The sequence below is a fragment of the Ixodes scapularis genome, unplaced genomic scaffold (genome assembly GCF_016920785.2).
Source record: "Ixodes scapularis isolate PalLabHiFi unplaced genomic scaffold, ASM1692078v2 PGA_scaffold2__306_contigs__length_199485367, whole genome shotgun sequence".
NCBI classification, from domain to species: domain Eukaryota; kingdom Metazoa; phylum Arthropoda; class Arachnida; order Ixodida; family Ixodidae; genus Ixodes; species Ixodes scapularis.
Window position 1 is genome coordinate 53,996,757 of NW_024609857.1, and position 144,179 is coordinate 54,140,935.

General features: G+C 44.2%; 1 protein-coding gene and 1 pseudogene across 1 annotated transcript; both read right to left on the reverse strand.

Moving 5' to 3' along the window:
• Positions 1-1,774: 1,774 nt before the first annotated feature.
• On the reverse strand, positions 1,775-88,380 carry LOC120844880 (voltage-dependent calcium channel subunit alpha-2/delta-1). Its single transcript, XM_042291394.1, has 38 exons — positions 88,328-88,380; positions 88,198-88,279; positions 86,125-86,238; positions 81,109-81,168; positions 77,429-77,564; positions 76,539-76,670; positions 62,540-62,600; positions 61,680-61,730; positions 60,732-60,831; positions 42,421-42,489; positions 41,173-41,262; positions 39,763-39,882; positions 38,722-38,800; positions 38,612-38,661; positions 36,077-36,160; positions 35,940-35,996; positions 35,414-35,491; positions 34,224-34,298; positions 34,075-34,146; positions 31,885-31,956; positions 31,729-31,790; positions 31,119-31,186; positions 30,455-30,503; positions 30,001-30,089; positions 28,954-29,047; positions 28,110-28,172; positions 27,720-27,823; positions 19,188-19,280; positions 18,194-18,291; positions 18,025-18,099; positions 17,454-17,524; positions 15,823-15,898; positions 13,678-13,736; positions 13,556-13,582; positions 10,997-11,164; positions 3,514-3,629; positions 3,362-3,438; positions 1,775-2,344 (listed from the first exon to the last, which is right to left on the reverse strand). Exons 1-38 carry the CDS (start codon positions 88,378-88,380, stop codon positions 2,237-2,239), a joined length of 3,132 nt encoding a protein of 1,043 aa, XP_042147328.1. The 3' UTR covers positions 1,775-2,236.
• Positions 88,381-140,728: 52,348 nt separating this feature from the next.
• On the reverse strand, positions 140,729-141,513 carry LOC120844879 (annotated as a pseudogene).
• Between the last annotated feature and the right edge of the window lie 2,666 nt (positions 141,514-144,179).

The following is a 144,179-nucleotide window of genomic DNA, read 5'->3' on the forward strand; positions in this document are numbered from 1 at the left end:
GAGCCCAATCCACGCGAAGATTTGTACTCGCGGAGGCTGTCCTAAAAAACAACGGAAAAGCGCGTTTGCGCCGTCTACGAAGCGTGAGCGCAGATCGCGGTTACAAAAAATAAAAACCAGGACGCAGTGTTTCGCATTTTTCTTGGGAACAACATCTAAACAACACGGAGGAAAGTGAATGGTCGTAGTATTTGCCACAGCTAAATCTTTGAAACAAACATAATTTCAACAAAGAAAGAAAGAAAGAAAGAAAGAAAAAAGGTAAATAAATAGCGAGAGAACTTTTTGTTGCGGTGACTTGCTGGCTCTTTGGTTCACTTAGCCTCCTGGGCGAGGAACCACTACACGCGGGGTTTTGATGGGAACTCATGCACGTTCCCTAAAGCTGGTTGGCGGGTGAGTGATTGTTTCTCAGCAAAAGCGGCGCGGAGATCTCTGAGGCAACGGAGCTTATTTACGGAGACAGGGCGGAGTCTATTGCGTAACACAGCTCGATTACACCTCCCGTCGACACCAACAAGCCTTATAACGAAGGGCGGAAAGTTGATATCGAGTTGTGTATAAAAAAGTTAAACATGTTTAGTTTCTCAGGTTAAAGTGGTAGGCCTACGTGAGAAGTGCCATAAATGAGAATTCCAATTTCCTGCCAATCCGCCTTCGAACTCGGTAAACGGGTAAACTCTCTCTTTAAGCAGTTATTTATATGTCTATGCCTAACAGTCCGTGACTTCAATTTTTAAATTTACAGTACTATTTTAGCAGGTATGTTGGTCATCAGTTAGCCTTAAATACCGTATATGTCAACGTCATCGGCATGTGTAAGAGTGTCTGATCAGTAGGCGAGCATTTGGGGCTCTTACAACGGAAACGTAAGACCAACTATTGTAAGGAAATCTCACTATTAGGTGATTTTAGTGACGGGACATCCACCTCTCATGCATACTGGGGCGGGCGCATCATGTTATACATTTTAGATATTTAAACAAGACGAGTACAATAAATTTCTAGGAATGAATGCGTCGTGTAATCATTTGTTTTTGTTATTCCATTCATCGGCTGCATATTCGAAGGAACTTGGTGGACCTAGTGGTAGTGAATTTAAAACATGGCACTAAAATTCCGGTTTAAGCCAGTCTGCAATATTCAAAATTAAACCGATCTTTCCACATGTCGTCAAGGCGACACTTATGACACGACGTTCCCATGACAATATTCTGCTCACCGACATCCGACGTCACAATTTATGCTGTCTAAGGAAGCATCGATCGCTTATCGTAATAATTTTCCGACCTCATACAAGGACCACTTCGTCATTCAACACAACGACAAAACATCGAAAAGGGCATGCTCCCCGATAATTAGGGTAATACTACACTTTACCCTTTCCTTGTAGGAGTTGACACTATCGTAATTTTTGCTTGTAACTTTATCACGGTGATGAAATATAAGACCATGCTTGAGCGGGCGTTGTCTACCAGCTAAATGCCGCAGCCAGCATGAGAAAGTCTTCTCTCTGATACCCGCTCACCCGTCACCGATGCCTCGGTGCCTCGAAGAGTGGTCGCGAAACTAGTAGAAACATGCTCCTATTACGTAGAGAAAGATAGAGAGATAGAGATGGAAATAAAGCGGGGTCAAGCTAGGCGCGGAACATCAAACAAACTCGCTCCGGCTTTCTGGGAGGGTGTACGAAACGCAAAGCTCGAAGCATCAACAACAACAAGAACGGCAACAACGCTAGAGCGACGGCGACACCGCTAACCACCGGGAGCGGTCTCGAGTTGGGTTCGTTCCGGACGTGCGCACTGGAGCACCACTGGCTGTTCTCCTTCGGGACTTGTCCGGAAGGCGTCGTCACCGGAGAGCGCACGAACCCAGTTGTCTTGTTCCCGACACCATCAAGTATACGTGTCACGGCGTGGTCGCCTCCGGACCACGTCATCACCTCACCACGACCGCTTCTCAGGGGACGCGGCCTGGCTTGTCTTGGGTAACGGCGACTCCTCCTAGTGAACGAACGACGGCACCACCACGTGAAGAACCACCCGCCGCTAGAGTGTTTTTCGAGTAGCTGAGTCTGTCGGTGCCTGTCTTTTAGGGTTTTTTTTCTTCTTTTTCGGGGCGATGCGAGATAGACGTGTCACTCCGGTGCCTGGGGGAAGCTGTGACTTCGAAGCGGAAAGGCGAACGATCGGCTCTACAGTGTCCTACCGTCCACATGGTAGCACTCCGGATCTCACAGTGCGGCCAAGACGGCGGAAGCAGCGAGGGCCAGCGCTGACGAGATCAGTGCCACTGTTGACGTCACAGAGGTGGAGGCTCGTCCGCAAACACGGTAGTCCTCCTGAAACAATAATAAAAAAGAAACTTGTATCCATCATATTGATAAGCCGTCGGGGAGCACAGAATACGCCGCTTAGGCATTATGCGTGCGTTGTGATTTGTTAAGCTTCGGTACGGAACACTTTAGGTAGTTTCGGATGTGTTGCGCGCGTGACAGACTCGTGGTCTCTGCAGGTATATCAGAATGGTCAAGACAAGTCCAAACTTATGCCGGTCACGCAACGACGTGAGATCACGTGGAGAGCTACGCTTCGTCATTGGGAAGCCAGCTGCGCTCGCCGACAGTCGTCTGTTGCCGCAGGCTCCCTGGAGTCATACTTGTTGTCCCTTCCCTTGCAAATAGCGAGTGCTTGCAGATCTGGAACGTGGGGCACCCGGTATTGATGGTAGAGCTGCAGAGCATCGGCTCCCAGGGTCACATGGTAACATGATGCAGCAGACGGAGTATCTCTTCCAGAGCTATATATAGGGGCCCTGACCTCATCTCGCTAACAGCACCGCCACGTGGCCACTGCCGCCGCTGCTACGGCCGCAGTTCTGGCTCTTCTTCCCGATAGCGCTCTAACGAGCAGCCGAAGTTATTTTGTAGCGTAAGCTACACTGGACGAGGTTGAGCAGTTTCGCGTGGCTCCCAAAGAGCCGTTCTGCGCATGCGCGAGGAGCAGTGACGTCGCACGGCGCACAGCTGGCGCGCCGGAGCCGCCGCCGCCGCCGCCGCCGCGCCGGTCTGCGCATTCCAGAGTGACGTCATAGCCGCGGCAGACGCACTGGCGCCGCCGCGTGCCCAGCTGTGCGCCTCCGTTGCGCAGTAGCCAAGTCTGACGCTGCACCGAAGCCGCTAGATAGCGCCTCTCATTTTGTGCGCATAGGCTCACGCTACGTATATGCTGGCATAGCCGAGTTAGCCACCGTAATTTTTTTGTTTCATCTCAACATGGCAGTGTCCTTTTTTAATCTCACGTTCCGTGGCTAATCTCGCGATTGAGAGTATAGGAGGTACCAGGTTACAAAACGTCACCTTTGCATGGTCGGCGTAACACTTGTCGGGGCGCCGTCGATACCGAAGTGGATGCTGACAGGGCGCCGGGTCATCAACTGGAATGAAAAAAAAGAAAAGGAAACCTTTTTTTGAACCGAAGCTATAGGCCAGCTCCGCCTCGACCGTCTCACCTTCAATGGGTGCTTGTAAAGGTGTCGGTGGTGGATCGCAGAATACTGGAGCACACGGCATCTTCGATATGACCAGGATCACGTTTGTGTAGCCCACTCGTCCCACGCCGTACTGCCTGCGCACACCGGTTTGCGAGATCAAAACTGGTTTCAACAAAAAGATGTGCGAGGAAGAGCTGCTGCTTTGACTGTGCACGTTCACTCTGAATCTGGACATATATTTTATTTTTTTTAAGCAAGCCATATTTTTAGAAGTACACAGAGCTAAACAAGCACATGCTTCCTTATTGAATTCAAAACTTCAAGCTCATTGCAGACAGAAAGAAAACAAAAATTGCTAAGCAAAAATCACTTTTGTAGTCTGAATTGAGCCGAGGTACAGTGTATGAATACCTCTGAAAAAAAACGCGAGCGTTTTCCTTACCAAGATAAGTAAATTCTACTTTCACGAGTTATTAAACCGATTCCACAAAATCTTAGCTGAAGAATGGCTAAACTTAAGACTAAACCGATTTGTATTGCCCAACTTCTGAACCCATTGCAATACAAGCGACGCGCAGAGCTACTATATATAGTCAAATACACATTAAGAATGCGCCAGAAACTTCTCCCTCACCCACACTATCATCATCTAGTGTACCTCCGCGACGCTCGAATAGTACCCCACCGAGGCGCACATCGCACTCACGTCACGTTGCTCATCATGGCTGTTTCTTTTCCCCAGTTTGTCCGTGGAGCAATTCGATACCATGGCTGGTGCGTTATGCTGCTTATTTTTTCATTATTTTACTTGTATCGAGCTGTAGCTTCCCATCTGGGCGTTACACACTGCTTTAAACCACTCGTTGTTTTGGACCACGCTGACTATAGATCCCTTTCGAAAGTCGCGTGCCGATTATTAGAAGGTTGGAACCCCTCCATAATGGCGGAACAACTGCATCGAGGTACGTGCAAGTCATTCCATGAGATAGCGAACGTCGGAGCGCGGCAAACACTCCGAGCCGATGAGCCACTCAAACAGAGTAAAAAATGCAACGTCACTAAGCTCATCGCCTTTTTCTGTGAGTTTTTTTTCCAGTGTGCCGTGACGTTGAGGTTTTAGTCCGCCATTGTGTAGGGTTTGACAGCTGCCAACAGAGGACAGTATTTCGAAAGGGTATATAGACCTTTCCAATCTCATTTTTGTGGGCTACAATCTTTGCCATTCTGGGCTATGGAACAAGGAGGGCATCACGGCAGCAACACATGGAGCACGATGCCTAAAAACCTCTTCTTCATACCGCAGATTCTGCTGCTACTGCATCTTCCCGCTTATGAAACCGGGACGACGAACCTGCACGTCATCCCCGTTTTCGGGGATGATAGAGCATCAACAACTGCGCATGGGTGAGACAACGGCAGCACGGGACTGTGACGTCACCATGGGAGGTTATAAAACCACAACACCCGACAACTTGGCTCAGAGGGCGGCACGGCAGCAACACATCGAGCACGATGCCTAAAAACCTCTTCTTCATACCGCAGGTTAGTTATGACTCATACACTAAATGCTTTAAACCAAGTTCATACTGTTTAGTTGTGCTGCCGTGCCCCAGCCAATGTGTGAAGTGTTTGAACGAGTGTTGGTTGAAGTTGTGTCTGTTACTCGGCGGCGATATTGAGAGCAACCCTGGTCCTGACGATCATAAGGAATTGGTACAGAGCGTGTTACATGAAAAGGGTAAACTGTTTAAAGAAGTTCTTGAAATAAAAAAAAATAGCATACGTCTACAGGACGAGCGATTTAATGAAACAAACACCAGACTCGATCAGTTAGATGAGGTTGTTAAAACTACCAGGGAAACTGGGGGAAAACTAGCTGTTCTGGAGGGCACAGTGCAAGAACTTCAAAGGGCATTGCACGAGCAAAACAAAAAGCTTGTAGACTGCAAAGACCGATCTCGTTGAAACAACCTCATTGTTTTTGGACTTCCTGAACAACGAGGTGAAACACGGAACGACCTGGAGCAGAAGGTTATTCACGAAACAGTTGCCACAAAGCTAGGTGTAACCGTGTCATCTGTGGAGCGCATTCACAAGCTCGGTAGATTAAAAGAAGGAAAATCAAGGCCCGCTATACTGCGGTTGTTTAACAACAACGAGAAGCAGGAAGTTTTAAATAACTGCAAAAAGCTAAAAAACACCGGCCTGTCAGTATCCAATGATTATTCCCAGAGCACTCTGTTGAAAAGAAAAAATCTTTGGTCCTCTGTACAGGGCGATAGACAAGATGGCACCAGGGTCAGACTAGTGCATGATAAGTTCTTTGTGAACGGAGAAGTGTACACGTGGGATGATGAAAAAGACTCTAGGGTGAGGCTGAATGCTTGGAGAACACCGCCAAATAGCGGGGAATGACGCAATGATGATTGTCAACAAGCCAGAGCCATAACCCAGCTTCGTTTGATTTGTATTAACGCACGAAATGTTATGGATAAAAAAGAGCGTCTCGAACATGTTCTAATGCTCTATGACCCGCATGTCGCGGTGATCAGTGAAACTTGGTATACCTGATTGTGACATTTTCCCTCCCTCCTACAACAGTTTCAGACGGGACCGCGTTTCTAGAGGAGGTGGCGTAACCATTTTAGTTAAAAAAGCTATCCCATGTGTCATTCTTGAGCAAATAGAAAACCACAAAAGTTTTTGCTGCAAACTAAATTTATGGGGTACTAACGTTGTGATAATTGGTGTCTACAGAGCTCCATCTGCACAAGCTGAATTTCTCTATAAGCTATATGATCACCTTAACCACTTTAGAAACCAGAAGTTAATAATTGCTGGAGATTTTAATCTTCCAGATGTCGATTGAACAACTCTAAGTTGTGATCTGACTAATACGCAAAGTTCAGGAATTCTTCTTGACATGATCCTCGGATATAATCTCACACAAATGGTAAAACACGCCACGAGAGTGACTAACGTGTGCAGTTCCATCTTAGATTTGGTTTTCGATAACACTTGCTTTGAAACTACAACCATTTCTGTCAGTGAGGATTTTTCCGACCACAAGGTTGTCTATTTTTGCTCTACTCTTCATACGGTGTCGTCTGCATCAACCCCTAATATTGTGTACGTTAAAAACTACAACCAAGCAGACGACGTTGCAGTTTTAGACTACCTTGATTCACGTTTCGAAAACTTTTCTGGTGATGATGTGAATATTTTATGGAACAAGTTGACAACTATTGATAAAAAAAATTTATACCCGTAAAATGGAAGCGTATTCGGGTTAACAACCCGTAAATAACTCGAGAAATTATTCAGTTAAAGCGTACGATTAAGCGACAAAGGAAAAGACAAAACCCAGATTTGGGTGTCATCTTAGAACTATGTAACACACTAAAGGAAAAACTGCAAGACTCAAGATCATTCGATTTCACAAATACGCTTCGAAACTTTTTCCGGGAAAACCCACAAAAGTTCTGGCAATATCTGTCTAACGGAAATAAGAAAGTTGAGCGGCTTAAAGAAGGCGACACGATAATTGAAGACGCCGTGGTTATTGCCGACACATTCAATAATTACTTTCAGGGAGTTTTTACGCCCTGTAGTGAAATTTTGTTGTCTAATGCGGATGATGAAAGCGACATGACTTTTGAAATTTCATATCATGGGGTGGTATCTATGCTATTAAACATTGATAAAAAAAAGGCGCCGGAGCCTGATAACATACCAAGTGACTTTCTTAAACGGTATGCTGAATCACTTGCTCACTTCCTAACAGTCATTTTTCAAGTTTCATTTTTAACAAGTTCTCTATCCAATGACTGGCTCAGAGCACACGTTGTACGCGTTCATAAGAAAGGAGATTACACACTCTAAAAAAAGCCCGTGAGTCTGCTTTCCCACACAACACTCTGAGGGCCAATCACCGCAACTTACGGAGGCAGCTCAGCGAATGACAATACCGAAACATATGTTTAGACAAAAAAACGAAGTCTGAGTTGTGACATTAAGCAATGCAAGCGTGACGTTTTGCATTGCTTAATGTCACAACTCAGACTGCGTTGTTTGGTCTAAACATATGTTTCGGCATTGTCATTAGCTGAGCTGCCTCCGTAAGTTGCGGTGATTGGCTCTCCGAGTGTTGTGCGGCAAAGGAGACGCACAGACGTTTTTTAGAGTGCATGTCGGTCACTAACTTCCGTCCGATATCTCTAACCTGTCTATCATGGAAGCTTATGAAGTTTATAGTGGTAAAATATCTTAAGACATTCATAGAACGAAATAATCTACTTTCTGATCAGCAACGTGGGTTTAGACAGGGGTTTTCTACTGCCACGCAACTGGTAACCACGGTACATGAGTTTGCAACAGTTCTTGATGGTGCCGGCCAGGTAGACATCATATTTCTTGATTACTCAAAAGCGTTCGATAAAGTACCCCACGATAAATTACTATTTAAACTACATCACCTTGCCATCCATCAAAATATACTTAAGTGGGTAGCTGCTTATCTGCGTAATAGATCCCAATTCGTAGACGTTAACGGAAGTTACTCTCGCATTTTGAAGGTTACATCGGGGGTGCCACAAGGTTCCGTGCTGGGAACATTGTTATTTTTAATATACATTAATGATCTAGTATCCTTCCTGGGCACGGACTGTTCAGTTCGCTTATTCGCCGACGATTGTGTTATTTTTTTTCCACTATCACCTCTGCCATAAATCGAGAAGTTCTGAACAATAAACTTAATCGTTTGGCCAGTTGGTGTAAACAATGAAAAATGACAATCAATTATGACAAAACTGTTCACCTCTGCATGACAAATAAGAAACACCCTTTAAGACTTCAATATACAATCGGAGAAACATCCATCAATGAAGTGTCAGAATACAAATACCTATAGGTGTAACACGAACTAGTAACTTAAAGTGGTCAAAACATATTGATAACACATGATAAGTTCAAACGCTTGCCGAAAGCTTGGACTACTAAGAAGAAAACTCTGCGAGGCACCAAATGAACTCAGAAAACTTGCTTATTCGACAATCGTCCGACCCGCTATAGAGTATGCTAGCATAGTATGGGATCCTTTTACAAAGAAAGATATAGGACAACTCGACATGATACAAAACGTAGCACTGAGATTTATCTACCGACGGTTTAATAGATTCGATTCCCCAACAGACATGTTACGTCTGTCCAACCTTCGAACATCACTCTTACTCAACGACGAAAAATAGCTAGGTTAAAATTTCTCTATTCTCTTTATTTTCATAGATTGGGCATTCAGCCACAAAGTTATATCTCACAACTTGACACGCGCTCGACAAGGCATCGTCATTTACTCGCCTTAACCCCCATATTTGCAAGAACTAATCTGTACAAGAATTCGTTTTTTCCCAGAACCATTGAAGATTGGAATAAGTTGCCAAACGAAGCCTTCGAAACTGAGATATCTTTTTTTTTTGTCGTATCTTTAATACTAGCACCGTCATCACATTACAACCTATTTTCGTTTGCTGCAGTTGTTGTTTTTTGCTTTTTGAAATTTGATTTTTTTCTCTAGGGGGCAGTCTAGTCCCAAACTGCAATTTGTTTTTGTTTTGTTCATGCGCACCTTTGAAAACCTCTGTTACAAAGTGTGGTTTATGCTGTATGATAAATTGTATAACGCAGCCTTATTGTATATGTACGCGTTTGTGTTCATGTGTTTTGCCGTACGTATTACTATTATATTTATTATGTATGCTATCCCTCCTGCTTGGGCCCATGCGGGGCCTGCAGTATATGTAAATAAATAAATAAATAAATAATTAGGTTCTGAGCTTGCGGAGTCGCTCTCTTTAACGGAATATAAGACGCAACGCATGGCGTCCGCAGCTTATGCAACATTTTTCGCCTGGGTGACGCGCGATGCAAAGGTCTATATTCACTGACAGCTCAAAGAACGCAGGGCGTGACTTCTCATAGTCACGCTTGTTGCCTCGTCTTTCCTTCTTCGGAGTTCTTATCGAATAAGACCTCGATTTTATTGGCTACAGAGTGAGAATATAGGTTTTTCCATCGCTTATCGCCAGGGCAAAAAATGCCGAGACACTGAGCTGTGAAAACATGCGCAGCGTCTGATCTACCGTATAGCAGAGCAACAGCGCATGCTCAGAAGACGTTCCACTGCCCAGCAGACAAAGATGGCAGCGCGAAGAAGACGATTTTTGCAGAGGTATGTATGGGGCTCGCCACACCGCGTTCCTTAAAGGAGCTGCGCAACAATTTCAGTGCTTTGCTTAAATAATTTGAGAGCTGATGTCTCGACCTTTCTGAAGTCAAGAACAAAAAACCGTTTTTGCCTGCATGTCCTAGTTTTTATTTTAAAAATGGACAAAGATTGAGGTTTTCGGCACCTCTCAACTCCTTCACCATCTTCCGAGTCACGTGCGCTGTGACGTCAATGGGGGACGCGCGGGGTTCCGGTGAAGCTGTCTCTCTAGAGCCATCAGTGAGCAGCGAGAACCCACTCGCTCGCGACCACGTGACCCTGGGCTTACGCAGCGCGATCAACATGGCAAAAGGAAAGTCTCATCCGTTTCTGGCCATCCCCGTCCGGTTTTGCCCCCGTTCCCCTCCGGCTTTAGGCGGCTGTTCGCGGTAGCAGATGGACGGTTTTGTTGACCTCGGATAGATGGCGCCACTAAAACTCCGTATAATAAAAGTTTTGTCGATGATACCAGGTTTTTGACGCATTCATATTTATGTTGGTACGACAAGCTTTATAGAAAAATACCTTTTATCCAGCAGGTATTTGAACAACTTTCTATCTCTCGACAAGTCCCCCATTGACGTCACGCCACGTGCTTCTCATGGCCGCCGTTCGCGGCTGCAGGTCGGGAAATATTATCATTTTTGCCTCGCGATTACGCAGTGGAGTTGCAACATTTTGAAGGAAGGAGATTTGTTTTGTGTCCTTTGTGACAAGGTAAACAATGTCAAAAGTAGAAGATGCAAGCCCTTTCAACATTAAAATCGTTGCACAGCTCCTTTAAAGGGCCCCTGAAAACAAAACGCAAACGAACAGAAATGTGTTTTTAGGCGGTCTGGTTGGGACACGCGTGTCAAAAAATTAATTTTACGCAAAAACAATTTTTTTAGAGCAATATTGACGGCGCAAGACACGATTTAGTCGGTGGTCACCTCATTTCCACCTGTTTTCTCTCTCCGCATTTCGTTTAGGTGGAAAGAGCGAATGGTCGTCTCGTTGGGCGAATGACCGTTCCGTGACGTTATGGACTTTGCGCGCAGAATTTCAAATAAATCTCTCGCCGTCAATATTGCTCTAAAAGATTTTTTTTTTGCGTAAACTTAGTTCCTCGACACGCGTGTCCCAAGCAGACTGTAACATCTTTTTTTCTTTTCAGGGTTTTCTTTTTAGGTGCCGCCGGCGACTACAGTCCATTCGGGCCAGGCCTTATAAATAAAGCAGCTCTCCTGGAGCACGCACCTGGAGCAGTTCCCGCAGTCCAGGCTGCTCATGAAGTAACTGCTCCGGTTTCCGAAGTGGTACAGGGCCTCCCTGGTGGTGCACACGCGGTAGTCGTCCGGCGCGTACGAGCTCTTGGGGGCCACCTTGGCCGACTGAGCACCCAGGGTCGTCAGCGACCACAACCACCTGAGCCCATGTGCCGAAAAAAAAATATGCTGTGCTTTAAGCGGCAAGTGACAAGCCTCACGCCTCACGCCCCAATTTTAATTTTACAGCGCAATTATATTCTTTTAAAAGGCCAAGTTAAAGAAAAAAAATGAAGGACGCTTAAGTTTTCGGCTTTAAGAGTGGAACGCGATTGCGTTATTGGGCCCCGTTCCCATCACCTTCTTATTCGCTTCTCATGTTCTTCCTGTCGGTCAGCAGGAAGTGCGGTGGACATGGCCTTGAACAATAAAAAAAAAAAAAAAGACAAAAGACACCCGTTCTAGGTAGTAGCGTGTCTGGCTCGGAACCGAAGGGTCGTGGGTTCGAATCCCTCCTAAAGGTCTTCCAATTTTCCTTCAAGGTAAACGAGTTATCCTATAAAGTGAAATGATTTTAGACATGCGGCGACCTTTAATTCGCACTACGTGTTATGTTTTTTTAACCACTTTCATTCCACGCTTGACGTCATGCTTCCCGTGAGGGTTGCGTGTTTGAAATTTCCGGGCGAGGTCATGTGGCTGTAACGTTATGACCCTGTCAACCAATGAGGATTGTCACGCCACCGACACCGTCTTTTTTGCGACACGATGTCCTTAACGCTACTCGTTAAAAAAGACTGTGATAACACCAAAGGCCACAAGATCCTGAAACTTCAAAGCATCCGATTGGGCAACGCCTAGTCAGATGTCGCGCTGCTAAGCCGGAACACGACATCGGCGCTTTTTTATTTTGCATTTGGCCTGGAAAAATCTTGACGAGCATTAAAATTTACCGAATTGACTAGTATCCAAATAAGCACTTTCGACTACACTAGATAGTTTTCGTGGTACCCTTTTAGCAATAATAAAAACAATAATAGAAAACAATAATAACCATCGCTTGTTTGTGCTAACTAGATCGTGCTCTATACATATCCATGTGGCGTTCATGGCCGACCTTTTAAATTATTCCAACAAAAACTGGGAGTACATTTGAAGAGTGTTCTCAATGCACGATGGTAATTTTTGGTTGGTGCTGCAGTTGCTTGGAATTAACGAGGAATGTGTCAAGAATAAAAAAAATAAAAAATAAAAAAAAATCTGCGGAGAGCAACTGTTAGCTCATCATCGAGTTATTACCACTCTTCGTGACATATATTCTAATATTTATGAGTATATATTCAATTAACTTCTTTAGTTTTCATTTCCCCCACGAAACTCACTACGAGCATTGTGTTCATGCAAAACATTTGTTATAACACGGTGTAATTTTCGTTGTATAGCTTTGGAACAAGTAGTGAGTGGTGAGAAACAGGGAGGTGCTCAACAAGCCCTGTTTTTGTCGATATAGGTCGCATTGATTATATTATGATGAACAAGCTTTTTATGTAAGTCTAATTTGCAAGTTAAATAAATGATGACTCAAACGAGCATAGAAGTGAAATTACACATATATTTTAAAAAGAATATGGCTTCTCTGAACTGCATAAAATATTACAATGAGTTGAAACCCGAAGGAAAGCTAGCGAGTTTTTATTTCTAGTCGGGTCTTCAATTTTATACGTAATTTAGGTTACCGGTAGAAGCTAGACGTTACCGGCGATTGTCGAAACTTTCTAAAGGAATGCTGATAGGTCCCATTGTCAGGAGGACCGTAGTCAATGGATCTGGTGTGTGGGAACGTGCTCTGGAATGTTCTTAAAGGGATATTCACACGCTGGAGAAATTCCTCCGTTCGCTCCCCGGGATGGACATCACGTGGTAACAACCTTAAGCTTTTGCGCAGAGCCGTGCTGGACGTAGACATCCCAGGGGGAGGGGCGAGCTTTGGTTCGGGCTGCACAAGCGCTGTCCGCCTTGGCTTGGGACCTCTTTTGCGATTGGCGGCATTTTATTTGCGTCTCCGGCATTTTTCCAGATTTTGCTCAGCGAGATGCCGGTGGTGGCATGGGCATCATCCAACTTGCTGTGGCTTGCCAATGATATCCTCCAAAGCATTTGAAGGTGTCTTCGGTATTCATCAATGCCATCTTCAAGCCGCTCCTCGCACAACTAGTTTTTGATTCCACGTTCTTTGTGTTGTATCTAGCAACTCAAGAAGCATCTTTCTTTTAGCAGGATGCAGTTCGCCGTCTTCTGTATCTAACCGCGCTGCTGCCAGATTCGCGTAGTGCCGTTTTATGTAGCGATCGCTACATGAATCTAATAATACTAACATCCCTCTTGGCTCCTCGCCGTTTGTGTGAATGCTTGAGTAGGGGAGGGAGTCCCGCTGGTTCCGCCGATCACTGACGTCTCGCACTTCCCTTTCCCGTAAACCATCCCTGTGTGGCCCTTAAACACGGTGACAGAATGGTATAAAAAAAAAAAAGACAAAACTACGTCGTCTTACGTGTATATCCAGACTTTGAGTAGTTGCCTGAAAGGAAAAAGAAAACAAGTCTTCAACATGACGAAAAGTTTGGTAATATACTACAACAAAGTGCAAAAAAAAGTATGCTCCACAAATCTTACCAAGATGCCGCGTCTAACACCCAGCTGATGTCGAAGATGTGAAAAATGTCTTTTAGAGGCTGCAAGAAGAAACAACGATAGCATTTTAATTGGTTACTTATACATACTCATTGTTCTGCCGGAGTGAATTAAAAGGATGGGATTAAATTTGCTGTACGCCTGTAGATTTGCACAAAAATAAGTACAAGCGCGCTGGCTCAGTCCACGCGAGAAGAGGAGTGTTTCAGGTATCTTGTGCCAAGGGCTAAAAAAAGTTGGTCGCTTCGCGTGTTGAAGAACGCAGTATTGTTCACGGTCCTATTGAGGAAGTAAAAAATTTTTTTCCGGTTTCCAAATTGGTTAATTTACGCAAATTAATGAGCTAACTTTTGAATAATAATTTATGTGCTAACCTTCTTATACAAAAATTGTCGGACGTTTTGAGTTACATCCCATTTTGTCGTTTTCATCAGGTAGCCTCTAAGTGGCTAATTTTACTGACCCTTAAAAAACAACAAAAAACAACAACAACAACAAGTGAGATCAAAAAAAAGGTCAGACAAGACACATGAGCGATGAAAACGGGCGCCACGCGGCAGTTTCCATAGCAACTTGAGTGGACGGTGTGACGTGAATGCTATACCATGCCACCACGTTGCAGCTCCCGCGCAGTTTGCTATAGGAACTGCCTCGCGGCGCCTGTCTTGATCACTCACGTGTCCCACCGCTTTAGGGCTTTTAGTCACGTGTGATTTTTTTTAAATATCTCAGTCGCTTTCTTTGAAGCTCGAAGTAATTAGATGCAGGAAGGCTACCTTGATGGATACGGCACAATTGGATATGTTTCCCAACACGCGCTACAATGTTTGATTGGATTTGCGCCCACATTATTTTAAAAAGTTAGATAATTAATTTATTTGTGTTGATTAGTCGATTCGACACACCGCAAATATTATCTTGACTTGCTCAATAGGACTGTGACCAACACTGCGTTGGTTTGAGACGCGTACCGTGCGCCAGCTTGGCACAAGTTAGCGGAGTCACCGAAGATTTTTTGTATATTTCTTTTTTAATCATAAAGCGATACATAGTAAAATATGATCAGTATGTCGTGGTTTAAATTGTTCAAAGCGGTAGCTTTATAGGACCATTTAACCCAGGCGCCGCGTATGCACGAAGTCTGTGGGTTGTTCGGCTCGTAACCGCTAAACGATCTTTAAAAAAATCGGCGACCAGTGCCAGGGGTCGAAGCCCGGTCAGCGGCGCGGAAGCCGAAAGCGCTGCTGACTGAGCTACGGACGCGGCAGGCAGGAACGGGAGGAGCAGAAGCACGAGGTGTGAGAAAGCGCGCGGAGTGGAGGGGTGTGGAAAGGGCAGAAAAGAGGAGCAGAACCAGGTGGCGTAGAAAGAGGGCGCGGAACGAGGAGTGAAAGGGGCAGGAAAGCGCACTTCCCCTTCTTGGTGGCTTAAAACCGCCAAGCAATTTCGACAAAAAAAAAAAAAAGAGAAAGGCAATTGGCGCTAGGGATTTAACCACGGTCACCAGCGTGGAAGCCGAATGCGCTGCGGATTGAGCTTCAGATCCAGCACGCAGAAACGGGAGGAGCAGAAGGATGTGGTATGAGAAAGCGAGCTGAGCGGAAAGGGCTGGAAAGGGCAAGGAAGAAAAGAGCGGAAACAGGTGGTGTACAAAGAGCGCGCGGAAGGAGGAGAAGGAAGGGCTGAAAACCGCATTTCCCATGTTTTGTTGACTCGGAAAATTCAGCGCAAAAGCCTTATATCCGGTTGGTGTGTAAGGAAAGCGCGCGGAGTTACAAACATACAATGGTATGACGTAATCTGTTTTCATACTGATGTCTGCCCTAGGCCCCACCTGAACTAAGAGCACCACCCACCCCAGGCACTTGAAGACAAATGGTCATCCCAGGCACCACTCACCCTATAAAGCTATCATATTTAAACGCGCTTGGTACAATGATCAAACATGCAGATAATTAGTGTTAATATACAGTAATATACAGCTCACAACTCAAGAGTCAGTTGGGTTGGGCGCTACTGCACATTGTAATATACAAAAATGTATTGTTTACTTGATGGTATACATCAACGAATCATTACTGCAAGCGGTGAGGTAGTGAGGCGTTAGGTGGAGATGCGCTCGTTTACCAACATGGACGACCTCGCTCCTGCTGTGTACTTCCGCACTCGTGGGCATCGAGACTCTGTATGCAGTTCCTCAATCCTGCGAAAGCATGTAATTTCACTCTTAGAAAACGTACCTTAACGTACTGTCATCTCAAGAGTTACAAGCACCACTGGAGCGCCAGCTTATACCAGACTACGAATGTCGGCCAGTCCAACCGACTACCGGGGCGACTGATACTGGCTTGTGGCGCAAGTCTGGTAGGCTCGCAATGGCAGATGCACACGACGGACCGAAGCGCGATTTTAATTCGCAGACCGCGATCTTGTCTGCACGTCCTCCAGCTTTTCAACCAGTAAGATTTTTCTTGCAGCAGCGGCGAACTAAAGAGTTCGCCGCTGCGTGAGGGCATCTCCAATCCCCCCTTCGCGAGCCCAAGATTCCATCGTTTCTCCGTCCAAGCCTCCCCTCGAGCAGGACCATGCTTGTCTAATTCCTTGGGTTAGTAAAGCTGGTGGTGTGCAAGCCTACCACGGTGTTCTGTCTTGCTCGGTATGTAACATGGGCACACAAGGATTCTCATTAGTATAATACAATTAAATGCAAAGGTGCGAGCGAGCTGGACAAGGATGACGGATATAATCCCTGGAGCTGTGTTTGGAGATTTGTGTTTTTCCTTTGTCCCTCTTGTTCCCCTTCTCCAAAAATAATTTTTGTCAAGGATTCTTTTTCGCGGCATTGCCGTGACCGTAGCGTCAAACGTCGCTTTCGCTGTTGGATAACGGTGCCAGAGTGCGCTGAGGGCGTTTTGCCGCCATGTGGGTCCACAAACAGGTTTGGTTCGTCCTCGTTGTCGTCTGCTCGTCGTTTCCTCCATGTGGATGCCCTTAGGAGACGGACGGTCCGTCACGTGATCAATCCGTCCGCGGATTAGTCTGTCGTGTGAATCGGTCATAAAGGATCGGATGCACTTGAATGCGTTTAAAGAGCAAAGACGTTGCTGGTTCACGATATACATGCTCTATGTATGGTTTTCACCTATTTCCATCTGTAAATCAATGTCATTTTGGTTGTATGACCATTTAGACAACTGGGAGTTAATCTGTTCTAAAATGTGGCAGGTTGTGTCATCACAGTAGAGGTTCATACTTCACCAGGGGAATAATACTGATAATCTGAGGTCTTTAACATGCGTCACGCTACAACGCCTTTCTGCACCAAACTCTACAGGAGTGAAATAGTTTGTGTTTAGCCTGTGAGTATTCGCTCCCCATTTAGACGAGCTTCACGCATTCATTCCCTCAAACCGTAGAATGTTCGCATTTAGCTGTTGCATGCTCGCTGACGCAATGCTTTGTGCACATACCGCGGGATGAGAACGTTTGCGTCAACAGACTGCCAGCACTCACTCCTTTCGTTTCTGTGAATAGACCAGCTTCCGGGTGATGTTCTTCTGGGATTGTCTGGCGATTGCAGGCAGCTGATAATTGGTAGGGTGAGCGAACGCGTAGGTCCTAATGGCTGAAGGTTTCAATTTCGGAATTTATAATATCTGTTGTTTCCTTCGAGCATTAGGCCACCTGATATTGACAGGTGTTCATCTGCCAATTAAAAAGAAATAAAAAAAACACCTTATCCTGGCTTTGGAACTTACTTGAAATATACTGATTTCTTCAGCATGTCGTCCATAAGTTCTGGGTCTACTGCTCCGACGAATTTTCCTACCTGCAGAAATACATTGATATAATGATATTAAAAAAAGGCACCATAGTGTCTACATGCCTTGAAAGGTGAATCTGACAGAATAATTTTCGAGCAAATTCGTAAAAGAGAAGTAGTTGTACAAAGAAAAGTTATAATAATTTCGAAATATTTACTTTATCACAGTAATTAAGTTAGCACAATGGTGAAAAAGAAAACACACTGCTCTATGAGCACATTCAGTTTAGAGAAGGTGTCACCAATATGAAATGCTTTAAAATACCCACTATTAGTTTTTGTAAGAAATCGCTAAAATATTTTTAGAAGACTGTGTAAACATAATAAATGTAAACAATTGTATTCCATGTTTCATAGTTTTAACAGAAAGACAGCAAAACTTTTCAGACGAGTTTAATTTTCTTAATCTTGAGCAGTTGGCCAATTTCCCTTTGTTAAAACTAAGTCTTTATGACCACGTGTATGTAGTCACCCGCACAGCAATAAATGCGCATCTATTCTCTTACATTTTCAGCATGATCATCACCGCTTGATGTGATAATGAAGCCGCCGTCGTCGAGAAGGTAGCAGATTACGAAGTCCTGAGTCGATGAACCGAATAAAAGTAAAATTAGGATTCTTGTTTCCGACATCTCACGATGCAACTATGCACAAATAAGCAGGACTCGTCCTCACCTCGTCAGCACAACGGAGGTGGCCGCCCGAACTTCCGTTGGCAGACATCGTCATAAGAGACTCGTGAATAATTCTCTCTTCTACCAAAAGGCCTACGACTGAAAAAACACAAGAACATACATTCCTCCATAAACGGCACCAAAGGTGCTCTAAATTTGCGCACAGGTCAACAGAACCAACAGGATTGTCGGGAATAAAGCCTCGCCTTGTCTCGAAAATAAGAGCATCTCGTTTTTCTAAGTCACTGGGCGAGTGTTGCATCGACGAATATGCTCTTGTACATTAAATGTCGCGGTATTTCTGCCTTAACTCTAAAGGAAAGTGCTAATGATGGTGATAGTCGCCGGGTCCTCACTGATGTTACATCAAAGCTTAAAACCTCGAAACCAAGTACAATAAGATTAGGTTTGCGTTTTTAACGTAGAGGTACCGCAAAAACTCGGCAAGTAGCTCAGTTTAATCACGTGCCAGAACTGCTGGTCATTATTGCCTCGTTTCAGTAGATTTTGCGTTTCGTTCGCGAGGAGCTCCAAGTAGTCACTTTTCAAAAAGTACGTGCCATCTATAGTAACTCTGCGCAATTCTCCGAGCTCGCCATTGGTTGGGCAGCAACTTCGAGCGTTTGGACACAAGGATTATGTCATCGCTCGGCGTGGACTGAGACCAGCTCATATCGAGAACGAGGGCTATAGGTCAACGTTCGGCAAAGACTCGCATCCAATCACATGCTTCTTTCCCATGAAATGGCGGTCTCCAATGTTGCTTAATAGGAATTTTAAAAAGGGTATACTATTCAACTCGGCTATATTTCACCTCAAAGCCCCTATACTACGTTACAGGGCGAGACCGTCATTAATGCGTTTCTCTAGGAAGTTATTTATTAGCGTAAGGGAATTGTATGAGACGAGCACCTTGCAGAGCTGCTTTCAAGCGCGTGTGTTTTTGATGGCTTTGGGCGCAGCTTGTTAGATAGAGCACATATAGACGTGCTTACCTGCCGGCATCAGCTCTGCCTTTTTTATGTAGACGTCGACCGCCTTGGCCGCTATGATGACATGTTCTTGGGTGGCATTCAAACCCCAGCTTCCTGGCGAAAAAAAAAAGAAGAAAAAAGGTGGCTTCGATAACAAAAGAAGAGCCTTCTTTGTCGATCTGATTATACGTGTATCGGGATATACCGGCAGAAGGTGCATGTAGATAGACTAGTAGGAGAAGAAGATAAAGGTTACTCGTTCCACTGCCCGTCATGATGGTCTTGTGTTCTTGTTCATGATGCATGATGTCAGAAGTGGCTTTTCTTTAGCCTGGCCATGGAGGGACTTCGCCCGCTTGATGGTTCGCTTCTCTCCGGAAATGTAGCGGACAACTGGCGCAAGTTTAAGCAGCAGCTACTGGAGCTCTACCTGGCCACCACCGAGCCGGATAAGGCACGCACCGACACACAGAAGGCAGAAAGTTTCCTCCACGTCGCGGGTGCGGTGATGCCATGGAAATCTTCAACACCTTTGGACTGACAGACAAAGAAAGAACCAGCTACCGCGTCCTGGTGACAAAATTTGAAGAATATTACACTTTAAGATGCAATGAAACTTACGAATGCTACAAATTCAGGACTCGGACGCAAGCAGAAGGCCAGTCGTCCGAATAATTTTTTCGAGACGTAAAGCTAAAAGCTCGAACATGCAATATTGAGCAGTTGTTCAATTCTATGATTCGCGACCGGATTGTCTATAGCGACACCGACACGCGGGTACGCGAAAAGCTTCTATGCGAAGATAACATGACCTTGGAAAAGACAATCACACTCTACCAAACGACTGAAGTAGCCAAGGAAAGGCAAAGGACTTGGGACAATACAGAGAAGAGCGTGGCACCTGTAGCCAAGCAGAAGGACAAGCCCGCTGCAAGACCAAGCAACATGGAAGGTGCAGCACGCACTGCAAGCCTCGAGAACGCCCCGCATACGGCAAAGCATGCCATGTATGCCGCAAAAAGAATGACTGCTTGACTTGTTGAAAATTCAAGACCACAGTCGACAAAGTGAGTAACCAAGACGAATTTTTTTTGTTTTTTTGTTTTGGGCATCGGAAATGGTTGTGCTGACTGGATCATACCAGCGATCGTTTCTGACAGAGGAGTTAAACGGAAGGTCGACAATGGTTCCCAAGCACACCTGCTACCGTTATCGACTTTCAAGAAACTAAGGGGAGAACGTGTGCCAAAACCGTCGAGGGCGGAACTTCGCAGCTTCAGCGGAGGTATCATGGGGAACATTGAAATTGCCGAACTGCGGCTCAAAATCAATAGAATAGACGCAAGCCTAGACTTCTTTATCGTTAAGAAAGCTAGCTAGGCACTTCTCGGACTCGGAGCATGTAAGTCATTTGGGTTCATAAACCATGTCCACACCGTGACAGGTGCCAGTGACCATGCAAAAAAGATCGCAGAAACCTTTCCAAGACTATTCGGTGGCCTCGGATGCACCATGAAAGAGTATGAAATGGTTCTAAAAGACGGAGTCAAACCAGCCATTTAAGCAGCCCGTCGGGTACTACAGCATTTGAAAGCACCTCTCAAACAGGAGCTGTTCAGAATGGAGAAGGCAGGAATAATAGTCAAAATGGAGGAACCGTCAGACTGGGTCAGCGCGCTCGTCGTGGTTTGCAAGAAAGAAAACAAAATACGAGTGTGCATGGGTCCCAGATTTGTTAAAGAAAGCCTGAAACTCGAGCGGTACGAAATGCCGAGAAGAGAGGACATCGAAGTGTAGCTGGCTGGCGCGTGATTTTTCTCCAGGTTAGATGCCAACGCGGGTATCCCCCAGATCTCCCTGGATGAAGAAACGCCACGCATCTGCATCTTCCGCACTCCGTTTGGACGATACCGTTTCAAGCGTCCTCCGTTCGAAATTTCGTCCGCATCGGAGGTTTTTCAAAAGACAATGTCACAGATCTTCGACGGCCTACCCTATTGAAAGATATTTTTTACCGGAATGTCATTTCCAGTAAAAGTCTATTTTACTGAATTATGGGACTGTTTCCACTTCCAGTAAAACCGTAGTTTACCCGAATGTTGCCGGATGATTTACTGGAATGTCACCAATCGTTGTACAGGAATGTTACCGGATTTTTACCGGAAGTCGATTTCCCGTAAAAAATTTATTTTACTCGATTATGGGACTCTTTTCACTTCCAGTAAAGCCAGAATTTACCAGAAGATCACCAGATTGGCCGGAATTCACCGTGTTTTTTCTTTCTTTGTTCGGACGTCAACGGAAGGCACTTAGAAGGGAGCATGTGAACAGTTGTTGGTTATGTTTACCAGATGCTGGACGATTCGGTAAAAATTAAAGTGGCTAGTCCATATAGGCCAGAAGGTTCCATATATTCATTTAACAGGGGCGATACCAGTGAAACAATTTGCACAGCTGTAGAAAAAAGCAATCAGACCAAATAGGAACAACCAAGTTCTTTGCCGCAAAAGACATCTTTCAAGATACTCACAATGCCGCTGGGTAAATTCCTAGACGCACAGTAGTTTAATTAATAAAACCGCGCAGGTGCACCACACGGACACACACACGTATACTGTCAGCAGCACGCATAGCGAAAACCACGAACGCGCGGAGGGAACATCCGCCGCTGTTGAGAAATCCCGGGCACATTCACGATGTCGTCCCTGATGCCGTCGCCACGGGTGCAGCAGGCGTCAGTAGCACGCTTAGCGAAAACCAGGACCGCGCGGAAGGAACATCCGCCGCCATTGAGAAATCCTGGGCACACTCACGATGTCGTCCCTGATGCCGTCGCCACGGGTGCACCAGGCCTCAGTAGCACGCTTAGCGAAAACCACGACCGCGCGGAGCGAACATCCGCCGCCGTTGAGAAATCCCGGGCACACTCACGATGTCGTCCCTGATGCCGTCGCCGCGCTTGCACCAGGCGTCAGTAGAACGCTTAGCGAAAACCACGAACGCGCGGAGCGAACATCCGGCGCTGTTGAGAAATCCCGGGAACACTCACGATGTCGTCCCTGATGCCGTCGCCGCGGGTGCACCAGGCGTCAGTAGCACGCTTAGCGAAAACCACGAACGCGCGGAGCGAACATCCGCCGCTGTTGAGAAATCCCGGGCACACTCACGATGTCGTCCCTGATGCATTCGCCGCGGGTGCACCAGGCGTCAGTAGCACGCTTAGCGAAAACCACGAACGCGCGGAGCGAACATCCGCCGCTGTTGAGAAATCCCGGGCACACTCACGATGTCGTCCCTGATGCCGTCGCCGCGGGTGCACCAGGCGTCAGTAGCACGCTTAGCGAAAACCACGAACTCGCGGAGCGAACATCCGCCGCTGTTGAGAAATCCCGGGCACACTCCCGATGTCGTCCCTGATGCCGTCGCCGCGGGTGCACCAGGCGTCAGTAGCACGCTTAGCGAAAACCACGAACGCGCGAAACAAACATCCGCCGACGTTGAGAAATCTTGGGCACAGTCTTTTTCGCTCGCTGGATGCTTCTGAAGACGGACGGACAAAGAGGCATAAGAAACAGGTCACTGAAAAATATATTCTTTTCATCTGCACACCCAGCCGCTTTGGAAGATACAGGTCGCACACATGGAACGAGAAGCCGAGACTGAGCGTTCCTTCCTGGCCGGCCGTTGCTCGTTGACGGACAAAAAAACCGGTTTCCTTAAAAAAAAAAAAAAAAAGTCAGCAAAACGACTTTTTTGCATTTTCCCCACGAACCCAATGCGAGGGTAAGAGGGTGCGTGGGGACTCCTCCTTGGTGCGAGGCACCATAATTACACACGTCCCCGGCTCGTCTCGGCTTCCCCTCCCCTCGCGTCGGCTTCGAGTGAAGGTCGGTAAACGGGGAAGCGAGTCACCCGTTTCGGGTAAGATTTCTAGGAAAACCGGGTCGTCTGGGCTGCCGGTGACATCCCAGTGAAATCTGTTTGCCGGCAAATAATCTACCAAAGACTAGTAAACTGGTTTCGGATGAAAACGGGCGAAAGAGCCCACCTTTTTGGATCGTCAAAACAGTTCACTGTACGGACTCGTGAGGATTGCAACGTCGTCCCGAGCTAATACCCGCACTCACGAGAATGCCGCCCGAGTGGTCTCGTACCTGCTCTGGCCCAGACTTTTGCCTGTCACAAATATTAATTAAGTTGCCGGTGATCGCTGTCCACCTTTTTGGATCGCCAAAACAGTTCGCTGCACGCAATTCTTGCAGAATTACAACGTCGTTTTGAGCTAAACACGCATTCACGAGAATGCCGCTGCATTGGCGGCCGCCATTACAAACACACTCCCCCTGCTCGCCTTGGCTTCCTTGACTTTAGCCGCTCCCCTTGCGTCGGCTTCCAGTAATGTTCGGTGTCCGGCAAACGAGAGTGTCTTCCAGTAGGATTCCAGCGGCGGGTAATCGAAAGTGGTTCTGGTATAACTTCCAGCGAAAGTGGCTACGCTGGTTTGTTGTGAAAATGAGTGGATATTAACCCGTTTCCGCCGAATGTCACGGGAAGTTTTTGCCGGATTTTAACCGTAAGTGGCTCCGGTGAAAGGTCCGGCGAAATCTGGTTACTGGAAGTGGCGGCCAGTAATATTTCCACCGAAGACTGGTAAACTGCGCTGGTTTCTGGTGAAATTGAGTGGAAATTAACCCGTTTCCACCGAATGTCACTGGAAGTTTTTGTCGGATTTTTCAATAGGGTACCGGGCGTTCAAGATTGATTGAAGCATTTATTATGTGAACCATACCTTGGCCGATTGGGCCTCATGTGACATGGGGGAGGGGAAAAGGGCGTTTAAGGATGACGATGGGTTGATGTACCGTCCAGTCCCGGAGGACCGGAGGTAGGAGATGATTGATGAAAATACTAGTGTTCGGTTAGCAGGTGCTGACGTCGTCGGATGGGTCCATTCCCGTAGGGTCGTTGGTCGGAGGGGCGGCGGTAGACTGTTGATTACCGCCACCCGTTCACGAGATGTCCCCGCACAGGACCATACCAGTTTGCATCGACGAATTCCTCATCTGGGGTGCCACGCGTGAGGAGCACGATGCACGATTCCAAAGAGCTATCTTAGCGGCACAAAACGGGGGCCTGATATTTGATAAAAAAAGCCTCTTCTGTGTCACAAAAGTCACCTTTCTGGGCGACAGGGCTTCCAAAAATGTCATACAACCTGACACCTCAACTGGTACAAAGTGTCCTAGAGATGCATGTTCCGAGGACCTAGAAAGGAGTCCAACAGATGATGGGTGTCGTCACCTACTTCGGCAAGTACTTGCCACGACTTTCGGACAAGACCGAAATGTTACGAGAGCTTCTAAAAGACGTATCACTCTTCGAGTGAACTCAAGCTCATGAAAAGGAAAGACAAGACATAAAAGCGTCTTTCACAGCAGCGCCAATGCTAGCTTTCTTTGATCAGTCCCTTGTTACAAAAGTGTCCACAAATGCCTCAAGGTACGGCTTGGGTGCAGTGTTATTCTAACAGCATGGAAACGACTGGCGTCCAGTTTCCTTATGCCTCAAGAGTGCTGACCGACACTAAGACAAGGTGCTCACAGATCGAGAAAGTAGCGCTTGGAAATGTCTACGGCTGCGAAAGATTCCATGATTTCATATATGGTAGAAAAGTGATGTTGAAACGAGTCACAAGCCGGTGATATCAATCTCCAAGAAAAACCAAGGAGACATGCCTTCAAGGCTTTAGCGCTTCTTCATCCGTATCATTAAGCACGACTGCGAGTTCCAGTTCGTCCCTGGCAAAGAACTGCTCCTGGCGGACACACTTTCTAGAGCGCCATCAGGAAGAACCGCGTTTGATTAGAAGGAAGATGACGACGTTGAAGTGCACGCAGTCTCAGTTCTGTCGATTCTGGTGAGTCAGCATACACTGAATTGTTCGGTTTCTGCAACTCGTGATGGCCAGAAGTTACACCGAATTGCGCAAGTGCTAGAGGCACTTGAGACAATTGAGGGACCTTTCGAACCTTTCGCTTCAGAACCGGCCATCATAAATGGAGTTCTGTTTAATGGCGCAAAAGTGATTATCCCCAAGTTTCTGCGCAAAGAAATGCTAGCAAGAGTGCATGACGGACGCCCTGGCCTAGCCAAATGTAAAGAAAAGGCAAGAATATTGATGTTCGGACCCGGCATTGCGACGGAGATTAACGCAATGATCGGTCGCTGCGAGATATGTAAATGTTTTGCGTATCGTCAACCCAGCGAGCCTCTACTAATGCGACCAACACCCAGCGAGCCTAGGAACGTGGGGGAGCAGATCCTTGCCAGTATGCTGGAAAATCATACTTTGTGGTTTACGACGCATACTCCAACTTCCCAGAGGTTGAACCTCTACCGGACACGACGACAAGCACCGTGGTCAGCAAGCTTTCAGGTATAATAGCGAGACACGGAATACCTCTATAAGTCAATTCAAACAACGAGCCACAATTTGTGTCACAAGAATTTAGAGTGTTTGCTTCCAAGTATGAGTTTAAGCACGCGACCTCGAATCCAGGATTCCCACAGTCCAATCGTCTGGTCGAAAAGGGAGTGCAAGTCGTGAAGCGACTTATGAAAAAAAAAAAAAACTATGCAAGCGAGGACTTTTTTTTTGGGGTTAGCTAAATTACAGGTCCTCGCAATTGGAAAGAGAAAAGTCACCTAGTGAGCTATTGATGGGTTGTCGGATTTGTTCCAGAATACCCGATTTTTCAACTAGTATCCACGGAAGCGTCGTGAAAAACAAACAAAAGGAAGACAGGGGCCAACGGCTACCAGACCTGCAACCTGGAGATATTTTCCGCGTGCGACACGACGACGGTTGGACTGCGAAGGCTCAGGTCGAAAACTCTGTCGCGCCAAGATCGTACAAGATCATCAATCAAGACGGGCGCGAGTCCAGAAGAAATGGACAGCATCTGCTCACAACCTCCGAGACCTTCGATGCCCCTGACCATCCAGAGGGTTACGCAGCTAGTAGCCAGCTAGAGCACTGAAGTACCCACTTCACCTGCGGCAACGCAGAAGAGTGCAGAGAATACTGTAGCAGTAGCACCCGCAAACTGTGTGCCACTGAACGTCTCGCGACGCCGCGGCAGCAACGCTGCACCGGCATTCCTGTTCGCACCTCAGCGCGGTTAAGACAACCACCCCGTCATCTGGGATATGCCAAAAACTTTAAGCGGATTCCCTGAGTCCGCAAGTTTGATATTCCCGCTCTCTCGGTAAAGAAAGTGGGGTGTATCGGTATATACCGGCACGAGGTGCATGTACTTAGAGTAGTTGGAGAAGGAGATAAAGATTACTCGTTCCACTGCTCGCAATGATGGTCTTGTGTCCTCGTTCATGATACAATACGCACCTCGCACGCACTGGGAGTGCAAGCACAGCATAATCGAGAATAGAATATTCTTGAGAGCTTCGAGACGGATGGGAATAGGAAATCACACTGGTTACATGTGGCTAAGATATTATCTTGTTCTACTGAAAATAATTGATAAAATACACATTTTTTTTGACTAGTTGCTGAATTTTGATTAAGTAAGAAAACACGACATAAAAATAAATAACAAGACGTTTCTCGTTTTAATCTTGGCAGGCGTCTACACTATTTCGTTTAAGTTTCCACGAATAAAAGCTCACTCTTAGAGCCATTTTATATAAAAAATGTCAAAAACCGTGAAAAAAAGGACGAAAGGGAGCATAAAATGATGTTATTTGCTCATCAAAGGGTCATAAGCATTTGTATGCATCCGCAGCGAACCCTACTCTTAGTACAGTGGTATCCTTTCGTGGCGTCGTAGCAGCATTGGATGTACAGACGGGAGCAAAAGTTTGCGGGGCACGGGAGCGCGTGCCGAAATGCATCGCCGCGCCGTCCGACGGCGCGCCGCCGCATTAAGGAGACGCGCTTTGCGCATGCGCGCCTTTCGTGTTCGCATTCATGTCTCTTTCGCTCGTTTCTTTCCGACGCACTCCTGATAACAGGAGTTAGCGCCAGGGTCGCGAGTTAGCGCTTCGCTGGCTGTCATTTTGCGTGTCTGCTTCAGCCGCCGCGCTTTGTCACGGAGCTCGCATAGGGAAGGGGAGGGGGTTAACCAGGCGCTCCGTCACCCAGCGCAGCTGCTGTGGCGGCTGAAGAGGACGCCAGGCATGACAGCCAGCGAAACGGCAACTTGCGCCCCTGGCGTCGACTCCGGTTATCAGGAGTGAGTCGGACAGAAACGAGCGAAAGAGACATGACTGCCAGCATGAAGGGCGCGCATGCGCAAAGCGCGGCTTTTTAATGCGGCGGCGCGCCGTTGCACGGCGCGGCGATGCATTTCGGCACGCGCTCCGGTGCCCCGTAAACTTTTGCTCCCGACTGTACACAAGAATCATGGCTCCTATTTTGATACAAAAGAAAGAAAAGGATGAAAACCGAAATATGCAGGAAAGCAATAAGTGAAACGAGCATGTCCGGCGAGAAGATGCGAAATCAAATTGTTGTTCACTCACCGTCGTCCTTGCGCTTGACGTTACTGATAAGGAAAACGAAGTCCTCTGCGTAGAGGGCTCGCCTAAAGTAGGCTGCCTTTTGTGGATTCGCTTCGTGGATCAGGTACACCGCAATGCTGTAGTATAAAATACACGTTCGTAAGGAAAGTGGGCACGAGAAGGAAGCAACAAAACCTGTTGGCTCTGTTGCTTGCTCTAACCACGAAAGAAAACATTAGGGAATTTTCGTAGACCGCGTTTCCCCCCCTGCCAAGCCCTCCGCAAGGAACAAGCCCCTACTGCGCCTGCGCGCCGATGGCCTTGACTGTAGAGCTGCGGGTATCGTAGCGGTTTACGGTGAGCGTTGCGGGACGGCGATAACGATCTACGAAAACTCCCTATTGCTAGACAGCGTTCGCTTACTTTTCCGGGTGGTACCGTATCAGGCCTCCTTCGGTTCCCACGAAGGTACCGAGGATGCCGTCTCTGAAAATTAAACCGATATCATAAGAACCCCTATTTCTGCCGATTCCCAAAAGAAAAAAAAAATGTTGTATAATGTTGTCTTGCTGTGCACTTGCAATAAATAGCTACGTTACAATCCTCGACCTGTAGGGATAAAAATCTAAATTTTTTAATTTGTTCGTTACTTTTTTACGGAGAAGTAAATAATTTTGTGGGTGAATATAGCGGTATCGTTTTGATCGCAATATAATGCTTTCGCTGACGTAGATTTTTGTTTTTTAATTATATCTCTTCTTGGCGGCGTTGAGCGTGTCGAACGTCGGATGACTGACTACCTCATTCATTTATAGGTGATAAATGTTTTTTTTTTTTTTTCGGATCGTAGTTGTTTTTTAAGCACTACTCATAACTTCTCACAGCGAAATCAAGAACTGAGAGCTTTGCTCTTTTTATTCTATCTTCGTCTCAATGAGACAACGAGCCATTATTGTAAAAGGTACTGAACTTTTTATAATATATTTACATGAATTACAAGACAATACAGTACAGGGCGCGACAAAAATAAAGTATTTTATACGTTAGCTTTTCATTGTCCGATACTGATAGACAATTAGCCACTAGTTCGTGACACGTTGATTGTACCGTCTTAATCGATTTTGCTTAGTTGTGTTTACATGCAAAGCTATGACCGTATAGATTACTTCGGAATTTCTTTCGGCGAGTGTAGCAAAGCTACATGATGGCTCCTTCTTCGTCGACCACCTATAACCGGTCGTGAGAGGAAGTCGTGATGCTTAATTACCTTTCTTCAGCGAACGCGTCGCTTGTCCAGTTGTTGACTACAGCCCGCGTGTTTTCAATGTCCCAGAGGAGTCGCTGCATGAGTAGAGGATCGCCTGCGATAGCAAATAACCGGCAACTTTTTAAAAAGAAAAGTTATTGCCTAATTTTGTCAGAACGCTTGCACGGAAATATGAAAAAATACGTACAAAAACAATAACACAGCAAGTTACTCATTAGAAAATTGTTTTACTATCTATAAATTGCTGAACACAACTTGTTCTAGCATAAGGTAAAACGAGCTGGTGGTTTAAACTCTTCATGTCAAAAGTAATTTATGAACACATGGTTTTCCTTTTTTTAGTACTCGCTTTCATGTATCAAGAACGATATACAAAATTTAAAAGCGAATGACTATATTTTAGTAATAATAACAATACCCTATTAATATTGGTACAAAAACACATAATCACTTAATAACAACCTGGCTGTTCTATAACACCCTCGGTGCAGCGGATACTGATGCGTTTAACTCTCATTTTCTAGTGGGTTTTTGCGGACTGATTTGTAATCTAATTGTTTGTGCATCACTATCAAAGCGTCAGTTATCCACGAGAACAAAAATAAACAAATATAAAAACGAATAAATGCATAGGCCAATGATGAAACGTTTCATTTACAAATTACAACAGTACATGCAATATTACCAAAATATGTAAAAAAATACATGATCGGGAATGAAAATTAACGCTTTGAGGCATCCTAAATAAGACGAAACTCCCTTGGCGGCGCTTCAACGCGCTTACTTTACTCGCTAGCAGAAAAGGGAGTTCATGCCAGCCGTCTATAGCGACATCAGCATAATCTCCTCAAGATAATCAAAATTCATTTTAGTGGGTGTCACTTAATCGAATTGTGTCGTTTTTACGACAGAGACCTTGGGACGACTTCGCGTTCCCAATAAACAAGCAACACAGCTATAAAAAAATCAAGAAAACACACACACATAAAAACAATACTATTTATATAAAAAAAAAACAAATAAAACAGAAAGTCGCATCTGACTCACACTGACGATGGTCTGTCCGGTACGCTTCCAGGACTTGGCTTAGGTTCCCCGTGGGTCCCTTGGGACGCGCCACGTTTTTGCAGTAGCGCCTGCATTTCAATGGTTTCCATGACATGCCATATAATAGATGCCGTTTTTGCAATAATATCCTTAGTTTATAGCATTTAATGACAAGCATCTCATTTTTGACTGTCAAAAACCCTTCCCCCAGCCCCACTCCACTCCCTTCCCCTTCCTTCCCTGGAATTTTTTACACAAAATTTTTGCGTCCCAAAAGTACTATAGCTTGATGCATTTGAGGTTCTTAAAGTGCATGCAATGAATCACGCATTTCGAATAATTACACTCACGCAGGAAGATTCTTATTGATTGCCTCCTAATAATATTCTTGATTATCACCTCTCTCAGTAGCTGTATGAAAGTATTGTCAAGATCAGATAGAAAGTTACCTTACCACGGAGCCAAGAGGACACCATCTCCTTTCTCTGTTTCTGGCTTGAAACCTGGAAGAAGGTAACGGCCTGCTTAGCATCTTTCGAAACCTAAAGCATTTCTTTTAAGGTTGCACTTCTATAAATGCACAAAACGCCCATGTTCTTCGGCAACAAATAAGTAATATTGCAGCCGAATATCATTTGACAGTCAAAACCACGAAAATCATATTTCCTGGTTTAAGGAGCGACCTTAGGTTACTTCTGAAGCGAAATGGTCTGGAACTGAAACATCAAGCGCGGGGCGTGTGTTATCAAAATAAATAAATAAATAAGCATTTTATATGACTTTATCTTGCTGCAGATGAAACAACAGTTGCAGAGTCGTTTGAGGAGAAAAACGTGGTTTAATACCTCAGCGGTGGTTGCGTTAGATTTTGGTTTTTCCAATCTGTTTTAAAAGTAAAAGAAATGTTTATTTATTTTTATTGCACAGAAAAAATATAAAATCAAGGCACTTTTTTATATATGACTTTGTAGTCTCGTGACTCAATGACTGACGTGTTCTAGAAACGACAGAGGAATTGAAACAAAAAGTCAACATATTGTATGAATAAAACAAGCACAAGAATACTATAAAAAAATTCGCATTGTTCACGATTATGTTTTTCAAGCTGTGAAACTCACCGTCTTCAGCACGCATCCCTTCCACACGCACGTACAACTTTCTCCTTTCTGGGAACGCCAGTCCAACGCTGCGGAGTTGAAGTGAGGACAAAAAAGTGATAGAATTATCCTACCTATGCATACAATTCAGCTCTCATGTAGTCTTGTGCAACCTCAGGTTTTCTCTACCGTGCACAACAACTTGTCTTGTCTAAAGTAGGTTACAGCTCAAGAAGGTAGGGCGAGGGAAAGGAAGGTTCGGAAGGAGGAAGCAGACGGAAAGCAGGAGGGAGGGAAACCTCCTCTTTCCTCCAGCGTTCCGCCTTTTTCCTCCTCCTCGGCTTTCCTTTCCCTCGCCCCATCGTCTTGAGTTGCAACGGACTATAGCACCGAACACAACGTGGAAACAAACGGTTTTGTCTCCACGATCACTCACGCTTAGAGCGCAATTGCTTAAGCAGGGCTCGCTCCCCTAGCCTACCATATCACTGGACACCTGGACGTACCTCCAAAAGCAAATAAACTACTCCCAATTGTAGAAGACCTCCCTTCCCCCTCTGCCTGAGTCGCGCTAAAAAAGGAAACAACAACAACAGAAACAACAACCAAAACATTCAATTTTAGGACTTACCCGAACTCCGATTCGTTCATGTGTGTATAGAAATATACCATGTTCTGTGGGACTAGATGTTTCTGTAAAAGTAAACAACACGGTCTAGTAGCATTCCTCCACTTAATTGAGTATTCTATTGTAGATTGTTTTCTTCTTCTGGTGGTATCAGTTTACCTCATCCGGCATCCTTATCAGGCTCCTTAGAGTTTCTTTTCCTGAGCGGCCTTCAATCATTAGCTCCCTAATCTGAATAAATAAATAAACAAAGCAAGAACCAATAGCTTAGCATGTATGTTCGATTAATCTGCAATAAGTTTGAATTCGAATTACACAGGCAAGAAAACAAAAACTTTTTATATGCTTGATGAAGTTGCAGTGAACTGAACGGATTATTGCGATATTAGTACGAAACACTAATACGGGTGAAATATTGCAAAAAAAAAAAAAAGAAACACAATAATGCACCAAGCAAAAAGAAAAAAAAAAGGAAATGACCACACGATGTCTGTTGAATTAGTGGCAGCTTTTGCGTGTTTGTTGAAAGAATGCTATTGCCACTGCGAACGAAATGCAGTTACCTGTTTGGTTGCCAAGATACCACAGACAAGAACAGTTTATAACGACATGTTTTGTTCCATCCTTTTTTGGTACGCAAGGTCTAACAAATCACAATACAAAACGTATCTGTATCTGACTTCAAACCCTGTTTCCTCGACACCCTAAAAAGTATGTGAGTTCACTTTCCTGCAGAACATAGAAACAGCCAACCAAAGCGAACAATTAGTGCATGGTCCCAGCGAGTGATAAGGCTAAAATACAATTAGCCAAAAAAGACAAAAAAAAAAAAAAGAAAACGATATGTGTTAGCACAATGAGTATGACGTCTGGCTTGCATTTTTGCAGATATCGCAATTTTATATTTAATCGCATTCTGAGCTTTCTCAATTGCTAAAACTCTTCAATTGTTCATCGGGACTGGATGCTTTTGTGTACTGCAAAGAGGTGAATTCTCATCGACATTTCTTTAGAGTTTACCGTTACATCCCGAGAGATAGCCCACCTAAAACCGTGAGAAAATTGTGTGAAAATAAGGTGTGGGATAACTTTTGGTGCGCAATCAAGAAAAGTTTAAAAAATGCTCGTTTAAGATTATGTGTCTCTGTCAAACATTTTATTGCGGTGAGGAGCAATGAAACAAAGACGACTGTACTTCCCGGTCACTAATGTTCGCCTATATCGCGTCATAGCTAACTTGGCAAATTTATTCGAAGGTCATCATTGATCTGAACACAACGATTACTAAGACTGGGCTATGTTTCGGTGTTTAGAGAAATCGCAAATCAAACCAAATACAGGGGTGGGATACCTCTCGGAGGTCGGGCATCTGTCGTGATTCTACCGTAAACACGGTGGGTTATAAAAGAGCGTAACAAACGGGAAAACTGTGGCCGTATGTTGTGGTTGCAATGCTGTATTTGATGCATATTAGTTGGAGACAGTCAGACCGATCCGCTCAGCCGTGTGAAGCCGAGCAAAAAGATATACCCACTTTTAATTAGGTGTCTTCAGTTCATTGTCACTGTAGTTCCTCTCGTTCACACTCTCAAAATAGCTTGTGTAGTACTTACGCCCTTTGTCCCATACCAATAGCAAATCAAGCAAAGAATAGGGATGGGTTACCTTTCGAAGGGTCAGGATTTTAGGGTAGGTACGGCGCGTTATAAAGCATTTCGACGTTCAGTACATTTCGACGTTCAGTTCATTGACGTTGTAGGAGTGGAGGCTCGGTAAATCACACTCTACATATTTATTTACAATATTTACACTGTCCTTTTCGACTAGCTCATTGAGGGGCCCTTCGCCGAATTCCAGATTCCGTGCAGTTCGTGGTCCAGGCATCTCGTGTCCTTAGCTCGTGCCTGCACCGTGAGCATGGATGGCGCCGTTCAAGCGCTGGATCGCTGCCGATAGCTGCCGCTACAACGTCAAACGGACGATACCAACTTTTACGAGTGGCTTGACAGCGATGTGATATAACTTACTAGATAGCTAATGTATGCATAAAGGACTACAAAAACCCTTAAGGTTTGCAGCAGGGCCACAATACCTTCAGCGTTTTCCAGTAGTCTTTAATGCGTACATTAGGTATTTTAATCAGTTGTATCACTCGACTATCAAGCTGCCCATGAAAGTTGGTATCGTCAGCTCCGCGTCAGTGAACTAAACGTCGAATTTTGGTTTTTGGGACGTTATACATGGGACAATAGGTGTAAGTATTTCTGAGAGTGTAGCACATCGCCCCTATTTCTAAAAGTGTAGCACATCACTGCGTCGACGAAGGAACGTGCAAGACGAAAGACGCACCTTTTCCTTTTTTGGATTCTCAATCTCCACGTCGAGAAAATCTATGTCCAGTGGCTCCTCGAGGGACCCAAGCTGAAATTCAAAGAAAAATTAGAAACAGAGTCACGGATGTGAGGGGTTGCCAAGAATGTACTGAACGAATCACAAACCTGTAGCTTGATGTCTGGGTGGTACATGACGTATCCATTGCGGTTGATCATAAATGAGTATCCCGATGGGCCGATCTGAAACAATCATATTCGTAGGATGCTAGCTGTGGGGCAGTTCTAGGTAAAGCCGAAGACATGTCTCGGGCCATTTGTGTTATCGCAATGAATGTATGTTCCTCAGCTATGTTTGTGATGAATGTGTGTTTTTCAGCTCTTTGTTTAAAATCAAAAACGTCTTCTGGATCTAGGGGCCTGTTTTAGATGTGGGGTTCGTGCATACATTTTTGTGTGTTATGGGTTTATACTAGAGCAAGTAGTCATTGTTCTGATCCTTCGAATCATATTAACTCTTTAAGCAAAATTATTTCTACACAGAAGGCGTGTACATCTTAAAAAAATAGTTTAACCGCTGTTTGACAAAGTGGGAAACCCGAAATGATGTCGACCCTTACATTTTCAAACGCTTTTTTCGTGATTATTTTTTTTTTCATAATGACGCATTGCATTTTTAATTTTAAGTTTGGTGCCTGAACCATTAAACAAAATATCATACGCACTTAGCATAGCTAAGGAATCGTTCGGCCGTTAATAAACTCACTAAATATGTAAACATAGGTATTCACATTTCAGTTGCTTCATTCACGCTACAACATTCTTTTTTATGAAACTATTATTGATTAATGAATCCTGCTATATTTTATCAGCGTCTTCGTAATAATAAACAGCAGGCATTTGTGAGAGCTTCCAGCCTTGATGGTAAATAATTGTCGTAGGTAATGGCTAGACAATTATCATGGCCCTAGCTGTCCTAGCCCATAGATCAGAGGTGGCCAAGCTGCGGCTCTTCGCTTGCTAAAGTGCGGATTGCGGCTCCCTCTGCTACCCTCTCCTCCCCCCCCCCCCCAAAAAAAAAAAAGAAAAACAGAAAAAAAAACATAGACCGCGTCTTAAATGGAAAGACAGGTTGCGGTTTGGTAGTCCTGTGCTGATGCTACCTAACGCATAATTGGACTGCTTTTGACTTGCAGAGATTGAAAGTAGTTCCGGTTTCGTTTATTGCTCTGGACAAAGGTTTGCCGCCCCCCCCCCCCCCCCCCCCCCCGCGGCTCTTGGAAGTTTCGTGCTTTTGTTTGCGGCTCTTAGGCTGAATCAGCCGGGCCACCCCTGCCATAGATAATTGGATTGCGTACCTTGTACGTGGGTTCGTGATCTTTGAGCTCTTCGAGGGATACATCCACTCCCATGACCCCCACGATTGCCTGATCTTTCTGCGATCACGAAGCAGAAAACTCCATGAAGAAAAGATGCAAAACTTTATTGCAATTAAAACTATGGAAATATACCAGCTGCGCTACCTTCTTTAAATTTTGGTATCGCACTACCCTTAAAATGAGCCAACAGATCTTTCCCGATTGTGGTGCATTTAAATTAGAGTGAATGGCTCGTGTAAAATATATTTTTAATATTTAAATTTTATATTTTGTAATGAAATTGAGAATTCACTAGAAAAAAAAATTAAACTTCCATAAAGTTTGTGAGATAAACTTAATAGCAAGTAGGGTTTTCTGTAAATGAAAAACAAGTAAGGAAAACACGTTTTTTGTTTTCGAGTGTTGGGTGTCGTAAACATTGTTCTATAGAAAATTCACTGGCAGTTGGCAGGTGGTATATTCCTTACCCGTCGAGAAACGAACAGGACATAAGGACACGACTTACTGTGCCCTGGGTTTTGTTGTAAACAGGAAGAGTTGCCGTCGTCAACAGGCCGATTCCCTAAAACCAATTGGGCAGATATATCTTAGTGGGAGAAGATATCAAAGATATAACGTTTGATGTAGGGACGGGCCACTCACCCCTGAATCTTGGCAGAAATTGGTCCAGGCAAATTGTTTCTCCCCAGAAAGCACCATAGGTCGGCTGAGCACCTTGAGGTACTCCTTGAAAATAAAACCGGAAGAAATTGTCGAAAAGAATGATATCGGTCGTTGATGAAAAAAACAAGCAAACAAACAAAAAAACTGCAATAATATGTAATTATAGCAAGTGCTCGGTGATAGTTGCTTTTTTTCGTAATCAACAAATAAAACATTTATATGTTACCTATTCTATATATGCTGATAAAGCCAGGTATTACTCTCAAAGCAACAATCCTGTAACTCTTTCTTTAAGAAAAATTTGAAAAGTTAGGGGATTTTTTAGGAGTAAGAGCAATTTAAGGAGTATATATAAATATATCCTTCTAAAATCGGTCATTAAGAAACATTACTTGAAATATATTAGGCAGATTTTCGGGCAACTCTTTATATCTGCATCATCACTCTTTTTTCCAATATAGAGGTCGATCGTTTCGCGAAGGCTTTCAAATATCTATAAAATAGGCTAGTTGAGGAAAGAAGGAAACTCTTTTCAGGGACAACCTTCCAGCCACGACGGACGTTAGGGATTTCAAAAAAAAAGAAAAATATACTAATTAGCATAGTATTGAACTAGAATTTACCTATTGTGGTACCTGAGAAGAACGCTCGGAAAATCTCCTTTTTCTGTAAAAATTCTTGCATATAAATCAGTCATTAGACCCGCCTTAGAATACGCGTCTGCAGTGTGAAGCCCATGGCAGACCTCTCTGGTCAAAGGACTCAAAGATGTCCAATCACTAGGGGTTTTTGTCCTTTTTTTTTCAGATTTCGGACGGACCACATCTGTCACGGGACTTAAAACGAGAGCCAGTATAAAATTTCTGGCGAACAGAAGAGCGTGCCAAGGGGTCCAGTTGTTCTTTCAGATTTTCAAAAACGGCATAAAAAGATAGCTCGAAATATTTAAAACCAAGAGGGTTCTTCCCGAACGTTTGCACCACTCAAAGCCCGCAGCTCCCATTAATGCCCGAATAAATATTTATACACAATCTTTTTTTGCGCATACATTTGACTTATGGAAGAGTCTTTCCGATGATGTTGTTGGCATTAATTCATTCTCTTCTTTTGAGAAAGCTGTAGAGAACATTTTTTAGTGCTAAGAATGTTTTTTGTTGTTTGTTGTTTTGTTTACTTTATTTGTATGCTATTCAGATTTCAGTGGGCCAATTGGAAATGTAACCCACTCCTGCCTTGGCCCTAAACTGGGCTGGAAGTATTGACAAATAAATAAAAAAATTAACTTTTTATTTAACGAAGATAAACATATAGTTCCAATGAGAAAATTGCTAAGCTTCACGGGAAACTACTAGATCAACAGATTTTGGAAAGATATAGGGCGAAAACATCATTTTACGATGTTAATAAAAAAAAAAAAGCCCCTCAAGTTGGACGCGTTTTTAGGTTTCGGTTTCCTATCGGAGCGCCAGCGGTCCTGCTCCACGGTGGCCGAGATGCGAAGCCATTACCTTGCCTCCCTTGTAGAACAGAGGGAAATATGGCGTACATGCGTTGCGCGTCTCGGCCACCGGGGAGCAGGACCGCTGCCGCAAAGACGCGCTGCCATAGGAAACCGAAACCTAGGAACGCGTCCAAAGTGAGCGTATTTTGGTATGTCATAAAAGGCTGCCTCAACCTTATCTCTCTTTAATTTTAGTTGATTTAGTGGCGATGCTTAGCAAGTTTATATTGAAACCATGTGTTTATTTTCACCAATTATAAAGTTAATGAGTACATTTTACCTTATTATCTCGCTAATTAGTATGCTTTTTACAATTTCTGATATTCACCTTGACTGGCAGTTTGTTCCCCGAAAAAGTTTCTTCTTTTTCTCAACCATTATATTTTTTAGAGTTTTTGAAAGCCTTCGCTGAGACAGCAGGACACGGAAAGACCGATACAGACATAAATCATCAATGTAGAATTTTTTGGCATATACATTTAGTGTACACATGTTTACTATATACTATAAATTTAATGTACACATGTTTACAGTATAAAGTGTATATACACATGTTTACTGTATAAAGTTTATGTACAAATGTTTACTTTATCTATACAACAAGTTAGTGTACACATGTTCACGTTGCGCTCAGGAATTTTCACTCTTTACTGTCGAATCTCTCAAAGAAATCAGTCGCTACGTTTTTAAAAATCAACTCGATTTTCTTGTTGGCGGGTTATGCGTTACGAAGGTAAAGCTGGTAAAACACGAAAAAGGTTAACAAGGGAGCCAAGTGAGTTGCTTAAAAACTACCGCGAAAAAAGATATAATAACGTCATATTGGAATTTCATCATCACCGCTAATAAATATAGTAATACAGAAAAATACACGGTTTTTTATATAATTATTATTAATTGTAAGAGCCGTACAAATGCGCACGGCATTGGAACCCGTCAGATGTCTCTTTTCAATGCATAACATGGAATCATTTCATTTGTGGCAGAGGTATGTTCAGTTGACTTGTACTGACCTGCACCTTGTACCTACTGGCTCCAAACGATGTAATAGCCGTAAAGTATCCTAGAAAAAGCAAGACACCACTGTAACGACAAACGCTTAATGCATGTTCGAATGGGATACCTCTGTTGTTGCAAGCGAGAGCCTTGAGGGTAGCGTACGGTATCGGGTGCGGTCCAACAACGAAAGTGAAGATGCGAATCTGAAATAGAAGCGGAGAGGGCCTCAGTTTCATCTCAACAGGACCAGTTTCATACCTATCCGGGCTGAGTAACAGCTTTTCGTTTGTGAACGCAAAAGAAAGGCTCAGAATTATTTTCTTTCTCGCTCGTTATGCTGCTAACCAAACGCAAAGACGAAGCTCTGTGCCATAAAGAGTCAGGGCCTATTTATAATAGAAACTTTTCAAAAGTGCGCGCCATCTAGAAGCTGCTGCACCAATTACCCGAGCCCGTCGTTGTTTGATCACGTACTCCGAGCATGTATTGAACACGAGGTCTGTGCCATCGTTCGGTGTGAGCACTGCTCAGCTCGCGTGAAAAGACGAGTGCTGCCTCAGCGAGCGTTCGGCGAAGGCTCGGATCCAATCGCACACACCAAAAAATGACGACCACCAATGTTGCTTGATCAGGTTTTGACAAGGGTCTGTTACGATGACTTAATTCCTTCTTGTGGCCCTCTACTAAGACTAAGGTGTCTGGAACGCGTCCGCGACTGGTGTGCTTAGTGTCGTATCATGCCCGTACATAGAAAGTTGCCCCGAAGTGGCAAAAAGATGACGTCATAGAAGCCGGCACGTCACGTTGAAGAATGCCGCGATCCTGGTGGCGGTTGGTGGTAGAAGACTCGGCAAAAAGAACGAGCGAACGTGAGTTTCGCTGTCGTTGAGGGGTCCCAACTCCTAACTACTGAAGCTTCCGTGGACTGTCAAGCTAGAGCGAACTGCAGCAGAACAGGCGTCAGCTACATTCATCACTGCTGCCGTGACACCGCCGTGTTCGTGGCCGGCTACAGCTTGGCACTTTTATTATGTCGTCGGGCGGATATCAATGGAGGACCACTTTTTGGGATGCGGACAATTGATCCAGTCGGTGACGCGTTCTAGGCACAGTAGTGAGTCTAAACAGACTGAGCGTGAGAGAGCATGAGGAAGGTCGGGGAAACCTTAAGTCCAGTGTTGAGTTTCTTGACCAATGGGGTTGGGTCTTCCGTGCCACCGTCCGTGAAGATCATGATCATCTGGATGCATTCCGCGCCGGCATACGTCGTCCGATTTTCTTGGAACTGGAGTCAAAGCAAACGCAGATGTGGTGGCAATAGGCCGCATTACATATGGTTATGAGCAGAAGGCTATGAAATATTTTAAAGGCCGTACTGCCTATCGGTATAAGAACACACTGCAGTAAAGATGGATTTAACAAAGCGCTACATGTAGTGTTCACACGTCATATTGCGTGACTATTTTGCAAGTTTTATCTGCAGAGGTTTTGAGCTTTTTGTGTGATGTTAGGATGCCGAGTTATCATGGCCCCGTTATATGTTTAAATAAAGGGTAATATAATATCATGTCATCTAAGATGATCTCGAGATAATTATAACATATTATCATGTAATTCTACCAAACTTGTTACAGTAACATATTTAGAAAACAACAACAACGTAATTCGACTTCATATTATGATAACATGATCTCGCATTACTTATTGTTCGTATTGGTCTGCTTGATGACAATAGAAATGAATATGTACTGCACATCCATAGTCAGAGAATTCCAAGCTTCAAAAACACAAAGAATGTGCACAGGTCAACACTCTTCGCGCAAACACAGCATAGGAGCGTTTTTTTTTAAATTTTAATTTGAAACATTATTTTGCATGCATCAAATTTTACTCCTTAGGCTCTTGTCCTTATTGAGCACTTTTCACCAAGTCATTAGTTTGATGACAGTCCTTCGACTCTAAGAGGAACAAAAAAAAAGAAAGCCGTTTACAATTCCCTGTAACGCCGGTTAGAGCGCAGCTCTTGAGGAGGAAGATGGAAGCGTACTGAGGGGTAGATGACTCCTTGAGGTCGCGTGACCTCAAGGGGGTCACGTAACCTAAGGGGGTCACGTGACCTAAGGGGGTCACGTGACCTTTGGGGGTCACGTGACCAGAAGGGGTCACATGACCTTAGGGGGTCACGTGACCTCAAGGGGGTCACGTGACTTTAGGGGGTCACGTGACCTCAGGGGGTCACGTGACGAGAACGAGAAGAGGCGGGGAGAGAGAGAAAAGGAAGGGTAGAGGTTGACGCGTACTGGAGTCAGCGCTTCGGAACCAATGGGAGCTTCGTACGCGTCACACTCTCCCCCTTTTTCTCCTTCGCTTCATGTTGCTGACAAACGGAAGACACCGTCGGGATTTCGTCAAAACGAGCGTTCTAATGCTTACGCGTTAGAAAACTGGCGATTGCATGTTTGGATCAAGTGTCGTGCAATGTACAGGTCGGTCCCCATCACAGCTCAATAGAAGTATTTTTAACTTGATTATGTTCTATTGACTGGATTATTTTATAAACAAGGCGAAAACATACGTCTGCCATGTTTTGGAAGGCGAAGTCCAGTGCGTGCGACAAACTTGCGGTGCCACCGTCGGTAATCCGGTCAATGCTCTTGGACAGTATCTGCAAGAACAACAGGACGTTCCAAACGAAAGCGTAAAGATTATGTTGGAGATTTTAGGTGGTAGCACGCTATCGCCTCGTAAAGTTAGTGCCAACTTCCTTGTCACTTGTCACACAAAAAACAACAACAAGAAGTACGGTAATTTTGTCGAAAAGTACCAAACACTACACTTGTTAGCGAGCGCTTTGGTAATGATGTAGGTCTAGAAAGAGTTATATACGTAAGGACAGGGGACGGGACCCCTGACTTTACGTATATTATATATACGTAAAGACAGGGACGGGTCCCCTGTCTTTACGCATATAACTCTTTCTAAACATATACAAAACACTGTTGCGACGTAGTAAAGGTACAGGCACAAGCATAGGTGTAGGCTGTTTTGAGGTCATCGATGTATCGTCAAGTCTGCTTTTACTTGTTCTTCCGTGTCTGCGTGATGCATCGGCAAACAATTAGGCGAGATAAGAGGGCTACCCGAAGGCTGTTTCTAATGGGGCCCTTAGTGGTATCAGCGATTATTTCTGAATCGCAGTTCGGTGAGATGATGACAAACTGTATAGGAGGTAAATTGCTTTTTTTTCCGTTAACTAAAGTTTAACCGCGTTTGTTAGGATGAATGCTTGGGAGAACTGATAACTACCTTTAGTGCGTATCTTAGTTGAGTTTTATTCTGGGGGTTGTTTTGTTCCTCGCCTTGGTGCTTGGTGCTTTGTGTTTTATTTTCCTTCACTTCTGCCACATTAAAATAGTGCTGTACATACATGTCGTACTTCTTTTAACTGCAGGGAAGGTAGGGTCTCCTTTTAGCATGCAATCTCCATTGTTCATACGTACCTACACGATAACGCCAATAAAAACTTATATGAAGAAATATATAAAAAATAGAATACCAGTGCGCAAACTTAAGCATAGTAAGATCAATCTCTTTTCATGATTTTATTCACCACTGAGTTATGCATGTTTTAAGCACCTCGTGCATACGCAGTAGTATTGCAGTGACCACGATATTTTCTTTTCACAGTGACCGCAGAGGCTGTCATATTTGAAGTTACACAAATTTCATGTCGTTAAAACACTCATAAGTTATGTGGTTTTTTGTTATCTTGAGTTTCTGTGTACAAAAAATGTCACTGTATATAAGAGCACAAAACATATACCCGCTTATTTCGCCTGTTGGCTTGCACCAGAGTGTCGAAGCAGGACACCCACCGGACTTCGCTGGCAAACTGCAAAGGAAGATGTTTGATTGTTTCAAAACTGAGGTACACCATCAACCTTGAATATATAAAAAAGCAGGTTAACGCAGACAAATGCTTATTACATTAATTCAAACACTTTGCGATAGGTAACATTAGGAAGAATAATAATGGATTAAGTAATCCATTATTATTGCATTCGGAATAATCGAAGGAAAACGTACGTGCCGCATATGAGTGGAAGATCTAACCAGACGCCGGGCTGATGCTTATCTCTTTTGAGACCACATAAATTTGCCAGATTGAACGATGTATCTCGAGTGTATTGATTATAATTCAATTAATGCAAAGGTGCAAGCGAGCTAAACAAGAATTACGATAAGAAATGAAATCCGCCTGGTCCCTGGTTCGATACCAGAACCAGGAGGATTATTTTGTTCCCGCACCATTTACCTAGTTATGTTTGAAGATTTGTGTTTGTTCTTTGTACCTTTTGCTCCCCTTCTCCAGGGATTTTTATTATCACTCGAGTGTATGTTCTTTCAAAGGCATTACAAGGTTACTTTTTTAATTTAGAATGCGTGTTTGGTGTGGGTGACCTAGTGAAAACGTAAGACGCAAAAGCGGTAGACGAAAGCAAGGCGCAAAAAGTGAGACGAAGGGGCGCTACCAGCGAAAGTATACGCATATGGCATCACTACCACAGCAGGTCACCTTCGTGGCTATCGTCTCAGTGAAATTAGCTGGGGTAAGTTACCATGCGACCATGCAGAAAACCAATAAATGTCGTCGGCACATAAATGATTGCACGGAGATTTACCGGCCCATAAGCATTTCCCACATAAGACGCTTTTTTTACGGCATAATAGGTGCTACCACAAGGATTCCCCAACCTGCAATAAATACTTAAAAAAGAACGCTTTGATTGGGGTTTCGGGCTAAATACCCGTGAACTATATTTTTTTTTTTTTATTGAGCAGTTTGCGTACCTTGTCATGTGAATATCTGTAGGTAAAGCGATCGCTTCAAACTTCGCCGGCAAAGTAAAGAAACCACACATCTTATTCAATTCAGTGGGCCGGGCCAAATCAACCTGGTCCATCGGCGACGAGATGTTTTGTTGACGCATTCTCATTGCCCCTATCCCCGACGTCACGACCGAGGTTCGTACTAGTGAGTGACAACTTTGATGGTACGTGAAAATGTATGGCAAATTGCTAGTCAATTGTGTTGTATACGTGAAGCCTTCTAGCATCACAAACATTTTCCGATACTGTTAGCCGCTCGTCTTCAGCCTTGGAAGTTTGTTCAGCAGCACGCCTAGCCTGTTCAGCCAGACGCTTACGTTCACGGCGCTCTTCATCAAATAATTTAACGCGTCGCATGTGTACACTTGAAATCATAAAGCTGGCGATCTTCCAAAACCTTCTAACCCACTCCTCCTCTCCCACCTCGCCTTCTCGCCTACCTCTCCTTCTCACTCTACCCCTGGTCACATGACCTCCCCGTTAACCAATCAGCGCCTAGCACCTCAGTCCTCCTCTCCCACCCGTCAAGCAATCAGTGTCGAGCCCCGCGTCCACGCTTTTATCCAGGCTTCAGTTTTGGGCTTCACGAAATGCCGAACACCTAGCCTAAGAGCGTTTCACGTTAAAGCGCGTGACAAGACGTCGAGCTGCTCTCTGCTCAAGACGACCTAGTGAGCGTTTAGCCAATCGTGGAAGGCCGATCAAAGCGACGCTTTTGGTCGCGCACGTAGCCTCTATTCACTGACAAGGTGGCAGAGCATCTCTTTCGAACAGCCGGCCTGCAGCACGCGCTCGTTGCCTTCCGCCATGCTTTGCCTGCGCGTGCACGCTCGACGCTCACGCGACACCAAAGCGTTGTCGAAAGCAGGAAGTTCGCACTGAAGACGGCACAAGCCGTTTTCGGCCCGTCAGGGCCTATAGACTAGACAATACACGTGCCCTCAAATTTACCGCTAGGATACAATAGAGTGTTCTCAAGCGCTGTTCGGTTGGTAAAAAAAAAAAAAAAGTCGTATAAATAAAGCAATCAACACAGTGCATTGAAACTTTTCACAAAGATGTCCTTTAGACTATGCATTTATCGTGCAGGTATAAGGAAAAGAAAAAAATGATGCTCGAGAAAAAGTTTTTTTCTTCCCTAAAGAATATAAAAAGAAAAAAATCGTCTGGTAAATGCTGCTTGCTCACAGATGGCAGCTGACACAATAGGACTTGCTGGAGCTGTTTTAGGGTATCCATCTCAGAGAAGACGTTATGTTTTATGTCGTGCCGTGCTGTATCAGCGTTAACTCGACGGTTTTTGTCGTTTTCCTCCCTGTGCAGAAAAATAAAGTTTTTATGTTTACTTTCTTTTTAGGAACTTATACATAAAGTTTGAGTATTCTAAATGAACCCCCTAATGACACAGTTGTGAAAAACGATGGATTGTACTTTGTTTACTGGTTTATTTATACCACCACGTATTCCAGCACGTATTCAACAAGACCGTCAGTCGCCACAGATGGGTAATCTGTATGGAGAAAACTGCATGAAGTTTCCGGTAGGACGAACAGACATCCATGACGATGGGGGTCTATGATGACTGGGGGTCTTCTTGAACGCGTGATGGAAACGAGTGAGAACCCTCGCAGTACCCCCTTTCAGGAAGGCATTCTAAAGTTGCGCCACTTCGTGATAAGGGCCTAAATCTAAACGGTCATTACGTGGGGAAGCAGCTACGGAGGATGTATTTCCCTGTTGAGTGTATATGAATGCATTTTTACATTGCTCTTGTTTTTTACAACGCAGCTCTTAGGCCCCCGTTTCCTGGTTGAGCGGCATCGGCGTCGCCGTCGACGTCGGTGTAACCGAGCGTTGCATTATGGGACATTGCCCACAATGACGTCACATGTGACGTCACGAGGGTAAAGTTTCCCCCTAAATTTAGCAGGGAATTTAACTGCTAAATTTAGAGGGACGTTTTGTTACAATGACGTCACACGTCAATTTTTACGTCACGTCTCACGTGACGCCACATGTAACGTCACATGTGAATTTAGCGGGAAAATTTCCCAGCTAAATTTAGCGGGAAATTTTCCCGCTTAATATAGCGGGGATATTTTCGCTAAGTTCAGCGAGAAATTCAGCGAAAATATTCAGCCAAAATGGGAGAGGACAATGGGAGGGTACGGAGGGGGAGGAGAGGCATACGCTTCGCTCCGTATTTCACCCTCCTCATTTTCCTCAAGAGCTGACCTCCAATTCGGCATTGCAGAGAATTGTAAACGTCTTCAATTTGTTTTTTTTTTTTTTTTTCTTTACCCGGTTCATCTGAGGTTAGAAAAAGAAATAAAGAAAGAAAACATCCCTCGTTTTTAAATAAAGCTACGAAATTCTCCTTTGTTGTTAGATCGCATTTGTATAATCTACTCATAGTAAAATGTGAGACAGACAAGAATATTCGGGTTCGTTTTATTTTGAGAGAGATACATACATATATATATATATATTTCTTTTTCTGGTTGATGTGCTTGTGAATAGCGATTGCGGCTACAGAGTGGCAGCAGACGGCACCGAAACCATCATGCTGCATTTCGAAAGCCGCCGAGCCGCTTCGATCGGGCTTTCATTGTTTTCGGATCAGTGTTTGAAATCCTTCTTCAGCCCAGAAGAAATTTAGGGCTATGTATGGCTTCTTCTTCCACAATTCTTTTGTTTTATTGAAAAGGTACTCAAGAACAGGTCAATCGCCGACGAACATAGTTGTTTTTTCTTTTTTTGTTTTTCGAGCAGAGTTTGGCTAGGAGTTGCTTTTGCCTGTAATAACTGGAAAAGTTTCTTTCAATTTCGTCTGGAGATATCGCGGTCTTAGAGTTACTTTCGCTATTTGTATACCTTATATTTTCAGTTCTCGTCGAACACATAATGTTGCGCTTTCTCGGTTTTGTCGAAGGCATGCGGACGTGGGGTCAAGGATGATACTTAATTTGGCTGCTGAGAAGCTTTGTTATTGCAATTTTAGTCACGTCCCGACGGCATGATGCGCTAAAAAACCGGCATGTGGACCTTTTTTGGTTGACGTGACAAATTAAAAAAAAGTGTTTGTTAGGTCGTGCTTATCAGTAAGGAGCTCACAGGAGCGACGAGGGACGTTGGGAGCGGGTGTTGTACATAACCATCGTTCTTGCTTTTGTAACGGACGTGTTCGAGTTCCGTCTACGTAACGTGTAAAGACCATTCCTTCGTTCCGTCTAGAGACCCATTCACATGATAACGCTTTACTACTTTTGACAGCGCCATGACGTCGAGTTACGACTGCGACTCTCCTGAACACCCGTGCTTCTTATGAAGCGTGGAAGCCAATTCAAGGGCTAGCGGGGCACGTGGAATACGAAGCACTGATATCCCGGTGACCCGCGGTCATATCACCTGCACAACGTAATCAAACGAATCAAACATCTGCTACTGTTTCTTACTTTACACCGAGATTCGAACGCGAGTGACAGGGACATCCGTGCTTTATATCTCCCGTGTAAAGCAACTAAATGAACATATTTTTTTTGCAAAAAAGGTTTTCCGTGAAATGACGAAAAAACAAAGAAGCACGACAGGAGAGTCATTACACGCGTGGCACGTCCGAACGTCTGTAAAGGTACGTTTATACTCCAACGTAACGTCGACGGGCGCGGCGTATCGCAGCGCGCACCGATACTGATTGGTCGCAGATGTTGAGTTCCTGGTTGCCGGCCAATGAAAGGCGCGCGTTCTGCGCCACGCTGCGTTCACTGCGCTCAACGTTGGAGTATAAACAGCCCTTAACAGCGGCTGTTTTACATTTTTCAGAGGGGATCCCTTTTAATCATTTCACAAAGTTTGTGAAATGCAAATTCTTCGTCATAGTATTTTGCGATTTTTGGCAAATCTTAAGCGTTTGAGTTTCTTGGATGTTGAACTGCCAAAGTTTATGTAAACAAGTATTAGGGATCTCCCTTTGGCGTCGTGTATGGGATATAACAAGTGCTCTAGAACAAGGTCAGTGAAGCAGAATTTGTCCTTTTAGTCAACCGAAGAAAGGCGAAGTTTGGGGTGTGCCGGCTCTCCTTTTAGAACTACGTTCTGTATGCATACCATTTCATTGCTGAAAAAGGTCAAACACGAGACCGAGGCTTACGAAGGAGCTTTCGCAAAACGGGTATGACATTTCAAAAGAAGATAAGAGCGCGCGTACGCAGCTTTCATCGACACTAAGGTTGTTAAGGTTTAGGTCACACGAGCGCCGATAACTTCGCTTTTATGAGCTCAGAGGATTTAAAGCAACGAGCACTCTCAGCAAAAAACACGTTATAGTTTTACACCCCTTGTCGCATATGCTACACCCCAAAACTCCAGTTTGACGTACAGCGCACTGACGTCCAACCGACGGTACCAACATTCTCGAGCGGCTCATTTTGAAATGCCTTATGCACGTGTTAATAACTACAAAACTAAACAAACAAGTAATTGTTTTTTTTTTCTTCCCTACTGCAAATTTTCATTTTTTTTTTGTAGTCTTTGATACGTACTTTAGCTGTTTCTACGTTATATCGCACCGTTACCAAGCCCTTGTATAAGTTCGGGCCATCTTTTAAACGTCAGTGCACTGCACGTCGAACTGAAGTTTCGAGATGTGTTATATGGGTCAAAAAGGTGTAAGACTACAGCCGTTTTTGTTAGAGTGAGGGCAGGGTGGCTCGCGCCTGCTGTCTCGCATAGCTAGCCGAAATGGGGAGGATTCACTGGCTGTCGCAGTTGTGGGCGTTGTTCTTTCGCCAGTGGTGACAGTGAATACGTTATTTTCGCACCTTAAAGGTTGTAGCACCCATAGTCATTGAAATGATGAAAACTATAGTCACTGGATTCTGGTAAAGTAGCGCCATTGCCTTTCCTGCCTGCTAGCCGAGCACAAACAAATACTAACATACATGCGACTAAAACCTCGCAAGGCGATATTCAGTCGCACCAAGATCGCCATGGAGCATCATCGTACTCAAGGCGTTCCTCGCCATGTAAGCGTCTTTGGCACTGTGTATGCAATCAACTTATCAATCATGCCCATCCCCACGGATCTCTTATTGTTCTTCTTGCGTATTTCAAAACAGGAAAATTATTTTTCGATGCCTGCAAGCACCGACACCGCATGTGGTGGTGGTGCGAACATGTACGCTTGTTTCACCGGTGTTAGAATAGCAAAATCTCGGTAGACAAGAAACTTGTCTATAAAGCTACATGTCAGCAGCGAATTTAAATTGACTCACTAAGAATGGAGAGGTCAAGAAGGAAATGCTCGTTTCAAAGGCCAAAATGGCGACCATATTGGGAGCTTGGCGCTACTTTCCCACGATCCAGTTACTCTAGTGAAAATGACAGAAAGGAGCTTCAGCGAACCTCCAGCGCGAGCTGCCCACTTTCGACAACGCTTCGCCGTCTCGTGCACCTCGAACGCGCCTGCACACCCGAAGCAGGGCGAAAGGCTTAGTGCGCGTGCTGGAAGCCGGGCGTTCGAAAGACAAGCCCTGCCGTTCTCACTCTGTCAGTGACCATAATGAATGTTACTTTGCTTACGGGTTGCTCGTGGTGTTTCCTTCGTATATAAACGGCACTCACTGGCGGTCGTAGTCTGCTCCCGCTGACTACGATTTTATGATGAGCTTCCAAATCGCTTGCGCAACGTACATTCTTCAACACCAAAATAAGTCAAGGCTCAATCTAATCAGCTGCGACCACCTCGCTGAAATGTGGTGCCCAGTGAATCCCACCTGTACTTGCTTTGATCTTATCTTTTTGTCTAAAAACTGGTACAGACAGCCTCATTTTCTTACGTTTTCTTACGTTATGCATTAGTCACCGAAACATCTGTGCCTCGAATATCCCGTGCCAGGCTCTCGCTTTAACTGGTAGCCACGCTTAATAGGAAGTACAGATGTCCCCGTGAGTTGTGGCGTAAGCAGACGTAAAATTTCGTAATGTAAGGTAACGGAAAATGGGACTGTGTGGTGCAGTTATAGACGCTTTACACACGCGCCAGATTGAGCCGCCATAGCCGCCCTACTTTAGTCTTACCGAGATGCCGAGCCACTGAAGCGGGCGTTGAGGGGTCTTTACAAGGGCCTATGCTGGGCATAAGAACACAGAAATGGCAATAACCTGTCCTGCTGTGGTAATGATGAAGTGAAGCGAACGGAATAAGAGGGAACAAAAAAATTACACCAGCTTCCCGAGGGGAACCATGGGGTGATGCGGAGCATTGTTCCATCACACTTCATCGGAAGAACGGAGTGAAGTGGAGTCAACAGCGGTGAACTGAACGCGCGCAGAAATTGGTTTGCTCTTTATGTTTATACAGCCTTGATGGAGATGCGCCTCAACGGGTAATCGGTCTCTTAGCTGTAGATGAGAAATTTAGCCAGTGCAGTACAACCGCTAACCTGGGATTCTTAACGTGCATCACGCAGTAGTCATCACATGAACGCGTGCCGGTACGAAACTCATCCAGATCCAAACGGGCGGGGGTGGCGGGGACTCGAACCCAGGAGGTTCCCAGCCCAAGCTTTCGCTCCACGCTCCGAGCTGAGACGCGTTAGCCCACTCGGCCACTTCCTCCCCTTGAACGCGCGCAGCGCGCTACCGCTGCTTATATTCAAACTTGAAGGAGAAGAAACTAGAGGAGGAGAGTTGCGCCTGCGCGCGCGGTGTGAGTAGAAGCGAACGCACGCGAAGTGCACGCAGCTGGTAGCTGCGTGCACTTCGCGCAGCTGTTGAAGAGAGAGAGAGAACGCACGCGCAGCTGTTGGAGAAAGGGACGCAGCTGGTAGCTGCGTGCACTTCGCGCAGCTGTTGAGAGAGAGAGAGAGAGAACGCACGCGCAGCTGTTGGAAAGAGGGACGCAGCTGGTAGCTGCGTGCACTTCGCGCAGCTGTTGGAGCGAGAGAGAACGCACGTGCAGCGAGGAGAGTTGCGCATGCGTAGTGTGAGTGCGGACTACGACGCCGCGGGACATAGCCCGAGCAAGAGATGCTCCGCATCTAAAACTGAAGGTCAGTTATGGCGGCGCCCATGCACAGCTGCTGTAAAGCGTCGATTATGCTCATACAGCAGATGACAACCATGCATCCACACTATTAGTGGCGAGATGTTTTTGTGGCGCCCTCCTGTGGTTTCCTCTCGTGACGTCATTACCTTACGAACAACAACTTCGATGGTGTTTATAATTAGCATGGTGGAAGCTTGAGATTATTGCGCATAGAAACCAACACTGCCAACACCGTCAAAATTGAAGTTCTTACATTACTCTTATCTCTGTCAATGAAGAAACCTTTGCTGACGTCATGGTCAGCATTCGGCCAATTGTGGAAGGCCGACCACAGCGACGCTTTTGATAGCACACGTCGCCAATTGGAATAAATTACAGAAGGTTAAATAACCATCTCTCGTTCCTGGTAGATGCGTTCACTGTGAGAGCTTGCACGCAAACCGGGAAATGTCCAAGTTTTTCAGCGCAAACGTGAAGGACTTAAGCACACCAACTAGTGCTTGAAACTGCAGTACCGAAATAAAGCCAGTCCAGATTAAGCTATCATTGCTGACCTTTTCTTTTCTTATCAAGATACCGAGCCAGTAAAGCGGGCGTTGACAAGCTTCCACAAAGGCCAATGCTGAAGAGAAGCACGCGGTCGAATCTAACATAACAATAACCTGTCCTGCTGTTGTAATGATGCAAGGAACAAAGTGATGAAAATAAGAGATAACACAAATGGAAGGTCGGTTATTGCCTTGCAGCAGCTGTGCAAGGGCGTAATACAAAAGTTGACGGATTTGACTTTTTTATAGCTAGAAGTTTTTTTGTTTTTTTTTTTTTGGTTAAGCCACAGCCGTCGACTAAAAAAATGTTACAAAAAAAGAAAAAAAAAACGGCTCTAAGGAAAGACATTTTTACGTCATAAATTGTAGAGATTCTCACGGCTCATGAGACACCAAAGATTCCGTAAAAACGCCTTATTTTGAAGAGGCAAAAATAAATGCGGCAGACACCACGTTATGTTGTGTTCACACTACGGATGCAATGCGCCGATTTTTTATAACACGCGCGAACGTGAGCGTAAGAAGCGGAACGATTTCGTTCAGACTACGAGCAATCGTGATCTGAGCGAACTCGTTCCGCTTGTTGCGCTTGGGTTTGCGTGTGTTATGAAACGTAGGCGCGTTGCGTCCGTAGTGTGAACATAGTATAACTCGCGGGAAACGGAGCAAATGGTCCCGGAACAAATGATCCCAGAATAAATGGTCCCGGAACTAATGGTTCCAAAACTAGGAAAAAATGGTCCCAGATAAATATAGCCAATCTGGCTTCTGAGTTTTTGAATAAATCTGATAAAATCCAACAACACTCTCCGGTCAACATCTTACGATGTCCAACTTATAAGAAAAGCTCCGAATCTCGAGGCTGACGGTTGCACGAACTCGATCCGTTTTTATATTTTTCTAAGAAGCTTAGAAATATTCTGCGCTATGGAAACCTACTGCAGCTATAAAGGCATCGAGCTCCGCTCGTTATGGTGTGATACCAACACGCGTCATGAAGAGATGGAAGTAATTCGAGTTTCACGGCTTCAATAGGGGAGGCACCCACTTGATCGAATGACGTTTTAGCGAACGCCCACGTTTCACCGAATGACACTTTAGCGAATAGTCGGACGCCGCGAAGGGGCGTTTACGGGTGGGCCAAGTACGTTCACATTTTTTGTAATAAGCTGCCGCAGACTCTCGCCGCCTAAGAGGCATAAGCGCAGCGCGAGGGACGGGGGAAAGGGTTAACATGTGCCCCCGATATTCGCTAAAACGTTGATTCGCTCATGTGACATGGACCCCAGTCAACTGTATATTTTCGTTTCAAAATTTTTCTTTTCGAAAATATTCTGACGATTCTGAATAAAATTAGGTTCAATACCCGACCACTTTTTTTGAAGTAACCGGCCTCAAAGTATAGACGAGATCCTTCATTACACCAGTAAATCACTGATTGCATAACGGAGAAAATATATTGCATGGTATATCTTAGTTTCAAAAAAGTCTTCCTACGGGACCATTTTGTCCTACCTTGGACTTGGACCATTAATTCTGGGACCATTTGTTCCGGGACCATTAGTTCCGGGACCATTTGTTCCTACACCCATAAGTCGCACCCCGGAATGCAAAACGATTAACACATCTGTGATTGACGCTTACGGTTTTATAACTCGAGAGGTAACTACAAATCGTAAGATACATGAACATTTTTCAAATAACGACAATATGACACATTATCAAGGAATATTTTCCAAGCGTGTTCAAGTTAGTGTGATGTCAATCAACACGTGTAGTGATATGAAAGAAAATCTTTAAGCACCTGAATAAAAAAAGAACAAAAAACGAATGCGCTAACCTCAAAATTTCGACTTATGTGGTTTGTTAAAATGTGACAAACGCCATTCATTATGTCTTTAAGCGATTGTTTTTATGAGAAGCAAGTGCGTCTAGAAAAACGTTTAAAGTTATTTTGCATTTTTGCTAAATTTAATTTTAAAAAAAATCAGTTTTCTTATCGGAGTACTTTGTTACCAATACAATGGGTTTCAAGTTAAGGTAATGTGTGGATAGAAGAATAAACTTTTTATAAAACAACTTTATAACTCGGGGTATTAGTTCAATGGAACCATTTAAGGTAACCTCCTTGCGAACGAAAAAAAAGAGCATTGACTGCGGTCACGTTATTTTCTAGCGTCTTACTTAAAATTCTAACATCACAATTTTTTTTTTTGTAATAAAAAATAACATGAGGAATTTTTTTTTTTTTTTGTGCGAACGTGAAACGCGTGTTTCAAGCGCTGCTTGCTTCGCTAATGCTCTCTTCGCGCTCATGCAAAACTTGACACGCCAGCACTCTTTCTGCAGCCGTGACCTGCCTCCCTTTGATCTTCAGGCTGCTGCAAACTTCGATAGTCTCTGATCTGGAGTCTGAAATATCGCAACCCAAAACCACGAAAAAAACAAAACACCTCTTCATTATTTGAATAGAAAAAGAAAACTGAACTAAATCAAAAGAAGCAGAAAACTCAGAAAACCAGTTCAGGCGTCGGAGAGCTTTAAGTGCAACATAAAACGAAGAACAAGCATTAACAGCAAAGCCGAAACACGCGCGAAATAAAAAGAAGAAGAAAAAAATAACTTTTTTCCATAGAAAATTTATAAGGGCTGGACAGACGATTTCGTCAATATGGCTTCGCCGTGTCCCGTCGCCCTTTTATTAAATAATGCGGGCGAAACCAAACGAGGCCTTGGGACTGTTGAAGGAACGGGACGTTATCCGAAATTCGATACCGGTATTTGTAGGCGCCTCCAGAAGCGGTCCTCTCATATATAATTCAGCGAATTCTGATGTACGGCAGTACATATGGGTGAGTGCTCTGCGGTGTCAGACTTCTAATTCTGCCTGCCGCCGAGGACAAAGGGTTCCCGCCACCAGAACGTTGCGCGAATATATTCGCGCGAAAATGTAAAATGAACGCATAGCAGATGTGGGACAAAGAAGCACAAATTTACCTCGTCTTCTTCTATGGCGCTGTTTTCTTGATGAGTAGTTTTCTCTTTCTTTTATCATTCCTGTCGAAAAGCTTCAAGATTTTCGTAACTTCCTAGCGTTTCTGTATTGTACCGTTTACGTGTAGCCAGGCTGTGCATTCCTAATTCGAAATCGTGTACCGAGCGTACTTCCAATTTAGGTTTTCAGTAAACAATTAATTTAAATAACTAAAAAAAAAAAATTCACGCCGCGAAATTACTTGTTACATTGCTTGGGATGAAATAAAAAAGAAACGTTGCCAATATCAGTGGGCTGAGCCAAGTTAGAAAGTGCAGCTTGGGCGTACCAACAAATCCCGCAGTACAAAGGTGCTTGGTCTGCCGACGGATCTGATGAGCCAGCGCGGGTTCTGGTCAGGTCACATAGAAAGCTCTCGATGTTCCATGCCGCGCGGGCTCGTTCCGCTAAATTTAGCGGCTGAACATACTTACAATAGGAAGCTTCAGAACAGGTTGCCCCCTAAAGCCTCGGGTCCCCCGATTGGCTTGAGGAATCGCACTGCGCATGCGTAGAACATCTGCGCGTACGCACTGCGACACCCCAAACTTCTCGAAGGAACCAGTGCGTTTGGGACCCCCTGTTCTAAACTCCCCATTTTAACTTAAAACGTAAGCGCATGAGTCAATGCACACACGCAGTGACGCAAAGGGATGGTCTTTTGGTGTCAAGATCTAGAGTGACGGGCATTGATTATACGTCACTGACAGGACAATAACGGCAGGGGGGTCCTTCGGTTGTCCCGCCTCCAGCGCGAGCTTGTCACCTTCGATGAGGCTTCGGCGTCTCTTCAGGTTCGAGCGTGTACAAGCAGTCGAAGCATGACGGAAGGCGCAACGAGCTCGTGCTAGAAGCCGAACCCCCGAAAGAGACGCACCGTAGTTCTCACCCTTTCAGTTCCTATTCGCCACTCGAGCAACTTGTAGGGGACGCCGTTATTGTGCAAATATGGCGGTCTAATGCATGCCGTGTCTTGCAATGCGCGAGATCAACGCACAACGCTGGAGAATCAGCAAGCGAGCGTTGGACTCAAAATGGTTTGCCCCGCTTTTTATCCTCCACGTTTCGAGCCTGCGTCTATGTGTTGGCGCCAGTGGGCTTCCAGAGGCTTGGCCTTTTTCGAGGAGGCGATCAAAGGACTGCCTACTCTCATTCCATGCTGCTAAGGAACAAGGCCGGATAAAGAAATTTTGGGGCCCTGCGCTAAGGCTGTTCACGAGGCCCCTGCTGATGATGATAATACTGAATATGATGACGATGTGGTGGCGGTAAAGACAATAGCCACTTCGGTGGCTCGGAGGCAATGCGCCGGCCTACGGATCCCCAGGTGGCGGGTTCGTGTCCCGGCCGTGGTGCCCGCATTCTGTCGGAGGCTTATTGCGGAGAAGGCGCCGTGTAACAGAGCTTTCGGTTGCACGTTGAAAGATCCCCAGGGCCGGTTTTCTCGAAGCGATGGTAAACCCATTTTGGTAAACCACGGTGCCTAGGAAGGAAAAAGTACCTAGGTACTGTAATAAACGGCTGGATATAGAACAATAATTATTTTTGATTGGGCAGTAAGATGCGCCATCTATCGGTGAAACAAGCCAATCATTTTGTTTATCCTCTTTTGATGGTTGTCATCGATCTAGTATGGTATTTTAAGTCAAAATATAGTAATGTTGTACTTGAAGACCAATTTATTTGCTTCAGATGGTACGAAGAAAATTTAGCTACTATGCTAGGGTTTGACGACGAATATTCGAAAATGTAAGAAACATTTCCTTCAATATGTTTCACCATAAACAACGCATAACTTTCCCGTGTGCCTTCCAGTCTGGCAACGCCGGTGCTGTACTCTCGTTTTTGTTCCTTGCGACGCACGTTTCTTCCATTCCTGGTGATCTCAACTGTTTGCCCGCTTTTCCTTTTGCCCAACCGATCCACCGGTGACGAGGAGCTAAGCTTCTCGTCACCGTTGAATTGCTGGCCAGCGAGGATATGTAGAAACCTCAATGCTGTCGGCATACTATCGGCGCACTGCGAACAGAAAAGCAGTACAATGTCCCAGCTGTTCACCCGGAACGAAAACTTTATCGAGGATAACCCCCTTTCTTCGCAAAGTAATCGCTGCTCACGAGTTGGCGTGCATAGTGTAACAAATTAAACGTGTTAGTAAAAATATATACCAACACTCGTCCGCAAAACATTTTTTTACTCACCATAAAAACACTTGCTAGGTTTATGTACCGTCATATGTCTTGGATCCCGGACTGCTGAAGAGTGATGCGTTCGCGGAATGCTGCCGTCGGTTAGTTTAGTAGTCCCTCTGAACTACCGCTTAGCTTGGCGTGCTAATGGGTTGATGGTGCGTCATTAATATAACAGCCGGATCAAAATGAATGTTCAGCAGAACTAAGAAGAACTATTAGCCCTCATTAAGCGACGTCGTGGCCATTTTGCTTGTAGGTACTGCTCCTCCCTCGGCGCCCCTGCTCTCCTAGTCACGTGACCTAGAATTCCCTCTTCTAGGGACAATAGTTAATATTAAACCACGGTTAGCGTTCGAGAAAACGTGCCCAGGTGGTCGAAATTAATCCTCAGTCTTCCGCTGGGGCGTGTCAGTTGCCTGTCGTTGGTTTGGCAGGTAGAACCCCCAAACTTGACTTTGGTAACGACAATGACGGCAGTTTGTGTATTTCACCACCTTATGGAATATAAATACCGTTAATCTTATGGTACACATCGGAAGGTGTCGATATGTATATGTAGCTTCTATAATTAGGGAATTCAGGTTTCACTGGTGGAAATGAAGCCCGTAAAATTGTGGGTTAGAGGCTGTTTCGGAAAGAGCCAATCCTTTTGACTTAAGACGTACAAATAAAAAATAAACAGTTCACAATAAACAATTCGGGAAAATGTTAAGAAGTGCCGCGAACATTTAGCAGCTCCATGGAGAGTCTCGTAAACTTCCGTTTAAATGTTGAAAATGTTGACTCCGCTTTTCTATGGACTTGTTTTATCAGACCTACTACCTTATTTATAGAGTACGTGTCTCTGACGACTTGCATAAATTCAACATTATGGTGAGTTAGATAGACGGCACATATGGCTCCCTTCATGACGACTGGTATGATTGCCTAGGCACAAATTGCATTAGGCAGTAACCGAAGGGATACCCGAATAATTTACATTAAAAAAAGAAAAAAACATTTTGCTGCCCCTAACGACATACATCGCGAGTCGCAACTCAAAAACTGTCCGGAGAATATAATGTTTTTATTCTAGTACTTTCTCCGATTGATCGGAACTTGTCTAACTAGCTCTTTTTTCATCAATTACTGACTTCAAAAGTAATCTTGGTCGTTACAGTATTTAGTGCTCAAGCCGTTTTGAAGCCGATGCGATAATAGCAGATCCTTCACGTCCCAAACTAAGACACTCCTGCATTCAAAATTGCAGCGATGATCTCACTAGATGGCAGGAGAATTGTTGTCTCGCACTCGCAGATCAGTCACAGGCTCCAGAGCTGTTGCTTGTAGTCACTGGGCCCGTCAAGTCCGTACTCCTTTATTCCGAGCGCAGCAACTGAACGACGTATGGCGTAGAGGAGGGCGACACACCGAAACTGCGTTTCAGATCAACTTGAATAGATCCGAGTTACCCTGCACATTATGTCACGTGACAACAGAAATAGAAAAACGCTGGACGTGGGCGGGCTTTCGTACGCTAAAGTACAGACAGAAAGAAGCTTTACCGTAGAGTGAGATCGAGTAAATTTTGAAACACGGCCCGAAACTATCGACGAGCCACACGAGCTCCTTCCGACAGCACGGTTATGACGAACCCGGTATTGTGTCGTAGTTTCGGTTTCTGTATTACGTCTGTCAACCTTGATTGTGTGTGTCGCTAGTGTTGTTGTCTATATAAACTTGTGTTCGTATAAATAAAGTGTTGTTCGACTCTTCGTCACTTCGGCCTTGGTCGCTACACTACACCCGGCTTCTCCTGGATACGGGTGGCAGAAGCCGAAATTATTTCGAAGATAAATTATTTAGGCCCGTGGGCAGTGCAGAGTCTAAAACAAAAAAGATGGCGACGTTATGAAGTTTTTACGAACGTTTTAATATTCCTGAAATGTTTGAAGACTCGCTTTGAGACATATGTGGAAAGTTACCTTAGCCGATCTGTTTATTGACCATGCGTGCTGTTCCGATTTAAATTAAAGACAGCATCCTTGAACCCGCTCGTTGACGCATGAAACCCCAAAATTTGTAAGAGACTCCGTGGTTCCGTCTCGCAGCGCGGGACGAAAGCTACGCCGATACCGGCTCACCGTCGTTTGATAGCACACCAATTCTTTTTTACGCGGTATGCATGACGAAACCTTCCCCGCAACGCTAACAGATGTTTTGGCGTTCTAATTTAAGTATATTTATTCGCTGCTAATGGACTAAGCATTCTAAGCAGGGCAGCAGTCTGACTGTTTTTTCATCACGACTTTTCTGTCGCCGAGCTATCGGCACTCTCGTTCGATAGATCAATTCGTTTTCAGGCAAGACGCACGTGCAAACCTTTTTCCTCGACGCTGACTGATGCTTCGGCTTTCCAATCGGGGTATCTTTATTTAGCTAAGCATTATAAAAGGGGAAGAGCGGTCCGAATGTCTCCTCATCTCGACAACGTTTCTGTTGATGTGCTATCGGCACGCTACCGTTTGACAGATGAATTTCTTTTTCAGGCGAGATGCACGAACAAACATATTTTGGAACGCTAATTGCTCTCTTGGCTTTCAAATCAAATCTTTTTACCGTCTGGATTAAGCACTAATGAACTGAAAATGGGCAGCGGCCCGCTTACGCCTTTCGTCTCGACGGCGTCAACGGTCTCACCAGCAGCGCAGCCATCTAGTTCATTTACGTGACGTCACGGAGCGTCTCGCGCTCCGAGAAATTCTCGGTGCACGAAGAGCGCGCTCGAGGTCGTTGGTGGCACTCCTGTCCGTTTACTGAAAAGAGCGCCAAACTCTCGCGCTCCGCAGCACGGACTTAACGCGCCCATTGTCATTTGAAAACTTTTGGGAGACATCTCAAGAGCCGGCTCTTTAAAAGGCTTGTTAATGGTTAGAAAGGATGGCTTCGGGAGGTTCACCGATATATATATATATATATATATATATATACTACGCTAAAAGACAAAAATAAACAAAAATAATGTGTAGCATGTATGTTGCTCCTATAGCCTTCGGCAACACTTGCTTGCCTTTCAACCCACCATCGTCCGTAAAACGCGTGGAAAAAGCCCCAGTGCAATCGAGAACTCCGTGTCCCTCCTTCCACCTGTCCTCAATTAGACTAAACTTCAAAGGGACCGCCAGTGTCGACAGCTGTGCTCTCTTCGACAAGGAAGGTGAGAGACAACGCTTACATATTGTTGCTCTAGCACAGTATTTTACAACGAGTTCACAAACGCCAGTTTGTCTAGAGAAGGGAACTTTATGGTATCGCTGTTTCCCCGTTGAAGAAAAAGTAATTGATTGGGGGGGGGGGGGGGCAATGCCAGAATGCCAGGGCCCAGAGGCTCCTTTTAGTTTTGTTCCTTCTTTAGCTGTTCTGAATTGAGAGCGACTAGCAGTTTTCAAGTTTCCGGGGGCCAACATGGGGCCCCCTTGCAGCCCGGGGCCCTGGGCAGCGGCCCCCTTTACCCGTACCTTAATCCCGCAATGCTGATGAATGTTTATAAACGCTGAATATCTGCTTCACGCAGTGGCGTAGGTTGCATACAGAGCAACTTGGGAACATGATACTCTAGTTACGAGAGAGTCATTGGGACAACTGTTTTATCGCGCAAACCATCGACGACATGTAAACACGGAAGCCACAAGATACAAGCAGAAATCGCGAAAGGACCTGTCCCGGCCAGTTCCATGTTTTCCCGCTATGTGCCGTCTGTTTTGCTGGAGTTGCGAATAGTTGGGTGAGAGGTAAGTTTAGATGAAGGCTAGAGCGATTTTTCATAGACGAAATTAGACGTATCCCGGTCGTTGGTTTGGTTTTTCTGACTCAAAGTAAGATCACGGTGCGGTGAGAAAATGTTTAATATGGGATGCATTCTATTAAAGCAGTGCACGCTCTTACGAGGAATAAAGTGTACTGGTAATTTTTGTAAATGAAATAATGTAAGAGGGGGAACAAAAGGCCCTTTACAAAATTACGTCCTCTTCTCGTAAAACTGAAGATACTACACGGTGCGTACTCAAAACCCACAGTCGAAGTGGCAAGTCCATAATATAATGTTCACTTCCAAGCAGAAGTACGTAATAATTAGAAGCGCATGTTCCGCAGTGTCGCCAGCTTCATTATAATGCAGCGTTTTCGGAGATAATGCGCCTGCCTTTTTGTCTGCATCACACAAGGGTACCGAGTCAACGAACGTTAACTAATGGTCTCCTGTGTGACGTTAGAATATGTTAAACTAAAGTCACAAGAATAAGGGAGAAGAAAGGACATAAAGAGCGGTTATGCCTTGGTGCCTAAAAAGCGTTATGGGGGCGACGTGGGATGCCATATGTCGAAGCACCGGGCCTACTTAGTGTACAATTTCGGCTAACACGACCACCGAAACAGAACTCTCACCCAAGCCACGTTGATGAAATCGTTTTCTTCAAACGTCTTCAGGAGGGACTTGACGGAAAGCTTCATGATCTCCATGGAGGGGCCGTGCATGCTGCCGCTTCTGCAGTAGTCGGAGGAAACAAAAATACACTTGAAGAAGGAAAGTTACATCATAAGATTATTTGTACATTTTGAGGCATGAAGACCGAACTATAGCAATTTAATAAATAAAGTGCAAAACATTACCACCAATAACAATACAACTGCTCCTGGAATGGAAAGCAATAATGCATAGTTTCTTGCCATGAAATAAACTCAATACCAAGATCAATCGTAAATAGGCAACAAAGACCTTTTCGTCAAAGTTGGACTAGTTCACAAGGGCCACAAACACATCAGTATGCCTGCCTATAAGTAAGTAATTCAAACGTAGCATAAAATCAGGCAGCATCCTTATGACATAAATTATTCCAATATCGCATCATCAGCAGAAAGGTTAGATTATTATCGACTCACATTTCTTAAAAAAAACAACAACAACAATAAAAAAACTCTACTTTGCGTGTCCTGAAAAGGATCTGCGGCACTTAGTTACATTACCGCGTTTAAACTTAGCGGGTCTGGGTCCCGCTAGTGGACGGCGTTGAATTGACACTTTGACGTCACGTGACATTGTGACATCACGTGACTTCACGACGTCATGTGACATCCTAATATCACGTGACACTGTGACCTCACGTAGCACAATAACGTCGCGTGGCACAAAATTCCGACGCAATTTAAAGGGAAAACTTGGAACTTCACGTAACATCATGATATCACAGTGTCCCGTGAGATTGTGATTCTCAGCTACATTTAGCGAAGGAATGTCTTCGCTAAATTTAGGGGGCCACGATAAACACGCGGCCAAACCCCGGGATCCGCCACGAAACCTTGTCAGTAACGGTTATCGCCGTAAAAGGAACTCACGTGTCCATTAGTACAATGACATCTTTAGGCGAACTTGAGCCGTCAATAAACCTGGAAGAAAAACAAAGCAAATAAAGCGGCGTGATTCACTGGAGTGCAGCATAAAATGTCAGGCACATACGCGCAGTAAAAACGGCCCTCGAGCGACGGTTATTGGACACTGTAGTCCTGCGCCTGTTCTCATCGCGCTTGGGTTTGCTGTCCAACATATCGGGTGGGAGATAAAGTAACCAACTTCTTAGCATTACTCGAAAATAAGTTCAAATCCCCTAGATAGCTTGGCGCGTAAAAGCTGTCTGACGGCAAAATAAGAAACCAAGAACATCTATTTTGTCAACCAAAGTAAAATTGTCGATGCCAAAATTCGCTACATATACTGGGTATCGCGGCTAGTGCTAGTGTGAACAATAAACTAATATTTCGTACCAAGCCGTTCAAACATCTTTAAATCATTCATAATCGCTTCGATGCTATCAGCTTCGAGATGTTTCAGTGGCGGCCTCTTATGGTTTTCTTTCGTGACGTCACGAACGGGATTTGTCTCGCCGTGATTGGATGGATTCGCCTCGTTTCCTTCCGTGACATCACGAACGGGATTTGCGTCGCCGTGATTGGCAGGATTTGCCTCGCGGCGATCCGGCGACTGAGCAGGCATTATCATAATGCAGTAAGCTCTGGTTTTGCCAATTGCGAACTTCGACCACAGCGTTGCTTTTGGTCGCACAACTAAGGCCTCCTCTCCCCTGCCCCCCCCCCCCCCCCCCCCCAATTTTCATTCACAACACTTTCTCTCTCTCACGTCGCCGTTAATGGACTGCATGTAACGCGATAAACGCGATATTGCAACTAATAGAACTCACCAAGGCCTCATTCGGACATCGAAGAGGTCTGGCTTTCCAGGGGCGACCTTCCAACGATTTGCTGAAACGAGATAAGACCAGCAATAGCGTCAGCTGTAGAAGCAAAACGACACAACCAAGTCCCAAATGATCTTAGTCAACGCGGAGCTTCAATTAGAACCCCACTTGGCAGTCTGCCGTAAAAAGAGCCTGCTGTATCAACAAATTGGGACGCGATCAATTCACGTAATTAGCGGCAGTTCTGCTTAGCCCGCCCCTCATAACAACATGCAAATGCTTTAATCAAATTTCCCTAAAAGGCAAGTAGTGAAATCGGTGAATCTGAGACGTTCAACACGAAACGTATTGATATATATTTTTCTTTATTCCTGTCGGTCAATCTAGAACTCTCATCGGCCTGCGTACGATAACGCAATATTTTATTTCTACATTTTTATACAGCAACAGTCTTCTCGTCTCTCCGGAGTGACTGGCAGATTAAGAAATGCGGGAAGTGGTGAGTCCTGTGCAGCTAATTATCATTCCCCAACGAATCATGTTGCGGAAATTAGCCTATAAAAGCGTGGAAGAAGAGGCATGGAAAAAATATGCGCAGTCATGATAAACCACGCTCCGTGTTTCTTAATGCTGAATATTGAACGCGTTGGGGTTGAATCTTTGAAAACACGGTCTTCCCGTTGACGTGTGGCAGAAAATACGTAGACGAGGCAAAATATCTGTTCCCGAAAGATTACGGGAACAAAACCAAAACGTGAGCAGCCATCGAGGTGGTCCCTTTTCGATGCATTGTCATGACTGCGGATAAAAAAGTTTGTTGACCATATGCACGATTATTAGCAGGCATAAATATAAAACGGAAAGAAAAATTATAGAGGCAAACATAATGTAAAGTAAAGGCGACGAATGCGTCATCGTGGCTTAAATCGATCTGACAGATAAACAGACGGGGTTCTTGCGAGCAGCAGCGGGGTACGGGATTGGTTTAGTGGCGCGATAGCGGAGAGCATATATCCCCGTCTATTTCTGAGGATGAAGCAGTTGGAGTGAGCTCGTTGAGTTGTCTGGTTCTATCCTCTCGTCCGCGTCTATAAACGAAACCATATATGTTTTCAAAAATTGTTAGCTCTGCCTCGTTAAAATTTTTACGTTTTTTTTATACATTTGTTTGGCTTTTGTCTTTTGTTATTGGTTGGTGGACGGTATAGGCAGATTGTATGTTAACCTTAATCTGGAGTTAAATTGATTGTTTTGCGTCTTCGCCGACCCTCAGCCACAGCCACAGCCTGCTGTAAGAAACCGTAAAATAATCTCACCTTTGGCTAAATACTCGCTACACCTAAGGTCCGATAATTATAATGTATAAAACTAGTGTTCGCTTTTTTCCCCGGCGCATTATCTGTTACAGAGTTTACAGTGCACGCAGCGAGCAGGCGACGCACTCTGTCGTCAGTTTGCTGTCTTCATGAAGGGATGGCGCCACAAGCAAAAACCATCGTTAACTTAGTCGTCTGCCGTTTACCCTGGAAAGTTTGTTGGTCTCGTTGTCTACAGGAAGGGAAGAACGCCTTAGAATTCAACCAGGCAAAATTCAGTCCAAAATGCACGTTTGGCAAAAGTAGAAGCATTTTACGCGCAAGCCCCGATTTTCCCGACCGTGGCTTTACAGCGCAAGGATCCATTTGAGTCTCACTACACATTTTGTGAAACAAGTTTTAAAAATAAATTCCCAGTTCAGTTTAACACGAAATTACGATAGTTGATAATGCATCAAATATCTAAAAAAATTCCGACGTAGAATGAACTCTGCAAGGGCGTGCTGATAATGGGCCCGCCTCACATCAAGCTGAAGAACTCAACAGATCACGTCTTACGTGCTTCTATGATTCAAGGATTCCTATTTAATTAAAATTGCGAGATATTATATATATATATATATATATATGTATATATGAAATTATGGACAGAATAAGGTATTTGTTTTCCTTTTTTTTAGACTATGCAGGAAATGGCTTCCTGTTTTGAGTGAGTTGGGTCAATATCTCATTAGTCGAGACGGCAGTTGAGTTCGAAGAAAAGCATTCGGATGCAACATTATTTGATGAATTTGGGCTTTTGGCACAAATGACGTTCCTGTTTTTGTTTTTAGGCTAATGACTGCCATAGCCTTGGGTAAAAGTATTTCTTGAAAGATTTTAGGCTGGAGTGAATTTACCTTACATTCAAAGTAAAAATCATGATTCTTTTATAACTTTCGAATTTCAGAACAGTTAAATTATTTGTTGCAACACTATATTACTAATTAAAATTGTACGTAGTTTGGTAATCTCTCTTCATATATATAGGGTGTTCTTTCTCTAGCTTTACAGATTTCTTTAAAAAAAGCCGCGAAAGTTGCACTTATGCGTATTCTGCAGGTGAGTTATACGGCCAGAGGGGCATAGTATAGAAACTAATTGTAACGATCAGTCGGCCAATTAAGTAAAACTCGTTACTTAACTTCTTATTTAATCAAAATAGGCATATGGTTTCTATTAGAAACTTGCTGAGCGTCATCGAAAAACCAAAAACCACTAAATTATCAATTTTCAGAAAGACTGAGCGCGTGAGAGGCTCAGTAGTGCACTAAAGTTACCACTCGTGAACCAAGTACAAGGATAGTGGTTGAAGAACGCGTATGATTAGATTATCATCGCGTTCCGCCACTGCGAGCTTTGCGTCCGGTGTACGAGTGGTAACTGTACTGCGCCCCCAATTGACCCCCGAGCTTCAAGTCGTTATAAAAAGAGTTGATTTAGTAATTTAAGTTTCTAATTGAAACCTTATGTCTATTTTGACGAATTAAAAAGTTAATTAGTGAATTTTTATTAACTAGCCGACTTATCGCTAAGATTAGCCAGCCACATAACGTCCCCCTGGCCGTATAACTAACCTTCACGAGCCGCATAAGTGCATCTTACAAGACTTGTCAGCATCGGTAACCGCAGTGATTCCCATCTGGACGAGTGCTGCAGGAGCAGGAGGAATGCAAGCAAAGCAGGCGCGAAGCAGCCAATAGGGACTTCGGACCCGACTAAGGAAGAAAGGGGCCGAGAGAAGCGTTGTACGCGGAGGAGCAGGTGGACAGAGGCATTCTCGTTGGTCGGCCATGAGTGACATCTTTCTAACGACTGAGTCGACGTCACGCGCGACCTCTCTCGACGACGTGTCCGTCTTGCTCCGACAAAAAATATATCCATACAGAAGAACGGAACGAAACGTTCCCGCTGAGAATGTGCACGCTTTCCGCTTTCCGTTTTTAATTTGGACACTTTTTAGCTCGAAAGTCGAAACGAGACGCCGTAGAGTAAACCGCGACGTGCGCGTCGTCACCCTGCAAAACTATATCACTATCACTCAAATACAAACTCGCACACAGAAAGTGTGCACGCGCACCACACACAAACGCTGATATACACGCAGACGTGCGCATGCACCCAAATACAGACACACACAGCCATGCACTCACAAATTCACACACGCAAACAAACATACATAACCACATACGAACAAGCAGTCACGCACACGGACGCACATACACACACGTATACAGACCCATATACACACACACACATGCGCGTACACACAAATACCCGCAAACTCATACACACCCGTGAAGACACTCACGCAAACACAGGCACACATAAGCAAACAAACAGACGCGCCAACCCGAACCACGCTTGAGGGCATGAACGGAACCGAGGTTGGGTGGGGTGTACGACTTCCTAACATGCATGAATAATGGCCGGTATCAGGAGGGTCGCTCGTGCATACGCTCATCCGCCTCGCGCGACTGATGATCGTCGCGAACATTAAGGTTTCCGCTGCGGGGCCTTTCCGGGACTCGCGACGGCGTTTTCTGCCGGCGTCGCGCGCCTTTCTCGCCCCGCGTTCTAGTTCTCTTGACGAATGCCCTGTTCTTGTGGCCCTTTTCGCTAAGCGAATTTGTTTTGTTTTCTTTTTCCTTTCCGAACGTCGTCGTCTAGAAAAGACGCGATGCAGAAGCAGGGCTGACGTGTCGAGCAAAGATGCGCGAGCACGACCGCACTTAATGAAGACGCCGTTTTCTGGTAAGTGCGAGGAAAGCAAGATAACCGGACCATTAGGACCCGAGACGCGGCTCCTGCACCTTTGGACGAGAGATGGCGGTAGGGTGTTTAAAATGAGCGCTGTCTAATGGTAGTTAAATATGAGAAGAAAAAAACGCACAGGAGAACAGAAGATTGACAAACGCCGATCTTTCAACTAGACACGAAGGGTGTCTTGGTGGTCACCTAAATTGCGCATGCCTCTCAATAGACCGATCGCACCAGCCAGTTTGACTACGCCACCGCTGCCGCAATGCATCGAGGGAACTTAAAGGCCGGTTCACACATACAGGGGAGCGCTAAGTTAGCGCTACGTGAGCGCTCCAAGGATCGCTCATGTGGCTCTTCCTAGCGCGTGTATAGCGCACGGTTAGCGCTTCAGCAGTGCTCTATTAGCGCTTCAGTAGCGCTTTATTAGCGCTCTCACGCTCTTTGTGCCGTGCTTGCTGCTGCGGAACAGCGCGTGCACGGCGATTCCTTTGATGTCGTTTTAGAGTGCAGCTCTCAGGCGCCCGTTACCGGCTTCAGCGGCGTCGCCATCGGCGTCGGCGTCGCCGTCGGCGTAAGCGCGCGGTGCATTATGGGTAAATTTCCCCGCTAAATTTAGCAGAAAAAATTCCCCGCTAAATCTAGTGGGAAAATTTCCCGCTAAATTTAGCGAAAAAATTTCCCCGCTAAATCTAGCGGAAAATTTTCCCCGCTAAATTTAGCGGAAAAATTCCCCCGCTAAGTCTAGCAAAAAATTTTCCCCGCTAAATCTAGCGGAAACATTTCCCTGCTAAATCTAGCGGTAAAATTTCCCCGCTAAATCGAGCGGAAAAAATTCCCCGCTAAAGCTAGCGAAAAAAATTTCCCCGCTAAATATAGCGGGAAAATTTCCCCGCTAAATCTAGCGGAACATTTTCACCGCTAAATTTAGCGAAAAAATTTCCCCGCTTAATCTAGCGGAAAAAAAATTCCCCGCTAAATCTAGCGGAAAATTTTCCCCCGCTATATTTAACAAAAACATTTCCCCGCTAAACGTAGCGGACAAATTTCCCCGCTAAATCTAACGGAAAAATTTCCCCGCGAAATCTAGCGGAAACATTTCCCCGCTAAATTTAGCTGCAAAATTTCCCCGCTAAATCTAGCGGAAAAATTTCTCTGGGGTGTCACGTGATTCCCCAGGTCACGTGACCACCCACGTGAACCCCCCTACCCTGAGGTCGTGTGACCCCACCAAGGTCACGCGACCTCGGGGGGGGGGGGGGGGGGGTGTCACGTTACCCCCTCCCCTTTGACGTCACGTGAACCCCATCCCAAGAACACGTGACCCTCAGTACCCTTCCCTCCTCCTCCTCAAGAGCTGCGCTCTAATTCGGCGTTACAGGGAGTTGTAAACTGCTTTCACTTTTTCCTTTGGCATTGAAAGAAGAGGAAGTAAAAGAGCCGCTCTCAAAGCAAAAGGTCGGGCAGGGGTTCCAGAGTCATAGACTGTGAGCGACTAATTGATTGGGTACGACCTCATCGCTTTCTATTCGATATGTGTGACCCTGTTTTCAAAGGACACACAGTTAAAGAGACACAGTCCCTCAGCCTAGGAACAAAGCTCGCCGGGTACCCGTCGGTATCTAGGTGGCGAAAAATTTTGCGCGCCCAGAAGGCTCTTTTTGTCGTTAAGCCGTCTACACACATACGCACTAATTGCGTATGTAAGAGCATTTGTCGCGTTACTATTTCAGCGTCCCACATGTCCGCCATAGGGCTGCTGATGCACCAGCCACAGGAATCGGAACCGCAGTGCACGCACTAATCCGCAGCAGTAACCGCGGTACAAAAGTGCTAACAAGGCGCTACTGAAGCGCTAACAAAGCGCTACTGAAGCGCTAACAAAGCGCTACATAAGCGATAATCGCGTGCTATATTAGAACTAAGTCACGCGCCAGGAAGCGCCACATGAGCGCTCCTTGGAGCGCTCACGTAGCGCTAACTTAGCGCTCCGCTGTATTTGTGAACAGGCCTTTAGTCTTTCTGCACGACCGACAACCTCGCTGGAGCTCTGCGCGTGAATAGAGCACGAGCCGGCACGAGCCCTCTAGTGCACTAGTGTTTGCCTCCTATGAATTAAAGTTATGGCGGCGTCACGCATGCGCCGAGCGTTGAATGAGATCGGTCTATTGCGTTTCACCTCAATAAATCTGTTTTTGCTGTTGAAAGATCCGTGTATGCCAGTTTTGTTGTTGCCTTGTGTGCTTTATTTTTTTTCTTTGTCTTTTCCTAACTACCCTAACACGCTTCATTTATTCCTTCTATTTAATGGTTAGAGAACTTGTCATTCTCAGAAAGTAATAAAACTAAACTGACACATCGGAGGTTTATGGAAAAGATAGCAAGCTAATCATAAATGCTAGTATTAGTTTTTATAATGGTTTACCCTCCTCCCTCCAATTTGCTGACTTTAAACCGTGACATTTGTTTTTACCGCGGTTTGCGTAGTTTTTGTTTCTCGGGGCCGAAGATGAATCAGTCTTGCTGCATTTTTTATACTGCAGCTTAAAAAAAACTTAACTATTGTTTTGACAAATCACGTGATTGGAAACAGACAACGAAAGAGAGACATGGCCATCGGAAACGCACGATTTACGAGTCGTTGCATTACGTTCGCTGAAAAAGGCAAGACAAAAGGACAAAGAAAATCCCCCACTCGATCGACATAAAACGTACATGCGTTGTTCTAATTCACGATGCCTAACCAATTTTTGTTGAGTAATTTTACATTCATAACTTATAATTCTTTTTTTTTTTTTTTGAAATAAGGGTCTGAGGTCGTCTGCTGAGTTTGTTCCCTGTCTCTTCTACTTTTGATTCTTTAAAGATTTTTTCACCCAGTCTCAGGTATTTTAACAAAATCGTAAACGATTAGTACCCTGGAAATAATCATCACTGAGGTTTGAAAGTCGAGCGTCACACCGGGGTGCAAGCATCCTTTCTATGGTTTCTTGTAACCAGTAGTTTTTCAAAGCTGCGTGTATTACGCGCTCAGCACTTGAGATTATCTATGCTTTTTTAGTTTTTTTTTTTTAAATAGTTTGACTGGTCACCCACTTTAAAAAGTGGCTCTGTTGATTCACTGGCCGAATTATTCACCCCTGTAGTAAAAGGTGGAATTGATCAATTTATTCTAAAGCGTTCTTGGAAACTTAAAAAAAAAGTATTCTTCGTGTTATTCAAAAGATCTGTTGTTCTAAATGCGCAAAAAATAACACTGTCACGAAATACACAAAAGATACGGATAGGAATCGTAGTATTTAGGTTAAGTTTTTATCGTGCACTGGTGAAAAGGTTGTTTATACATGACGAGCGTGTTCATTTAAGAGTAGTGGAACTATAGTCTGTTACGCACACCACATGCATTTTTGGAAGTTTCCCAGTTGACACACGATACATAGTGTACAGTATATCTGCCCAAGAAATGATTTGCGGTAGCTGCCCAATCCGAAAGACGTTGCTCACTTATTTTCGAGGCACTTCAGTAGTTCCTCTTCTTCAGATGTGTTTCAGGGTTGGGGATCTTCTAATGAGTATATACACTGAGGTATTTTTACGGCTAGCTAAGTTACTGTTTCTAACATAATAAACGCTACGAAAAAATGTAAAGACAAAATTAATATTTGGATGCGATTCTATTCTAAATTGTATTGTTAAAGGTTATTTAAACGCATTTGCTTTAATATTAGAACATATATGTACCATCAGTGGAAAGAGTTCATTGTTATGCCTACACCTTGCTGCCTACTTCTTCCGTGAATAAATATCGTCCTGTATCTTTGCTTCGTTTTTTTTTTAGATTTGTATCCGAGTTTCTAATGCATGAAACGCGTCTTTTTATCTCAAACAGCGTATTAATTCCCATTAACATGGTTTCCTCAAAAGGGTACTTCGGTGATATTTTGAGCTACCCCAACTAACTATTTTTTCAAAATCACCGGTCTTTACACCTTTAGGTATGCTACTTTGTATCACGAAATTCAAAGTAGTTATTGAGAAATCGGCAAGTGAAGAATGATACCAAAACCATCATTCATACATACGCGCGCTTTTCAGTGCCGTGACGTCAGGAGAAGGCAGGCTTGCAGGTCGAGCAGGCAATCTAAACAATAAACTGTGCCGAGCATTTGTTTCGTGCTGCTGCGCGGGTACTGGAGCGAGCTTCCAAAGCCTTCAATTGAGACCATGAATCTGCTTGTAATCAGTTTGGAACTGAGTCTACAGTATAAAGAGTTAATTCCTGCCTTCCGCTGTCGTAATTTTTTCATTGTTGCCCGTAGAGATTTTCACTTTGAAAAGCACGGCGAGGACCAAAATTATAAATTTTATATAACTTCGCGAAAAAACATATTTTGGTCCAATCTTTGAGTTACTACTTCAGTGATGTTTTTTGGTGTGTTTACAAATTCCCAGTGAATCGGGCACTGTGAAGAAAACGCCAAGGTACCCCTCACGCCTTAAGGGTCTTTCCTTAAAGACACACCTGTGTAACTTTCAAGATTATTCCGTGCTTCGTGGTTTAAATAATTGTCAAGTTTATGTTATTTACCTTGATCTGTCGAAGGCGTTTGATAAGGTGAATCATACTTTGCTTTTACATAAATTCTCACTGAATGGGTTTTTACCAATCATCCTAATGTGGTTTGATAACTATCTGACTTATACCCTTGTTACACGGGCACACTTAACTGCAGTAAGGGTAAGCCACAGTTAGCGCACAATACTTGCCGACAACATTCTGCTTCGATGCAGTCAGAGCTATGGGCGAACGTGCGCTTGAGCATCTTGAGCACCCATCAAAGCAGTGCACGCGCTCTCTTCATTTCTTTTAAAATAGCTGTCCGAGGGTATAGTGCGGTATCTGTGCTGCCATGTAACAGCAGTTAAAACTGAGTTAACCGCAATTAAGTGTGCCCATGTAACAGGGGTATCACCGCCCATTTGTTGTGCGTGTTTTAAATAGCTTCTCAAACCCCTTTTACCCGCCATCAGGAGTATCACAGGGCTCGCATTTGGGACCTATTTTATTTCTTGTTTTTATCAACGGCATTGCCACATGTGCAATAAACTCCAATGTCTTCCTATTTGATGATGACTTTTTTTTTTCTCTCAGAATTCGCTCGTTTGATGATTGTAGGCGTCTGCCGGGCGATGCCTCACGTAAACTAGATTGGTGTTCGGCAACTTTTTTTATTAATTAATCTAGACATAGCTAATGTTTTGTCGTTTTGTAAAAAGATAAAAAGTAATTCTTCATTGGTATGCACTTGACAGGAAGACTATTTCTTGCGTGTCAATGATTCATCATCTTGGAGCGTTTTTGGATAGTTCTTTTCCTTTAGCTACAAGGGCACTAACATTTTCTGTTCTGCAGTTGAAATGTTGGGTTTAATCCTTCGCATAACTCGAAACTTTGTCAATGTAGCATGCATACTTTGTTCATTCTCAACCCTCATCTGATGTAGGCTCGAGATTGGTTACATAGAATGGAGTTTGCCCAGTGCATCTGATACGGCTCGAATATAATCTATTCAGTGACGTTTTGTTCGTGTAGTCTATGACACATTTTGGCCGAATATACTTTTATTGTTACAAACGCCCAGTGGACAAGCTAGATCTTAAAGTACTACTCGACAGAAGGCCGTCACGTGATGTCGCTTTTTTGTACAAAATAATTCACGGTGCTATCAACTCTGATCTTTTGTGCACAGTGAACTTCAATGTACTTGCTCGTTTAAATAGGCGTGCTCTTACCTTTTATCCTCATAATCAACACACGTTATCACCTATAACCAGAAATAAGTCATATTTAAATAATTTTGGCAATACAGATTACGATATTTTTTTGCAAATAGGATAATTTGATGAGGCAGCTGAACGATATGCTTACACTGTTTTAATCGTCTGTTTTTATACATATACACAAACATTTATGAATATGTTTTTTTTTTGCAGATTTTAGAGACAGCTGTTTTAACAGATCATTGTTGTTCATGGGCCCATAAATAAAGACAGGATGATGATGATGTCTTTGAACCTGATAAATACATGATTGCCTTCTTGTTGGGGTTCCTCAGGCTCTAATCTTGTCCTCACCTGCTTCCCCCCCCCCCTTTTGTTTTAATTGTTTTTTCTCTCTCTTTTCATTTTTAAGCGAAAAGTGACGTGCTCATTAATAAACACCTTGGTAGTAGTATCTCGAAAGAGAACATTAAGCGTCTGTTCCTGGCGTTCAAATTACCTGAAGTGTATCGTGAATGCCTGACAAAAAATGCGTTACACCTCAGTATAAAAATCACAAGTACAAAGGAATGCTGCTGTACTTGTGCAAAAAGAGCGCATTGCTTGGGCTCCCTCTCTGGTCAGAAAGTAAATAGGCGTGCCCGCCGTTTCTAGGCTCTAGCGGAAGAAAGAACTGCATCGTCGATCACTTTGTTTGTCGTGATGTCAGCGCCCTTCCGCGTGTGGCTCCACGATGTATTTTTACGGTAACGAGAACACTTCGTGTCTTTTTGTTAAAAGATTTTTGTCGACTTAGGCGTATCTTGGGAAGAAGCAAGCTTGGATAGCTTCTGTGAGAGGAAAGAAATCCAGACGTCTCAGCACGGCAGCCGAACGACCAGTTCCAAATCTGCAGCGCTAATCTTTTTCTTCTTTTTTCTTGACGCAGTGTTTTAGGGGAAAAAGGGCAAAAACTTTCAGTATCTTAAAAATTCGACTAAGAAGGTTTGAGCATCGCGCGTTCGGGGTGAGAAAAAAACAGGCACTTTCGAGAACACGAAAGCAGGACTAAAAAAAAAAAACACTCATGTCCGGAGTAATAAACGCGAATCTTCGCGATTTGCCACAGAGTGCACTGTGTGGCAAAGCGAGGATAGCCACAGACATCATCATCATCATCATCATCCTCGTCGTCGTCGTCATCGCCGTTGTCGTCGTCAACATCATCATCATCATCATCGTCATCGTCATAGCACATCACCTATCAACTGTTCCTATACAAATAAAAAAAGGGAGCGCATGCCGCATGTACTCCGACTCTTCCCGTGTCAGCGGTGTTGGCGATTTCGTAGCTTCATAGAGCCTTAAGCGCCGAGGCAGTCGGTCTACACCTCGCGGTGTTTTGCATCAAAGCAGCGCTGGAAACGTCGGAGATGTGCGTCGGTGCATACGTTGGCTGGACTGCGCTAATAGTCGAATTATAACGCCCCACAGTGGCAAGAGTCGTCTCCGTAATGAATATATATTCTTTCCCGCATGCATGAAAGTGAAAGCGAAGAAGAGGAATACCACAGCGCGTATTAGAACGACGGCTTCTTTTCGGTTCTGGTGCTAAAAGAGGGTTGTGGTGACTACTGATGCGTGCGCTATTCGAAAAGGTTCAACTTCCACCTTGATACGCGGCACAAATTACACTCTGCTCCACGTAGACGCCAAGGTTGACTGAGCACCCTCAGTAGAAGTTTCGGTCTTTTTGCTTCTTCAAATATTTTGTCGCGATCATCGTAATATTCATTAATTTACTCATTAATTCATTTCTTTTTTTATTGTTTTGTGCCCACGAAGAGTCGCTGCATCGGTGATGATGCACGAACAGTGCGATTACATTAAATTGCCGCCAGGAGTGCGTGGGCCTGGGTAATATATTTTTATAGATGGGAATAGGAAACATGACGCATAGCGAATTGCTGCGTTATCTTTGACTGTATATTGTTACACGCCATTTAAAATGTATAGCGGTTCAGGTAGGAATTTTGTTGGTAGAGGCTTCTACCACTGCGAATCTAATCTTCAGAAATATGAATACGAATGCAGCGTGCAAGTTCATCTTAACCATTCTGATGTTAGCCTGAGACTGAGGCAGGAAAAGAGGAAGTTTCAAAGTAGAAGAAAAAGGAACAGTCGAGGATACGTCTCTAGAATAGAGACGTATCCTCGACTGTTCCTTTTTCTTCTACTTTGAAATTTTTAGAGACGTATCCTCGACTGTTCCTTTTTCTTCTACTTTGAAACTTCCTCTTTTCCTGCCTCAGTCTCAGGCTAACATCAGAATGGTTAATTTCCACCAGCTCGCCTGCGCACTCACTACAATATCATTGATTATACCTGAAGCAGGCTTGGTCCCCTTCTCATGTAAGTTCATCTTCTCTTTGAGTACCTTGTGCGTTTGGTTTACCTTCCAGATGAGCCCACGTGCTTTATTTTTTCCCCGACGTCAACCAATGGTGACGGGCGCTAGGCTGCCTCGTCATCCAGCGGTCTCTGAACGTTCTCTATGTTGCAATTTGGGTGGCGTGATCCTCTTTTACATTCTGATTCTCCAAATATGCCTTACGTTCTTGGCATACTTGCTTTCCGCATATGATGGCTGGAAACTACGTTTACATAAATACTGCTCGAATATACCATCCCCTGATTTACGCGGCGAATCAGGTTGCTTCTTAATAGAGCCCTGAGGCCCAGAACAGATGAAGGGGAAATAAAACACAATATATCAATTTCTGTTTCTTTGTACTCAACTTCAAACACTTCCGGTAACATCAAATGCGATGGCAGCATTCCGCGGTTTGCCGATTCCGGATTCTTCGAAAGATTAACCTTTCTACATAAAGGTAAACAGCTGATTGACCTACTAAATTACGACCATCCGTTTTTGGTCGTAGAGATTACTAGCGAGGGATTATGATCAAGTTCAGCTTAAATTAACAAGTGTAGTTAGAATGCCTGCACCGCAGCCACTGCAAAACCCAGGGATCCTGGGTTCAATCCCCACCCCTGCCCGTTCCGATCTGGATGAACATCATACCGGCGTGCGGTCGTGTATCACTACTGCGTGGTGCACGTTAAAGTTCCAGACAAGCGGTTGTACTGCACTGTCTAAATTGCTCACCTACAGCGAGTGACTCGTCACAACTTTGAAATGGCTGACACGCTGTATAAATATCCACACAACCCCAATTATTTAGAACTCCAAAGAAAACAAGCTGGACATAGCGCCCCGTGTAGTTCGATCTCCTCATAAGCCTCACAATGTTTTCAGATTCAGTAGCAACGTGGCCAACAGTCAGCATTGATTCAAGCTCTTGGCTGGTGCCTGATCTGTATATCGGTTCCATCAATCCCCATGCCGAGAAGCACATCCGAGAAACTCTATTCGCAGCTCTCTCTCTCTTTCTCTCAGACTAACCTTTTCCTTTACTTTTGGGCTGTGAAACCCAAGTGCTTTCAGTTTCAAGGCGTCAGCGTACCACTCTCAAAAATCCCTTAGAGGCTGCGCCCGTAGCACACAGGAAATTGTGCGAACATTTTGTATGGTCCTCCTTGTTCCCGAATATTGCGAATGACTGCTGCGTCGGAATTCGCCTGGAGCTCGTGTTCTCACTGATTTGACACGAATCTAAGTCGTAAGCTGACGCATCACTCGTGTCCAATCACTGCCCCACGTTTGACTCTTTTAGGTGACGCAGAAATTTCACCTCTACGTTCTCCCTATTTAAGAAGTGTTGAACTTAAGAAAGCGAGAGAAAGGGAGAGGGAAGCCCTCCGTTGTTTGTAAGGGTCGATTCTATGCAGTCATTTTGCAGAATGCCTTTTGGAGAAAAAAAAAAAAAAGAAAGCGATAGAAATAGCCGTTGTCTCCGTTGTCTTCTACAATCGGTTCTATACGGCTATTCCCTAGAATATTCTTGGCATAGAAAAGAAAGTGAAACAAAGCGAAAGGGAAGTCGTTGCCTCGGTCGTTTGCTAGATTCGGTTCTAAGCAGCCATTTCCCAGAATTCTTTTTGGAGCCGGGCAAGGAGGAGCACGTCCTGCAAAAGTAAGGCAATCTGTATCTCCGCGCACTCACCCGGAAACATCCTCATGTATCCCACTTCGCTGCCGAAGTATTGCCACAGCAGATCCGGGTCCTTCCCGGCATTCTGTCGGAAGGCCTCGTCCAAGGCCTGAGACCACTTGAGCCCGTTCAGAACCTCGGCGTCTGCAGGGACAACATTGGGATCAGGGTCCAAACAAGATACACGACACAACACACAATAAAACACACGCATGTCATCGCACGAATTGTAAAATATAGTTTAATTTGTGCCCGGAGATTCATCTTGTGTTGTTCGTTTTCTTTTTTATTTAATAGCAGAAACTTTATAAGACAAAAAAAGTAAAGTTTCAGTATGCAGTTCACTACGAGAATTTTTGTGTGCTAACGTTTCAAAGCTGCTGATGAGGTTATGCATCCGAGACAAGTTTTAGAGCGTTTAAAACCAATAAAACAAGATAAAGAGTTGAAAAACTGCTGGTGAGATGGTGTAAAAATGAAATGTGCATGAAAACTCCCCCCCCCCCCCTTAGATATTCAAAATGTGAAAAAAAAGGAGACACCAGCCCACCGATCATTTGCGAAATGACTACAGGTATAGTCACGGTGAAAGTACGTGCTGGATCGCGCTCTCTGCTGGCGGAGAACATTATGAAGGGATCATTTGACCGCTTCGCCAGAGTGGTGGTCCGTACAAAATGTGAATAAAATAAAAACAAAACAAACGTTGTGTGTATTCTTTTCTTGCTTTTTAAAAGCACTTACCAGTAATAATAAAAAAAAAGCTTATTGAGAACTTTCGAAGAAAAATACGATACCTTTCTAAACTCTCCCGCAATTGCCAACTATGTTTATTAAAAAGAAGCGCGTTCACTGACTTCAGTCGAAGCTTCTGCTCACAGGACGCCTCGGCGAGAACGCACCTTCTTCGTAGATCTCCAGCGGGACGTGGGCCCCCGAGTAGGACTCGTTCACGTAGCGGTGGAACTTGTCGCTGTAGCGAAGCGAGCCGTCGCTTTCCGTGAGGTCCTTGAGCATGACGGTGCCCAGTTCCTCCCGCTGCGTGGAGAACACGCGCACAGCGTTGGTCAGGACCACCCGTGGGTGCATGCTTCTGAATACTCGCGTCTGAACAATCCACGAAGCCCACCGAAGTCCTGCTAGTGTTTTTAAAGCAGCGCTCACGAATCTAATATATCAACCATAAGACAACCTTCATGACACTGCCTGATGCGTCTTTCCTCCTTGTATGATGTGGTCCTGTTGGATTTGCCACACAAAAACTGTCTGCAACATGTTCAAGACACATACACGCACACACAAACACACGCACACGCACACGCACACACACACACATATGTGTGTGTGTGTGTGTGTGCGTGTGTCCTCGGGTAATCTACGGCGAACATGTTGTCCCGTATGATGTCTTAGCAGCGCGACCGAGGCCTGATGGGGCATCTAAGTGAAGTTTCTGATCGCTTTTGGCGTGGCCCAAAGTGTTTGTTTTTAATCTCAAGAAGTGACAGAGGAGCTTATTTTTAGTCTAACACAATTTTGAATTTTCGTCACTAATCAATTATTTATCGGCACATTTTTTTTTTTATATCGAAACACAAAGTACGGAAGATAGACATATTGCAAGGCTGTGCAAAGTTAAATGCACTGAGTGGTCTGTTCCGAATCCTGAAAACGTCGATCACTCTTGCTTCGAAATTTTTTTAAACTTTTGTTCACAGTTTTTGGTTAGGAAAGGATGCTGACACGTGCTGTTAAAACTACCTAAATCAGCTAAAAAAAGAAAGAAATCGTAACGCGAAAACAGTGGTTACCATTCTGAGAAAGATTTTGAAAAGCGCTCAGCTCTCGTCTACCTTTTTCAAAAACAAGCCGACCACGCGAAGGTTTAAAGCAACAGTGTGACGAAAGGCGGCTCCAAAAACGAGTTTCGCGGAAAGTGAATAAAACAACTCTCCCTTTAAAAATTCTGCGCCTTAAATAAGTTACATGTACGAACAAAAAAATATTCGTTCCCTTATCGTTTTCGAAAAGTGCAGAAGGTAGGCAAAAGAGGCGAAAGGTTGAAACGTAATATATCTCTATATATTATATATATAGTATGCTCGTTCGCATCAGTGTACCCATCGATTTATCCACCTTACGTACAATATGTATAATCGCATGCCGAGTTTTGACTCTTGTGCAGGAAACGGCTCGGAAGAAAGCTAGAAACAGCGAACGAGCGAGAGCCCCCGGACAAAAAGAGGAACTATGAGCGATCGCCGCCGTGCCCGGGGGGCATGGCATCTAAGCTGGGTAACCTTCTTTGAATGATAATCTCAAGATGCACTCGATTTGCCCCCACACCGCGCTGGCTTCGCACGGGCGGGCGCGCGCTCGGCAATTTTCGAAGTACCGCATATGCCGCCCGACAGCTACCGCTTTATTTTCTTCTGTTTTTTGTCTCCATTATTCATAACGTTTTTTTTTTTCTGTAGTTATTACGTTTCCGTAATTTAGCTCCGCTCTCGAACCTTTCTCGTTTTGGTTTCCTGCTTTTTGTATGTCACGTTTTGGGTTGTTCTAGTTTGAACTAATGTTTTTTTCTTCTCAATTTCGTTTCACTTTTTATTTCGTCGTGGGTTCTGAGCTCTCGTCGTTTCTGGTTTCATCAATCAGCCCCGGGGGAGTCCCTCCTCTTTCGTGCTCTTTGTAGCGTCGTAGCGGGCGCTGTGGCTCTGCAGCCGAGCGATACGGCTTCGCTGCCGATACCGGGAAGCGAAAGCTGCCGTGATGAATGAAGGAGGCCGCTACCTTTCGGCGCCGCATGGCGTGGTGTTATGCCGTAAGCGGGCGATTTAACGACAAAGAAAACCCCTAGAATTCACGTAAGAAGTCGATCTTTTCCCACAGCTCAAATTGGGCTTTGTAGCCTCTTTATGGGCGGATGTGGTGAGTATTGATTGCAGTGGCTCAAACCACAAGAAAAAGAAGTAAACAATCTTCGGGTAACAAATTGAGTACAATCCTTGGGGGACCACTGTTGCCAAGAAGAACTCACAGGTTTAAGCAGTAGGCACGCTTAAAACAGGCGCTGCTTAGTTATGACGTGTCGCTGATGGCAGCCTATAAATAATTAACGTACACTACGGACCTTATCGCTTCTATGATTAAAAACTTTCTTGGTGAGAAATAAAAAAAAGACAATCAATATTTTTACACGCCTTAGTAGAATCAACAAATTGTGTTTACTTATCTAAATTCAATGACTAGTAAAAATGTCAGTTTAAAATATCTAAGCGACTACATTGCGTTTTGAATGTGTTGTGTAGAATCTCACTCTGCAATTTAGTTACTCTTTAATTTTAGCTAAAATCCTTCCATCTATTTTATCGACGATTGCCACCCAGCTTTTGTCCAGAAACACAAATCGCGCTCACTCAAGATATATTATTCTAGACCGGCCTTTGGATTTTATATACATCTCTACAGGGTGTTGTTTTTTAATCTTTACAGATTTGTTTAAAAGAAGCAGTGAAAGCTACACTTATGTAGATTCTTCAGGTGAGTTATACAGCCAGGGGGATATAGTATATGGGGCTAATCATAACGATCTGTAAAGTTTGTTAACTAATTTTTTAATTAATGAAAATATACATATGGTTTCCATTTGAAACTTTCTGAGCGTTATCGAAAACCACTAAGTCAGTCATTTTCAGAATGACCTTCAGTGCGTGAAAAGTATAGTAGTGCACTAAAGTTACCATTCGTGGCGCGGGTACATAGATAAGAGACAAAAAAAAAATCGCGCGGGCGCCTTACTGCAAGCGCTGGCCTTGTACCTGCTCCACGATTGGTAACTTTAGTGAACTACTACGCTTCTCACGCGCTGAAAGACACTCTGAAAATGACTGACTTATCGGTCTTCGATAACGCTCAGCAAGTTTCAAATTGTAACCGTAAGTCTATTTTCATTAATTAAAAAGTTAGTTAACAAATTTTACTTAATTAGCTAACTGATAATTACTATTAGCCTCCTATTTTATGTACCCTGGCAGTACAACTCACCTGCACAAGCCGTATAGGTGTAGCTTTCAAAAGTTTTAAAAACAATCCTGTAAATCTTTAAAAAAAAACACCCTGGATATAAACAGAGTTTTGAAACAGGAAAGAGGACCTATTTGTTCGTGCGTACACTGTTAAGTAAACAAACCAGCTCGCTCTTTCAGTATTTTTGTAAGATCTGTTTTTTCTTTTATTTGTAAATGTTTGCAAAAATAAATCGTTTGTTCTTATAGTCCGGGCGTGTTGATTCCATAACACATTTAATGGTACCTTTCTTAGTCACATGCTATTCACAAGTTCTGTTTTGTTTCCCACACTTCCCGCTTATCTGCGACGAAACGATTTCTTCGCGAAATGTAGGTGAGATTCAGAAACAAGCATAAAAGTTTGGGCGTTAAAAAAAAATAAAGAAATTTATATATTCAAGTGGAACAACGTTCCTGTTAGACGGTAATTAGTCATTCACTGCGCAATTTAAATGAACGCACACACCATTTGTTTTCTCACGACTTGTGAGACGTGGCTCGGAAGCGTCACTTACCGTGAGATCGGCGACGAATTTGTGCTTGACCACAGCTTCCTCCGCTTTTTTCACCAGGCGCTGCGTTTAGGAGAGGCGCGAAAAAAATGAAATAAAAAATAAAGGTCATCTCGATTTTTCAAGACATGATCGTGTTGATACAACGCGCAACACAAGTCGAGGAACAGCGTTACGTGTTCAGTAGACACCGAGGATAATAAGCACGCATTTCTGTTTTTTCTTTCTGGTACGTATAATAATACTATACAATTAGAAACGTCTATATTTTTAAGCAGAACTTGACAATCTGTCTCATCTCAGAGAAGTCTGAGTTTTATTTGAACCCCAATACAAGTTCTTCAGAAGTGACCTCGAAGCCGCGCGGTTGCACTCGCTGTACATCGTACGAAAAACTATCCGCAGACATAGGTTCGAAGCAAACTGCTCCGAGCGTACTTGTGACCTGTCCGCAGATAGTTTTCCCGTCATGTCCGCCGCAAACATTGTGTCTATGATGTACGAGCAGTGAGTGTGAATGCGCGGCTCAAATGCGTCTGGCTTTCATCGCAACATTACCCGTAGGCGTTCTGTACAAAAAACTTTCGAAGCAGTTTTGAAATGAGATAATTTTCCCTGTACGGCAGAGAGTTAACGGACATACATCAGACAGGTCTTTTTTTTTAATGCCGACTAACCTTCCACTGTCAGAACACGCACGCACGCACACAGTATTGACTCCTGTATGCATTTAAGTGATGTGAAAACTTACGTTTCCTTTCTTATGGGGATTCATTTTCTTTCGGTGACGCCCATTTTTTTATTTACAATGTATTTATAAGATCTGTCTCCAGTAATAACTTAGAATGTAAAAATAATTAAATGGAAACTAACGATATATATATATATATATATAAAACAATGAAAATGAACTTTTACATAAAAAAATATTTGTATGAAAAAAAAATTTAGCGGGAACAATTAAAGGTATGCTTGTTCCAGGTTATGGGCTGTGTGGTGTCAAAAATTAAATCGAACTTTAGTTGCCCATTTGGGCTTGAATTCGCCTTTATTTGAGTCCTTTTTTGTGTGCTGGCGTACTTCAATTTTACCTCACGCGACTGTGTGCGTATGACTGTTATTCTTTTCTTGGTTTTGTTTTTGTACTCGCATGCCCCTGTAAAACACATCTAAAGGACTGAGAGTATCAATAAATGAATAAATAAATAAGTACAGTTACTTTTAATTTTCTTGGTTCCAAAACCGTTAATGTAATTCGATGGAGTCAGTTTTGAATATGTTATTTCTTTTCAGCACCATATCGAACTATCTATCATGAAGTGACCGTCTTATCGTGAATAACGCATCTAACAATCCCGATGCTATCAACTGATTTGCTCATATTGCTTTTAATGAAATGATTTGTATTCGTTTCATGCATCACTCAATGAAAATCCTGCGTCACAAAAATACAAATTTAAAGGTCGAGCAGTGCCGGGAGAGCCGCGGCTTACCTAGCAGTGTTGTACACGTTCCTCAAAAAAAGGAACGAAAGCTCGTTCCTCGTTCCTTCTGATTTTTGGAACGCGTTCCCGTTACAAGTTCCATATGTGAAAAAGGAACTCGTTCCCGTTACAGTTTAAAAAATGGAACGTATCGTTACAGATGCGTTACATTTGTATTTTTTGCTAATTACGATATTTAGTTAAATCAATCAGAGTTTTTTTTATCTATCCCATTAATAGTCAACATACGAGTTTGTATGTCGTGATGGAAGGGCACCAGGAGTAGAAAACACGCGGAAGTAGGGTTTCATTTGTTGATATATTCATGTTAAAAATCTCAGCTATTAACCATGTCCATGTTTGTAGTGGACAATTCAGACGAGCCAAATTTAATGTACTTTTACCCAAGATTGCACGAGCATTTTACAACAACCTCACACGCTTCAATTTAACAGAGTCCCGTGTTAGAACTTGACAAGAGTTGCTTCTCAATGTTGCTGTCCGCAAGACAAGCAAGTGAAGGAGAGGGTAAAGCTTTTGAAAAGTCAGTCTTGAAAGCTACAAATACTTCGTTGTGAAGGTTAAATTTGTTGTTCAATTTGAAGGTGGGGGACAAGGGAAGGAATAAAAGCTATTTTTTGTGTATCTTTTAAGTGAATAATGTTCGGGATACAAGGGTGAGTCCGATATCTGGCAATCTGTGATCTTGTTGTAATTGTAGGTCTCGTTATTGAAGTTCAAAAATGGCTGTAGTCGGAATACAATTTCTGGATGTATGAGGATTCGTGGAACCAAAGAAAGTAGCTGAGTTTGAAACATCCCTCTTTCTTTGTCTTTTCCTAAGACTATAAGTTTTGCTTTTTGTGCCGCAGTTTCGGGCACTCAAAAAAATATCAATGCCCACCAGCTCTCCTGCACACGAAACTGTTAGCAAGCGAGGACCACACAAAATAATCCATAAGATTAGTAGCCAAAAAGTTACCGAGATCCTGCACTTCGTAAATATATTGTTTTTGTACTTTCATACTTTCCCTGTTAGAAATAAAATAAAAATTACCCCATTGGACGAAAAAAAGGAACGCCGTTACTCTCTCCGTTCCAGTAAAAATGTAACGCGTTCCCGTTCCAGTTCCAGCGATGCAAAATGGAACGGTGGCGTTCCTTCGTTCCTCCTAAAAGGAACGCGTTCCAGGAACGCCGTTCCTGGGAACGCCGTTCCGTAGAACACTGTTACCTAGTTACCTAATTAATTAGCAATTTATATGCCGTGTATTTTAAATAACTCTAGATATCTTATAATTGGGTTTTTACATACGGTGCAGGATCCGTTCAAGAATAGAACTTGCGGACCTCGTTATAAATTAACTCTGCAGTTCTCGTGGGAAACGCCATGTTACTGTCTCTCGGTTTCACGAGAGAAATCAGTAAGCGCAAAGGTCCCACAGCTTTTGTGCATCGCGAAAATCTCTCGTTCGGTTCATGCGCAAATGCGACTCTGATTTATTTTCGTGCTTCTTTTATTCTTTACGAAAATCGCTACGTATGCTGCGTTAATCTAGTTGAGAGAACTAAATCGAGTCTATGCCCTCGTGCATAGCCGAGTGCTGAAGCGACTACATTAGGGACGATGAGAGCAGACGACGCGCTTGGCTATGGGAGAGTTTTACCACATGCTTTCGAGCCTATTTCCGTGGTTTTGTCTTTATACCGCCAGTCGCTATAAATAACTGATTCGCTCGAAGAGGCTGGAGAGCGAACCTGCCGCCACAGCTTTCTGTTCTAGCTGCTAGGTACCGTCGGTTTCGCCGGATTCACCAATACTCCGTTTGCCCCTAAGCTGACAATGCAGTGGAAGCTACGTGCTGGCTATTGGCCACGCCACTGGCCACGCGATCAGGCTCCTGCCCACACTCAAGAGTAGAGGGCGGGGTCAGGCGATGAAAGCGACGTGGCAACTGGGTCCGGCGAGCACGTAGCTTCAACCACTCTGTCAGCGTAAATGTGAACAGACTACATGGTCCCACTCAGTGCAAAGTGTTTCAGTAGGTTGGGTTCACCGGTCGCTTAGGAAATTGCTTTCGATGCTAAAGTTATACTTTGTTTCAGTTTAAATCCAGACGCGGCTAGCACTACGAGGAAATGGGATCAAGCAAGCAGCGTCGAAAGCGCAGGTCACTGGGCCTTTTTCTGTTTATGATTGGTCAGGAGATGATGAAACCAACTAAAGACGAAGTGCGTGAGAGCCTCTCGAGCCTGCTTCAAATGTTTTAACTTTTCTATCTAAATAGACACTTACTGGGGAAGTAGTACCGCAGAGGGCCTGTCGTAAAAATACCTAATCATAGCTTTTCTTTTTTTTTTTTTTGTCCTAGCAACTTTCGTGTGTTTTTTTTTTTTTTTTTTATATATAAAAAAAGGTGAAAGTCTGTATGGGGTAAAAGGGAGGAGGTTTGGGAAGAGGTTGATTTTGCTGGCTATCAAAGGGCTATACTCCTGTCGACTATTAGCCGTACGGTTTTGCGTTAGCTATTTGGCATATTTAAGCCACAAATAAACATCGATGAGAGTGAGTCATCGTCTCGTTCTGAATGGCTTTGTGGGTTCGCTTTAAAGGTATCGCTTCCCCCAAAATAAAATATAACGGCCTCCCTAATATCTCTGTTGAGGCGCCGACATTAAGATGTGGGACTATAAAGAAGCCCATTACCATTCCCCTGCCACTTCTTCCCAGGACAGATTTTGCATACTGAGCCCCTGAAGTTAAATATTTTGATTTTAAGGCCACTTCTGCAAGGTGGCAAGAAAATACATTCTGAGGTTAAAAAACAACCTCTTGAACCCAAACGTATTCTTAGAGCTCCGTCGATGCTTAATAAAATAATTACAGCATCAGAATATTGTTGGGCTATGGACAATAAGCAAAAAATATAAACACGAGCTTGGAGTCGTCATAAGCACAGCGTAATTTTATCATTAATTTTATAACATTCGTCCACAAAAATAATCAGTTCAGTGACATTCCATGTCATGTTCAATTATACTGTCGATTCTTGAAATTATTTGAACCTTCACCGCATTGACATTGACTACAAAATGTTTTACAACACTTTGAATTGCGCGTTCTGATTTGGCACTAACCCCGCAATGGCCAGTGTTTATTTTTTATTTATTTATTTTAATATATTCATGTTTGTTATCATCGCAATTCTGTAGCCATTCTACTGAAAAACAACTGAATCCTGCTGATGCAAACACCGAAGAGTCTAGTAGTTTCTAAATGCAAACTTTGAGCTATGAGACAGAAACAAGCCATTATCTCTGCTATCAGCTGCGCTGGAAAACTGTTAAACTACGACATTTCGTTTCACCTTGAATATTTCTCTCACACTTTGCTTTGTTAAAGAAAAAAATAAACAACACTTTGTTTCCCATTGAATGTTTCCTCGTCCACAACCCAAGCAAAACGTCTTTTCATACTTGGCGTGCCGGTACAATGACCCATAGATTCCATAGCGCGTAAATCGGATGCACTCACCTTGAGAGCGTTTTTCTTTCGCTGCAAGTTCTTCTCCATTTCTAAGGTCATCTTGAGCAGCAACTCCGTGCCGTTCACTTCCACCAGACTCAGACTCTCTGCATTCTCGTAACTCTGAACGGAAATAAAATCGAGACACTTTCGCTTAAAAAGAGACCTCGTTGAAGGTGTCTGCAACTTGGCCGAGGCTTTTTGAAGAGGAGGTGCCATGTTACTGAGATTTTAGTTACACGTCGATAGAACCCCGGGTGGGCGAAATTAATCCTCAGTCCCCCGCTGCCCAGAGCGTGTCGGATTCCCTTTTTCGTATTGGCGCGTAAAACCCCCAAATTCAAGTTTTAGACTTCATTCAGGCATACAGAGAACTTGTTCAGGGTTAGATGCCCACTCACTCTGACTCAAAGTAGTAGCGTTTGACTACGTTTGATTACGTCGAGATTCGACAAAGAAGAACTGTGGTAGCACGATTTTATTGCAAACAATGGTATTCGAACTAAAAGAATTTTCTTGAGAAAGTGCGTTTTACTCTTTTCTAGACTTTAGCTTAGTTTACGAAGTTCATCTTACAGTTTCCAAAAAGAACTTAATATTATTTTTAGGCAGAAATAACAAACGTAGTCGTATTTTACAAGAAAATAACGAGCGATTCGGGTGCAAATTTCAACGTCTATTGAAGAATAGTAGTAAAGTGGTTAGTTGAACATGGTTAAAATTGCGCACAAATAGAAAGGTACAGAGAAGAGGGAAGAGAGAAGAGACAAGCGCAAACTCACAACTCGATGTATTAAAGGAAGAAAAAAGAACAGCCCTCGGTATCAGCTCGAGCCGAGGCCACACTCGCACGGGGGCACCCGAGCACGCGGAGGGCACACACCGTCAACCACACTCGAACGACTGTAGAAAGGCTATTTCCTTGTCGGTTAAAGCCACAGAAGGGTGGCTGACACAACGCTCGCCTAAGCGGAGTATACTAAAGGCTTCAAAAATTTCGCGAGTGTGTTTTTCGGTGAATCTGCCAATTATCGAGGTCTTTTGTAAAGAAGGTGTACACTTACACGCTTGACAATGCAGAGGTAGGTGACCCCCCCCTGTTGAATTTAGAGAAAGATTGTGCTCCCTTAACCGGTCATTAATATACCGTCCCGTCTGTCCTACGTAGGATCTGCCACAGGAAAGGGGAATGCTATAAACCACACTGGTTGAACAGGGCACGTAAGGGCGGGCGTGTTTTGTGCGGCACCTGTGTTTTGTAATATTTTCTATTTTTACTCGAACTTTAGAACAAATTTGACCCATTTTTTGGGGTGCTGACATCACCAAGGGGACTCCGTAGCTATTGGCTACCTGTTTGAGATTGTGAGATATTCTGTGTATATACGGAACCACCACCACTCTTTTTCTGTCGATATCACGTGCAGCTTTTTCGCATCCTTTTACTTTTTTTATAAGAGTTCCTACCACTTCGGTCAGCACCTGCGCTGGAAAGCCAGACGCTGTAAGCCTCTCAATTTGAGCATTAAAACTGCTTTTGATGGTGTGGAGGCATGACTTCTTTATGGCTGAAGTAAGGCAGGAAAGAGCTATGCCTCTCTTTACGACTTTTGAGTGCGAGGACGTATAGTGCAGTAAACCTTTTTTAAAACGGGGTGAAAATGACCAGCACAGGTGGTTTGTTTGCAAAGATAGAGAAAGGTCTAGAAATTGCAACACACCTTCCTTAGGAGTTCCACAGGTAAAAATAAGTCCTGAACCGCACTTGTGGAATATGTCCATGATGCTACTAATTACATTATTGTCCAATGTCTTTTGGTACACCAGCAGAAAATCGTCTACATACCTAAACACGTGAAGAACTGGCATAGACGCTATGGACGTCTTAATGGCGCGGTCGACCCCCGCAAGAAAAATATCACTTAGGACCGGTGCAACGCAAGAGCCTATACAGACTCCCGACTTTTGCAAAAATACCCCGTTTTGCCACCCAATGAATGTCGAATTAAGATATTGATTGAAGTCTATTGAAGAGACGAGAAAGAATCGAAGAATGAAAATGAGCGAAACGTGAATACTTACATTTCGAAGCGTCTCGATGCCCGATATCGAAGATAACCTCGTCACCAGGGTCGTATCCAATTCGTTCGCCCATCGATAGACCCTGTTGAAACAATGCAGAAAAAACAAAAAAACAATATATCATCAGTACTTTTGGCATAGGCTCGCGACATAAGTACGGGTAGCGGCCATAAGAACTAACATATTTGGCGTGCCTTGCAAATATAGAATTCCAAATTTGTGTTTAAAAAAATAAAAGAAGTTTTATGTCTGTTTTTATTTAGCTCAAGTCAGAGGTTGTAAAATATTAAAAATAGAGCAAAGATAACGGCTGTGCATTTTCTGAGCCCTCTACCGCATCTTCGTCGTTCTCCACACTGGTTTGTGATCGCAGCGGGTGGTAATTGTTCAAATATATTTTTGAAAATCATAATTATCGCGATTATCTCGCTCGTGGCGATCCTCGACTATTGTTTTTCTTAGTTTTTTAAAACTTTTTTGCGTTTAGTAGGCCTTCGGGGAGCGAGCTCATAAACTTCTGTGCAGACGACCAAACCGGTTGGTATATCGAACATAGAAAATACACGACCTTCGAGTTTGCTTTACTTTTAATTATTTCACTGCCTGAAAATTGAGGTCTAAAAAAATAGACATAAAACTTGTGGCTAAACGTATACGCTTGCTTGCCGAATTTCAAGTATGTTAGTTTGGAATTTGAATTTCGCTAGGCGTCTTGAATGTGCTAGTCCTTACTGCCACACCCTGTGAAACAAAATGGCTGAACCAAATATTTTCACCCCAATAGTGCACGACGCCACCTTTCGTACAAAAAAGCGCTATTCGCACACACACACAAAAAAAAAAAGCACTGTCGTCAGCGTTTTCAGAAACATAGGGTTGGTTCTATAGAGTCCCGAACATTCTAATACCGCTCCACAGCCGGTGAGATTCAGGCTTATTTGACATGAACGCCGAAGAGGTCACCATGAAGCACAAAGCGTAAACATAAGCCACACCTTGCAGTTTCAAATTTTCAGTGACTATAGTAAAAGAAACCGCCCATCAAACAAACAGGCAGCTATTCGTCACAATTCGAGAGGAGGGTAAAGGGTGAAAGAGGTTCCAGGCCTTCTGAATTTTAAGTGATATCATATTTACGACTTTTGACTAATCAACGACTGGGGTTTACAGACGCGCCCCTGGCTAAACTCTGGATTTGCGTAGGAAATGTAGGGACAGACAAAGCGAACTAGGAAACGCTCACAGGGACGAATACGATTGACGGAAAGGAATCACGTGATGTAAACAAACTCTCCGCCAAAGTACTCGGCGCTGGTGGCGGTCTTTAGTTTTGTTTCTTCGGTGAGTAAAGAATGAAAAGTCTCCAAATTCAATCATTCTTACGCTGACCTTTCAAAAAGAGGAGTCAAAGCTTAAAGTTAACACGAAATATCTTTACCTATGTAATTGTGTGTTTAATATCGGATGATAGCAGAATATGTGTAGGATGGCAGTAGTTTTTGTGCTCACGATTCGAGTTAAAGAAGCCATTGGGGGGCCCCGAATTTCACCGAACGCGAAAAGGACGCTCTACTTGCAACATCGCTGAAGAGTGACGAAACAATATTGGGAATCAATAGGCAGGTAAGGTGACCACGAAAATCAAGAATCACGCCTGAGACCAATGAAGTTCAAAACAGTGACGAGTTGGCCACGACAGCTGCGAAAGTGCTTGGAAAACGTCGATAGGAAGACGTCGAGAAATTGGTTCGCGAGGAAAGAATATGGTCCTTGCGTCGACCGCACTCTTTGGTCTCAGAAAGGTGACGAAACTGCTCTGACCTGTACCACCGTTGAGCATCTGCTGCAGCCCCAAACGGACTTGAGTTTCATACTGGGCTGTACGAAGGTATATCTGCGGAGCCTCAGCCATTTTGATTCGATGTGCCCCTCCGGAGGCACAAATGTCGGCTTTCTATATGCCCCCGTGCGCCAATATTCTAAAAACGGAAGCCATGGTGAGATGAGCAGTTTGAACAGCCTTGGGTCTGCCAAACCGAGAACTCAAACCCAAGTCGTTTGGCTAGTGTATAATCGAAAGAATACACAAAAATTGCAGTTTTACCTGTAACGTCTTTAAAATCTTCACTGAATTTATTGCAAATTATCATCATGAACAAAAATAATCCCTCTCCATTTGTGCGTTTTATCCTAATAACTATAACAACTAGAGTGAGAGGTGGAAGCTAGGTTGTTGGGATTCAGGAAGTAAGTTAAAATATCCACATTGGGGAAAATTTTGAGCTTTCGTAGTTTTAAGGCGAATTCGGACACACTGGAGCCTGTTGTCTCGGTCAGTGAAGCTTTTGTGATATAAACTCGCAAATATCCGCATAGGTGATGTCAAAAGGTGGCTTAACTATACGGAAGAAAGTACTTGTTGCTGTTCCCCCTTATGCCTTTGTACATAAAGTGTCTGCCTTTATGCAAAGCACCCTGTTATTTTAAGAGCGCAGCTCTTAGGCGCCCGTTTGCGGGTTGAGCGGCGCCGCCGTCGGCGTATCCACGCTCGTTGCATTATGGGACGTCACAGTTTCCCTGCTAAATTTAGCGGGGAAACTGAATTGGTGTTGAGGTCTCGCGAGGTCAATTTCCCGACTAAATTTAGCGGGGAACTTAACTCGTTAAATTTAACGGGAAAATCTTCGCTAAATTTAGCGGGAAATTTAGCACAAATTTCCCGCTAAATGAGAGCGAAGGTGGAGGGGAGGAGGGGAGCCTAAGGAGGAGGAGGAGCGGCATACCCTTCCGTCCGTACCCTCCCCTCCTCCTTAAGAGCTGCGCTCTAATATCGCATTCAGAAAGTTTCAAACCTCTTTAATGTTTTTGTCTTCATATTTGTCTTCCTAAATGTTTGCCTTTATAAGTTAATTACCAACTATCTCAAGTTACCATTTCATAAAAGCACATTTGTTAAACTAGAAATATGTGCCTCGAATATGTAAATAATCAAGGAGAATGTTTTTTTTTCATAATATAGTTTATAAAAGTTACAAATGCATATATCAACATTTAAGATTCTAAGCTTCCCTTGGTTGTTTGTCCTATTGCACACCCTTGAGGTGAGTTTTTTGAGCTAAACAATTGGAATACTTGTTATCAGGCTATTTTATTGATAATACTGAAGGTCTGACAGTCATAGTCACTCGAGACACTAAAATATAAACTAACAACGCCCCTGCAAAACTTTTTTCAACACGGTCTTTTGGGTCAGATATTGTTGAATAGCTTCATTATTTATTTTTACACGGCCCTGGTTAGCTGTGTTTCTCAGCTTTGTTCGCTTGATTTCTACCATGAGCAGCCAGCCTCGCAAAAAATGCAGCTCATACAAATTCAGTATAGTCCCATTAAAAAAAAGGGCAATTCAGGCTAAGCCATTGAAAGCCGAGCCAAGCCCACATTCATAAAAATAATTGCATACGTCTGTTTGCAGCTGCACCAAATATCATGAACATTTAATCACAGTGAGATATCACTTAGTGGAACTTGAATGTGACTATCGTTAGTGCTGCATTTAGAATAAGAATGGCAGTGACCTTATGTCTGTCTTTTCAGTAAATTTAACACGATTTAGTTCCTTAGACATCTATCTGTTTGGAACCTGGCAGGATTACAACATTTTTATGTATAAATAATTTTTAATAATTTTTACGACCACGGTTTTTATTTCAAAGATCAATCTACAATCTGAAGACGACGACCATACAGTGGTAGCACTCAGCACTTTAAAGCCGTCTGGAGGCAAGTTGGGTCACCAAATAGAAAACTTCGTTGTAATAGAACCGTCCAAGACCAATGCTTGACTACAATCTGGGGACGATGACGGTACCGTAATAGTCCTCAGCATTTCCGTGCTGTGCGGAGGTCTCCCAATGCCCTGAAGAAGTGTCTCAGCACATTTCAAAACAGGGCTAAGAGAACGGTTCAAGAATGTGCAGCCTCTCCAGGCGCTTAACAGACCTGCACCAAGCTTTTCTCTCACTGTGGCAGTTGCAGCTATGCATGGAGAGGTTACAAATTCCGAAAAGCACTGGCCTAAAAATAAAACCTGGCTCACGGAAAGAAAACACACTTCAGAAATGGCAAAGCACAACCTATCATCCTTGCTCTCTGGTGGGAGCAAGAAATATGTCAAGTATACACTGAAGAGAAAAAGAATAGGAAAACTTAAATAAATGGGTGATTAGAAATTTTTCACACTAGTTGTAATTTTATTTTGATCGCAACTTTTTCATACCCAAGCCTTTCATGTATTATTGCAAATGGAAAGCCTTGGCTGATTTGCAAATGATTTGTCACATCATCCACTGTCACTTATCTATCCGACAAAATGAGTTCACAGGCACGCTCAATGTCATCATCAATCGTCGACACGGATGGGTATTGGCTCCTTTATAATTAGCACTTGTGCTTCCTTCATAAAGCTTTTGGATCCAATCCAAATAAATTTTTTGCGTCAAAACATTTCCATGATACCGTGGACAAAGATTTGTTTTTATAGATATCGGCACCAGACACCCCTTCTGATAAAAAAAACAATGACTCCTACACTTGTACAAATTACACATGGGGCAGCTATTCGTTCTTGCACCTCAGTCACAACTGAACTGACTCAACACATTCTAGCTTGCACATCAGTGACCGGAGGGGCAGCAACCTTGTACGAAAAGTTCCGATAAGACAGTGCGGCAAACAGAAGGGGTAATATAACCGAAATGTGAATGAGTACTTAATTAACCTCGTGCGACATGGATCCTTCGCAGGGTTTGCATTCTGGCTCGAACAACACTTATTTCTTATTTTCTTTACTTCATCAGTCAATTTTAGTTACTTTATACACATGGCATTTACACCACGGAACTCTGTGTGGTCACGCTGTCCAGTAAATGTGTGATATATATCTTTGCATAGGTTAAAACTTAACTACTTTGACTTTAATATGATCATCAAAGTAAAAATCAAACGGGTTGTTTAATCTTCAGAGAGTGTTGAGTCAGTCAGCTATGAAATCAGACGGTATTAGACGTAAAGTTATTGCATATTGGGATAGTTCCACCTTTTCGTGGGAGTCGTGTACTTCATTGCTCTTGTTCTATTATGTTATTCATATGTTTATGCCTGGATGTCGAGGGTTTCTTTTTTTAAGCATCTGCTAGTTCTGTCTTTTAGCGAATATATACAAACTACATCTCAGACCCAGACATTGTACATGGCTTTTTTTTTTAATTTCACCTGTTTTGACTCAGATCCCAATCATGAAAACCACCACTGGGATCATCACATTACGCTTAGGTTATTTATGACCTACAGTCTTTTCCAAAACAAATCATTCAGATTCCGAAATCCGCCTTCATAAACATTTCATGTTTTTTTTTGTTTTTTTTTGTTAGTACCTGCATTATTTCCTTAAACAATTCAAGGAACAAATGTTGGAATAAGCAAGGAACGACTCTAGGGCTCGGGTCCAGTTGTTTGCCAAGAATAATTTGACCATACATATTTCCATTAAAATGTGAAGTGAGGCCAAAAAACTATATTACTAGGAGTTTTCATGATGCCACCTTCATCACTCAACACATATGCATTGCAACAACGCACACCCCAAACATAAAAGTAAATATTCTATCTAATTCTGCTAATGATATGAAATATATCGAAGTACAGATATAACTACGTAACGATTATTAGCTTTTACGATACTGCACAAGGCGCGGTAACGTGTGTACCTAGAGGGGCACGGCATATATGCTGTGGCACAGCACACTGCGTGTTTACCTAATTGAACAATAGACAGCGGCAGTCTTGGAAGTACGAAAACTACCACTAGTTCATCATATCGCGTCGGCGAGAACGGTTGTCTCTTTGGAGAACCCGCCGCAGCCTGCGCAAATACAGTGCCGAACAAATCTCGCACGGTAGTCGTTATGACATCTCGTCACTTCTACAAAGCGCGGTCACCAGAAAAGTTGCGATAGTAGAACGACACAGCTTTTCGAAGCTAAGATTCTACTCGCGGGACAAGAAAACGTCACTGAAAATTTTCTCATGGCTCTAAAAACCAAGAAAATGGCATTTTCGTTTTTCTATTATTTAAATGAGTCGTTCGCTGCAATTTGATGAGAACGACAGAAGTGTAGACAATCAGCTAATCGCCAAGAACATGCATTGCAGCTATTCAACGCGCCAATCAGAATAAAGGATATGCGGTGAAAGTAACATTCAACAAGGTTGTAAATAGCAATACGTTACATGTACGCGCAAATAAGTGCATACGAATGAGCATGTTGACGGAAACACGAAAATGGAAGACTGACGAGAGCTTCACAGACTTTTCCCACTGAAGGCTGACACGCGCTCAGAGTGCCAACTTGAAAACAGGGGTCGATAAACAGTTCACACGACAATATTTTGCATCCTTTTCACAATCGAAGGTCAATCTGTCGAGGCTCAACGCTGGTGTAGCCTAAAACACTTTTTACAACCACTTTCGCCTACCGTTTCGACAGCCACAAACCAGTCACCATGTTTTTAAATCCGGGATAAAAAAAACAACCAAAAGCACAGCGCCTCAAAAGATTGTGTTGCTTGTATGTTTAGACAGCCTCGATGCTAGTACGCCTCAACGGGGAACTGTCTCTTAGCTGTAGATGAGAAATGTAGCCATTGCAGTACAACCGCTAACCTAGAGTCGTTAGTGTGCACCAAGCAGTAGTGATTACACGAGCGCGTGCCGGTACGACAATCAAGCGGATGGAAACGGGCAAGGTGTGGAGATGGAACCCAGGAGGCTCTGTAGCGCAAGCTTTCGCTCCACGCTCCGAGTTGAGACGCGGTAGCCCACACGGCCGCCGAATCCCCCCCGCCTCCAATGTTGAGCGCTCACGATACGCGATAAATGTAAGGTTCAGCAATAAGCGATTTTGGTGCAACAGAACGAAACCGAAACTCAGCTTAAGTTTCAGGCTAAGCTCCGACTTCTGCTAAGCGGCGTTGGTGCAGCCGGCCCTTAGTGTTCGGTAGTTCGCGTAGGTGTTACAGGCGTTCGGGTGGGACTGGGAGAGGGCGGGGCGCCTATACAACAACACGCTGCTCACGCTGTGCAGAAACGCTGCGCAGACACCAGACTGCCGTGAAGTAAAACGTCTGGGCATGCGCAGTGCCGACAGCAGCGCCACCGCAGTGGGGTTACGTCAGCGAGCTCAGCTGGCGTATACTTAACACCAGCCTGTAACAGCGATTGCCGTTACGGGCAATCGAAACGACGAACACGTTACAGTGTTCGTCGTTTCTATTGACATGTAACACCACGACGTCACAAAGTCAAGTGACGTCATGGTATCACCTGACATGGTGTCATGTGACGTCACGATGTCGTGTGAGGTTGGTGTGGCACGTGGCATCATGGGTTTGAATGACGTCACGTGACACTTTGATCTCACAGTCACGGGACGTTATAATGTCACGTGATGTTATGTCAAAGCGGAAGAAACCGATGATCGCTTGTTTCGTGGTTCTTGAGTTAATGACATTTGTTAGCGAGCGCCAACAATGTCGCGTTATGTACTCCAATTTGTTTAACGCAACGTCGAGTTTTTTAGACGAGAATCGAACTCATGCTTTTAATAAAATTAGTTTCGGACACAAAAAAAAAAAAAATATATATATATATATTCTAAACACTTGCGAGCGGCATTTGTCGTTTGTCCGGCTGATTTCACGAAACCCCTTTCATGAAGAGTTAGCGTTATATAAACAAACTAGTGGCGAAAAACGGGTGGCGCAAGGAGTCGACCTAAGAACACCGCGTCTGCGCCTTGACAACCAATCTCAAATCTCCGAAAACGAAAAAAAAAGAGAAAAAAAAAAGTTTTCCGTAGTTTCAATGCTTGTCGCAAGATGGCGCTTTCACTCTGCGCTTCCCGCGCTTTGCTACGGCTAACGAGCGACGCAAACAGCGAACAATGCGGATTGGGGGGAAAATTAGAACCCCAAACAGTGACTTTTCCCCCCTCCTCTTCGATTCGGGGACCGCTCTCCGCCCCGGCGCCCATTGTCTCTTAATGCAGATGTGCTCTCTGCCGTACCTTGTACACGTCTGACCTCGCTCTCCGGGAACCTCTCGCTGTCGCTTTTGTGTTCCTTTGTTTCCCTGAGGAAATCCACAAAAAAACAACGAAAACGTTTGTAGCGTTGGGGCGCGCGCGCTACAGGCAGGCAAGTAGGCAGGCAGTATCACGCGTACTTTAGGAACGTTAGGCCTAATTTGCGGAGGAACCCGTTAAGCGAGCAGGTTGCTTTCCTTTCTGTTACGTATACATCGCTAAACGATGGCGACGGTCTGCCAGGCGTTGCACACGGAGCAGCCAGATTTTAGCTTCGGTTTCTCTCTCTCTCTGTCCGACCGCGTTTTAGGAGCGTTCGAGCGCCACAACTATACCTACCGTTTCGTTTTGTGTATTGCTATATCAGGCCACGACACGACTGCACAGAAAGTTAACATCGTCGTGCCGATTCGTCTGCAAAAAAGAGTACGCAGTTTTTCCCCTTGTTTCGTATGGTGTTTGGAACTGAAACGCGGGGGGGGGGGGGGGGGGGGAGGTTTACTGTTTATCTTATTAATGCGGCCCGCTACACTGCACGCCTCTTGATCAATCGATGTGGCACTCTGTCTGATTTGGGGCTCCTCCACCTCCTCCTCTATCTCTGCGCTCAACGGGGTCTGCACATCGTTCCCGCTTTGGGGAAGTTGTTGCTGCGAGGCATCTCCCCGTTCTCCGCGGGTTGCTTGCTTCCTTTTTCGATTCCCCAGTTTCGCTTCTCGTCCCTACTTCTGCCGTGCGTTCGCTTTCGGCACGACTGATGTCGGAGCTGTATTGGGCGGCGGTGTACTTATCCTTCTTGTCTTCCGCAGAGTATGCTGGTGTGTTTGGTAGAGTGGCCGGGAAAGGGTGAAAGTGAGGAGAAGAGAGAAGAAGGGAAGAGAGGGGAGAGCACTTTTCGGTGTTCTGGAGTAAAGCAGCGGACTCCCTCCCCGACTCCCTTGATGGAGCCTAACGTGGTTTGGAGTTTGTTGCGTGTTCGGCGAGTTTGGAGCAGCCACTTTCCAGCTCTGCGGCATCGCTGACTTTGAGACAGACGAGGTGGGGGTCGCTGCCTCCGCTAGGCTCTCGAGTGCTGGGAAAGGCATTGCTGCGATCGGTAAACCTCGTTTGCCTTACCCGTAATAGGCGGCGTGAACTAGCCAATTAGAACACAGAAAGACACCTAGAGACCGGGAAAAAGAAAGGACGGACAAACAAAAAGGGCGGACACACACGGAGACCTCTGTGGTTGTACTTCCTTTTTTTTTTCCAGCCTTGGCGTGTTTTTACTGTGTTCAACTACCACCAGATTTTTTGCTTCTTAACCTTCTGTTTAGACAATTTGTTTCGTTGTAACGCATGGTATGTTACGAACGAAATTTGGGGTGGGTCCAGATTAAAGACAGCCACATATGAGTGGAAATAGTTGTAAATTAAGCGATCACGTGGTCATTGCTGTGTTCGTTAAGATAATTTTTTTTTTTCTAAATTCGCATTTTTAATAATGAGACTCTTAAGTATCATTCTGAACATCAGCCTACTCAGCCTGAGCCTGATTCGATTTTGAGCCGGATAAAATTCTAAGCCTGATAAGATTCCAAGCTTGAACAAAAGAAATCAATTGCGTAACGTCTAATGCTCTGCGAAAGTTATTCTTTTTTAGAAGAAAGTTAAAACTTCCTCCCCTTTCCTTGCGTGTTCTCACATATAGAACTATAGTCTTTCCAACATTAGGTTATGCTGCAATCATTTGAGATCCTTTCACTAAGATTGACATTAATAAACTCAATCAAGTAGAAAAAAAGGTCGGACGCTTCATTTTTAGCTTTGGACGAGCCTCCATAACCGAACTTTTAACAAGAGCTAATTTACTGTCCGGGTTTGAAAGAAATCGGCATCCTCGACGAAAAGTTATGTACCATTTAATAAATGAAAATTATAAAGCAGAACTGTCCGAATTAATCACTTTTGTTAATCCCTTTCTTATTATGATATGTTACTCGACAAACGCATGCTCTAACAAGAACACCTTTGAAATGGCGTCATAATTACTTTAAGCATTCTTTTTTCTCGCGAGTAATAACTGAGAGGAATGACCTCGCTGAGAGTGTTGTTATGCAGCCATCGTTGTCGTTATTTGCATCTAACTTGAATTACTTCCATTTTGTACCGCATTTGTTCAAGTGTACCACGACTTGTTTTCATTTTTGTTCTTTATGCCCAGTTTGTTGTATTTTCTTTACCACTGTACCCACCTGCGAAACCTCCATCGAGGGACTACAGTATTAAAAAAAATAAAAATAAAGAAACCTGAGAAGATTCCGAACTTTATAAGATTCTGAGCCTGATAACTGTTATATTCTATGATAGTACAATAGTTTTGATGGTTTCGAGTGCTCATCCGCTCGTTGTAGCGTTTTCATGCGTGCGTGGGACATAGTGTAGACTCGCTTCGCTTGTTAACGATGAACATGCAGATTTATGTCTATATACGGAGAAAATATACCATACTTTTAAATAAAGCTAATGTTCAACTACGCACAGTTGCATTATCTTATTCGTAGCAACTGATTTAACCTTTGGCATGGCGAGGAACAGGTTTAATTGCGAAGGGGAGTTGCAATACGAAACTTCATTTCGTTTTTTAGGACGACAATACGACTGGGAAACGTACGCGCAGCTTTTTCGTATACCATTATTTGTTTTTGTTCTTAGATCTGTAATATTAAAAAAAAAGAACTACAGTGGGCTTCGCGTTGACTTTTATCCCCATGCCTTCTTCCCGATTGCATATGTATAAACAAAATAAATTCAATCTGAAAAAAAAAAACGCGATACAAGAGGGAAACTCTCGCACATTATTCAAATAGGACGCTCTGTCGTGATCCCGTGCGGTGCTTGCAGGAAAACACGTCGGCTCCGTAGTGGTCTAAAGCCACTATCACGCTGCCGCCTTCATACGAAGAAAGGGCAGCGTGCTGAGACTCTCCGAGGTGTGCTTCTTCCTTGTGGGACGGTTCCGGCACGTTGGTATAGTCAATCAGAGTCTGCAGAAATGTTTTTAGAAACATGCATTTCTAGAAAGGCAACGTGCATACGCTTTAGGCCTGGTGTCCACCGATACTGCTCTCACTGTGTCTGCATAGAGCACCGCGCCTTTTGTATGCCGTGTGAACGTGTGACTGCGGTGGGAGGTTGCCCGGCACTGGCTGTCTTGGCGTCGTGTCTTCCATTGTCACTGTCGCATCACCAAAAGCAGAAGGACTGACATGACGCCACTGTGTCACATCATGTCATGGCGTCAGGCGAACACCTTGCTCTGAATGTAGCGGGATGTACGCTTCCTAAATTTAAACGCGGCTGTGTAAATTTGTGCAGCAGTTTGTAGCTTATTACCGCAGTTCAATATACCCATTTCTAGGGTTCACCGAGCAACACTGGCGGTCGCCATTGCTTGGACACGTAGGGTGTGATTGGATACGAGTCCTCGCCGAACGCTGGCGTTGCACTCATGTCCAATAGGTGCTCACAGAGTGTGATCAAGCAATGGCGGGCAGGCGATGGCGCGGAATTTCGAAAAAGGTCTATCGCGGAACAATGTAAAAAAACGAGCTATTTTTGCTTAATTATTTATTGTACGTCGCGGCCAGTTGATCGAGATATTTTGCCGCTTCATGTTTTTGTGGATAATAAATTGTCGGGTCGCTCGCATATTTAAGAGTATAACTCTTGTTCATTGGGGAAAATCGCGGTAGAGCTGACTGATTTCGTGCTGGAAGTCGCAAGCTTGCGCTCGCATGTATGACTACCACGTATGATGGCAGGGTAGTTACCTTCGAACACGCATACTGTCGCGGTGAGAGAAGTACAATGGGGCTGACTTCACATGCAATTCCAGCTTTTGTACGAACACCGTCAAGTTGCAGAATTAGAAATACCCAACATATTTACTCGAGTCCTAATCGCTCCATGTATAAACGATTCACCTACACCGTCTTTCCCGCTGAGCACGGAAGTAGTCAATCATCGCGATCGGCACAAAGTGTGCAGCGGCTTAACGAGCTGAGGCAACGGCCTCGTGTCAACCCGCTATCTGAGCAGATCGCATTTTAACCAAGAATCGCTTTTCTACGCCATCATTCACTACGCTTTGTTTATGTAGAAGGGGACGATTGGTTGTATGTGCTCCCAGCGGAGTCTCACGATACCTCGTTCATAGGTGGTCCTTCTATCCCTCGTGTATAAACACGGTGCTTCAACTGGTATCTAAGATGACGGCGAAGACGACACTGGAACAACAAAAATAGAAGAGGCGGTTTGAGGCAGATGAAAACAAAAGCGAAAGGGCAAGCGAACCGGTTTAAGACTGACATTGTAACCCTGGAAGAAGGGGAGAAAGAAACGTGCAAACGCCGCACCGCATCCTTGTCCTTCCTCGATTTTCCTCGTTGCAGGTTTACTATGTCAGCTGGAAAACAGACGGAAATAAGCGGACCACGTAAATATGCTTTCAGGCGGCCCGGCGGAGTATCTACATATCCGTGCCCACCGGGCTCGGATGTCGTCGCCTGGCAAGTGGGCAAAACCGTAGGGCACGAGCCTTCACCCTCTTCCTTCTCCCCTACTTCCTCTCGCTGCCCCCGACCCGACTAACGATCCAGCTCCAGACGTCTTGCTCCGCATCCTCCCACTGTCCCAAATTGATATCCGGGAAACCCCTTTCGGATCCACTCGGAGCGAAAGCCGGTTATTAGAAAAAACATCCGTCCAGAACGCATCGATTCATACAATCCGGAATGCACCCACGGTCTACTGTAAGAAGCGTCCCGTTTCCACTAACCTGTTACCTCCCTCTTTCTCCTTGTCTATACCGCTTCCTTATAAGCGAAAGACGCGAAGGCCCTCGCGATAACGCCCAGGAATATTAATGGTGTTCCCGGGTCCGACGGGCGAAGCGGAGAGAGTAAGCGAGAGGGATCGCGCGGGCTCCGACGTGTATTCTAATAACGGTTGGCCAGCCGCTCTGGCTTCATCGTTTGATGGGTTTCCAGCCTTTTCGGGAACGGATCTGTTGGCCTGGCTTTCCTGCTCCGCCTGTTTACCGGCCCGCCGACCGTAGCATCGAACGGCGCAGGCGAGAGCACGCCCGTGACGAGCAACGGGCGTTTTCCTTTTCTTTTTCTCCACGCACCTGCGTGCGTGCGTGCGTGCGGAGGTTGCATCATGCTGTTCTAATAGTAGTTCTGTATAAAATAATGTTTTCTACAGGTTATACACACTTTTTTTTTCTATGTCCTGTGGCTTCTGTTGCTGCTGCATCGGAAACTCGCTGTTTTTTTGGGCTCAGTTGGCTCGGCGCGTTGCGGTGTTATTTATGGGTCGTTAGTGCGGGATTACGCGTGTTGCAAAGGGGGGCTTTGCTGCCGCTTTCCGCCATTTGGAGGATGCGGCTAGGAGTGCAGCAGGTGATGACGGCGGGGATGTGGTGGGTCCGTGCGGCCCCCCTTGGGGGCCCTGGCCGGTTGGCGGTTGTGCGCGTTGAAGGACGTGCTCGTTTACGGGAACCACTGGACTGTCGGTTGAGGTCGTTAGGCGGACAAGACCTTGGGCTCCGATGTTCGCGTTTCACCGCTAGGGCGTGTGTTTTGGGAGGTTCTATAAAATTTTAACATAGAGCATCTCTATAACGTTTTTTTTTAAATGTTAACTGTTACGTGATTAACGTTATAATGACTGATTCGTCGCACTCTCACCATTTGCATGTCCCAATTTCTTCAATTGTTTTTTTCTCTACGGAACTTTTATTCACAATTCATTTTTTTTTGTGGGAATATTTCTGTGTGGCTGCACAGTTCGGAAAGGCGGTCAGTATAATATGAATTCAAAAACGTAGTAATAAATAGTGAACGTGTTTAAACTGAAACCTATCTAGTTTCACCGCGAGTTTTTGTCCCTTATTTAGAAGTTTTTGTGCAACAAACAATCTGTCTCCAGAATGTCATTTATAATTTTACGTTCATTCTTTTGCGCGACTACAAAATATAATTAAAGCTAAAAAAAACAGACAACGTACGTTTTCTAGTTGTTTGTGTTTGCGGCAATCAATTGTTTTGAAATATATTAGCAATAACTATCTAACATTAATGGACTTTTGAATTGCTTTCGAACTTTTTTTGTGTGTGCTTGGCTGCTGTTTTTAATACGCCTGGGATTCGTATACGAATTGAGCAAAGTTAGGACGTTCTGGCAGTATAGTGGTGGTATTTTTACCATCGTCATATTGTTAAGGAACAAATCAATATTTTATTGACTTGTGTGCAAACAGTTTGCAATCTTCCTTGAAGTTCGATTAAATCCCGGTAAGTATTGATTTCAATATTTCATATCAGCAGTGGTTGTGCACACTTCGGCAAAATCAGCAACGTCGCTTTACCTTCTCATTTTATGATTTACGCAGTGCATAAAATACATATGTGACAATAAACACAAACTTATAGATACACAAAAATCTTCTATCTCCTTAGTGATTGTCGAAGAATGGAAAGTTCTTGAGGAACAGTTTAGATGCAATCTTGTTTAGAGGGAAAGTGTGTTTGTTTTTATTGCACATGAAAATAAGTACAATCCATCTGGCGGTCACCATCTCACCTTGCGGCAGAATATTCAGAATATTCCATTCTTTCGAACTTTCACATTGTGAATTTTGTAGTTTATGTATTTTTACTTTTTCCGACCAGAGAACAGATCTTCACTGGCCCTAAATCATGACTCCTTCCTTGCATTTCTCTCATTTCTCTTCGACGGTACAAAAACAAAAGCGCCATGCAAGCTCGTAGTCGAAAAAGGCAAAACCTCCCATAAAGTCCCACGGGAAATGGTGACGTTGCGTAAGATTTCTGGAGAATGGCTATAAATGTTTAGAACTGAAAGCAAAGTATATGCATTAATCGTAAAATGTTTGCGTCAAGTTTCATCAAAGCGCTACTATGTTATTTGTGTGTCTTAAGTCAAACACAAATACTGCTTTCTGGCTAGTGCGGTAATTTATAAACTGTGATGACACACAGAGAGTTGCTCACCCTTTCGAGAGTTACCAAGTTATTAGCCTAGTTAGGTGTTTTTAGGTGTGATTATTGTTTTCGTCTTCAAATATCAGAAATTAAAACACGCTCTTCAAAATCGGCTCTGCGATGCCACTACCATCGGGAAATGATTTACCTTCTTCCATGCTCTAGAAAAATTGCTTTACAAGACATTACCGCGTATCCAATTTTTTTTTTTTTTTTTTTGTAGTGCAACAGAAAGAAATGAAAATCAGAGGATATTTTAAATATAAGCTAGCAACTATGTACATGGCATCACTTAAATTTCCTAATCATCCATTATGGTAAATTTCCAAATTGATTAGCGAAAATATTGCGTACGATATGCGCAGCGCCGGAACCTTGAGAGTACCACGCCCAAGAACTAATTTTGGTTTTCAGATGATTCAGCACACACTTCCAACACCATTGAATTTTTTCAAACAAAAAGGTGTCTGCATTGAAAATTTAAACAAGAATAGATTGCGTGAAATATGAACCTCCTAATAACATATTTTTCGATGAGGTGCATAAATGTTCTTTTTCTTCAAATGATATCATTGTATCCCGCTGACCGATCTGCCTGTAGGGGGCAGGGGCTTCGTCAAGCTGCATTTCTGTAGCTTTTTCTGCTGCCTCCATTGCCCATTTTGTGTTATGGGAGTAAATAAAATGAATTAAATTGAATTCAACTTGGTGAGTAACTTCCTTTTATTTACCAAGAGCATTGAATGACGAGGCACCATTAAAATGTGAGCTAAACGAAAATCCATCTGTTCGGAATCCCAACGTAACTACCAACGTAGCTCATTATTGCCTCCCCGCCAATAATATTGCATCATTAGCAGATAAGCACACAGGAAAACAAATCGCGAAGCAAGAAGCGTGAACATAAAAAACAAAGAACGGAATAAGCGAAATCTATTACATACCCTGTCTAGCGCAGGAAAGCGTGCTTTCCCACATATAGAGTGTTATAGTGGAGAAGCCAACTTAAGTTGTATCTTGCGAGTCGTAGCAAATAGGATTCATAACCCGGTCTAACGATCGCGGTTACCTTCTGCAGCTTGTCTCAGACGTTTACGAGTTATTTTGACGAGAGCGCAGATGTTGCGGCTTCATCTTTGGCCTCTAGTCTGTGGAGATGTTACTTTTAGAGAAGCAACACCTTACGAGGGTCCTATACTAGCGGCACGCGGAACATAAACTTGAGCGTACTTGGAAACATGCTGTAGCCCCCTAGAAGAACGGTCAGCAGAGAGCAAAGCCCAACGTTGTTTGTGGGGACGTAAAAACCTTAGATTGCTACGTCGTACTTTTTTATTTCAACAATATTAGGAAGAAGATGAAAGAAGAAAAAAAAATGAGAGAACACGTTGGGTCAAGAAACCGCCACTTAGTATAAGAATGGTGGCGGTGTTCCAGGCTTACTTACGTTCTTAGCAGCGTTCCGCTTTTCCTTTATGTTTTGTTTTATTCTGGGTATAGTGGCTATCTAGGATGAGTTTGTTCGCGAGCTTGCAGTCGTAAAACGGGCGGAATCCCTTCATCACGGTTATAAACTTCTCCGGCCATTTTGTTTTCCTTTGGGTATTGCTCGTTCTGACAGGGAAGCAAAGTTGGAAACAGAACTAAACATATTATAGAGTAAAATAAAAATAAAAAGGAGACGGTCGTATTCCGAAGAACGGTAGGCGTCCATAATTTGCCGCCATTGTGAATGAGGGTAAATGCCTGCTTCAAAAGCAGACGCCGTTTACACTTTCTCGGAGCCGTTCGTTTTTTTCGCGCCCTCTATTTTGTTTTCACCATAATATCTCCAACTTCAGCGCTTTTGTGTAGTCGTATTTATGTATATATGTATAAAAGGCTTTGCCTAAAGCGTGATTTCGGCGTTTTCTTTATGTGTAAGAAGGTTTCACTCCATCTGGAGCCGTTTGAAGCAGCGAGATTTGAAACAAGCGCGGCAGAGCTGAGTCTAAAAAGTAGAGGAGGAAAAGAAGGGGAAGAAATACCGGTTAAAAGGGAGAAGCAGAAACGAAGGATGCGGATGCGAGTCGTCATCGTTATCATCGCCTTCCACGTCGCCAGCGAACCCTAGCGACCACGCGGAGAACTTTTGCTTGGTTCCTCCTTGTCTGCTCACAATCTTGGCTTCGTTATAGAACTCCCTGCTTCTCGTGATTTTTGCGCAATCTGCTCCGAAAGGCAAAGGAATCGAGGAAACATCTCCGATGTGTTTTCTTTTTATTGTTTTGCATACCTTTTTTTTTTTTGTTACAAATAAAAATGAGAAAAAGGGGAAAGGGGCGTTAGGGGTTGCTTGTTTGAAGCTATAAAAAGAAATTTCATTTTTCGTTTCGTTCTTCGTTTTGCAGCTGGAGAGGGAGAGGAAAAAGGCAGCCGAGCGTGTGCGCATTTGAACGCGGGGCTCTTAAAAGGAATTGGGTTTGTTAGCTTCACTGCGCATCTCTCTTGCCGAATTAGGGTTAACGCGTTTCGCAATATTCACTTGGAGTGAAAAGCACGTTTCGCTAGACGGTCAAAAGGACGACGGGGCCCCGTGAAAGGAGACGGGAGATGGTCGGGACCAAGTTTTGGGGGTGAAAAGGTTCTTGAATTTTATTGGCACTTTTACGGACTTCTTTCGTTTACCTTTTTCATTCTTTCCCCTTTCTTAACCTATTTTTATTTGGCGAATTGTTTTTCTTTTGTGACGTTTATTACTTTTTGCTTTATTTAAGTGTGCGTTTTACAACTTCGTTTTTATCTATTTCTTGTAAGGGATTGACTCTAAATGATAAAAACAGCCTCCTATTGATAAAAAAGCTCTTTAGCGTGAATCGGGCTCCTTAGAGGTTTTTCGAATTACAAATAATTGGATCGCGTTACAAACGGACAAAAGATAAAAACAGCAAATATTCCCTCCCCACTCTGCCTTTAGAACATGCATGCATTCACGCGAGGGATGTAGACCCAAGTAGCACAACTCGCCGGTTTGGGACTGGGGCGGTACCGGTCTGCCGGTAAGATCCTACTGGGGCGACGCTGGAAACGCACCGCGGGGCGACAACGGGCCAGTGAGATTGCCAGTCACTGGCCAGTGACTGGGACTGACTGGGACGCCCGGCACTGGGCGTCCCAGCGAGTTCCCGGGATGCTGCCAGCACAAATCCCCGGCGTAGTACCAGTAACGCGGTAAGATACCAGCAAGACCCCAGGCTAGCGGCCTCAAGCCATACAGTCCCCGGGCTTGTTTTGTCCCAGTGAGTTCCCGGGCTGCTGCCAGCACAAATCCCCAGCGTAGTACCAGAAACGCGGCAAGATACCAGCAAGACCCCAGGCTAGCGGCCTCAAGCCATACAGTTCCCGGGCTTGTTTTGTCCCAGCGAGTTCCCGGGCTGCTGCCAGCACGAATCCCCGGTGCACTACCAGCAGTACCGCAAGATACCAGCAAGACCCCAGGCTAGCGGGCTAAAATCGTACAGTTCCCGGTCTTGTCATACAGCCTAACATGTGGTTTTGTGTGCAATTTACACCTGAATAGAAATGATGTAGTTCATAAGAAGAATAATTTTAACAACAAATGAGTGTAAACAATTATGTTGCACTGTACATGAAAGTAAATTTCTGGCATAGGTATACACCTTATTGGTAAAGCGGCTGCCACAGCCATCTGTCGCTCATACACATGATAGCAAATAAAACATACAAAATTGTTACCGTAATTGTTTATTGTCAGCTCCAGTGAAGCTACAGCTTGGCTGGTCATCATGGGCTTGTCGCTATAGGAGTGCGCTGGATGAAAGAGGCTGCATGTCACGGGCCTAGGAAATGTTCTTCACACTTTTCATGCAGCTTGTGATGCAAGTCGACCATGCACCCAGGAAGGGGAGTCCTTCATTAGAGCACCTGCAAAGAGAATCAACAGCACAGTAAAATGACAGGGTAAATCAATACCAGCTGCACATGATAATCCAGAAATTCCAAACTGGGCAAGCGCTTAAAAGGTTAAAACAGCGCAAAGGACGACTGACAGGGTAAAGGACACGGACAGAGCGCTGACTCGAAACCAAATTTTCATTGAACTCAACGGCGCAATATATACACACTATTGAGAACAAAAAAAAGAAAATCAGCCTGAAAAACACCCAAAACAAAAGCACAAAAACTAAGTATCACCTCTAAAAAGATAAACCAAGCTAATCAAGTGGCCAGAAAACCAGAGGCATGAGACAAGAAGCCCATGTAAAAGAAAAACTTTTTGTAACCAATGCGTTAATTGTCTTCATTTCATTTTCAATCTGGAAACTATATCAAAACAAAAATACTTTGATTGCCCTAAGGGACACCTGTTACAACACACTGGATAACCAAGCGGCAAAAATGGCCCAGTTATCTCATAATCAAGGTTAGCTATTTGCATGAAGGCCCACTTCAAAGAAAGGCTCGTGGAAATCATCTACTTTAATTCAAAAGGGCATGTCGAGAGACGGGCAAACTCGCCGGAGTAGTTGGCATGTAGTTTAACATTGCCGTTCGTCCCGATAGGTGCGAGAGATCCAGCATTTTTAGGTAAATATAGCGATTCATTAGTCTTACTGAGACAATGACAAATCATATCCTTGACATATTCGCGACCCTAGCAAAACGGACAGCACCAAGCGGGAAAACCGGGAACCAGCCAGAACAGGTCGCTCTGCGCCTCTCCACGTCTCTGGCGGCTTTCGCGGACACGTGTTGTCGACGCGGTGGCAAACAATGTAATTTGATGAAGGTCTGAATATTTCTCAAGTTTGCCTGAGTGTTCATCAGTGTGATGAAGCCTCAGTAAATTGTTTTTTTCTATCACGTGTTTGAAAGCCTGTTTACTCCACAACACACAATCGCGTGCTTTCAATTTCTTGGATGGGGAGGAATCAAGGAAAAACGTTTTGATATCTTCTCTGTCCCGAATGACATTCAAAGTGACGACTACTCGGTAACTGATAAGTGGTATGTAAAACAGACGAGGTGTTTCACTGGAGGGAACCCCAATGCTGCAGTCAAGTGAATGGGAAGGTTCAATAGCTGCTTTTCTTGAATTTGGCTGTGTTTGATTAGCGTCAAGATTGAGCCACCCACGCTGGTCGGTGCATTGGCTATTCATCTTGGCAGCTTTTCACCGAAAAAGCCTCTGGACCACACCGAAAAAGTTGGGCTGATTTCGCATCTACTTGATTCTCGAAAACCTCCTCGCTGCATACGATTAATGAGGGATATTGTCTGCTTTCAAAAAATGGGGGACGCGTCTCGCAAAGTTAGAAGCTGTCACAACATTATGATCTATTGCGCCTCCAATATTTATAATATACCCTCGTTGAAGCCAGCAGCAATATCCGTCTACATTGCTCAGGTTGTCCGGCCACAAAAGATACTCTCTTTCTCCATTCAGGATTTGAAGTCAAGTTTAATGCAGAGGGGTTCTGCGTGAATCTCCGATGAAGACTACCTTCAAATTTGTCCGCAATCATCTCCGTGCTGCCGGCTAGAACCATATGGCTGAGTTTAGGTAGTATCTCTCCGTCTGTCAAATATACTTTGATTCAGCAGTTCACCTAATAGCTTGTCAAGTAAGCTCATATTTCAGCCCAAATAATATACTAATATCCCTTTAGTGGGACATGGTACGTAATCTAATGCATAACCCGCACATTCGTCAAAATGACTTCGATTGTCACTAAAACCTGAGTTGAAATAAGAGTATCAGCTGCTTAGTGGGGCTCAAGAAGCTCAAGCTTGGCTCAAGAAGCGCTTGCTTAATTTTCGTAATTTTCCTGCAGCCTGTGTTGCTGATCGAGCAGACGACTGGAGCTGTTTCTTAATACGCACAAAAGCTCGATTTCGCCGACAGATAAGTCGTATGGTCGAGTGATGCGAGTTAGTTGAAAATTACTGTCGGTGGAACAATTCTGTAGTCATCGCTGCTTTCCTTACCTGATCAAAACTGATTAGAGTCTATTACCGTCTCTCCGGAGCCCATAGTTTCGGTAATGAACGAAACCTCCGAAACAAAAGTTTGACATGAAAAGAACAAAAAGCACAGGGAAAACAAAACTATGCTCTGCAAGTTTATCTGCACCGGCTACACTTAACCGTCGCAGTTGAAATACCTATAAAATAGGGCATTAAACAAAAGAAAATCTGTTAAATTGAATGCGCTACCCGTTCAGGCGGCCCGGCTGAGCCGACGCGACCTGTTCCCAGCCGCCATGTTTGTTTGGTGGTGGCGCCCCCTATAGATCGTTGGAGTCGCGAATACAGCTCATTGTTGTACACATACTAATGAGATTGGGTAGACACATGTAAACATATAATATATTGCAGAGTATGGCCCCTGTGTTCCCACATAATGGCAACCTGACTAAAACTCATCTGCAGACTTCACCAAATAAAAAATAGCGACTTACCCAGAAACTAGTATATATTATTAGCGTCTGCCATAAACTCACATTGAGTGTTTACCATCGGCATGCCCCATAGCCCTCGAAAACGCCCGCAAGCCTCACTTACTTTAAGCATATGACATCATATGACAACAAACATTCCCTCGTGATCATCATTAATATCTACAGGTGCGAACAGTTCAGGCAAATCAATAGAAAGATAACAAATCAGTAGTGAGGTGGTGTACAGTGGCTGGTAGGTGCAGGTTAATATGTATGGGACATCTATTTTCTGAGTAATATTGCTTATCTGGTCAATTTTCTTCACAGACCCATCACATACTGAGGCAAGGTTCTCAATACAGTGAAAAACAGGAAGGAGGAGTGAGTTCCAAATTTAACTATGCACAAGCTATGTGGCAACTGACTTCATCCTCTTAGAATTTATTGGAGTGGATCTGGGTATGATTATGTCTAGCCCAACAATACTGCTAGGAGCACCTTCAAAACCTTCAGAAAGGGGTAGAGGAAGTTTGAATCATAATTTCCGTATTGCGATGAGAGCTGCTCATACTGAGAATTGATGTGAGTCAATGTCGGCCATCCTTCTGCCTGAAATATCTATGTGTCAGCCACCCCCTATCAGAAAAAGTTTTAGCTGAGCGCTTTTTACTGGCCGCTCCGCTCAGCCACTGAGCAGGAAAGTAACCAGGCACGCACGTAACGCTCAGTCGGCATCTGCGCTCCGACTGGTCGTTGCTGACTGAGCGTTGTGAGTATGCAGGTGCTTTCCTTTTGAGTGGAGCGGGTCGTAACAATGCTCAGATAAAACTATCTAATGTCTATGTCGCAGCCTCAACAGCCAAACGAGCAGTCTTCTTCCTCGCTTGCACAATAGACCAAAATTGCACTGCATACTGCTTTAGAGGCTTGTTGGCATGTTTCACACTTACTCTCTGCAGACAGCTAGGACTGTCGGTAAGCGAGGAAAAAAAAAAGTGTGAACACATATCATGCACGCCAAAAGAAAACATCAATGGAACTACACGAGACTGCATTATTGTTGCCAATTGGGCGCGTTTTATACCGCACAGCCACTGTGTGTGCACAAGTAAACTAGCTCTACATATACCGCTCAGCACACCACAGCTAGGCTGAATCACATAAGTGTCACACTTGCCGAGCTTGAAGTACAGTCGTGATCTCTACGAGTGTGAACAAGCGATCGTCGACTGCTCAGTACTGGGAGCATCATGCACCAGCGAACTTGCTCTCCTTTTAAAATGCCTTGCGAACCAAGCATGGTAAGTCATCTGAAAAGGAGAGAACGTCACCAGGGACAGCACTGAGCAGTTGATAATCGCCTGCTTACCTTCATATGTATCAAGTCTCTACCTGGCCGAAGTAGGCAGTATGTGTGCAGCAGAAACGGCTGTACTGAAATCTCAAAAGGATGAAAGATCAGAACAGGCTTGGTAAGCTTTCACGTTGCAAGTATGCCCATGCGAATTTCACTTTCTAAAACATAAACACACATTTCAAATTGTCATCCAGGACAAGCTGCTATTACACAGCTGTATATATAAGGCAGCTTACCATCAACAACCTTTGCAGACTGCCATGGACCTGATCCTCAGGTCGGCTGGTGATGCAGGAACGAATTGGCCTAGTCGATGCTAGCTTCCGTTCGGCAAGGGCTGCACTGAGTATAAAGGTGAAAAAAGTGTTGTAGATAATGTGAAACAAACAAAAGCAATCCTAGCATCCACAATTCGCTAGAGGCACTGAAAACAAAAATCAGAGGTTGGGTCAATTATGTTAATGCAATATACTTCGGACACATACCATGACTGCAGGTAAGATATTTGCTGCCTTCAATCTAGATCTGCTTGAAAATTTACAAGCCAAATAACAAATATTTTATAAGCTGAAATATATTTCGATGGAACTACAAAATCTGAAGACTATCTCTGCAAATATGGTGCTATCTAGTACACCAGGGATGAGTAGAATTGGATTACAGCATCCCCCTTACAAAGATTGAAGCAAAACTAGTATAGAGTCTGCCGTGCCACTACAGTAAAACCTCGTTAATTTGGATCTCATGGGACCGGCAAAAATGTCTGAATTATCCGAAGGTCGAAATATCGAAAGAACAAAGAAAGCTGCGCGAAAACGTTTCCTTTATTTTGAGAAGAAATCTGTTATTACCGCCTGCTTTCTGGACGACACTTGGGCGGAGACGGCAACTTTCCTTAGCGCGGTCGAGTGCTCCACCGCACTCGCACTGTCGGAGCTACGCATCCCGTGCGCTGACAATGTAGTAAAGCAAGGCCTCTTCTAGTTTCGGGTGCACCACCTTCCAAGGCCGCTTTTTTTTCGTGTTGAACTTCTCGCTCTCGAAAGCCTGTAGGATATCGGCCACAATTTTTACGTATGTAGCCAAAGTGCTTCTCTTGACGTCGCAACCTTCCATCACTTGTCGAGAGACGCCGCCCTCCAAGGCCCTCAGTATTTCCACTTTCGTCGCTAAATTCTTAGCCTAGTACAGCTGCAACGGAAAACGAGTAGCAAAACTGACCAGTAATCGGAGCGGCGAAATCGCGACAGCCGGCGCTATTTACCCCGAGCGCCGATAGCGAGAGTGCCAGTCACGTTGCATTTTTCAATGCAGGTGTGGCCGGCGAAAAATTGAGGGATAGGATAGTTGTTAAAATGGCGGGCTTTAGGATCCCCGCGTTGAGGCATAAAACGTGACTGTCACTCTTGCTATTGGCACGCTCGGGAACAATAGCCCCGCGTGTCGCGATTTTGCCGTTCCGGTCGTCGGTCACTTGTGCTACCCTTTTTCCGTTGCAGCAATGCTTCTGCTGCTTCCATGCCAGGAGAGTAACGAGCTGAAGCACGGCGATCCAGAGCAAAACTGGTGCGAAACATGGAGAACCGAAAGAGCGAAGAACCATTGGAAAACCGGAAAAACCACGTGCGCACTTCGGATGGATAGCGGTCATACCCTTTGGAACAGACGGTAGCTAGCACCACCTGCCGAATTTGTCCGAATAAACCATAGTGCGCCGCGTTCCCTCCGAATTAATGAGCGTTTGCTGCCATTGACTATACTTCGTTTCAAACATCGCGTGCAACGCTGGGAAAGCTACTGAAGTAGTGCGCATGAAAAAACACATAAAATTGTGTTACTCCGCGAGATTTCGTGGACGAGCGGTACAAGGCGCTGCTCTTGCAATTCCAACATCTCGGTGGCGGTGGTTCAAATCCACTTAGGGCGCAAAGTTTTTTTTTTTTTTTTTTTTTTTCTCGACCGATTTTTTGTGCAATATTGTGCGTATTGCGGAAGTGCATATTTCAATTCCTCTTTTCTTGTTGATTTTATTTATAAGAAGGTAGACTAGGGGCTGGTGTTCCGCTCGAACTTGCGCCGGCCTCGTCAAAACGGAAGAACGGTCGAGATCCAGGGCGTCTCTATTTAAAGCCGTTTATTTACATGGTAGCGTGAAAATCAGAGAGTACCTTGAGAGTGTGGTGGACGGTCCTTTATATAACGAATATTGTGATTAGGGGACCGCACTGCCATTGTTCAGACGGCTTGGCATTCCCTCACGTGATGTGACTTCATGGAAGTTTCCTTCAGAGTCAGAATACTCGCCGGTGTATGGAAGAAGTCATCCAGACGGCAGTATCTCGGTGCTCTGGTGCCGGCGCCCCCATGAACCGGGAATGATTCACAATAGATGCGTACACAACACACGGCACTCGAGATCAGGATCGAGTGTTGTTTCCTTTTCGAGGAAAGCAGGGGCCTCGGAATACAGACACGGGCATGTGCGTCGTTTACTTAGCCGACCAAGGTTGAGGTGCCTCAGGCAGACGGAGCCGACCATGGTTACGGTCCGGCAGGCAGAAGAACCCAGACGCTTCGGAATGCAATCACGGGCACCGCCTGCTGTAAGGTCCCGCAAGCAGACGGAGCCGTAGGCACGATTCATCACCGACACAGTTCCTTCTTGACGCTTGTTTCACTTTGAAGCCATAAGGCCGATTTCAACACCAGAAACAACAGGTGGCAGTTCACAATACTGTCCGCGTGCTCGGAACTTTCACGTTGCGAGGTCTTCGCTTCGGGGACGCCACCTTGCCAGACACTCCGGTGTCGTTGCTGACCGTCTCCAGGACCTCACGGATCGACGTCTCCGGGAAACACGTTCTTGAACTCGCGTACACGTTGGCGATCACCTGCTTGCACCTTTGCGAGATCTTCACACAACGAATCTTCGAAAATATCCGAGCAGGAAAAGAAAGCTTCCCGCGTAAGACGCCATCTTCACGAAACCGGCGAGGCAGGGGCAGCCGCACAACCCGAAGCGAGTGCGAGTGCCGCACGAACGAAAACGGAAAATAATTTGGAGTTGTTTACATTATCTTTTCCTTTTTATTGAAAAAGAATCGGTGTTCCCTCGAAATCATAACGCCACTATTAGTTACTAGCTACAAGGATGTACACTTTTCGACTTTTTTTTTTTTTTCAGGGGCCGCACTATTTTGTGGAGCGAACGTAGTCGCGGTCGGCTGTGCAAACCGGCGCGCTAGCTTTGACTACGTTGCACGCTATGTTTGAAACGGAGTATAATACATACGTTTGACGGGACCGGATCGACAGTTCAAATTATCCGAATTAGCGGGGGTTGAATTAACGAGGTTTTACTGTACAACAGAAACGACTCTACTGTGATCTCGTGGATATCAGAGTTCGGAACAGACATGAAGGATTTGGCACGAGAAATATGCCAATGTCATTATTCATTTTTGCAACATTAAAATTACTCTGAAAGTGCGACCAGCTGCAGGGTGTATTCACGCAAATCTTGCGAGTGCTGAATTGTAGGCACAGTGCCCTGGTTGTGTTCATGTGCGATATATGACCAAATACCATAGAGACCAATACTGCAAACCTCTCCGAAAACCAATGGGTGCGGTGGCGAACGGCATGAGTGGCGCTGTTCACCTCTCTTGCTGTCCATTTGTGTTTGCGTGTTGCCACTTCCAATGGGAAGGCTGCAGCCATTATTGGGAATATTAAACAAACAAATAAAAATACAAACACAACACACACAGCAATACTGGCAGCAAGTTGAGACGCACTTCTGTTGTAAACTCAGCATTCCGCTTACGAATGAGATGCGCAATTCCCCTAGAGTGTTTCATTCCACGTGAGTGGCATCGGAATTGCTAAAGGCCAGTCCATAAACACAGTCTGCGTTAAAAACAATCCTATCAGCAATAAGTTGCTATTATATTGCTCAATATATAGAGCACCTTACCATGAACAGCCTTGGCAGTCTTCCATCAAGCCTGGCCTTCAGCAGAGGATGCTGTCATTCTGTGTCGCCTCAGGACACTCACATCAGGATGGTGAAAGTGAATGCCAACTTCTACTTGGTAAGGACTGCAGCAAGTATAAAGATCAAAACACAGATTAGAATATACGATAAAAAATATCATGGACCAACTTGAAAAAAGTGCACAAAAAGACAAGGACAAAAGGATAGGAACACAGAGGACGCAGACTGGTGCACACTCACAACTTGATCTATTGAGCATAAAAGAAAAAAGAAAAAGAATCAGAGAAATCAGAAAGGCTGTGTTCGGAGAACGTGAGCTTCAGAAACCGGGGCGTGAGCAAAAGATGTCAGGTAGATTGTTTTACAGACACTTTGGAATTAACAACAGCCTTTCCATGTAATAAGGTGGTGAGTTCATTCTGATTGAACATCCTGAAAAATAACAGACAAAAAACAAGGAATAAAGGAGAGGAATACATACACTACATACGAGTGTAGACTCCCAACTCACAAATTGGAGAAGAAAAAAAATAAAGAATGCGGAAGGAGCTTTAGCAAAAGTTCGAACAGGTCCAAGTGGAACGTGCTGACTCCCACCCATATGCATAAGACTGTAAACACGATTTTCTTGGCAGCTCAGGTAACAGACGGATGTGCGAACACATTGGTGGCCCATACTATGAATAACAAAGGCCTAAAATAATTCCCTTGTATGTTTTTCACAGTATCTGCTAATTATTCAAGTTTTCTCTAAAAGCCTCGTCCCACTAGAGTGACAAACACCGATTTTTGTCCGACGACACCACAAAGTTCCGTGTCGCTGATGCTGTCCCACTGCAACGGCCAACACCCGCGACAATCGCCGACAAACCATCGACGACGGACGAGTTCTTGTCTGTTGTTAGACTTGAAGCGCAGCAAGCAGTCCCACCGAGGAACATCTGTCGGATACAAACTTATCCTCCTCGCCCGCTTGTGCCCTCTGTTGCCTCTCTTTCCACCCTTCCACCCTTCCTCCCGTGGCTTGCTCCACCGCTCGACCTTCAGAGAAGCCCTTGGCGGCCTCTCCCCGTTCCTGCAGTTCCAGTCCCTCGATTGCTCATAGTGGTTGCGGGCGCGGCTTGCTTGCTGGCGCTGGGCATTCATGTTGCAAAAGGCTTGTCTGTGGCTGGTTTTGCTCGCAAAAACTTGGTGCGCGATTTGGTGCTTCAAGACGCCGAGGTCTACGCCCCTGCATCAGGATGGATACACCCATGTTCGAGGACTGACCAAAGACCGCTCACCACGAAGTAGGACACGACGTTCCGCGGCAAGCCATTCCGGCAGACGAGACTTGTCATCACGTTCTGTGATGATCGGGATGCCGTATTGTCCCCCATAAAACGCCTGCCCTCGATCATTCGGATATGAAGTTTTAAACACCCTCAAAATCAGGGTGAAATTCCTTGGTGCTAACTTAGAATTCCTCGAACGACCCCCCCCAAAAAAAGGAACGATTCGGGTATTCTAGTTCAGAAAAAGTTTGGTGTCAATTGTCACGACTGTTTGTGGAAAGTCGCCAACGGCAAATGAAGAGAAGCGGAAGCTTTAATCAAGAAACAAAGTAATTGTCTCCACTTTCACCGTGTTTGTCGGCGCATTTAATGCCCAAAGAGCAAAATATGAAAACCGCATCGCCAGACTGTTTATCTGTGTATTTTGAAGTGTTTTGTTGACAACTCCAATCCCACTAGGAAAGAAGTTTCCTCGTCCCCGTGTCCTGCGTCGTGTCCGCCAGGTGGGACAGCGTGCGTCGTGTGTCGCTCGTCGTGTGTCGCTGTCGTTTGTTGCTGTCTGTCGCTCTAGTGGGACGAGGCTATAAGGATGACACACGAGCAGTGTAAATAGTGCATAAGTAGGTGACAATTCATCGTAGACTTTAGAGAGAGATTAAGCTGTCTTTATGTATTGGCCATCAATCTGTTGCCTTAACAGACAAGGAAATTATGGTTTTAAAATCTGCTCTTGCTAATGGGTGAATCGGCGCATTCCACTTGGGCCTGTGCTTGAGCTCCTTCCGCATTCTTTATTTTTTCCTTCTCTGTTCATGCGAGTCGAGAGTCTGCGCTTGCGTATGGTTTACATGTAACTCTGCTTGTCTCCTTGCCTTTTGTGGTGAACTGTTTTTCAAGGTGTTCAATTAGTAAAGCTCACCACCTTACTACAATCATGCAACAACTAAAAACACTTACAACCTACACCATTCGCTCAAGGCAGTACCAAACGAAAAAATACAGGGATTGGGTGAGGCATGTCTAACACTATATACTTACACTGAACTAAATATACCTCTCATAAACTGGCGAGACACTACCTTAATCCAGGACATGCTTGTAAATTTCCCCAGAAGCGGCATCAAAAAATTATTTCGTGGGCACAAAGTTTTGCGATCAGGAGCGGTATGCTATGCAAATCACCATGGGATGAATTATCGCGGCACCAATTTTTGACAATTCTTTTCTGATAACGAGTCACGAAAATAAAGCCGTTTGCAGACGACTGCGCGGCGGAAGCTACGGACTTGCTCAATCCTCCTCTGCCTTTTGCCTGGCTCAGCTCTACGGTCGCAAATACGCACACGAAATCCACCCGTAGTGTCTAACCTAGAGCTTAGACGATGGAGGGGCACCGCGCTGAGTTAAGTGCTTTATATTTTTTTTTTTTTTTTTTTTTTTTTTCGGGGGGGGGGGGGGGGGGGGGGGGGGGGCACCGCGCTCTTCCAGACATCCTAGTTTACCAGTGAACAATACGGTGGAGGGAGGCAATCAAACTTCCCCCCTCCCCCTCCCCTTTCCGCCTCCACCCGTCGGCTGGCCGGCTGGCCGGCCGGCCGCCCGCACGCCCGCCGCCGCCGCCGGCGCCGCCGTCCCCCCCCCCCATCTCCCAAAAAGTTCCGCCGCTATTGATGGACCTGGACCGAGTACACAGCCTATTTGTGAACGAAGCAAAACAGCCTCGCATAGCACCATTCGCGCACAATTAGTAATACTGGTAAAAGCAAGCGATCTAGACAATAACAAGCATTTTGAACGGAAAAAAGAATAATCTAGCCCTAACGGGCAAAGAAAGGAACTTACTTTGAAACGACCGTGCCATGATCTTGGCTGTTGAGCAGATTCGACGTAGTTCCACGGCTCACAGTCGCTTCCTTCTTTTTCGGACACATTTGAAACTAAGTTAAACTCCACGCATCACGACTAATCGGTAAATTGACCTCAAGACAGAGACGTGAAACACATACGGCCATCACGTCCGGCAAAACAAGGCTGCGGATTGGATTGGATCGCGTTCGTTGGCTATTATGTTTGTCTAACGACTTTACGGAATCTATGTGCGCGTATCTTCAACACGCTTGCAATAAAACGATCAGCAAAGCGCATTAAAAAACTATTAAAAGACACAGTAATAATAAATCATTGAGTATGCAAAAATTGCCACAATATTAGAAATACGTCCTGAACACGTAACAAAAAATTACATACGAAACTAACCGTACAATGTATTCAAACAAACTCAGCAGACATATAAACTACTAAAAACAACGCGTTGTCGATTTGGCGATTTGGTCTTGGTGGTTAACGCGCTATGCGTGTGATCGTATGGTCGGTGGTTCGAATCCCGGAAGCGCGAAATTTTTTATTGTTTTTTTTACTACGTTTTTTATTTCTTTTTAATATTTTTTTTTAATGTTTTTTGCAGTTGCCGGCCCCTTACTTTAGGGTAAAAATCACGCAAAATGTGGAAATAAGAAGTGCGAGCCCAAATTTAAATTGATGCAATGCACAAGCCGTGGTCCTCTTGTTTTGCCGGGATAATTCGCTCCCTCCGTGCTAATTTCTGGGTCAGTGTAGTAGGCAAACAGCGCAAGTCCTTTCAACGAAGTAAAGAAGGTAATAATAATGGGAATATTGAGAGCAAAATGAGAAAATGAGTAAGTGGTCAAACTGCCACAGTGATGCAGCCGAAGTTTGTCTGAAGGTGGTCAACTTTACCCACTGTTAAAACAGAAATACCGCTATTTTAAGACAGTTATTTAGCTGAGCTCACAGCGCGGTACGTATTAAGCACATCTCTTATTTTTCTGACTTACGGAAAGTAGTACTTAATTTTCTTCTGGTACATCAGTGATATTTCCCTCGCCTGCCGCCTGATTGTACTTATCGAGGTTGCGCTCCGCAGTTTTACTTTTTTATTAGGCCCAGACATGTTTTTATTCCTGAGATCCAAGAACAGTGCGGATAATTAAACTAGCTTTCAGAGACGGCATCGTTCGGTATTAGAACATTTATGTTTCGCAGCGTCAAGGGGTCACATTCACGACCCGGCAGTGTAAACATCCACAACGCCTTTATCGTGTTAAAAAAAAAAAAAAAATGTTTTTATATTTGTTTTTTTGTTTTTGGTGCGGTATGTCGTATATAACATAATCTACCGGGGGACAGATCGTCTGGCTATGTCAAAATTTGAAATATTTCTGTTAGATGATCGTAACTACCACAGAAAACAGCCGATTCTTGACTGAAATAGCATATTTTCACACTCAATTAAAATCACCAATAACACGATCTCAGGAGAGTTGTGTACCTCTCGTAGCGTCATAAGCAATACACACATCTCTTTCTTGTCCAGATTCTGCAATGCAATGCAAATTATAGTTTTTGTAACTCAAAGCGCGTGCTCAATCATGCCACGTGTTTGTTAATTGTGGTTGTTGCTCTTCATTCGGATTCTCCGCTATACCGTTTTTATTTTAATTTTCTTATCAGAGCCAAATACGTGCGTATACCACCGACCTTAAGTATAGTGCATCAAATTAAACTAGCTTCCTGAAAAGGTATCGTTCGGCGTTGTGTAATTTATTCTTCATGGCGTCGGTGGTCAGATTCTCGAATCCTGAACTGCAAATGTTCCTCGCCGCATTGTTTTTTTCTCGCGTTTTCGCAATAAAACACGTCAGCCTTGCCATGCTGGGATCAAATACACCAGCGTCGGCAGTTATTTGCGAAGGATTGATCTATGCGGATATTTCCACTCGCTATTCATGAATTGCCACAGTTCGTCAGAATCTGAATGACTTGACTGCATAGTAAAAACGGCAAAAAAAAAAAAAAGATAAAACGATGTCGGTTAGTAAACGGAACTTCCATGGCGGGGCTCGCCAGCCTAAACAGCAAAGCGCCGATGCCGGCCAGTCGCTGAACTTCCGTGTAAATACTGGCCATCAGAGACAGCAAAGTGCCGATGCCGGCCAGTTACTGAACTTCCATGTAAATACTGGCCATCAAAGACAGCAAAATACCAATGCCGGCCAGTTACTGGAACCTCCATGGAAAGACTGGCCAGCAAAGAGAGCAAAAACCCGATGCCGGCCAGTCACTGTAACTTCTTCGGCTGAACTGGCCAGTGAGCAAGACGAAACCCCGACGCCGGCCGGGGCCGGTAGCTCACCGGCGCCAATGGCCGGGCGCCGCCATCCTGTTACCAGGACCGGCCGGCGTAGTCCCGATACCGGCCGACGCGGTGTGCTACCTGGGGAGATGTACTACTTAATATGGTAACTTTATAAATTCAAAAATATAAACTTAAAAACAAAACGTGCTTCAAGAAAAGTAATGCAGAAGTTCAAGAAAAGATTCTACAAACACGTTATTGATAAAAAAAAGGAAACTAAGCCGATATTTTTTGCTGATTTGTTTTTGAAACTTGTGCAGATCCCTACGTTCTTTTCCTAAGTGCATTAAGCTAGGGCTTTTAGAAACGTCTTATCTGTCGCTATTTATTTTTATCGCAATCTGCAGGTGGTTTTACTCCTCAAAATTTGCTTACGCAATCAATATAAGCTATTTTTTACGATTATAAAAAAAGTCAACATTTGAAGAAGAAAAAAAGATAAGAGTTTATTGTTAATCTTACAGGGCGAAGAATGCGCTCCAATATGTGACATGCTTTCTTTTACTACCGGCAAGTATTTGTATAAAACGATAATGCATAAAAACGGCCTTATGGGAAAACACTATTGTTAAAACATAAAAAAAAAATAAACGTACGAAATGTCGGTGCGCAAAACTATTACAGATTCGGAAACAGTTAAATGCCAATAATTAAATAAAGAAGCGGCTACAGGTGGAGTAGAGTTTGTTACAGTTTGATCATTGTTTCCTCCCAGGAAATGTTTTTTTTTTTTTTTTTAAATGAAAGCGAAGTATTCTTAACACAGCCGAAAAGTGAAGGAAAGGCAGGTAACAAATCTCAAGCCCTGAGAAGGGGTCGGGGGAAAAATGAATCGAAACCCGAAATAAATATGAGAGAGTTCAGACATTTAAAATGAAGGGATAAAAGAAACGAGGAAGCAGTTTCGAACAAAGCGCAACAAACAAGAACAAAGCTACAAATAACAGAGGGCGCTTAGAAATGTGTGATGCGAAAACAGGAGTGGAAGAAATGTTCGTCAGGACAAAAAAAGAAACAAACGCCATGATTTCAGTAAAACGACGACAAATAAGAAGGAAAAAAACTGTAACAGAGCACAAAGGAGCAGAACGAGCGCGCAGAAAGTTGTTTCGACGTTTCGTCTGGTCCATGTCGCGAATGGGCCCGGTGACGCCTCTGCGACTACTGTGGAAGCGGGCTTTCTTTTGTTCTCTGCTTTCGCAGCTACTGCGAAAGGCGAGGAATAAAAGCGAAGGAAGCATCAGGGCAGACAAGAAAACGAGAACCCAACGGCAACGACTCGTTCCGACGACACTTGGGAACAGATGGCGCCATTTAGAAGGCAACTTTGCCGCCTTGGCACTCGCTGCATGCTTTCCGGCCCGCGCCTCGTGCCCTTGCTGCTGAACGTTTTTTGGTCTGTGTGCGTTGGATTTCGTCGCGTCGGGGCCGCCGTTCGCTTTGTGTCGCCCCACCATCGCTGGTCGGTGCTGACTCGCGAACTTGCACGCCTCCGCGGGTCTCTCGGCCGTGGCGCCTCGAAGGGGTTAATTCATTTCGCGGCGCCTGTACCTCTGGGCGATGGGACCTCGGAAAAGTGGGCCTTCCTCCTGTTCCCGGCACTCTCCGTCGTCACCTGGCCTGCGAACCGCTGCACAAGGTTGTGGTCGAGACGGACACTTTTCTTTTAGGTATTCGAGTTATGGTGAGAATAATGTGAATTAGAAAATTCATTAATTTGCACGAAAGAAAACTTCGAGAAAGTAAAATTAATTTATAATCCCAATAGAAGAAAACATCTCGTGTCGTATATGTTCTTTGTAAACAACATAAACAATGCCATACTCGTTCACCCAAAACAGGAACGAATGTTCGTTCCTCTTTTCTTCTCAATATCAGACCGTGTTCTCGTTTCAGGTTCCGGTGGTTCGAAAGAAACGCGTGCCTGTTACATTTATAAGATTGAAACGTGTCGTTTAATTAATGTTCCATTCGCAAATTTAAATCAAATATTCGGGAGAATAATCCCTAGCTATAGTAGGGTAATCAAGTGAAAATATCCGTATCGAAAAGCGTGTCGTGTTGTAACGATCACATTGGTTCCAGTCCTTTGTTTTTTATTATCACTCGGACACTTAACCCTCTTTTCAAGTCGGGGGTTTAAATAGTCGATAATAAGAGCCCCATACACTCACTAAATTCGGGTAAAATTGCAGATATATGGACGAAAACCAAAGGAACGCCATTCCTCCTTCCGTTCCTTCAAAAATGTAACGAGTTTCCGTTTCAGTTCCATTGACGCAACATGACACGGAGGCGTTCCTTTTAAAAAGAACGCACTCAAGGAACGTCGTTCCTCGGAAGGCCGTTCAGTACAACATTTTATATAAGTAGCACAGAACCTGTGAAAAATAATGTACAGGTGACGCTTAACTGCGATAGAATGCTGCAAAAAAAATTTAAATCAAACAATTTTAGACACGTTTTGAAGAAAAAAAATAAAAAAAGTCAAGAAGAAAGGTACGAAATGGGCAGAGACAAAGAAACAAAGACACACACACCGACAAAAAATACAGTGAAGAGTCAGTGATATGTCTGTGGTTTCCATATTTTGCATGGGCTGTTAATTTTTATCTTCAATGAGCATAGGTAAAAAAAAATAGAGCGGTGAAAAATGTTTAGACCACGCAGTACACGAAATTTAAAACCTTACTGTAACCACTCCTCTTCATAATCACCGCGCCAATTTAGGCACTTTTAATTATGTGGCACACATATTTGAATGCCTTGATCAAAGAAAGTTGCGCCAGCGTTATCAGTGATTGCATCAAGCGTCAACAAGACCGCCAATCGCTACAGGAAATTTTCCCTGACTAACATTATCATGGATATCTGTTCGTTCTCCCCACTGATCTCTATGACAATTGCTGGATCGCGTTTGCCCGCTCCGCAAATGCGGCCACTGGCGGCCATTTTTTTGGTAGATTTATATTACCTCTAGCCAAGGCAGAGCTGCTGGAGCCACTATTATCCATCCATGGCAGACAGCATTGTGGCAGTTATGGTGGCAGGCTGCCATCGAAATAGCGTGGGTGATATTTCATGCTTGATGGAAATCGTTTGATGAAATATATCTTTGAAATCCGGCATGAACGGTAGCCCGATCTTTGAGGACACGGTGAAAGTTTTGCGAAATCGCAGCACCGGGGAAAAGTAGCATAGCACGCATCGAAAGTCGCATCGAAAGAAGCACCGAAAGAAGCATCGAAAGCAGACGCCGGTAGGGAGTCTGCTTTCGATGTGAGCTGCGCTGCTTTCCCCCAGTGCTGCGCTTTCGTTGAACTTTCGACGGGTCCTCAAAGATGAGACTACCATTCACGCCGGGTTTCAAGAATTCACTTTGTCGAATAACTTCAATCAAGCACGAAATATCACCCACGGTATAGTGCACTAGATCTACGGCTATTTTATGGCAGCCTGCCGCCATTGCGCTGTCCGCCATATTACTATAATGGCTAGAGATAATATAACTCTACAAAAAAGATGGCCGACCGTGGCCGCAATCCCGTCCATAGGCGTAGCGGGTCAAACGCGATTCAGCAAATAGACAAAGAGATCAGTGGCCTCCCCAAAATCTCATATAGTTTATTCTATACCCCGAATCAAAAATCCATCAATGTAACCCTGTTTGGCAGTCAATGTTTTCTAGTGGACCGCTGACTGTGCCTTACTGTACGTCAAGCATGTCTGATTGGCCAACCAGTTACTCTGACCGACAGTCAAACTCCAGTCAGACTCCGCTTGTCGGCTTTCTGATGGTTTCCTGGTGACAGTCGGCCGCCGCGAAATACCATCAAGATGTCTTGGTGGCGATTCTGATTGTACATCGATTGTCTCTGACTGTACGTCAAAAAGCTTTGACGTGCAGACAGACGTACGGTCAAAAGACGTAAGGTTCGTTCGGATACCACTATTTCGTCAAATCTATGAATACGAAAAATAATCTTATGCACGAGAAAAAGATTTCGGGACGTGAGCCCATAAAACCGCTGATGTTAGAGATGTGATACGAAACCGACCGACAACCTTGATCAGAAGCCCGCCGAAACGTCGAACACGCCACTTTCGCTTCGCCCATAGAGGCTTCGCCGAGCCTCCATAAACGATCGCTCTCGACTCGTTTTGTTTGCCCGCTTGCTCCAACCTGTCGATCGTGCCCAGGCTCTACAATGTCTTATGTTTTAGTAGAATTTCTACTCGACAAGACCCAGCCTGTTATGAGTTCCGACGATGTAAGGGACTTTAGCGGTGTAGTTGAAGACGACAAGGTGTTTCAGGTCTACTGGGCCGGAGACGCGCGAACAAAAGGATCGTTCTACGACGCGAAAGTACTCTACATGGCAGGTGAGTAGAACTGAAGTACGGCGAGTGATGTACGAGTGCTTTGCATAACATGCTGAAGGCTTAACAGCATATGCAGCCGAAGCATTCTTTAGAGCGATGCGCTCATTGTCGGAATCTCGCGCTGCAATACTAAAATGCTCCTCACTCGGTCTGAGAGGTTGGGGCTAGAAAGTTTATACCTTTATATCTGGCATGCGCTATTGGCCTTACCGCTGTGTCGCACGTCATTATTATTGTTTCATGAAGAGTGCAGACAAAAAGCATCCGCGAGCGTAGTTCAGATATGTCTGCTGCTCGCGTTCGTCCGTGGAAGTCAGGGCTGTCTGTCGTAGCATGCATGCTTGCTCTATAGCTTCAACGTAGTTGCATAGGTTTTGTAAATTAAACTGTATACGGTCGTCCCGAAAGGTTCAGACATCGAGGGCGTTTCTTTGAAACATGCTTACGGTGCATGTTGTCCCGTTTGTAAACGAATGTCCCTTTTGCCCGAAAAACGCAAATTTCAAAAGGGGGGAAAAACAAAGGACGGGTACACACTTTTCCTGATTTTTGATGTCATAAATTACATTAATTTTAAGGATTTGTGAACCATTTCACAGCCATGCAAGATGGCCACCTCGGCTTGTGAACCGTTTCATAGCCATCCAAGATTGCCACCCCGGAATTCGAGCTTTATATAAAGAGTAAAGCTATACGCACTCCGGAGTGCGCTTCAGACGGAAATGGCTATACGCACTTTGCCTTTTTCACCCAGAGCACTCAGGCATTGTCTGAAGCTTCCCATAAATAAAAACAGTAAAAGCGGCATCTGCGTTGAAGATGGGGCTAATCAGGTTTTCCGAAACTCGCCACTCTGCGTAGTAGAAAAAAAAAAAAAACCCAAAATTTTACAAATTGTTGCCGAAGGTTATTTAACCAGAAGTGGCCTTCTCCGCTATGTCTACTCAGCGCTTACCCACTATACTACGGATAGCAGGGAACCACCGTTCCCACATCTCCGACTGGTGTGTTTAGCGCCCCATCCCATCCATGCATCCAAAGGGGTCGCGATGTGGCAACAAACAACGCCACAGAAGCAGGAGTGTCACGCTGTCGGATGCCGCGATCCTGGCGGTTGGTAGTAGAAACGCTGGCGAAAAGCACGGGAAAACGTGAGTGTCACCGTCGTCACGACGTCCCAACCCCTGGCTGCCGAAGCTTCAATGGACTGTCACAGTGGAGAGCGACACTGCATCTGAACAGGCGTCTGCCGCATCCACCACCGCTGATGTGACGCCCGTCATGGATCGCGACCGGCGAAGGCATGAGACTTCTATGACGTCATCGGGCGGAAATCGAGGGATCACATTTCTGGACGCAATAAACGCTCAAGTCGGTGACGCGTTCCAGGCACCATACCGATATACTTCGTCTTTACATTAGAATGGACCACTGCGGACGCTACGAGTGATCCTAGCCAACCCTTCCGAACGTCACGTGACAGGCACACGGCCTGGTATTGGCTTTGACGGCTCGTGGTGTCGTTCTACAGAAAAGCAGCGCGAATGACGGAAGGGCGAGTTAAAATAGCGTAACGATTATTGTGTGTAATCGCTCTAGTTGTTTCATGTTCCTTCGTCTACCTCCGAAGCCGTTGGTGCAGACTACTTTCAATGTTTGGGATGAAACAAAGCCACGTTAGTTTCTGCATGTCGTACGACTTTAAAAGAGGTCGCTCGACATGTACCGGCAAAGTAGGCGCGTCATTTATCCTCCGCGAAGCTTCGTGAATCGGCGCTAATGAGCGCATGATCACGGCGTCGGCGGGCAGCAAAGCGTGGATAAAACCATCTCGCCGTTTGGACGGGACTGAATCCGTCTGATCCCATCACTCAAAGGTTGCCCCCCCCCCCTCCCCCCCTCTTCCCTCTTCATTTCCTCTGCCGTTTCCTGTTGTAGCGCATGAGTGGATCCACTTTTCTTTTCGAGCTCGGGGAAAACATGTCAGGGGTTTAGACAAACGGATGTACGCTTCTAATGTCCGTCGACTTTCAAAGATTGCCGCGTTTTGTTACACAGAGTATTCAATTTTTAAGAAAAACAGTCGCACTCGAATTATATTTTAGAAACCTCTGGAGTTACGCGTAGCGGTAACTTCTGCCATAGTGCTACGTAAAAAAATAATTAAAGAAATGAATTAGAAGTGAGTACGGCACTTCGCAACTTCTCGCGCAATACTTTTCAGGATTAAATATTTAGTTGGAAGCGATGGCGTGTTCCTGCAACGTTGGCTTTCCGTGTTGTTTAAATATAACTAAAACAATGGACATGCAACTATCCCGACCAGCCATCTAGAAATAGCGTCTGACATGCTGTGAAAGAGGTATTACGTGCTACGAGTAGCACCAATAAAGTAGCATGTTAAATTCTCAGGCTAAAATATTCGCATTTTTTAAAGTCAGAATGGAAGCATGGGAAAGATGACAACTTTAGTTCAGTCAGGCGTTACCCACACTTTATAACATATATGATTTCTATTTAAGCACAAAATTTGTTGTCGGTCTGGTTTCATAAAATAAACGTAACTTACAAGAAAAAAGAAATAAGAACGTCACATGGCCGCTACATTTGGTGAGCTGGATATCGCCCACCAAATTAAGCGAACTTTTAAACTCAGAAATGCTTATAAATAACACCCAGCGCAGTTCAAACCACGCTAAACACTGTGTGTCTTCTGATTTTGTTGCCAGTCGTGACAACTTGATTGCTAATCAGCGCCCTAATTCTATCTTATAGTAAGATATACTCATGCTTCCTCCCGAAATAAAAAGAAAAGTTTACAGAAATGTTAAATAGCAACAAATTTGAGCCCGACGGACGGACAAGAAATAAAATCGTTCGCAAAACGAATGCAATTAAGGTTTAAAATTTTAAACCCTAATCCAGGTCGCAAGACAGCAATTGCGCTGACGTTTAGCAAGAAAAAAACGTCCTGAAAGGACGCCAGCACGAAGGTGACATACGGACCTAACAGGCACACAATTCTATGTCAACTTCAAGAGCTCGCGAGGTACTACGAAGCCACGCTCCCTCGTATCCCAGAGTTTTCTTGGCGTCTCGCCAAGCGCCGAGTGAATCCGAATCGGGTGTCGAGCTGCGAGACTCTGATTTGCATGCCTGAAGCGAGGCAAGTGAGGCACGAGGGATTTGCACGTCCGCACTCGTCCACAATTCGAAACCCCGCACGTGTCCGCAATCCAAATCTTTGTATAACATTCAGAGCCGCGCGGTTTCAAAAGACGGAGCAGCTCGAAAATAGCTTCGACTGTATTGAATTCGGTTGTGATTCTAGGAGGGTGAGACAGCGATGCAAATGCGTTTTTTCCCTCTAATGTGCTTTCCGCTTAGGGCTGAGACACCCGGTTAAATAATGATTGCTTGTACAAATTGCCACCGAATGCCACAACTCATAAAACATTTATATCTATTTTCATGTAATATTATGTTTTTTATATTAATAAATGTTTAATGCGTAAGCATTTTAATGGGAAAGCATTAACTGCCCATGGAGCGAAGCCGGTGTTGTCTGTAACCGCCTGCAGCAGAGAAAAACGGAACACAGAAGCGGAACTCCAATTGGCTGCAACGCGTCATATGAGATGCTTCGTCAGGGAAGCTGGCCGGGCGCTCAAGGTTAAAGGTGACCCGCCTCACAAATAAAACACAAAGAAGAGCACAGCCACGCAGGTGCATCGTCAGGGAAGCTGTCGTGAAGCCGGAGGTGTTCGCCGCGCCTGCGCAGTGAAGGACCGTGATACCACCGCCGGCGCGCCGTGTCAAAAAGAAAGACGTGGCGCGCAGCTTGTAGGAATGCACTGCGTGTAGGAATGATTTCGTATTCCTACACGTGAGCAGTCTTAAGTGTGTCTGCCGAATGTCTGTTCCCCTAGTGTCCCGTGGGGCTTGAGAAACACGGGGCGTGGCATTCCGATTTATTATAGCGCCGCAGCCAATGAGATTGTTGAATCAAGCATAATAGCGCCGCAAGAAGCGTGACCCTATTAGGCCGATCCCCGTGTTTCTTAAGCTTTTAGTCACTCTGAGACCAATCACAATATTGAGCTACGCTCCATCTCACACGGTTCAACACTGTGAAAACAATTGTGCGAGACAGAAAAATTTACTACCGTAAAACAACAAAATAAACGACCGCACACATTCTGAGTGTTATCTTTTTTTTTTTTACATTGCAAAAAAAAAAAAAGAGGAATAGAAAGCACTGCCATTAGGCGAAGCACTCTAATGCGACAACGTACAAATTATAGGCAGCATGAGAGCAATAGCGTCGTTAAAAACCTTCACTCAATGAGTGTTACTGCAACGAAACATATTCTCGGGACCCTGTAAATAAAGCAGAATACGTACCACTTTCAACCTGCAAGTTGATGATGTCGCAAACATCGCTCCGACCTAATACGAGGCGGGCGCACCTGATCGCAACTCCTGTGTAGTCCCATTTATTTCTTTAGGCAACGATCTTGATGACATTGCAGTGCGGTACACGTATAATCGCTCTGGAACGAAGAAACGGACAACACAAACATTTCCCCGCAGTTGGCAGAAATTGAGCATGTCGTGAATAAAAGAAATATATAAAAAACAAAAAGTTACGAAGATAACGTTCATTAATGGTAGCGTTACCACTAGTCGTAACATAATCAGTTTCATTTTTTACTCGCGTCTTGTAATCGGAGTTCTCGAACGTCGTGCCACGCCCATTTCGTTCTAACCCCGCTTGCCGACGTCGCACAGTAGTTGTTGTCTACTTCGATTAGAACTCCTATTTCTGGCTCAATTAACTCTTTCCCATTTGTTTCAATTTCTTTTTTCTCTCTCTCTCTCTTTCTTTCCTCTCCTCCTCACTCACTACGGACCTTCGATCCCAGCAAGAACCTAATGACCTCTCGCTGATAGCCGTTTCTAATTATGATTGAGTTCGATGGCGGCCGCTAGGTTTGCCGGAAATGGGAGGCGCTACCGGAAACACGCGTCCAGCTGATGCAGATGGCGCTGATCTCGGTTCCTGTCACGTGACGTTTCAGGTTTGCCGTTTGTCCGCCACAGTGGCCGTGAGACCCGTTCTGACGGTGGCGGCATCGCGGCTACTTATGGATATTATAGGAGAAGATAAGGAACGCCACGGAAGTAGATCACATTTGGACTGCAACCCGAAACATGTAAATCAATATCTCGCGTTACATAACCGTAGGATCCTTCCTAGGACTCGATCTCTGTACTAGCCTCTGTCGACCCGAATTAACGTTGTACTGGCGAGTGGCCGTGTAATCACAACAGGGTTCACGCTAAAGAGCCCAAGTTCGCAATTGTATAGCACTCTTTAAATTTCCCATCTAAGGCGGCCAAACTTCCCGCTATTCAAATTTTTACATACAAATTTCTGGTTGAATTTGTTTAAATTTTAGTGACAGTTTCTGCTTAGACAGTTTTAACACTGCGAGGTCGATCTGCCGCACTATGAGGACAGTTACTCGCCCGAAAGGAAACATTTACCCAGTGCAGACCGACTGTCGACATAGGGTTCGTAACCTGCACCAAGCAGTAGCGATACACGACTGATGACCAGTAGAATGCTCATTCAGATCGAAATGAGCGGAGATGGGTACTGGCTGAGGATCCCTGCTACCCAGTTTTTAATTATATTGTAATGTAAAACTTATTTCCCATTATGTTAATATTCCTGACTATTAGCCTGAATTTGCTTAGCAGTGCAAATACGTTCGTAGAGCACATTTTGAATGCACTTTATAGGACCCCAATACGGCGATATTTTCTGTTGACACTGTAGCTTTAGCAGTGCTCTCCACACGCGACCGATCTTACCTAGAGCGACTGTGAGCTCAACAAACACACATCGTGGTTCATCATGCCTTGCGTTCTCCTCGACTAGTGCAGCAATCTCATTGACTGAGAAACGATAGTTTGACGTCTGGGACTTGCCACGCCCCGTTCTTTTGAACATTTCTGCGCTATATAAAATATACTACTGGTTGCGACCGTGGCAGCCACAGAAATAAGCCAAACCAAAGAGAAGGCTATAAAACTTGGGTTCGCTCCAGTGAGAACTTGCGACGGTGTATGAGTGCTGCTGATTTGAGCGTCGGAGCAATGTGCCTCGAAAGGCCGCATTCTCCTGGGTGACACTGAGTCGAGCTTCGGGTGAATAATTCACGACGCGCACGATAGCTTGAACAAACTTACCGTTGTCAGACGAAAAAAAAATCTTGTTTCCCGAGACGCACGTGTTGCGCGAAAGCCAATTCACATTCGCATCAGGAGGCCACACGCCATCACCAACGCAGCCCCCCAACACCTCTTACCTCGACGGATATTTTTGTTGAGCTTCCTCGTTCTTTTTTCTTCTAAGCGTTTCCTTCAATACGCACGCTAAAATATAAATGAAGCTTGTTCCTCGAGCTCTCTTTGTTTTAACCTTAAAAAAAGAAATGTCCGGCTTAGTAAGCTCTTTATAGTAAAGTTTGTTTCCTTTTTAACCGATGTTCTATTCGTGTTTCTCAAACCATCCTTCCTCTCTCTCTTCTCTTTTTTATACCCGAACTTGAGCCAATGAGTAAGAGCAGCACAAATAACTAGAAACAACACATACCGTCTCTCCCTCTCTCTCTCTCTCTCTCTATACACACACATATATATATATATATATATATATATATATATATATATATATATATATATATTTTACTTTTTACATTATTTCGTTTACGTTTCCCTTCTCAGTTTCGCTGCCAGCCTGCTTTAAATATTCACGCCGTCAAATTCGCGTTTGCGGCTGGACGAGTTTTCTTCGGCGGTGTCCCGCGTAAGCGTGCAATGCTCCGTGGCACCTTGTTACAACTCGCCGGTCGTATTACCGACGCCTAGAAGAATCCTCCGACATGGGAAGAGCCGTGCGCCGCTCTGCGGACCGGGTTCTTCGTGCCGTGCCTGGTTGGTTTGCAAAGTTATTTTCGCTCTCTACCAGTCGCTCTTTTCTTTAAGCTGAAGAGTGCCACGAGCAAAATATTTTGAAAGAAAGAGGCGCGGCGAAAATGATCCTCGGAGAAGGAGAAAAAGAGGGACAGAGGACAAACTCAAACTCCAAACACAGCTAAATCACTGGTGCGCGACCGAAAAAAATCCGCCATGTCTGGGTATCCAAACCCGCGACCTCTCCATTTCCAGTGGAGCGCTCTTCCAACTGAGCAAACCAGGGGTTAGACGTCAGTAGAGCAAACAGGTTTCATCAGCTGCCACCAGTCGAACACCAAAAAGGGTGAAAGGCTCGCATTTTAAGGTTATGATTATAATGCTATAAATGCATGAATTTTTTCGGTCGCGCATCAGTCACCTAACTGTGTTTGGAGGTTTGTCTTTGTCCTTTGCACCTCTTGTCCCCCTTCTCCGGGGATTATTTTCGCCATTCTTGAACAGCTCGTTTTCACTTATACATTTACTTGCATTACAATTATAATTAACCTTAAAATGCGAGCCTTTCACCCTTGTTGGTATTAGACTGGTGGCAGCTGATAAAACCTGTCTGCTCTACTGACGCCATGAACCAACTCATAAACCAACTCGCCTGCTTCGTCACTTCAGTTTTTTGTTCCAGATTACCCATGCGTAACAAAAACAACGCAAAAAAAAAAAAAGAAAAATCGTCGTGCCCTCCGAAAACGGCTACAGCGGGAAGCAAGGCCAACTGGGAGAGGGTATACGCGTGCGCAGAGGCTTACTGTAAGAAGGTCCGTTATCTGCAGACACAATTACGATGACACAATGATGACAGGCAGCTGCAGCGATAGTGATATACAGTTGCGATTGCATATAGATTTTAGATAAAAACGCGCCCTAGACGTCGCCTGCAGACAGTCTTTTTTAAAACGTACGAGCAGAGAGATCATGGGTTTGGTTTAGTTGAGACGACGCCCAGTAGGCAAGGGTTCACAATCATTTGCGCGGCATAACTTCCGAAAACAAGACCCATTGATCGACCGCCTAATGAAGGCAGCTACTACATCCGCCGTCTTGTATATATCACAACGTCGATTGCTTCTAAACGCAGGCGCACTGACGTTTACACATACACGCAAATTTCGTTTCCAACAACCTGCGTGATACACCGCTAGACTTATATGGCACATTTGAAACTTGTTAGTTTGGGGGCACAGATCGCCTGGTGGTCCCGTGATAAGTTCCCGTAAGTGGACCGCCACTCAGACCCACACACGCTCGGGGTTCGCGACGCGTCTTTCGGGCGAACGCGATGTCTTAATTGGGGGGTTTGGGCGCTTTCCAGTCGGAACAACGGGAGCGACACCGGTGTCGAGCGGGTGTCCATAACGACGCTGCCTGGCCCAGTGCACGATCTTTGAACCGTGCATGCGTACGACAGAGCCTGCGCTTTCGCGGGACTGCATTATGGATGCCGCAGCCCGGATGGGAGCGCCCGAGTTCATGTTTATTGAAATAGATCAGGAGGTGCGCGAGTTTTGGGAACAGGATTAGAATAACTTTTCCACATCCGTAGTTCCGTGCTTCGTTTGGGTGGATATCAATTATGTTTGACCCGCACCTTCACCCGTAGTTGAATGCGTAACGTGGTGCGATTAACGTATTCTAAAGCAAATATGAAAGGAATTTTAAAGATATTAATAAAGCCATTAGCTTTCTTTCGATCTTCAGTTCACTTTGCGGTATGTTTCTGGCCGTCAAGCTCTCTAGCTAAATTTAGCGGGGAAAACGACTCCGTAAGACTTCATGTCACTTGACCTTTTCGTGGCAAAAACCGTGCTAGGGGGCATCAATGAGCAGCAGTAGAATGTCACGTTATATCCGGAATGTGAGGGTGCCGGGTTCGTTTACATCGCGCGCGCCATTGCGGTACGACGTGATCGCTTGCTTTCAGATGCGGCGCGGTGGCACAACATACGCGACCGAAAAAGGTTTAAGGTTTCATCCATATTCGAGAGAAAAACAACTGGGGAAGTAGAGATTGTATTAAAAGAGGACAAAAAGGAGTGGGCGTACGCGATGGGGGGGGGGGGGGGGGGGGGGTGCTCAAACTACTTATCAGATGCTTTCACGACGAATCGTGTTGTATATCGTATTATGTATTGCTTTTCTTCTCGAGTGTCTGTTTCGTTCTTCGTACGGGTTCCACTGGCGGAACAAAGCGCCAACGATAATCCGATAATCAGCCTTTTGTTTTCCCCCGCACCCGAATTTCTTTCTCCGTGTCGTCCGTGTCACCTGTCGCGCTGCAAAGTTGAAAAAATTATCAATCTTTTTTACGATGTCCGAAACAAAAGAACGCTCCCGTGTCTATAACAAAAAATTGGGTCCCGAGGATCCCACACTCGAACATATTTTGCCTTTCTTATGGCATAGGTTACAAAAAAGTAACCTATGCTGGATGTTTCACTATTTCGCCTCCCGGTGAGCGCTTTTGGGATATTATGTTTTCGTGCAACAAAAGGTGTGTTGCTGAACGTTTTTGTTCAATACTGCGAGTGTTCGTTATTCCAGACGGCTTATTGCCAGCAAGACAAAATGTCATATAGCCTCCCAAAATACTGGCTCTGATCTTTTTCATGCGTTTTATTGACAGTAAGTATAACTGCACCAGAAAAGTGCTTTCTTCACTCGCCGGTCAGATAAAAGAAAATGCCATATCTCCTTTCGTTTTAATTATATTGGCATTATGGTAATTGCATAACATCTGCATCTGAGCAATGCCTCAAATGACTGTCATTGAAACGTTAGCTTTCGATGAAATGATTTGTTAGTTTAAATGCTCGAACTTAACAAAATGACTTGCTGATAAAGATAATTGATAACTTGATCTACAGTAGAAGCTTGCCTTTATTTAGTTTTTGTTTTAATTTAAACTGTATATAATGGTTTGTTTTAATTTTTCAATTCGCGTTAGGCTTTGAAATTGTGTGCCTCTTCAGTATGCAACATTTCTTTCTGCATTAAGCTTGTAGCGAGTTTGTCATCCACGTTTTTTTATGCTGAAAGCATTCACTTCTTTACTGTAATTACTAAATAATAAAAGTTGCGCTGCTGGGGCGTTTGGTGAGCTTGGTAAAGTTGAGGATAGGTATAAAAGCAAATGAATACAGTACTGCCCCTGATTTTTTTAAAGATGCAACAATCGAGATAGAAAACTAGTAAGTTTATCTCAAGGGAGAAAGCCAGGACAACAATTGTGCCTCCGATTGTTATCCAAGGCGGTGGGTCAAGGAATCTTTCTGAAACTGTCATTCACGAGTGAGCTAAAAAATTAGTGTCAATGCATTCTTTGCCCAGGACAAAAATACATATAAGAACACTCCAGTTAGCAGTATTGAAACTTGTGATGAAGACATGCCAGACGCAAAATTAGTAATCGTCCACAACGAATGCAACAATATGTTAAAAAAAAAAAGAAAAAATGAAAAGTCATTAACGAGACAGCGAGGCAGAACAAATGCCCACTCAGCTCTGAAAAGCAACGGCGGCGTTCTCACTTTGGGTTGTGACGCGCTTCCGCTAGATGGCCACAGAGAAACCTCTCGCCGCCCGAAGGCATAAATTCAGTTTCAACACTAGATTAAGCGGGAAAATTGACGTCCTGTGAACTCAACACCAATTCAGTTTCCCCGCCAAATTTAGAGGGAAAACGATGACAAGCGGCATATACACAAATTCACTTTCCCCACTAGATTAAGCGGGAAAATTGACGTCAGGCGACCTAAACACTAATTTGGTTTCCCCGCTAAATTTAGCGGAAAAATTAATGCTACGTGACCTGAACACCGATTTAGTTTCCCCGCTATATTTAGCGCGGAAACTAAATTGATGACGTCACATGATGTCACGTGACTTATAGACAAAGTTAGTTCCCCGTTAGATTAAGCGGAAAAATTGGCACGTGATATGTTGGGGCTTTTTCAATTACGACTGCAGCTAATCACTTAAGTGAACATCAACATATGAGGTGCTACCTAATTTATAAATGTTGAAGTTTCTTTATTTATTTATTTATACCACTGGTCCTTGTTCAGGACCGTTCTAGAAACGGTAAATAAATAGCAGTACTCAAACAACTAGAAGTTCAAAATGAGAAACAATATAAATTGCAGTAAGAAAAGATGTCACAAATGTATGAAAGAAACACGTGGGAAAAAAAGAAGCAAATTCAAACAAAATAAACAAGCCAAGCGAATTTAGTATCCACTTAATGTTGAAGTGTTTTTCTATATAGTTTAGGAGTTATGTTAAAGAATTGAAGTTTACTATTTCAGTGGGTAGGTCATTCCATCTTTGAAGGTGCGAGGAAAAACTTAATGCTGGATATACAGTATTACATAGCAATGGTTCTATGATACAATCCTGATGTTCACTACGTGTCTTGAAACGTTCAGAAAATTATATGTACTCCCGATTGATGTTGATCATACCGTTAATTATCTGGTACAGTAATTTGAGTCTGTTAAAAGTATTTATGGTATTGAGGCTTTATCAAGTAAGTCGATGACTGAAGCTAACCCATTATATTGCCCGAAAATAAATCTAACCCCTTTTTTTGTAGCATTTCTAGCTTATTGATGTTCGTTTGGGAGTACGGATCCCAAATTGCACTTGCGTATTACAGGATAGGGAGCATAAAAGTTTTCTTTGCTAGCAATCTAGTATCAGGAGCTGCCTGTCGTAATTTGCGTCCTAAGAGTCATAGTTTTCTATAAGCTTAATCTATAAAAGCAGTAATATGTTGGTCCCATTTTAAATTGTTGATTATGCGTAGGCCTAAATAAGTGTATTCATAAACCCGATCCACTGTTTTTTTTTTTTTTTTTTTGCCGATGTGGTATGCAAAAAGTGGAGGTTCTCTGTTATGGGTAATAGACATAAATAAAGTTTTTTTTTTGAGTACCATTGGCAATTCCTTGCACCACTTTGATATCTTCTGGAGGCTATTATTTAGAATGAGATGATCATCTGAATTTTCGATTTCATGGTATAAAATGCAATATTCGGCAAACAATCTGAAGTTCAAATTAATTTTAGTGTGTATATAATTAATATATAACAAGAAAAGCAGCGGCCCCAAGACAGATCCCTGTAGTACCCTGGATTCTGCATTTGCAATCAGAGACGCAGTATGGTCAAACAGAAAGTTAGCCGCCATCACCTATACTTCGTTTCAGCTTAAGGCGCGGCCGACTGCTACGATGTAAGGGAACCAATCAAACAGCGTCAAATGCTCAAGTCACTAGGCCTTTTTTATTTATGATTGGTTCAGGGATGGGAGGACACGTACAGAAACATGACGGGCACCATGATGTGCGCTTTTGGTGCTGTCTGACTGGTCCCATCAGCTGGTAGCGTCGGTTGTGTCTAGACTTAAGGTGAAACAAAGTATAAGGTGGCAGAATATGCGCCCCTAAAACTTCAACCCCTTGAACGTAACACCGCAGCAACGGATGAAGACGTTAAAGAGCTTTGCCAAAAAGTGACCATAAAGCCATGGGAGAGATATGATGACGTGGATAACTGACGACCATGGTTGTTAAGATTAACAACATGTTTCATTACTTTGGTGAATCTAAAATGATCTAGTCCTTCTCGTAGCCGGCTAGTTTAAGAAAGAGAGGTTAAGAATAGTTAACTCTGGCGGTTTTCAACGTGAAGTGCACTCTGTCCTCGAGGTTTCTTGGTGTCAGTCTACGCAAAAAGGGTAACAATGAAAACACGCATGGCCTGAGACAGGGTTAAATGAAACTTGCAAAGAGTTCTAGCTGTAATCTCAGCTGCATCATTGATTAAGTACACCAAAGATCGATTAAGCACTCGGAGACTTGCATCCCCAATACAAAACCCTGGATAGACCAACGCACACTCAAGATCTGTAGTTTAGCTCGTCGGATCGGTGGCCGAGTGTTTCAGCACAGCGCAGCTCAAAGCGCGTAGAGCGAAGTCTCGCGCCGCAGAACCACTGATCCTGGGTCCTATCCCCACTCCAGCCTCTTTTTATCTGAATGAGCATCGTACCGCAGAGTGCAATTGTATATCTGTACTGCGTAACACACGTCGAAGAGACTATGTGGAGCGCAAGTTCGTCTGCTTCTTTTGCAAGGGTTGTGGTGACGTCAAATGGCCGAGCTCTGATTGGCTCTAATAGAAGGATAGTGGGTAGACCTCAAGGCATGCCTGCCTTGAAGTCTACCGAGCCAATCAGAGCTCGGCGTTTTGACGTCATTACAACCCTTGCAAAAGAAGCAGACGAACTTCCTCTTACCATAGCAGTCGTATTGCACAGGCTCTATTTCTCCTCTACAGCGTAAACCAGTGTCGCCAAGCTTAAAGGCAGACCGACCATACGCTGTCTAAACACGAATGTTTAATCACCGCCGATTAGAAGTCGTAACACCGAAACGAACATTAAAACCGGACTTAAAACTCCCCTCTAAGACCGCTAAGACTAGCGATGTGCGTCGTGGCCCCGCCCAACGACTCCCTAGGCGTGCGAAAAAAGCCTGGTGTCGAGCTTAACTGGCGGCGACAGGGTTTGACGCTCGAGCGCATGATCCTGGAAACGGTAAAGCAAGCCCCGTTTACCGATGGACGTGCGAGCATAGCTCTACTCGCTCAGGCCGTTTTGGTTCGCGCACGCACTTGCGCTCTCTCGCGTGCATGCTTGTTTGTTCTTCGACCGCGACCGGGGCCCGTGAGTCAGGCTTGCGCAAATAGATGGCCGCAATTCATGCAGAAGGTACTAGGCAAGGCCGTAATAGACCCCTGGGGACGGTGACGGGGCAGGCAGAGAAGGGCGCCGACGGAGGACAGCGCCCATTATCATGGACGGTCCAGTCTGCGGGTGGCGTCGTTTAGGCTGTTGTACGCGCCGAGCGGAAACGCCTGGCGTGAGCCGTTCGGTGTCTGCTTATGCAAACGCGAATGGATGCACTGGGCTGATACGTGGACATCGGTTGAGGAAGGCGTAGGCATTCGTTGCTTCCTATATGCAACCAAAATAGACTTCCCGTTGTTTCTTTCGTTCTTTTTTTTAACTATATTTTTAAAGATATTTTTTGTTCTTGCTTTTAAGCTGGTTTGTTTCAGTAAGGGTTTACCTTGGACTCGTTGAGTCTGGGTCATTATTTGAGAGTCAGAGCAAAAATAAATTGGATTTAACGAAAGTGTTCTGTCGTTGCGAACTGACTTCCAAATGCCGACCACGTTAGTGTGCTTTATTTTCGGGTTTTATGTTGTTTTTTTTTTTAATTCGGAGGGTAAAAATGGGGTGCTATTTTTTAAGTTGATAATCGGGGAGAATTCGCTTTTTTTTGTGGAACCATTGTGGTATTCCGGAAATTTCTGCTTTAATTTACAAATAGAGTAATTACTGCAATTTTTTGTTTTAATTTGTAGGGCAAAGATGAGGGCTATGTTTTAAGCTGGTAATCGGATAAAAACTAGGGTTTTATAACAAATACTTTTAGATTCGGCGTTTGTTTGGAAATGTATAACATAAGTGATAATGACAGTAAAGTGCATTAATCACTTCTAGGACATGAAACATTTTATTCGCAAAAGCTGGTCATCAATTTTTTACACATCATTGTTACCATACATCATCATCTGCATGCGAAACATTTCGGTCGCGATCCGACAACAATGTCAGCGCAGCATTTGCTAGCCTGGGGTAGGGCGCAGTAGAGTCATGCCAATACCCAATGGGTTCGAGAGCTGTGTTAGTGGAAGGCTTTTCTTCCTGCAAATACTGGTTGAACTCGACGTGAAGCAAATCTACAATACACCTCCTAGATAAAAAAAATCCTAAATGTTAACTTTTCCTGCATCACTAAACAAGGCCAACGTATGTAGGAGATTGGACACAATTACGGTGTCAGCATTTGATTGGAACGTTTGTCCAATCAGTAAGAACACGATTGCAAGCCGAATGCTGACACCGCAGTCGTGTCCAATCTCGTGCCTACCGTGGCCTTCTTTAGTGATGCAGGAAAATTCAACATTTAGGATTTTTTTTATCTAGGAGGTGTTGGCCTACGTCATCGGTCACGAAAATGAAGAAAGGTCGTTAGTCATCAAATGACGGACTCAGAAGAACGTTTCTGGAAAACTCCAGTATGGCTTTCAATGTCCATTATGTCAGCTGGTTTTCATTTGTCTGGGACGTTCCTTTTAACAGGGTGGTACAATTTTGAGGTGACTTTCGAGCAAAACTTTTCAGAACTTGTTTTCACTAATGTGGTTTTGCTCTTGGGTAATATAGAGAAAACAGCCCTTGCCTGATCGCTTTTAACGATCATCGTAAAAACGTTCGCTGGCAGTCTGCTGCCGCTTACGAGCTGATAAAAGCTGGGCATCGGAAGTTTTCCGCATTCAAGTGTTTTCTGGGTATCTAAAAGTGGTTCGAGCGTATCTCCCATCAGGATTGCACTGGAATAAAAAACCTCTTTTTCAGAAAGTATCAATCGAATGGCCTCTGCTGTGCTATCATGCGAGCTTTCAGAAAGTTCTGTTAACGAGCTTCAGATTTACATCGCAACAACAAGGGGTTTGTAGATTGCCATCTAGTCGGGACAACGAAAGGCGGCTTCTTTACATCAGATCGCAAGAGGCCGTGAAAAGCACAAATCGGTGTACTTGTGGTACAGCTTGTTAGCGTGCTTAAATAACGCTCCAAACTTGATCACTACGGATTGAACATCAGACACGCATGGTGCAGAAATGGCATGGTCAGCACTTACATGAATCAGATGTGCTAAATTTGTCACATGCAAGATGTGGATCGCTTCAGCTTGGCAAATGTTTCTTACAATTTTTCGCATGTAGTCCGCTGAGTCTGCGGCAACACTCACAACGTCTTTCCACGTCTTGCCTACAGTCAGGGGACAGGGGAGTCTTGCAGACTATACTGGCCGCCATGTAGTTGTTCGAAGCATTTACTCTCTCGACGTCGATCAAAACAACCTGCTTCTTTGTGTGCGTGTGCGTGTGTGTGTGCGTGTGTTTTGCTTTAGTAGCACAAGAGTGCGTTGATGATATACCACTCCAGGGATGTCTGGGGATTCGTCGACGATTAAACTTACTTTTACAGCTTGCTTCTAATCGCATATTTTCACCATGTCCATGTCAAAAGTTTCTTTCGTGTATTTCAACCGAAGTCTTTGTCCTGTCGGCATGGGCTTCGCGGCCTTGCATTATTTGCGTACGAAGTTCCCAGAGGTCTGTTCAACATGGTGCAGGGTGATTCCACTGTATGCCAGGGCACGAACGAAATCGCGGATCACGCTGTCTGCTCTATTTTTTTTTTCTGACGTTGCCTACAGGACACAATAATGGGTGTGGGCTGAGATGTTCCCACCTTCTCAGCTTCGTGGGTAGACATCTTGAAGTCCTTATGACGGGACGACGTTAGATGTTCGCGAATTCAGTCGTAGTGCTTCTTCTCTGGATCGGTGACCATCTCGGTGTTGCAATATTTGCACACTAAAGCGCGGCTGCCATTACTGTTTTTGTTGCGATCTGAAAATCTTCATTATTTTTACACCAGTCATTCAGTGTCTTTCGTTTTATTCTCATATCCAACGCTGGTTTGTTTTGTGTCGTGCGACTGTCTTTTTGTTAGCAATGCTAAAAAAAAGAAAAAAAAAACTAACGAGGTTAATTTTTTGAATCCCGGTCACCTTCTCACAGTCTTTTTTCTTCCTCCCCCCGAAAATGTCTCCCTTTTTTAGGTCCTTCGAATTCGAACGATGCCACCATTTTCAAGATATTGCTGTTTATGTAAAAACAGAATTTTGAGTGCAGTCGCCCTCTTCCCCGCCGTCGAAAAGGGAGTGGAAAGAACCGCCTATTTTGTACTTCTGGCGTGATTTGAAACGTAACGGCGCCAGTGTGCAAATAGTCCCCAACCACTTACGGTTCTGAACTAGACGGCGGGTTTTACAGTGTTTGCGAAGCGAAATCAGATATAAATGCAGTCTTCTGCAAATGGCCACTGATAGCACTATCAGACTTTATTCACTCTTATAAAATATTGAAGAGTAAAAAATTAGGAAATATACGTGAAACCGAAGCGTACTTCGACTACCCAATAGGTGGCGGCACTGAGTTTGTCGACAGGCAATTAAGGGCGAATAAAAGAGTTACATAAAATCAATATTTGGGGGATTGTTTGAAGTCACTGTCATTCGCTGAAGCCAACAAGATCTAGCTTCGTTCTCCCGAGGTCGGTAGTAGCACGTGTGCACAAAAAACTCCCATACACCACAAAAAAAAAAAAAAAAAAAATCGTGTAGGTGGTTTTGGAATTGGGCGAGATATCAAGTTTAACCCGATTTTCCTGAAATACGTTCGGGGTCCAAACACCGGGCAAAATCGGGTTTTATCCGAAAACGAATAACCCATATGTTCGACGTTGAAAAGTTTGAGAAGCGCGTTCGCAGTTTTGAGATTCATGAAACTTGGAGTTGAACATCTTAAAAAGTAGGCGTTTTAAGACGGCACTCTAATTTTTTCTTTCATGAGTAGCTGCGTAAACAATAAGCGTTCCGACTTGTAAACTCTGCAGCTGACGTTTCCAGAGCAAATGCTTTAGCCTCCCCGACGAGAGGCGATGAATGTGGGAAACAGAGCAATGTGTCTTCGCTTCTATAACTACTAGGGCTTTTTTTCTTTTTTTGTTTCTGGCATTTTGCAGGTTTTCTTTTATTGCTAAGGGACGAGTAGGATTCAAGCAGACAACGTGCTACGTAGTCACACAGATTGGCTATGTTAGATAAGTTAATAATAATAATAATAATAATCAATCAATCAATCAATCAATCAATGTTTATTAAAGTGTCCAGGAACAACCAATCGGTCTTAGTGCTGGCACACTAAAAAAAATGAGCAAAAACACACACATACAAACACGCATACACACGAGTGCAGAAGGAGAACGTAGTTCTCCAGTCTGAGAATAAAAATATTAACAAGTATGAAAGACACTCAGATTAACAAGGGAAATCAAAAGCACAAAACAGAGACATCACCAGGTGTGAGAGCAAAAAGCAAATACTACATCAGCGCTTCAACTGATCAGCCCTTTTCCTGCAAGAGGAAGATTTGAACAGCATTTCCGAACTTGCTCCCGCATGAGTTAAAAATATCAATTGTGTCAGAGTAGCGATTATAACACTCAGCCGATCTTTGGATCGGGTTTAAGTTACTAAAATGTCGAGCTATATAAAAAGATGATTGGAGCCGTGTAGGCACACGTGGAACTCTGAGGCTCACTTCGGTCAGAAGGCTGGGAGAGTTAATCGAGCCGTGCAGGGTCTTAAACAAAAACAACAAATCTGCCTTCACCCGACGCTGCTGGAGGCTCAACAAGTTGACAAGTTGCGAGTTACACACACCGTTCAGACAAGGATCACCATTTTCAAGGTAACGATATTTAAAGATGGAAATAAATTTGTTTTGGACTCGCTCGACAGATGAACTGTTAGTTTTGGAAATGCCGTTCCAAACAACCGAGGCGTACTCTAGCTGGGATCTAACTAAGGAACAATACAGCGTAAAAAAAGCGGACGGGCTTTTGAACTCCTTCGTTATGCGAGACACGGCACCTAACGTGTGCAAGGCCGATTGAACCACTTTGATGACGTGAGTGTCAAATCTCAAGGTTGAATCAAAGACAACTCCAAGGTCCCTCAGTTCACTTACACGTGACAGCAGTTCGCCATGATAACTATATGGAAAGAATATATCATGGGTCTTGCGAAAATATGTCATTACTTTTGTTTTAGAATGATTCAAACGGAGGTCATTGTCTAAACACCAAATAATAATAATAATAATAATAATAATAATAATAATAATAATAATTTTTTTCTCATCGAAGTGTCTTTATTAATTTGTCGCACCTATTCCAATTATTAACAGTCGATTTATTGAAGCAGCTCATAGTGTCTAAACGCAATTTTAGTCATTTACCCATGATTTGCACCTAGTGGTTGACCGAGGGCTCCAGGTAGACTGCATTTTTTTTTTTTTTACTTTTCCAAAGCA

Coding starts and splice junctions, on each gene's coding strand:
- LOC120844880 (XM_042291394.1), bottom strand. CDS start 88,380: ATGTTAGTTCTTATGGCCGCTACCCGTACTTATGTCGCGAGCCTATGC. Junction 61,731..62,539: donor GATGTCCGAATGAGGCCTTG/GTGAGTTCTATT, acceptor TTTTTCTTCCAG/GTTTATTGACGGCTCAAGTT. Junction 34,299..35,413: donor ATCACGAACCCACGTACAAG/GTACGCAATCCA, acceptor TGATTGTTTCAG/ATCGGCCCATCGGGATACTC.